Raw genomic sequence first — 111,411 nt, forward strand, 5'->3', positions numbered from 1 at the left:
CATTACAGTAGTGGTACTGTACTTATAATATACAGTAAGAATTATATTTGATTCCCAACGGTCATCATACACTGTTAGCCTTTGCTGTATTTATTACAGTTAAATACCACAAAATGCCCAGTAAAACTACCATAAGATAGGGTGACCATATTTTCAGTTGGGAAAACCAGGACACGTTGTAGCGAGGGGGGTGGGGGGGTCTGAAAGCGGGGAAACTCTTTTGTAAATAGTAGGTAAACATACATTTGCGCTTTCGTATGTTGTTTTCGTACTGACAGCCACGCTATCTATCTTCTGATTAAGAACAGGGCTGCCCGCACTGACGCGGCTCAGGGATTACGTCACACGCAGGGCCGTGCGCAGTGCCCTAGTGCCTGTAAATATAATGGTCCAATGAAGGTAATTTAAAAAACAGGACATTTCCTCACTTTCTAAAAAAAACCCCGGGACGCCCGGGACAGGACGTGAAATACGGACATGTCCCGGGAAATACGGACGTTTGGTCACCCTACCATAAGACATCTTTACAAGTAGTTACTGTAGTTTGCATTGCATTATGGGTATAGTACATAGTATTACAGTAATTTACTGTATGTTTTGAATTTGCAGTAATTTACTGTTTACACATTACAGTAGTGGTACTGTACTTATCATATACAGTAAGAATTATATTTGATTTCCAACGGTCATCATAGCTGCTTCATCGTGGTTCCCTGTTTCTGTATTTTTACTCCTTTAGTGGTTAACATATTTTTAAGGCAGAAAGAGAGCATGTACTTTTGTTTTTTTCACATCCTAGCTAACATTAATATGCAGTTATCTAGCTACGTCATCAAGCGTGGCTTCGCTTCCAACTGTTTTCTGATGACGTTTGTTTTAAACTCCGAAGCTTTTTCTCTCCAAGTGCAAGTGCAGCTCTGTCTCCGTGCTGTGGGCTCACACTGCTTCAGCTCTTCAAGACAGGTAAAAAACCACTTCTTAGAAAACTGTTTGAAGCCAAAGCCTAGTCTGGAAATGTACATTTTAGATGGAGTTAACGTAACTTATAGCATCATGCTATAATGCTATAACTTAGCATTATAGCATGAGCTCGTTTGTGCTGGTTAGCCTGGTAAAATAACGTTACCTTTACTAACTCTGGTGTTTTATATAACTGGCATATTGCAACCTTATAAGTTATGTGTCTGTAAATGAGGTGAAAGATAGGAAAATATGATGGTGTTACTTTTTGAGCTGGTTCGGAATTAACGTTAGCAAAGGTGCTAATTTTACCGCTGAAGGTTTTAGCTTGACTTTTACCGCTTAATCTTCCTCGGGCGGCTTTGGGTTGAGATTAGCTCAGTGCTGAGTGTCTGTTAGCATTGTTGCTACATCCTTTGTCGAACAATATAACCTTAACTGATAATTGATCCCCCCCCTTCTCTTTTTTTTTTTTTTTACATCTAATGACTGTTCATTTGTTTAAACCATGATCTTGCAGATGTTAAAAGTGCAGATTAGCTATGTAGGTCAGCAAGGATGAATTTCTAACTTTGTTCTTTTTTTTCTTTTCTTCAGATGACCTTTTTTTTTAACTCCTAAGCTTTTTCCCTCCAAGTGGCTGTGCAGTTCTGTCCTGCTGACTGCTAACATAGCTTCAACTCTTCAAAAGACAAGACAACAGGTAAAAAGCTCTTCAAACATATTTGAAGCCACAAAATAGTCTGGAAATGTAGAGGAGCAGCTAACCTAATCTATAACTTTGAGCTTGCTACAGCTGGTTAGCCTGCTAAAGTACCATTACATCTCCAACATAGTGTATAAGAGTCTGTAAATGAGGACAAAGGTGAAAAACATTAAAGTAGTTTCTGTTATTTTTTGAGTTGGTTCAGCCACAGTGGCAGGTGGACAAAAAAGTTAATTTCCAACCCTCGTTACACATAAGGACTGTTCACATGTTTAAACCATGCTCCTGTAAATTTAAAGTTAAGTCAGTACTAACAGGTGCAACTATGTACAGGTGTAAATTCTGCAGCATTTGTACTTCAGAATTTACAGAATTTTGTAGTCATGTGAAGAAACATCAACACACAGCTAATTATCGGTTTGCATGTGGAATAGAGCAATGTCCTGCTTCCTTCAGAACATTTTCTGCATTCAGGTCCCACATGCACAGGAGTCACCGCCATTGCAGAAGTCAGACTGAACACTTGTGGAATGTAATGCTTTAAAAAATACATTTAGCCCCACAAACTGTCATTCACATCCGCTGTTTCAGAGTGGTAGCAGGATGTAGGGGTAAAATCTAGTCTAGTCTCCGGGATGAGGTTCTCAAAAACCTGTTGTAATCTGAGTGAACTGGCCCTTTAAATATAAATTACTACCAGTAATTCATATTTAAGAGAGTTTTCCTTTTATGTTTTAAAGGTATCTTCCACCAAGATGTCTGTTGAAATGGAAATGACCTTACCCACTACACCAAGGGTAATCATGCTTGGTAAGAGGAATATTTTCTATCACTATAATTTTTTCGTAGCAATGTATGTAATTGTTATGGTAGTCTGTACTTTTACTCACTAGCGTTAGCCTGACAAGGGTTTGTCTATTTTAGGAAATAGCTTGATGTCTGCAACCCGGTGGATGGTCAGTATGGAGGAGAAGGTATTTTTCCAGCCTGAGCAACTACATGACTTTGCCAGCGTCCTTGCTGTCTTTTTTGGGTCATATTCTGTCTTCAATCTGGAGTATCAGGAGTCAGCATCCACCACGCTGGAGATGATACAATGGCAAGTACTCTACACCAAGCCATTTATGAATTAAATTTAATGACAGTTTGACTGATGATGAAGAACCATAGCTGATTGCTGTATTGTACGTCTTCATTAAAAATTACAATTAATATATTTTATTTCTGTTAAAAGATTCTTTGTGAGGATCAATCCAGATGTTGGTACCAAATGCACAGCCAAAGTCGGTACAAGCCGCAAGACGGGAAGTCTTGTCAAGAAGAAAGTAGTCAGTGTCAACTCCCAGATCACCACCTTCTTCCAACAACTTGCTGAATTTGAATGGAGGACTTCCAACTAGGTAAGTATTTTACCAAATGTAAATGTTTATTATTTTGTTGTCTTTTCCTCCTATCTTGCATGCTCTGACTTTACTTTAGCCTTTTTAATATGATTTTAATGATTATTTATAAATGCCATGTGATTCCTACACAATAGCCCTTTAGAGTAGCCTACATCTTTTCTGTGTCCGTGGTAAAAAGTGGATGTCGCTGCATCTCTTAATAAATCACAGAAATGTATAAGTGTGTAGTCGTTTAAGTGTGGTGTATTTTTATACTATGCAGTTTTCAGTTTATTAGGCACACCTTTGCAGTAATCCGTCAGCACCAACAAAATGACTAAAAAGATTGTTGTACTTCATCGTCCCCTTGGGGACATTTGTAGTACGCAATCTTTTGAATTACTGAAGACTGACTGACTGACTGCTTTTGCCATAAACAATCCCAAAACCTGAAGTGAAGCCAGTCCTGCTCATTCTTTATGCAGCTTCTATTATCACTTCAGTCCAATTGATTTTTTTTTAAAACAAATTATCAACTTAATGCTGCTTTATGACAAAGATTTTATGCATGTGAACATTGTCACTTCAGCTTAATTTGTCAACTTCCTGTCGATTTGAAAATGTAGATAACTTCCTGACCATCTCATGACCTCCCACATTGTCTGTCTTATTCTTTACAGTTCAGCTTCCACAAGATGGATCCCACTGATTTTGTTTGACGAATGGAATAAAAGTTCTTCTGATGTAGGAAATGTGTTCTATGGTTTTGTTGTTTTACAGCACATTATATTGTATTGTGACATTGTTTTTTATGACATTGCGAATATGTAAATGGATTTTATTTCTACAAATCTGCTGAAAATAAATACCTGTTATTCACAGTACTTGGACTAAAATTTCTTTTATGAAATTTTTCGGTTTATGGTAAAATATTCTTATATTAAAGAAATGTAAACTTTAATTTACAGTAAAACTCTGACATTATGTTGTGAAACAAGTTTACAGTAGACCAGCTTTACTATAAAATACAATTACTGTATTATACTAGAAACTACATTTACAGTAAAGCAGTTATAACTGTAAAGCACACTCACAGTAAAAATTAACTGTGAAATATCATAACAGTAAAGGTACTGTAGAATGGTAATTACAGTAACTTACTGGCAACACTGTTGCCAGTAAGGGTACTGTTGCCTTACTGGCAACAGTGTTGCCAGTAAGAGTACTGTAGAATGGTAATTACAGTAACTTACTGGCAACAGTGTTGCCAGTAAGACTACTGTAGAATGGTAATTACAGTAACTTACTGGCAACAGTGTTGCCAGTAAGAGTACTGTAGAATGGTAATTACAGTAACTTACTGGCAACAGTGTTGCCAGTAAGGGTACTGTTGCCTTACTGGCAACAGTGTTGCCAGTAAGAGTACTGTAGAATGGTAATTACAGTAACTTACTGGCAACAGTGTTGCCAGTAAGAGTACTGTAGAATGGTAATTACAGTAACTTACTGGCAACACTGTTGCCAGTAAAGGTACTGTAGAATGGTAATTACAGTAACTTGCTGGCAACAGTGTTGCCAGTAAGTTACTGTAAAATTACAATAAAAGGTCTAACAGTGAAGAATGGCACAAATGGCCACCCAACACTTTTAGTAGTTTCTTTTTTGGATTTTTTTAAATGGCAAGTTTAAAATTTAAATGTAAAATGATTTTTTTCTTGAGTTATTATTATTATTATTATTATTATTATTATTATTATTATTATTATTATTATTATTATTATTATTATATAAAATTCAGCATGTTTTTACTCAAAAACAGACTTTGACATTCCCATCCATTTTATTTGGATGAATAAAAGACTGTTCTTATTTTTGTTGCTGGGAATGAACTAAAAACATTTTATAGACTTAAAAAAACGATAATTAAAAAAGTTAGATATCTTTATACATTAAGATAAATTTAAAATATTACATGTGTTATTTATTGTTGTGCCGGTCGTTCACAATAATACTTTTTGTGATTCTAAATAGAGAAAATATAATAATCTTTGCCCCTGAATATTTTTCGGGGGCTAAAATCGAACATGCTGCTGTTAACGTGCTCCTTTTCAAGCATGTTAAGATTATTGTAGTACAAAAATATGTGTCTTTTGCTTTTCTTGTTCATGTGTATGATTTTATATTTCTATCATGTTCAAAATAAATAAGACTCACCTTATAACTGGCTAATAGACAGTGTATAAAATAAATATATTAGTAATTAAACTGTGAATACTTTAGAAATTATTAATTGCAGCATGCATTAATTAAGTGACTAAACCTGACTAGTTTCGTGCTAAATAGTGAGCCAAATATGTTTATATTTCAACAGAGTTGCTCAATTAAACACTACCTTGTTGCAGGTTTGCTTCACAAATTTACTTTAAGGCTCTCTTTGATAGTTGTTAATATTTATATTGGAATAATAAAGTACAATGCTATATGCTAAAGAATTATGGTTACAAATGCTGAATGTGCTTAAAAGTTCGTCTGAAATGTTTGATTTAAAAACTCTACATGAAACACACATGTAAACAGATTTGGCAAGAAACAGGTCAGTTTTCTCTTTTTCTTGTCCATAGTTATTAGATGTTAAAGACTTATTAATGATTTGTAAAGTGTTGACAGATAAAATCAGAAATTTGTAAGAAGCCTTATTGTGAATCAGTACCGAATTAGAATATCATTAAAAGGAATTTTATTTCTAAAAGTGATCATCTTAAAAAATGTTGAGATTAATGTATGTATTAAACTGTTAACGTGGATAATTATCGTATATAGCTAATAGAATCTGAATAACATTTCTGAGATCATTTGAATTTTTACATACAACCAATAAAAAATTATTTGTAAAACAAAAATGTCATGCAATGGCCATGAAGCAGACCTTATGAACATGTGGAAGGTTGATGAGTTTACATCTGTATTTTCAGCAGAGAGTCACAGACACTTCCCAAAAGGAGCCAGTCCACAAAACTGCTAAAGAACCTGGCTGTTCATAGAATTGTATGAAAATCAATGGAAAATTGTGTGGAAGGAAGAAATGTAACCCCGGACATGGCTAAAACTGTGGCATTCCCTGTATTAAGCTATGATAGTGATAAAAAGGATTGGACTGGTGCTCAGTAGTCCAAAGTTGTCTGTGATGTAATGTTTGTTGCTGAAATATGCTATCCAAATAAACATGCCTGCGCTTGTCTTGTCACCATTATTATTGTTTGAAAATAAAGCTCCCAAAGTCTGAAGAAAGAGTGGAGGGGCACAGAGTAGCAAACTGAAGATAGGTGCCCCACCATAAGATGCCACCCTGGGTGGTTGCCCATGTCGCCCATATCAGAAACCGCCACTGTGTAAGTGGAAAATAATCCTAAGAAACAAAAATAAAAGCTTTTAAAGAATCAGTCTGTGTGTAGTTAATCTACATAATATGTTTCTCTTTAGGAACTGAGTTGTTGAAATAAATTAACTGTTGAAAAATATCCTAATTTTTTAAGTAATTTTATATATTCTATGGATTTACATATATATGAATATATTAAAAAAGTAAAATAATAAAAATGATATATAGCCTATACATAAATATATTATTTTTATTATTTTATTTTTCTATGTAGAGCTTCTTCCAGTGTCCTAAAAAGCACCATACAGATTAGATTTCTTACTATTATGATTTTTATTCAAGAATGCCTTTTACATGTTTTTATTCAAACATGTAAAGAGATGAAGACAAGATTACATCTTTGTTATAATAATTATAATATTAGCATAAGAATATTATTACTATTAGTAATAATAATAGTTATGCTATTGACCTACGGTAAAAACTGAACGTACAAGTAGAACAACGTAAACACGCCTGTAACTGCAGTGCATTATGGGACATGTGGCGAGTTCAGGCAGTAAGAGTTATTTAAATTTAGAGAATGCACTCCAGCTCCCAGAATGCACCGTTCTCATTCGTTTCCTCTACAAACAAAAATGGCGTCGCACGGAGAAGATACGGTTGCTAGCAAAGCTGCTATTTCAGATGAGCAGGCAGAGAGAAAAACAGCGGCAGTGTCGTTTGGTTTCACTAAAACTGTTAATAAATTTAAACCAACTGCTCGAGTTGAAAAAGATTTTTTGACCGGAATTGACAGGAATGAATTGCAGAGGTGCGCTCGTTGTGCTAATGCTACTATTAAGCCGACACCGTAACGGTTACGCTTGAAATGTGACGTTACTTGGTAATCTGAGGACATCATTTAACTAAATGATCTTTTCTAATTCGTGTATTCTTGCAGTTCAAAACCAACCGAGAAGCCCAAAGAGCTCATCATCCCCCTGATCCAGAAGAACCGCTGGAGCCGAGCGGGGCAGCGCGGGGAAGGAAACGGGAAGCCGGAGGCAGCGGAGCGGGATGGGGATTCTGTGGAGTCTCAGGCTGTGAAAGAGCTGATCGAAGGTGTGGATGGGAGGAAGACATCTTGGTGGACAATGAATAAGAGCATCAGTCTCCTCATGAGTCTCTTCTGCTTTTAGATTCACGAAGGCAGCTTGAACTGTGGGAGAATGGGCCTCAGACAGAGGGGAGCCTCAACCTCTCCATCCCGCTGCTAATGCAAAACAAAGTGCCAGACGGCTTTGAGGATGGAGACCTTGTCAAGGTGGACCTGCGGCCTGAATCTGTGAGTAGGGGAAAGTGGTAAAGGTGACCTACTATACTTCCTTGAACAGGTTAGGATCGGTCTATGTCCTATACAAAACAAAATCAATATTAGATCTTGAGGTTTTAATCTGATTTGAGCTCCTTTCAGAATGAGCTGTTTTAGGACCTCTTGTCACTTTAAATCTAAATAAACTGCTGTTTACACTCGCATGTGAAAATAGCTGTAAACAATTGTAAGTCTTTGGAAAGCAGAAGTAGAGGCTCCTGCACAACCAACAAGGGTACAGCAAGTGGCTTCTGATCGATAAGTCAACAACAGAACACTTAATTTTTCTAGCAGCCACTAGTAGCAGTTTCTAGTAGTGGTAAAACCAGCTGACCAAAGGTGTTGGGGTTGCTAGGTGACAGACAGTAACTGCTGATTTGTGATCTTAAATTTGGGAGCATTTTGAAAAGGCTCATTTTCTAGAAACCAAAAAACCCCTGAAACGGCTTAGTGGTTTTATTTCTAAGCATTTGTTTTGTTTTTAGTAGCAGATGAGACGCAAATGGAAGCAAAACATGAATTGCTCATAATAGATCCCCTTTAAAATTGGTTCTAAAGTTTTTGAAGTAATGGATTAAGGAGAAGTATGGAATATTGTATTACAATATATTGTGGTTTCAGATGTTATTTTGTGTCCCTTTGTGTAGATCTGGTTTCCATCCATCCTCTGGAAATTTTGAGTCCTGAAAAGTGTGGCATTTAGACATAAACAATTTGTTAGACCCTGACTACATGACCTATGACCCTGATATTCTATTTAAAATTGATCTATTGATGCGATTGTGTGAATCGATACATGTTGTAGTCAGTAATAGAAAAACCTGTTGCTGTTACCAGACGGTTTGAAAGCAGCTTGTTGCTTTTATGCGTTTATTCTCAGACTTATAATTCTTTTGCTTAAAAATCCCAACTTGTAAGATGTTTGTGTAACACTCGCTATGTGTTTACAGTTAATGAACTCGTAATAAAAACCAGAGCTAGGTTCGGCTACTGGAGTAGTGAGAAGTGTATTTTGAATTAATGACCACAGACCCAAAAAATTTAGTTAAAAACAGCCGGCTTATTATTTGTCGAAAGAACAATAAAAGAATAAACAACAACAATGTTACACAATTAACACAAAATGACACAAATTCCAAAAAAATATAATAGTTTCCAGTTTCTTTCAGAATATTTTATAAATCTAAATTAAGGATACTATTTATTTTACCTAGGTTATAGTTCTATTTAAGCTCTAGTTAATACTATTTATCTGTTTTAATTTACAGTTTGTTCTAATCTGTTTAATCTATTTTAGTTCTTTGGTGTTTCCCTTAAGGAGTAAAAAAAACAATAACAGCAAAACAACAACACAGCAGAACAATTCAGCAAGGACAGGTCAAACTGTGCTTCAGATTGATGTCTTGTTTCCTCCGATGATCCAACAGTTAATTCTGTTTCAGTGACCCACTGCTAATGCGCACAACAACATAGGCAGGTCATACCAAGTTGCGGGGTTGGCAATGTCCAGCAGAAGGCGTAGCTCCTACTAGATGGTCATTAAGCTCCCGGGTTGGCTCGCCATCTCGTTCTCCTTAGGAAGATCCAATTCGGTGATGATCCGAGACTCCTTAGTCCAAATCCCAGCCGAACGTAAGAAAATAAAAAAACAGCAACAACAAAAAAAAAAAAAGCCTGTTGCCAACAAAGAGCGACAGTTAGCAACAGTTAGCTCCTCTGCTGATAAGCCGTTAAATTTCTGTTGACAAGAGCGGCTGTTGGCTTCAGCGAATCAGCTGTTACTCCTGCTGACTTTCAGTTGGCTTGCTGTTAGCACCAAGAGCAACAGCCAACGCCTCCGCTGATCAACCTCCGCTTCAGCTTTCCATTTAAATTAAATAATGTTTACATTATCTAAAAAAAACAAAAGAACAAAATACACTTCCAACTCACCAAGTCCAGTTCCACAACACACAAAAGATGATCCCGAACACAGTCAGGGTGAGGAAAAAAAATAATGCGAAAAGCTCCTTTTCAAGAAATAAGACAAAACAAAACAAAAACTCGTCTTAGACAGCAAGTCAGCTACGAGTAGTCAATTTCTCTTATCTGTCTCTCTTTTTTCTTCTTTTTTTTTTCCCAGCACAATCCCGTTTGCTTCTGCGCTCTCTGCTTGCTTTACGCTCTCTGCTTCTTCTCTCTCTCTCACGTCAGAGAGCGCAGCAACCCGATTGGCTGAATTTAGTCACATGGATTACACATAAATGTAACCCTTCAGAATAAGAGAGTTCGCTTGACAAAGCAAAACTGGTTTATACAGTTTCTCTAATCAATTAAAATATCAAAAAAAATCAAAATACAGCAATTTTATTGTCTCTAATTGTTGCTCTTTTTATGTATATATATATATTTTTAACAATTTTAAGATCGATTAATTCCCTATTTATTCTCCTATTTATTTATTTCCTATTTATCTAATTTACTATTATTTTTATGAAGAGGCTATTTCAACCTGGGTTACACCCTCCCCACTTAAATCTATGCAAGTCCCTTTTGCATACTATCCAAATTAAACTAACTGGACCTCAGGGATTTCAATAGAACTTGTGACAGCTTCACTTAAACTTTGGAACAGGGATTGAACTACACTGACAAGAGGGTTCCCTAATTTGGGGTAGGTTAAGAATTTTGGTTTTGTTTTCTGTCGGGAAGGTCTTTTAGCAGCTTGCTCTGTCTCAGTGTCATGTCCTTTGTCCTCACTGGTCATAGGTTCGGTCTCATTCACTTCAGTCTGAGTCACTTCCATAGTATTATCTTGACTAAGGTCTGAAGCATTTCCCATCTCATCAAGGTGAGTTTCTGGTAACCTGACTATTTTAGGTTCAGATACACTCAGTGTTTCCACCGAGTTGTCCATTTCAGGTAAGTTGTCCATTTTTTTTATATTGTTGTCTGCTGACACATTATCAGATAATGTGTTTTGTTCTGGGACATGAGTATGGTCTGATTTAAGCTGCTCAACAACAGGTTTCAGATAAGTTTTAGAAGGAACGACAACCTTGTATTCTTCAACCACCCTAGAAATTTCTTGCAGAGGGCCGGGAGTGTTATACAAAGGATAGTTGTCTTCCTCCTCTGAGTTGTACTCAATTTCAGGTTCATCATAATCAGTAGTGTGGTATTGGCGTGTTTTTGGGCGGCTGGAATTCTCCCGGACCACAGCAGGATTCTCAGGGACAGCTGGCAAGAACCCACAAGGTAACAAAAGGTCTCTGTGGAGAGTTCTGGTCGGACCATCCTGGTTCTCAGGTTTAACTGTATATACAGGTAAGTTGTCTTTTTGATTTACAACTACGTGGACAACGGATTCCCACCTGTCTGATAACTTGTGTTTACCCCTAATCCTAACATTCCTTACCAACACACGATCACCAACATCCAAGACAGATTCGGTTACATGTTGGTCATATCTGATTTTGTTCCGTTCAGCCACTTTAGCAGCATTTTTACTAGCCAGTTGGTAACTCTCTCGAAGGTGAGATTTTAGAGCTTGGACATACTGCGAGTGGGATTGTTGCTGGCGATGACTCAAAGTAACATTAAAAGCAAGGTCTATGGGTAATCTAGGCTGCCTACCAAACATTAACTCGTATGGTGTAAACCCAGTACTTTCATGTTTGGTACAGTTGTACGCATGTACGAGGGGCTTCACGAAGTCACGCCAATGTTTTTTGTTCTCATCGGTGAGTGTACCCAGCATGTTTAATAAGGTTCTATTGAATCTCTCTACTGGGTTTCCCCTGGGGTGGTAGGGTGATGTTCTGACTTTCTGTATTCCGGCTAGGTTACATAGCTCTTTAATAGTTTTTGATTCAAAGTCTGCTCCTTGATCGCTGTGCAATTTTTCTGGAAAGCCATAGTGGATGATAAAGTTTTCCCACAGGGCTTTTGCTACAGTACGAGCCTTTTGGTTCGGTGTAGGAATTGCTACAGCATACTTTGTAAAGAAATCAGTGATAACAAGGACATCTTTAGTATTGCTGCGATCTGGTTCGATTGTCAAAAAGTCAATGCACAGTAACTCGAGAGGTCTGGTTACTTGAATGTTTACTAGAGGCGCTGCCTTCTCTGGCAGAGTCTTTCTGCAAACACACCGGCTACAGGTTTTGATTTTTTTATCAATATCTGAGGCCATTTTTGGCCAGAAAAATCTGGTTCGGATCAAATCAAGGGTTCGGTCAAAGCCAAAATGACCCATGTCATCATGGAGGCTTTTCAATACCATAGATCTGAGGCTTTCAGGGAGAATAAGTTGATACTGGATTTCTTCACCTACTTGCCTTTTTCTGTACAAAATCCCATTCTGCAGCTCAAGTTTGCTCAGCTCACGCAGAAAGATGGAAAGTTGTGGAATTTCTTCTCGCACCACAGGAGATGGTGTTTCACCTGTTTCCAGCTGATGTATGATTTCATTGATAGCAGGATCGCTTCTTTGACTTTGACTCAATTCTTCTTCTGACATGCTTGGGATGACAGGAAAAACGCTGCACTGATCAAAACTGTCAGGGACCGCGCTAGCGGTCATAGACAGAGATGTTACAAGGGGACAGGTAAGATCATAAAGATCTGAATCAAAAGACTGAAATACTAGATGTTTTTCACAGATTGCATTTACAGCACAAGTAGGAACATGAGTGAAAGGATCTGTGCCAGGTAAGTGATGTTGTACAAATTGGCGAATTCGCTCCTGTTCTTTCAGGGAGACGAGATCATTTACTGGTTCAGGATGTGGGCGGCGAGACAAACCGTCTGCATCCGTATTCTGTTTTCCAGCTCTATACCGAAGCTGAAACTCAAATGACGATAAAGCAGATAACCAGCGATAACTTGTTGCATCTAACTTAGCGGTGGTTAAAATATAAGTTAGAGGATTGCTGTCAGTTATCACTGTGAAAGGACTACCATACAAGTAGTCACAAAACTTTTCCGTTACCGCCCACTTGAGGGCAAGAAACTCAAGTTTGTGAGCAGGGTACCGGCTTTCGCTTCTCGATAAGCCTCTGCTCGCGTATGCGATAACGCGCATCTCTCCCTCTTGTTCCTGATACAGAGCTGCTCCTAGTCCAGTTGTACTGGCATCTGTATGTAATACATACTGTAACTTGGGATCGGCAAAGCCCAACACTGGAGCAGTAGTTAGTTTGTGTATTATTGTTTCAAATGCTCGTTGACAGCTCTCTGTCCATCTCTCCCCAAAAGGAGATTTTGGCTGAAAGTACTGGTCACGGTTTAGCCGAAAGCTACTTTTCTTGCGCAGAGAGGGATATCCTGCAGTTAAGTTAGTAAGGGGTTTAACGATTTTGGAGAAATCTTTAACAAACCGTCTATAATACCCCGCAAAACCTAAGAAGGAACGGAGTTCTTTTAGGTTTGTAGGGCTTGGCCAAGTTGTTAAAGCAGCAACCTTTTCAGGGTCTGTTTCAACACCGCGCTGAGAGACTATGTGCCCCAAATACCTCACAGATGTCTGGAAGAACTTACACTTCTCAAGTGATAGTTTTAGACCATATTCTTGGAGACGATTGAGCACATTGAGAAGACGTGTTTCATGTTGTTCAAGGGTTTCTGAAAAAACTATAAGGTCGTCCAAAAAGACCAAGACTTCCTTAAGGTTTATGTCGCCCATACACCTCTCCATCAGCCGTTGAAACGTGCTAGGAGCATTAGTTACACCCTGCGGCATACGGTTAAATTCGAAAAATCCCAGTGGGCACACAAAAGCTGTCTTGTGCTTATCTGCCTCCTCAACTTCCACCTGGTAATAACCACTTTTGAGGTCCAGGACCGAAAACCATTTCGACCCACTAAGGGCTGAAAAAGTTTCTTCCAGATTAGGAAGTGCATAAGCATCTTTGATTGTGTTCTGGTTTAGCTTTCGATAATCGACGCAAAGTCGTACATCTCCATTTTTCTTCCTTACTACCACGATGGGTGAGGAAAAAGCTGACTCGGATTCACGGATTACCCCTGCCTCTAACAGTTCCTGCAAATGACGACGTACAGCATCGACGTCTTGTGGTCGTATTGGGCGAGGCCTGTGTTTAAAAGAGGTCTGATCGCTCAGTTTGATCTGGTGCTTTACTTTATTAGTACATCCAAAATCAGTATCATGCTGCGCGAAAACCTCTGGCATAGCATTCAACTTCTGCATAATTCGCTCTTTCCATTCAGCAGGGGCTGGGGAATCTGCAAAGTTTAAATTAAGCTCAGCAGGCTGTGGACTAGAAGTTTGGTTTGACTCATCAGAGATATGAGAATGGGACAAAATCTCCTGCATAGCATGAATTTCAGCAATGACGCTGTTTCTAGGAATAGCTATGTCATGTTTACTTTCATTTCGCAGGACCACAGGAAGCTTATGCGATCGGTTCTCAGGAAGGGTGAGTAAACAGTTAGTGACCAAAACACCACCTGGTAAGGAAGATGTATTGGGGGGCTCAACTACAATCCACTTATCTGGAGTGTCAACTTTCACATGAACTGACCCCTCCAAGACTTTACTTTGGCCTGCAGGAATGATTTCAGGCTCATTTCCTGACAGTCTGACAAGACCAAGATTGCTGGTCTCTTTCTGCCTGTGTCTCTTTTGTAACACGCTCAGCACCACTCTGTAATTATAAGGAAGGGTACTGGAATCTGTGTTAGTGAGAGAAAAACTTTCAAAGAGAAGGTCAAGGGTATTAGTGCCAATCAAGAGAGAAGATTGGACACTGGAGCGCGTGTTGGGAACAACCAACGCAAGAGAAGACACGATAATTTCATGTCCAAAACTGTTTTTTGGAAATGTGATATCAATACAAATATAGCCTGAATATGGAATATTCTGACCATTTGCGGCTTCAACTTCAAGAAGGTCGTGTATGGAATGGATCTCCAAATGTGAGAGATAACTATCATAAAACGACTGTGATACGGTTGTCACTTGTGACCCGGTGTCAAGAAGGCAATTACAAGCCTGCCCATTAATTAGCACCTCAGCAGTGTACTTGGCTCCAACTAGGCCTTTGGGTAACTTCACTTTGGCTGATTTGTTGTGATGGAAACGTTTCCTGTTTTTTCTTGAATGTTTAGTGGGACTGGTTTCACTAACAGCACCCATTTGTCCCGCAATGAGGGCCTCCTCTAGTTTAAAGACTGTGTTTGTTTGTTCTGTTCGTCCCAAAGTAACTGCTTTGCTTTTAACTGCTTCCTCTTATCAGCTACAAGGGACGGGTTTGATTCATTGGAGCAAGCTGAAACAATATGGCCATCTTCACCACATCGAAAGCAATACCAAGGCTTCGGCCTACTCTTTACAGTTTGGACTGCCGCGGTTTGTTCAGGTGCTCTAGGCTTAGTTTGTGTCTTAGCTTTAGGTGCACTAGCATTTTTCTTAATAGAATTTGGTGGTTTTAGTTTAGCCAAATGACTCTGCAGCTCAGTAATTTGTGCTTTTAGTTCTGCGATCAGATCACTTTGGGGAACCACAGGTTGAACTACTTTTTGGGGTTTCAATCTTGTCAGCTGACTCTGCATCTGGGTTATCTGGGTTTGCATCTCAGTGAGATTGTCTTGCACTGTGGGTTCAAAAAGGTCAGAAGTTGCAGTAATAGTGTGGGAGGCTACTTTTGGTCTAGTAGCAGCAAAGTGTTTTTTCATTCTACTCTCTTTTGCACTATGCTTGTCTTCTTCAATTCTCAACTGCAACAGCAGCTCAGTGAATGAAGGGGGTTCATTTCTTTTTCTTTCAAGCTGGAGCTCTGCTAGTAAGGCATTGTCCCAACATCCACGGCAGAACTGACGCAGAAGGTGTCGGTCTGCTTCAGTGGGGACTGCTCCGCCTCTGCTCAAAGCTTTAGAGAGGACTGTCTGCAAGCGATGAAGGTAATGTGATGCTTTTTCACCAGGGTCTTGGAGGGTGTTGAGAAATTTGGCAAAAAGCTCATCACCATCTTCTACTGTGCCAAAAGCTGAATTTAACAGTTCAAGATAAGCTGATGGTAATGCTGTAGGGCCCAAGGGTTTTACTACATCGGATGCAGGTGGCATCAGACTGTCTAAAATCTTTCTTGAGCATTGCAAGACAGATACATCTGGATCCTTAAGTATGAGCTCAACACTGTTGCGCCATGTATCAAAATCAGCCTCGTGACTAGGACAAGGTAATTTGCCTGAAAACTGCCTCAGACGAAAAGAGGCACTCACCTGTGAGACTGGGGCTTCACTTCGCACTATATGCTCTACAATTACTTTTTGCACCTCAGGGTGAGTGACAAGGTTCTGTGATAAGTTGGAGGCTAGATTGAGTCGAGGTTGATTAACTGAGTCAGAGCTGCTTAGAGTAGTTTTAGACTGCTCTGCATTTTTATTTTGAAAAAGTTGGAAATTTTCTTGGGTTGGTCTGGCAACTGGGTTCATTAACTCACTTTGTGTTTCGAGAGTGAAACTCTCAGTTTCAGGTGTCTCAGAGCTGCCTGTGACTGATTGAGAGCATTTGGACAGATGCTCATGCAGGACAGCTTCAAAGGATTTTCCACCTAATTTAGCAATTTCTTGTAGCTCACAAAAAAAAACGGTGGGTGGCTCTGTCTGTGACGTCAGACACGTACTCACTGGACAGGGCTCTGATTTGATAAGAGACTTTGGTTGAGCTCTCAAACATGTAAGGGAGTAAGGGTTCAAGTGCTGTCAAGGCAGATCCACTCTCATACTCCACAATGGCATTTTGGTGGTAAGAGGACTGCGAGTCATCTACTTTTAGGATTCTCCTTATCTTCCCATACTTGTTAAGGAAATCTAAGACATCCTCATCAGCCTCCGTATCGGCAATACCACTGACAATGACCGAGTTCGGGACTTTGACGTTTTCTCTGTTGACTATTTCCATATTTTCTGTTCTTGCTGAACTTGGCTTTTTTTTTTTTTTTTTTTTTTTTTTTTTTTTTGATCAGGGTCAGAAATAAATTTTATGCTTCTATTTCCTACTCCTGGCTGGCTCGCCACTTTCTGTAACACTCGCTATGTGTTTACAGTTAATGAACTCGTAATAAAAACCAGAGCTAGGTTCGGCTACTGGAGTAGTGAGAAGTGTATTTTGAATTAATGACCACAGACCCAAAAAATTTAGTTAAAAACAGCCGGCTTATTATTTGTCGAAAGAACAATAAAAGAATAAACAACAACAATGTTACACAATTAACACAAAATGACACAAATTCCAAAAAAATATAATAGTTTCCAGTTTCTTTCAGAATATTTTATAAATCTAAATTAAGGATACTATTTATTTTACCTAGGTTATAGTTCTATTTAAGCTCTAGTTAATACTATTTATCTGTTTTAATTTACAGTTTGTTCTAATCTGTTTAATCTATTTTAGTTCTTTGGTGTTTCCCTTAAGGAGTAAAAAAAACAATAACAGCAAAACAACAACACAGCAGAACAATTCAGCAAGGACAGGTCAAACTGTGCTTCAGATTGATGTCTTGTTTCCTCCGATGATCCAACAGTTAATTCTGTTTCAGTGACCCACTGCTAATGCGCACAACAACATAGGCAGGTCATACCAAGTTGCGGGGTTGGCAATGTCCAGCAGAAGGCGTAGCTCCTACTAGATGGTCATTAAGCTCCCGGGTTGGCTCGCCATCTCGTTCTCCTTAGGAAGATCCAATTCGGTGATGATCCGAGACTCCTTAGTCCAAATCCCAGCCGAACGTAAGAAAATAAAAAAACAGCAACAACAAAAAAAAAAAAGCCTGTTGCCAACAAAGAGCGACAGTTAGCAACAGTTAGCTCCTCTGCTGATAAGCCGTTAAATTTCTGTTGACAAGAGCGGCTGTTGGCTTCAGCGAATCAGCTGTTACTCCTGCTGACTTTCAGTTGGCTTGCTGTTAGCACCAAGAGCAACAGCCAACGCCTCCGCTGATCAACCTCCGCTTCAGCTTTCCATTTAAATTAAATAATGTTTACATTATCTAAAAAAAACAAAAGAACAAAATACACTTCCAACTCACCAAGTCCAGTTCCACAACACACAAAAGATGATCCCGAACACAGTCAGGGTGAGGAAAAAAAATAATGCGAAAAGCTCCTTTTCAAGAAATAAGACAAAACAAAACAAAAACTCGTCTTAGACAGCAAGTCAGCTACGAGTAGTCAATTTCTCTTATCTGTCTCTCTTTTTTCTTCTTTTTTTTTTCCCAGCACAATCCCGTTTGCTTCTGCGCTCTCTGCTTGCTTTACGCTCTCTGCTTCTTCTCTCTCTCTCACGTCAGAGAGCGCAGCAACCCGATTGGCTGAATTTAGTCACATGGATTACACATAAATGTAACCCTTCAGAATAAGAGAGTTCGCTTGACAAAGCAAAACTGGTTTATACAGTTTCTCTAATCAATTAAAATATCAAAAAAAATCAAAATACAGCAATTTTATTGTCTCTAATTGTTGCTCTTTTTATGTATATATATATATTTTTAACAATTTTAAGATCGATTAATTCCCTATTTATTCTCCTATTTATTTATTTCCTATTTATCTAATTTACTATTATTTTTATGAAGAGGCTATTTCAACCTGGGTTACATTTGGCAATAAGACAAAATAGAAGCTCATCACTTCAGGGTCTCATGAACAAGAAGGAGCAGCAGCTCCTCCACTCTATCTGCAAGGCTCAGTCCAGACACATTAAGCAAGAAGATCATTTCAGCCACTTGTAATCAGGATCTTGTTCTTTCATTCATGATCCATATTTTATGACCACATGGTGAGTTGAAGCGCTAAATTGAGAGCTTCGCCTTTCCATCTCTGTTGTTTTCTCCCTGCGACGGAGCCGAGCAGTGAGTGCTTTCTGCATACCCAGAGTTTCAATCGGTTTGTCAGTCGGTGCTTGAAATGATTGAAAATGCTTGAATTTCTATTAGGTGTTTTCCAGGTTTGGAAAGTGCTTGATTTCGGTATAAAGTCTTTGAAAGTTCTTGATACTCAAACTGCATAGTTTTGTATAAAGTGCAATCAAAGGTTTGATTAAAAACCTAAATTTAGAGAACATTATTTACAGTTCAAACAAGATATTTTCACACACCTAATAAAAAGACTTTTTTTCTCTCACTGCCTGAAGTTAAATGAAACCAAACATTTGTTTCAGTTAAAATTACCAAAATTATTTCTATTTGCTAAATGCCAGAAAACGTAGCGAGAGCATTTTTTAGTAACTTTCTTTGTATATTGAGATAAAGCATTGAATCTGAGCAAGAAGTTCATTTACCTGAACACAATTTGTTTCGTTTCAGTGTAACAAATATGTATTATTCCAAGTTTATCAATGACTCATTGATCTGTGTTAATTGAATTTAAAGGTTGTCTGATATTTTATACTTTTTTTGGTTAAATTAGTGTGTAAGCAAGACATTTCAAATCATAAAATATTGTTATATTTTGATTCATTTTGTCCATGCTATAGAATATCAATATTACTATCTCAATACATTATTGTTAACAGTAATAAATATTATTAAGGCTGCACTGATTGCAGTTTTCTGGTTGATTGCTGATTACCAATTTTGGACGATACCAGGTTGTTTTTTTTTGTCTGAAATTTTGCTAAATAAAGCAAGAAAGTTGTTGAGTTGGCAGCAGTGGAGTGACTATTCTTAACTGAATGCGTGAAGACATGACCCGGTGGGCCGGTTCTGTCAGTCAAACGTCTCTCACTGCAGAGCAGAAGAGGACAGTGGCTGATTTTTAGATCTTTGCTGAGGTAGATAAGATCTGTGGATAAGATCAGCTTCACATGTAAGAGATCATCAAACTCCCAAAATTAAGGAAATTGTCACCAATAAATTGTTGCACCCCTAAATATTATCATGTAATTGTGAATGTAAACTGCCTTTTAGTTCATTTTTATAGCTTTTACCCTCAAAGTGCTGGAAAAGTTTGAAATCTTACCTTAAAAGTGCATGAAAAATTCTTAATTTCGTTGATTAAAGTTTCCTCAAACCATATAAAAATATGATATGAACATCACAATACAATCTCTGATTCAGGGGTTTATTTTAGCATGAATTTCCTGACAGTACAGAATGTCGACTGGCAGCTGAAATTTGAGTGTGTGAAAGTGCTGAGTGGCCTGACATGGCTGCATGTGTATACAGTTGCACAGATGACTGTCAGTACAGCACGGCTTCAGTAGCAGACGGGCGTCAGCGTTCTCCCCAGAGACATGAGGGCAGCCAATCACATCTCTCTGTTTGTTTTCATAAGAGGCCTGGCGTGTCTCCTCAGTATGTGCTCAGTCACATCCCGTCTGAGCGGCAGGACGCCCGAGTCACGGCGGCCCCGGGCGCGTTTTGATGTCAGGGTGGGCTGCCTGCAGGAAAACCTCCGGAGTCTGAGTGTGACGGCCCGGGGCCAAACGGCTGAGTAAGAGCCACGTTACAAGCTGCTTCTCTCTCTCAGCAGCTGCTGTTTCAGAACTCCAAAGTTTCCATCCATCCATCCATTTTCTAACACATGGGGTCAGGAAGGTGCTGGTGCCTATCTCCAGCGAACGTTTCGGGCGAGAGGAGGGGTCACCCTGAACAGGTCGTCAGTTTGTCGCAGGGCAACACAGAGACACACAACACATACACTCACACCTAGGGAGAATTTAGAGACAGACAGTCATGTTTTTGGACTGTGGGACAACATGCAAGACCCCGGGCCGGGAATCGAACCCAGGACCTTGCAAGACAACAGTGCTACCAACTGCGCCGCTGTGCAGCCCCCCCAATAATTTCCCAATTAGGGATGAACCGATCAGCTTTTTTCAGCTCCGATACCAATATCTGAGGTTTAGGGCCGACCACAGTACCTGACAACTGAAACAAAAGTAGCAAAACTTCAACAACTACAAGTAAACAGTAGTCGTCCAAGAAATTACTCAAGAGTAAAAAAGTCTGTTGAAGTACTGAGTAACTGATCAAATTATCAAACATTTAATATTTAAAAATTACATTATCAGATGGATCAAAATATAAAGTTAAGTGGAAATCTTATTTTAAAATGACAATAATTTATGTAATTAACAAAAAATAACAAAATCAGGCAAAATAATTTTTCCAAATCAGTTTCTTTCAATAAAAAAAACCTTTGAAACTTTAACAGAAACTGCAGGTGTGTGTCTGAGCCTGGTGAAATTTTGGTTAAAACATGTTTGTTTTTCATTCAGTTGGTAGAAAATCCAGACAATTTACTCAAGAGCAGAATTACTTCTTAATAAAATTACTCAAGTAAAAGTAAAAAGCACAGTGTGGTAAAAATACTCCTAAAAGTAAACTTTTTCTAAGAAGTTACTCACGTAGATGTAACGAGTTGCTACCCATTTCTAATTGGTATTAAAGCCTTCATGAGCACGGTGTTGATTTGTCTGTTTAATTCTTAGTTTTTATTTGTTTTTTATTTTAGTCGACGGAGGCAGACTATGAGAGCGTTCCTGTTGAGGCTTATGGACTCGCTATGCTGAAAGGAATGGGCTGGAAGAAAGAAGAGGGAATCGGACGGACATTTAAACAGTAAGTGACAGATTTACTGTTTCTGCCTTCTGTAATAACAAAAGTCTAACACTTTTTAAAAATCTCACAATCTTGTTTGGATATATAGTTTATAACCATAACTGCTGCCATTCTTGCACAACCATCTGCTCTGTTTTTCTCATTTCTAAATAACATCTATGTTTTCTGCACCAATATACTGTATTGCAGGGTTTCCCCAGCGTATCATAAGCCTGGCGGGCCACCAGGCTTTCTTTTGCCCCCACCAGGCCAAGCATTGCTTATTTATTTAAGTCTTTTTAAAATGTTTGCATTTTTTAAAATCAAATCAAATTTTATTTGTATAGCACATTTCAGCAGCAAGGCATTTCAAAGTGCTTTACATCATATCAAACACAGAAACACAATGCAACATAGAATCAACAATCAAAACACGACATTAAGTCAGGTTCCATCAATAAATTTGGAATTGATTACGTTTCAAATTACAATCCTAAACAGGTGGGTTTTTAGTCGAGTTTGCATCCATAGAAGGTTTACCTGTTACACTCCTACTGTGTATTATGGATTAGATGCTATAGTTGGTGTTAAGGTATTAATCTTCCAATCTTTCAATAACATATAATTATCAAGGGATGTTTTCAAATTTCCTGTCAACATTAAACATTTTTTAACTCGGAAACACGACGAGCCGCTGGATGAATGACTTCCCAACCACTGGACTTAGCAAGTTTTCTGGGGAAACCTTGTATTGTAAATAGTCAGTATTTAGTTTTTAAATGCAAATTATGTACATTTTTGAAAAATTGATGCCACTCATTTTAAATCTTGTGTCCAATCTGTCTTATTTATGTTATTGTTTTTAATCTTGTTTTTTTTCTATCACTTTAACACTTTTATGTCTGTTGCTGCCGTTTGAAAGGCTGTTTCTATTCTTCTACTCATTTAAAACTATTTGGGTGTTTAAAATGACTCCACATCCATCCGCCAGTTCATACCAATGTTTTGTTTTTGTATACCACCATATAATTCTGTTTTCTATCTAAAAACAAACCATTTTAACCTTTTAATCTCTGCATATCAGTTTATTCTTCATTGTAAAGTAATTTCATGACTTGCAGAGAAGTTCTTTATTTTTATCTTTTTTCTCTTTCTTTTATTTTGTTTCTAGTCATATTTTGGGTCATGAATAGATTCATAAAATATGACGCCTAATTAAATCAAAAGTTATCTTTTATATATTTAAAACACAGTTGGCATCATTGTGCAGGCTAATCTTCCTCCTGCATTGTACCACGTGCAGCACATGTGTCAAACCCGAGGCCTGGGGGCCAAATCTGGCCCGCCGTAGCTTTTTATTTGGCCCTCTAGACTCCAGACTACATCAATAAATCACTCCAGTTTTTCAACAAATCTGCAAAACTCACAAAAATCAACAGACTCACATTTTTTTCTGATTTTTACTGCAGTTCTTTCTCAAAAATGGCCAAAACGTTGAGTTTAAGTGAGTGCTGTCGCAGCCTCACTTGATGTCAACTTACATAGCCTGATAGTGGTCGATACGGCGATTAATAAAAGTCACATTTTGCATCATACGTGAGTGTAAATAGCATAAAAATGCCTTACAAATATTTATAAATTAGCCCCACAAAATTTTGGATTTTAATTGCAAAAAATCAATCACAAAATCCTGGATGGACTGGTCAGCGTGAAAAGGTTTTAAGGAACACTGAATGCGGAAACAAACATGTATTTATTAATATTTTAAAAGTTTATTGGTTTCATCAATACATTCTGGTGTAACCGGCCCTTTAAGAACATTCAGATTTTTGATATGACCCAAAATGAGTCTGACCCCCTGACCTGCAGCATACAGGTGCAGTCTTTTGATCTGATAGATTTTTTTCTTTCTTTTTGCTGCAGAGTTTTGCTGTTCAGACTGTATTTTATTTTATTTATTTATTTTGTTAGCGGTCTTCCGGATGGCAGCACTGATTTCACAAAAACCTGCAGAAATTATGGTTTTAATGACCAAATTACTCGCGCTCTGATCACTAATAAACCTCCGTACCAACGTTAATGCTGATTTATGATCAGTTTGTGTATTTTAGTTTTCTGGTGCTGGTTTGTGTTTGTATTTATAGATGTAGCAACAAACGGCGTTCTCTCTGGATGCCTGACGCGGTTCTGGAGCGCTGGCAGAGATTTGCTCCACACCCGTCTCTATTTTTATTGCCGCTGCCTCGGGGCTCGACGATCACAGCCATCCAGTCGTTTATTTTCTTCTGTTTTGTTTTTTTTCTCTCCTTCCAGATTTGTTTCTGGTTTCTCTAAATCTACTAAGGATTTTTTTCAGGGCATTTAATCAAATTCTTTTGTTTTCCTACCTTAATTTAGCTTACTTATAATTAATTGGTTCTTTACATACAAAGGCCTGTCACAATAACTAATTTTACTAGACACTAAATTGTCCCAGAAGTTACGTTGATAAACGATAATATTGTTGTTTTGAGACAATTTTCAGTTAATATAATAGTAATGGCATAATAATGCAAGAACACAATAAACTTTAAACTCAAATTAACATTTAACGCTGGAAATGGAAGACATTTTAAATATCCAAAATAAATAAACAAAACAACTAATAAAATTATAAAGTCTCTGTAAATAAAATTTTCCTTAAAAAAGGAGCCAGTTGAGACCAAATCACCAGATTGAAAACTTTTGTTATCCAGTTTTTGGTAGAAAGAGAGAAAAGAAAAAAACAATTGAGCTCATTTTAATTCATGATGCGATTAATGGATATTTTGATTATTGTGACAGGCATATTTTCAAGCAATATGGCGTAATAATACAAGAACCCAGTACCAAAGATCACTAAACTTTAAAATTTAATGAACATTTGTCCAAAATAAATAAACAAAACAACAGAAACAACAAATAAAATTAATTATGAAGTCTCTATAAACAAAATGATCCTTCAAAAAAAAGGGCTGGTTGAGACCAAATTACCAGACTGGAGATTTTTGTTTTCTAATTTTTGGTATTAGTTGTTTAATTTTTTATGCGTTTATTTGATTTATTGCTTATTGCGACAGGCCTGGCCTTACATGTTACACAATCTTCCTTAAATCTCAAAAATCTACATTTTATTTTATTTTATTTTCTCGCAACAATTTTATCACTCCACAGATCACTGTGTTTCTTAATTTAAAAAAATAAAACCACAAATTGAGATCTGACAAACTCAAACTGTGAAAACGAAGCGGCGTCTCCCTGTAGCCTGATTTAAATCCTGCGCATGTCCAGGTCTTTGTTCATTGATCTAATGCTTTCGCCCACAGAGACGTGAAGCCAATCGAACACCAGCTCCGTCCTAAAGGCCTGGGCCTCGGCGCCGATCGATCGGCCATAAAGGATCTGGAGCCCAGCAAGCGCCAGCGTCCGCCGAAGCCGGGCGAGGAGCAAACCAAGCAGGAGGAGCTGGCGATGGTTCCTGGAGGCTGCGTTCTGGTGGGATCCGGGGCCCACAAGGACCTTTACGGCAAAGTAAAACTCGTTGCACCGATTGCAGTTTTCTGAGAAATCCTGACCTGCTGGTTCCGATTTTGGACGATAAAATAATTTTTTGCTTGAAATGGTGATAAATTTAGAAAGTCGTGAAGTTGGCAACAGTGGGGTGACGATTGTTAACAGCAAATGTGCAGACATGACCTGGTGAGCCGGTCTGTCAGTAAAACGTCTCTAACAGGAGAGCAGAAGAAGACAGCGGCTGATTTCTAGATCTTTGCTGAGCTAGATAAGATCAGCTTCACATGTAAGTATCGGCTGATCGCTGATCTCCCAAATTTAACCCTTCCAAACCGAACGTAGTGGCGACGATCCAACCAAATTTGCAGTACCGTAATTCCACCACACTTTGCTCTGTCTGAAAAATTCCAACTGCTTCTGAAAGGAGAGACGTTGCGCTTTCCAGCCAATATCGGGTTATTACGGTAATTTCCATCCCGCCGTTGCAGGAAGTGAAATTAATCTGAAGGTCACTTTTAACTACTAAATATTGAAAGTTCCAGTTGTTATGGATAAATGGGCAAATATATTTACTCACAGGACATTTAAAGAACTTTGTACAATTAAAATGAGCAAAAATATTCAGGCAGCGATTTGAAACTTAGGACTCAAAGGGTTAAGGAAATCGGCGCCAATAAATCAGTGCAATCCTGAACGCATCTCTGGCCGTCTAATTCACATAAAACATGTCTGATGAGTTTTTGTTTCTGTGTGGCAGATTGAAGGCGTAGACGCAGACAACGCTCGAGTCGTGGTAAAGCTCGCCATCGGCGGAAAGACGGTGACGCTCAGCCAGTACGGAGTTAAACTGGTCGGGACGAAAGAATACGAGAAAAACAGCAAAGACCTCAGTGAGTATTCGATGTCAAATTTATTCATGTATCACTTTTAAAAACAGGTTAAAAACGGCACCAGAGCTACTAAGACAATAGAATAAGATGATGAAAAGAGAAGAGAAATCATAATAAAAAATAATAAGTAAATACAATACAAATAAAATATCACAACAGAAAAGTTACAGTATGAGGCCTCAATTAAATGCTAATGGGAACAGTGTCACTGTTTACTCGTTTTATTATTATTATTATTTTAAAAGAATCTTTAAAATATCACTGCAGATGCATCACAATAATAAAACAATACTGTTTTCAGGAAATCAAATGTAAAAAAAGTAAAACGTTTACCAGCTTATGGCTACTGAAAAACTAGAACTAATTTTCCTAGACGGTGAACATCAGGGCCAAAATTGTCGTCCTCAATTAAAAACACAAAATTATTATATATTCTTATATATTCAAAATTATTCTTTTCCTGCACAGTAATAAATAATACATGTGATATTTTACGTTTTGCGTAATGTTGACATTTATTTAACTTTTATGACTTATTTTCCATTTTTAAAGTCTGTAAAATGTTTTAATTTATTCCCAGCAACAAAAGTAAGAATTTCTTTTACAACTTTTACTTTGAAGAAACGTAGATAATAAGAGTTAATACATTTAATTTCCCTTTGGGATCAATAAAGTCTTTTTGAATTGAATTGTTAGGCTTGTTCTTTAATCACAGCAGGAATAAATTCATCCTGCAGAGCGATGTTATTCTAATTTATTGAGATCTAATGGTTCTGTCCGACCCAACTCACAGGCCGGCTCAGTAAGGCCCACAAAGACAAGGAGAAGGAGAAGGAGCGACAGAGACTTGAGGAGAAAGAAAAGAGCAGCAGTAGTGACAAAGTCAAACACAAGTCATCTGAAAGGGAGGAAGGCAAAGACGAGAGGAAGAGGAAACACAGAGAATCAAGTCAAGACAGGTACGTTTTCACTTTAAATCATCTCGTTCAGTTTCCGTGAAGGAGACCTATTATGATTCCTTGAACAGGCCAGCATGTTACAAAACATCTTCATTACATTTTTTGCATAAAATCATCCTTAGATAATGAGATTGTAGTCGTTTACACTCCCAAGTGAAAATGGCTGCAGATGCAGCCGTACATCTTTGAGAAGCATTAGTAGAGCCTCCTGCACGACCAGTAGCAATGCAGCAAACGGTTCCTGGATGGTGAGTCAACAACAAAACACTTGCCTTTTCCAGCAGCCATTGTACAGCGCATGGAGCGGTAAAACCAGCTGACCAAACGAGCTCAGCTCAGGCTGCTTGGTAACGGGCGGAGTTCCGCTGGGGGTTGCTAAGTAATGGGCAGAGTTCCGCTGGGGTTGCTAGGTAACAGTGGAACTGCTGAGGTCACCTGCTGATCTGTAGGTTTTTGAAACGTCTCATTTTCCAGAGCCCAAAAAATATCAATTTACTGCCAAAAATGTCTGTCGGTTTTTTTAAGGACTGTTTTTAAAAGCATTTGAGACCCAAATAAAAATACAAAAACACGTCAGATGTGAATTTTGCTCAATAGGTCACCGTTAAATCCTTGATTAGCTGTTTTCTTTGGTGTTTTTTTTGTTCCTGTGCAGAGATAAGCCACCAGTGAAAGAAGCGCGGCAGGCTTCAGCTCCTCCCTCCTGGCTCCAGAGGGACCTGAAAGTCCGCTTCATAGACAAGGCGTTTAAAGGCGGCCGGTACTACAACTCAAAGGTAGCGAAGCCTCGGCTGCTTTTCTCTGTTTCACTCAAACTCAGCTCAATGCTGTGAAGTTGAAGCTGAGAACATGATTATTGACTCTGTCACTGGCTTCCCACTTAAGGTTCTTTGCTGCTCACCGTAGCAGCTTTGCTAACAAATCCAGACGTAATCAACCTTATTTACACAGACTTTAAAGAGAATCAATGTTTTATACCACTAAATATGGTCTTACTTCTTCTGTTAAACTAGAAGACTAGAAGTTTAACTGTATTTACACAAAAAACAGCAGAAATCAACAATTATTTCTACTTCTGCTGCAAAAACAAAATAACATCTTGATTATCACAGCTTCAACATGGAAATCTGACAGTTTTGCCTTGATTGACTGTTTATTTGCAGTTCAGATACAAACATCATTAGAGGCATCAAAATGAAGAAATACCACCTATAAATACATCAACAATTAACATGTACTTTGATGTTATTTCTGTTGAACTCGATATAAAAACCCCATTAAGATTAGCAGGAGAGCTGCTAATCTTAATGGGAGTTATTGAGTTATTGATTTAGAATAAAAACACTTTTGACGGTAAATATGTTTAATCCAAGAACGTTTAAAGTATTTCTAATATTGCATAAAAACAAGTGGCTAAATAAAAAAATTGTAAAATGTGCCAATTTTCTTTCTTATTGCCAAAGTGTTTTCATCCTAAATGTTTAATCCATATACCCTTAAGTCCATTTTGGCTTAATTAATTCTCTGAATGTGTTTTTCTTTTCAATAACTGTCCTTTTTTTAAATTAATTAAGTGCAATTACTGAATTAGTTGACGATTATTTAATAATCAATTGTGATTAATCGTCTCATGATTAGCAGCATATTATTTGATGAATAAATATTAATGAGTGTGTAATTATTTCCCTTTCTGATTTAATCTAAGCCACATCTAAAGCATTTTTCTTCCGTTTTTTGTTTCAGAAAGCTTAGAATAGAAAATCTGAATCCAACAAATTCAGAGAAAATATGAAAATATAAAATGTCTGGTCAGTGCATCTTGAATAATGTTTTCTGCAGCATTTACGTTTTATAATTTGGATTTTGTGTGAAGATTTAAGCAAAAATGTAGCATAAACAGCCATTTAAATTAGCTTTAAGTCAACAGGATATTATACATTCTGCAATTTGTCATTATGTTCTTTATAGTGTTAGTAAGGCTATCTGCTGAGGTAACCAGCATGCAGTCTGCTGCCGACACAATCCTTATGGCTTAATATATAAATAAATAAAAAACAACTGTCACACTGATGGCGTTGAGTTTTTGCACCATGACTATCTGGGTTTTAGGCAATTGGAAATATTTCCCAACTGTTGATCCTTTAAACTAAAACCTTTATTTGTTGTTTAATCCCAGTAAATTCAGGATTGTTTTTGAACTCGGTCTCACTTCCCTTCAGATGCGAGTGGAGGATGTCCTGACGCCGTTTACCTGCGTGTGTCGAACTGAAGAGGGAAGACTGCTAGACGGTGAGTCAGCCGTGAAATCTCTCGCTCGTTTTGTGTAAGTTTGCACTCGGGCGTTCCCTGTGGGCAAAATGTGTTTATCTGTTTATGCAGCATCAAAATAAAGCTGCTATTACTCAGCCGATTTAGTTTAATTCATTACGGATGTCTTGTGGTTAAAACAGCCTCAGTCTCCAGTTAGACCTCAGTATGAACCATGTTTACCTTTTAGGAAGAGTTTTAAAATTGTTAGTAGTGTTAGAAAATGTAAAAGCTACAAATTTGGTTTCCAAATGTAGCATGACAAATTTGACATGTGTAAACACTCACAGTTAAAACATCGTTTCCATTTTCTTAGGTTGCGTTAGCGGGAAAAATGACTCTTGGTGTTTTACCAAAAACAAAACAAAAAGCGCTAAAATCTGACGCTACTCCATTTTTGTTTACATTTCCTGAAGAAGGAAGTTACGCTCATTTCTTCTTCAGAGATTTTTGTCATTTCCTTCTGTTGTTCTTGTTGCAGCGCCACCACAGGCGAGGAGGGGAACAGGTTTTTTAAATAGTTTGGATCATTTGACTCGCTGCAATCAAACCACAACCGCTGAAAATGTAACAAATGTTAGAAGTTTTTCACTCCTCTGATTTAAGCACACTGTGCTTGTATCATTTTTCTTTTGAACTACCATTAGCAAAAGTATTCATACCCTCTCCACAAGCAAATTAGATCCACACTTTTCAGATTTCTCCTTACACTACGCAATTATTTGTTACTTTTTGTTGGTCTGTCACATAAAATCCTACACTTACTGAGCTTCTAATGTCATTTTCTAGCTGTCACCTCTAAATATTTTGTCGGTATGAAGTAAAAATAATCAGCAGCCTCCAGCCTTCATGAAAAAGCAGCAGAATAATGATCGGCGACTGGATGATCAGTCCGCTCCTGACTGCTGCTATGGAAACGGCCGCTCTAAATTACGTTAGCGATTAACCCGTCTCTCTGTGGCAGATGTGAAGCAGAACATGCTGGAAACCATCGTCCCAAAAGGAGAGTACGACGCTGTGATGGTGGTTCTGGGCGAGCACAGAGGACAGGTGAGCAGTGGGTTTCGTTTTTATCTGGTCTGGATGTGACTGATTGATTGATTGCTGCTAATCGCCGGCTCTTCGTTTGTCGGATCAGGTCGGCCGTATTCTTCAGCGGGATAAGAACAAATGCAGAGCGATGGTGCAGCTCGACAGATACGAGGAAAAATTATTCACTCTGGATTATGACTCCATTTGTCACTATGTGGGAGCCACAGACGACTGATCTCTGTCTTCCTGTAATGTTCAGATGTAACCTTTAAATCATGTAATGTTTTTTAATAAAAATATATTTAAAAAATTCACATCTGGACTTGTTTGTTCGGGTGATGTTATTCCTCTTCAGGAAAAGACGAAAGTTTCACAGCAATGTTGAAATTTATTATTATGGCCAGAGATGGTTGTAGTAGCAACAAAAAAGTCAATATTTAATATAAAACATATTTACAACATGTTTGCATGGATGCACACATCTAAAAATAAAATGTTTAAGACATAAAACTTTTTTTTTTTGCGTTCCCTCGCAGTAAACTAGCAAACTAGTATATTGACATGGACCTTAACGGAGCCTCTGAATATTTAAATATTCTTCACTTTTTAGTGGAGAAACTGGTTGAAAATCGATTATTATCTGTTTTTTTTCTTGTTTGTGTAATTCAGAGATTGGACTGCCCATGAAAACGGCCCTTTTTTAACCATTTAGACGACCAAACTAAATTACTTTATTACACCGTGAAAATAAAAATTAGTCCAAATAGTTTGGATGTATTTTCTTCTCTCTGTTATGGAAAGTTTCTGTTTCTGTTTGACCTGTACCCTCGTGAAAAAGATTTAAAATTTAAAATAACTCAAAATAGATGTTAATATATGTGGAAAAACTTCATATTGTAGCAGAAAGACTCTGTATTCAAGATGCTGTGTGAATTAACTGATATGTTCTTGCGAGGGAACGAAAAAACTTTGGTACAACGGCGTGTTGGGGCCATACTAAAAAATCTGAAAAATAAAAGAGAATGAAGTCATAATATTAAGAGAATGAAGTCATTAGATGTCATATGAGAATGAAGTTGAAATAAGTCATATTTTAAGAATTAAGTTAAAGATTTATGTGAATAAAGTCACATTACGACAATATGAACAGGTAAGTTTAATATTTGGTTTGGATGTGATTAATTGCTGCTAATTGCAGGGAATAATTGAGCCAAAAATAATCAGTCATGAAGAAATATTAATAAAGTAATATTACTTTGTTTACTTTAAGTAATATTACTTTATTACGAGAATAACAAATATTACAAGAATAAACTTGTACAAAAAAAGTCTAAATATTATGACTTTATTCTCATTATTTAGACTTTACTCCTACATTTTTTACTATAGTTTTGCATTATTTCAAGTTCTTCTGGTAATATTACTTTATTCTCATAAAATTATGACTTTATTCTCGTAATATCCTTATTAACATAATACTACAACTTCTTGAAATATGAATATTTTCGTATTATTTTGATTTTATTCTTGTAAATTAATTTTTTTGTATGGCGCCAATATTCCGTCGTACATTTGCGAGCCAACACAAAAAAATAAAAAATCTCCCCATGTCCCTTAGGTGTTTCCGTACTAAAGCGCTAGCAACAACGTTTGTGTGTGTGTGTGCGGCCCTCCATACGGGACCTTTTGTCTGTCTTTGCGGGATCCCGGTTCACTCCTTGGGCGGATGGTTAGCGGCGTTCGCTCGCAGCACCGCGCCGGGACTCGGGTACGGCCGCTGCTGGAACAGCGGCCCGGCTGCGGTCGTGTCTGCGCCCGTCTTTGCTTCGTTGCGTTTGGGGAGGCCGCTTGACCAAGAGCCCCTGTGAAGATTAAAACATTAATTTTAATTAGCAGCTTGATTTCATGCGCTAATCCCACAGCTAAGAGAGGGATTATTGACTTTCCACATCAAAGCCTCGCTAATAGCGCTGGTTATAATAAATCAGCTCAAAGAAAGATGACGGAAGTTTCTGGAAACTGAATAATCTGCAGGTTTCAGCAAGTCAAATTTAATAACTTTTACTGACACCTTGAATGAAACTTAAAACTAAATATGGAAGATGGTAGCTGGAAAGCTACAGCGGCGTATTATGTCAATTTAAACTAAAAACCTAACTTTACAATAATCAAAAATTTTCTGAAAAAAAAAAACAACTAAATGAGATTTCTGAACTCTGAAGGTTGAAAATTTGCAAGAAAAAACATGGACCATGTTTGATTAATCTTGCATATTTTCTGGAATGTTTTTTAAATTAACCTCAGAAATTTTCTAGAAAAAAACCTTGGAAATTTCTAAGCTCCAAAAGTTAAAAAAAATTTCACAGGATCTGAGATTATTTTTACATATTTCCTGGAAAAAACTTGGAAAAAGTCTAAAGTTTCTGCCAAAAAACTCTGAGAAATGTTCTAGAAAAACAGTAGAAATTTTCTGAGCTCCAAAAGTCGACAATTTGCAAGAAAAAAACCTCATATTTTCTAAAAAGAATTAAACCTTAACTAACCTCAGAAATATTCTAGGAAATACGAAAACATGAACATTTCTGAGCTTGAAAAGTTGAAAATGTGTAAGAAAAAAAAAACTCAGAAATGTTTAGATTAATTTCACATATTTTCTAGGAAAAATATTTTTAAAAATTAAATTTAAAAAAAGTGGATATTTTCTGAGGTCCAAAAGTCAAAGATTTCTGCCACATTTTTCACATTTTCTAGAAAAATCTTTAAAATTTAGAGAATCAAAATCTAAAGTATTAAATTTAAGGTTAATATGTTTAATAAACATCTTAAGGTGTCTTTTGTTAATTTTATTTAATTTCCGTTTAGGATCAGTAAAGTAATTTTGAATTTGAATTCAAAGAGCCAGACTACATTATAATATTTATAATAATAAAAGTGATCAGTCCAGTTTTGCTGGGATTTTTATTTTTTTCAGATTATCTTAAATGAGAATCTGCATAACATGGTCCTATTTTTAAGCCAACAAAACAGTAATATTCTACATTTTCTTTTAAATTAATAACCTGGAGAGAGAAAACTATTTCAGGTAGGTTTTATCTTCCGAGCCAATAAAGCTAGCTCTTCAGGTCGTAGTTAATCAAGCAAAACGTATGAATCTGCAACAAAAACATTCTAGAAATTGTGTGAAACTCCATATTTATGCCATCAACAAAGCTACAACTGTCCAACCAAAGACCACAACACGGAAAACTCTTTCCCTGAGGCGTTTTGGTTAAGAGCAGATCAGCTGTGTCAACCTGTGGGCCGATGGGATCGATGTTGTGACGCCCAGCATGTGAAACCAGAGCGTCTGCAGCCGCCTGGCTCCCACGGGGCGACCCGTCACGTGACTCGCCGTCTGCTCTGCAGTGCCAGCAGGAGTCGAGCAAAGTTTCAACCCAGCATGCATCATGTTACACTGCAGCTGCGACCCTCCACAGTTACAGTCAGTGTTGCACTAAAGACTTCCTGTTTGATTAACAGCAGTAATCTTAAAAATTATGAAAAATGCAGGCTAGTAAAAGTCAAAACTAGTTGAATTCAATCAAAAGTAAAAGGTAAATTCATCATTTACAAATGGGGCTGGACGATGTAAGCGTTTCATATCAGTCGATATCAATAATTATTGATAGGTTTTTATGTTTTAAGTATCTGGAATATTTCCAGACTGATGACTTGACCTTTACTCTTTTATCCACCGTTTTCACTCCAAGCCATTTATTATTTTTAAGCAGTTACGAGGTAAAATGGCGGAACCTTAAACTGCTGCTGTGCCAGTTACTCAGCAGCGCGTTGCTAGGTAACTAAAGAATGAATGAGTTGCTAGGTAACCAAAGAGTGAGCGAGTCAGTTGATTTCACCAGCCTTTCTTAGCTAGCTTTCTTCCTCTGCTTCCATTTCCCAGAATGCTGTGCGGTTCTGAATCAGAGTTCAGTGAATATTCTATACATTGAATATTCTATCAGCTGCATTATCTATTAATATTGATCACGTGTCTATCACAACATATATTGTTTTTGATTTATTGTCCATTCCTATTCATGCCTACACATTTCTGTAATTAGTTTCGGGCTGCAACAAAAAATTATTTTAGTAATCCATTCTATTGATTCTTCTGACAATTAATAAAGTAATCTGTTAAAAATATATATATTTTTTTATAAGTATAAAAAAATAATTTTTTATAATATAAGTAATAAAATATTATTATTACTTATTTTTATTTTGCCACGCTGGGAGAAACAAAATTTCCTCCCCTCTGGGGAACAATAAGTATTATTATTGTAAATAACGCCAAATTAAGCTCCTTATTTGTTATATCACCTTTTTAACTCTTATTGCCTTTACTTTGTTTTATCTGTATAATATACGGTTAACTTCTGGTTTTCATTTAATGCTTTTATGTTGTTAGGACAACTTCTGCTGTATAAATTATAGAAGGGCAGCTTAAGACAAGTTGCAACTTTGTGAAAATGTATTTTATTACCAGTCCCCTTGATAGAGGCACAAGGTATATTTATCTTGTGAATAAGATTATTTCTAATATGTATTTGTTGAAATTGTGAATTTGTTTTATTGTAGTCAAACACTAAGGTATAGTTTTTGAATTAGAGTTGATGTTTTCAGTGGTGATATTTTTATTTTACACTGTAGATTTTTCATACAACCACTTAAGCTTTTATGTACAATATTAGAAATACAATAAAAATGCTAATACTTACATTGTTTTAAAATAAGAAAATACATATTTTACTGTCTAAAATGCAATAATAAAAGATGCATCTGCAGTTAAAAGTTTTAACATCAACATATGAGAAGCTCAGGCATTTCTGCTCGATTTAACATCAACACATCAAATGGCTGATTTGGTGATTATTTTTTAATTGCCTGATTAATAATTGGATAATAAAAGATGCTTAATAGGAGATTTTTTAATAGTCTGAACCATATCAAGCTAAAAGTATTGTGAGAGACACCAAATTTATTAGTTTATTTATTTATTTTACTGTTTATGTGTACTATAGTTCACAGGTACCCCAACCAATTTGTTTGTTTATTATAATGAAGTTCATTCTTCATTGTAGTTTGTTCATTCCTTCAGAACTTGGTTTTGTGTTGGTCTTCTACCTTAATCTTTGATACTCACATTTCCTATATGTCATTGAATGTGACTTTACTTGTGTTCCTAAAACGTGCCTTTTTGCAAGGCAGTGCACTGTTGTTTCGTTCTGCTGAAGAGCGTGAGGCACCGAGCGTGACAGGCTGAGATTTTGTGTTAAAGTAAATAAAACCTTTTTTTATTCGCAAACACAACTCCGGATGTCATCTGTGCCTGATCCCAGCAACACTGTGCTTACTCGAGGAGTTCTGGGTAGAACATATTTGCAGACAAATAAGCTTCTTTTTTTTATCTTAAATGCTAAATGTTTGTATTTTTGTGCAGATTTTGCCTAATTGCTGCCGAGTGTGTTATTTCACAAAATTGTTTCTTTTTTAGTCTGTTTACTACAGTTAATGGTTGAATTACTTGATGATTATTTACATTTTTAATTAATCAGGATTAATAATTTCAACCTGCATTAAGACATTTGCATAATGTTTCAATAATCATCTAAATTCAAATGCATCCTGAGTATTTTAAACATTTTTTTTCTTAAAGCTGGACTCATTTATTTATTTAGAATATTTGAGCTCCTATATGTTGCTCATATTTCCTCCATCATAACGAACGTTTAAAGCGGAAAGGTTTGTCCTCATGTTTCCTGCTCATACGGTACCTTGGAGCATCAGAATAGGCACTCGGGTCCATTGGGTCCATCTCATCATCTTTTCTTCCTGTAAAACAAATGAAGTTCTCAACATTTACTAATATTTAAAAAACTGAGGTAAAAAAACGAGACATTTCAGGATATTACCTCTTTTGCTTTTGCCGTACGGTGGCATGTCGTCTCTCCTCTGCTTCCTTCTGTCCCGTCCTTCGTCCCGGTCCCTGTCTCTCTCTCGGTCCCGTTCTCGGTCCCTTTCCCTGTCCCGGTCTCGTTCCCGATCTCGTTCCCGATCTCTGTCGCGATCCCGATCTCGTTCCTTCTCTGGCTTTTCAATCGGCCTCTCGGCTCTTTCATCTGTGACATCAGCTTAGAAAAAACAACATAAAACACGAGAATGTTTACAAAAATAATTCCTGAACAGTCAAAACCAAACTGCTCATATGTTATCGTAAGGCAGGGGCGTCCAAACTGTTTGAACTGAGGGCCAAAATCACAAAGCTGAAATTATTCTGGGGCCAAAATGTATTTATTTTTCCGCATTATTGTGAATTTTCTCTCTTGTTTTAGATTCACCTTAATGTTTACAATTATTTAACGCTTTGAACTTTCTATTTTTTAAGTCTATGAAATGCTTTTAGTTTATCCCCAATAATAATAATAATAATAATAATAATAATAAGGTTAACTCAAGAAAAATTATTTGTGTCGTACTTAACATTTTTCCGTTTAAGAAGATACAAAAAGAAAATGTCATCCTAAAAAAACTACTGAAAGTGTTGGATGGACAAATTTGAGCCATTGTTGAATTGCAGTCAGGGGCCACACAAAATTAATCAAAGGACCACAAATGGCCCCTTGGCTGCACTTTGGACACCCCTGGCTTAAAAGACAGTTTCAGTCCAAAGTTTACAAACATAAATCACATTTATTTTGAGCTTTACATTATTTGTTAATTAGTTTTTATTGTTGACTTTCTCTAATCTTCAGGTGTTAAAATTATACATTCAGGTGCTTTTTGTAGCAAGTATGTGAACTTCTGACTATAACTGTAAAGATAACTAAAGAATAATAATTGAGGCTGCTTCATTGTACCCTTCATTTTCTTGGCAGGTTTTGTTATAACTGCAGTGGGGTCGTTTGGTGAAAGCCAGGCCACCATATCTGTCTCTACATTCCAGTAGTAAGGAAGACCGCTGTGGATTAAAAAGGAAAATAATTAATTTAAGTGATAATTAAATACTCCAACACAAATATGTAAGGTAATTTGGTATTTCTATAAACTCCCAAAGAGTTGAATTTAATTTATGAGTACATACCAGGACGGATCGAACACTTTGTACCAGTTTGGAGGAAGGTTCTCTAGTCTGGTGGATTCATAATCCACATTGTTGTCATCGTAATCTTCAGCGATAATCTCCTCATCTCCATCTGATGGAAATAATCAGAATATATTTGTTAGAAGAGACAAATTATAAGGCAACAAGGAAAATAAATAATTATGGCTAAAAGTAAAAACCAGGTAAACCTTGATCTGTTGGTTTAACAATCCCTCTCTTGGCCAAGCGGGCCAGAAGTGCCGGAGGAAGAGGCATTCTGAAAAACAGGAATTAGGATTAGGATTCTGCTTTTAATATTGGTTAAATTTATTTCATCTCTAAGTATTTAATATCTAAGTGTTTTTATGGGAATATGAATCTTTCAGATCAAATTGATTAGCAATTTTGATCATATTTCACATTTTATTGTGTCATGTAGCGCGGGGCGCTGGTCTTGGTCTTGACTCGGTCTCGGGTTAGGTGGTCTTGACTACAACACTGGTTGGTTGTTTCACAAATCAAAAGAGATTAGATATTCAGCAAAGATTATTAGGAATGTTACTGGAAATATGCCCTAATATTTAAAAGCTTCCAATCTAAATCCTAAAGTTTTGATTCTGTATTTATGTTCAACCAAAAACACAATATACGAGTACAGGGTATAAAAACTAATCTGCTTTTACAGAGATTACAAAGTGAACTGAAAAGCTAACGTGTAAGTAATGAGACTTATTTCCTTTTTGATAAAAGACGTTTATTGGAAAGCTAAACGAACAGTATTAGCTCACATTTTCTGTTTCTAGGTTGTGACTGTAAATCAGAATAAATCGTTTTAAACTGCTTTAGTGTTTCAAAGTGAAAGAAACCACTAATGCAACATTTTAGACGTGCTACCTTTTGGATTATTTATTAAAAGACTAATAATTTTTGATTTATTGTAAGCAAATATCTAGCAAGAAGGAGAAAAGTGGATGGGCTGGAGGGAATAACGATGTAGCAACAGCTAAAAACACCAAGCAACAAAAGCACGCTGTCTTCATCCCAGCATACACGGAAAAATAAACACAAAAACCTTATAAGTAAGATAAATAATTAATAGTAATTTAATCCTTACCTGCATGAAAAGAATTTGCTAGTTACTCGTCGAGAGAACAGTTGATACCGCCGACTGTTAGGAAAAATTAAAAAAAGAAAGCCGCCGGCGGCGCACATCGATTACGTCACCGTGTCCGCTTGACGTCAACAAACATGGAGGAGTATGCCCGTGAGCCTTGGTAAGATTAGTTTATATATTTTTGTCCTTCGCTGTTTGCTAAGCATATGAGATGTGTGTTGTAAATTCGGTTTTAGCTTCATAAAGATTCTGTTGGACAAACTTTGTTTTTGTAATACGGATGTTATTCATGTTTGCTTCGATAACAAATAAACAGCTGTTGTCCAGCAGTAGCTTCTCTACACACTCAGTGCTTTTTATTGTAAAATTTAGCACTTTATCGGAATGTCATGTTTCCCTCAAATTACAATTGAAGCGGTTTTATACCAATAAATCAGTAGCGTGTAGATAAAATTCAATGAAGTCACTGAGATTACAATCATTTCTCATTGATTTGGTGCATTTCCCCGAGCAAAATCAAAATGTTTCTTACTGTTGGTTCATCCGCCACTTGTAATTTGTGAACAACATAGTTGCAGTTTGCATCGGTTGCTTCTGTGTTATCTGCTTTTTTTAAATTGCATTTTAATTTGTTTATGCCTGTCTGACATAATGAACCTATGATCACTGAATCCAATGGATGTTTTTTATGTTTATTACAAATAAACATAAGAATAAAAATTAAAAAAATACATACTCAGTGTCATGTAACTGTAGATTTCAAATGGCTGTGCAAATAGTCTGTTGCTGTCATGAGCATATTCAGGTAGTGTCGCCAAGATATGACTTTTTTGCATTTGAAGGTTATCAACTCGGTTTTGCAATTTGTACATTTTGCAATTGTTTTAAGAAATGCGCTATCGCAACTGAGAAAACTTTAATAAAAAAACAACTAAACTAAATACACAGTTGCTATTTAAAAGGGTAAAAATCATACAGATATTGTGAATAAAATCCGATTTTTAACTGATTAGTGTGACTGACTGTGACTGTAAACCAGAAGTTCAACATACAAGAGTAGACAGATATGGTTGTAAAGCTGAGTGTCCGAAAAAGCGCTATAAAAATGTTATGCATTATTTCCGAGGTGGAATGACATCATCAACAAAAAGCAGCTCCTGCTGGCCAACAATCAGGGAAGGAATACAAGGAAATTTCCAAACCATTTCAAATAGTTAATTTAAAAGTAATATTTAAGTAGAAAATATTTAAAGACAGTTGCCATTCTTTTCAGGAGTTGATGTCCAAGTAAATTATCACGAAGCTCAGACTGAAAAGTTCAGAGGAACTATAAAAATGTAAATTAAAGGTCCATCTGCCTCAGTTTTCAAAATAAATATCGAGATTTTAGTCTGGTCAGTTCTGCCTACGTATTTCCGAGCTACTTTCAGAATCAGCTGTTTTACGGCGTCTTTTCACTTTAAATCCAAACAGGCTGCTGCTGGCCACGCCCCCAACTCAACGGTCACACTCGCACATGAAAATGGCTGAAAACACACGCGCACTTTTAAGGACGCACATCTTTAAAAAGCATTAAAATGCCGCAGGTGTTTTCTAAATGGTAAGTCAAAACCACAAAACTTGTCTTTTCCGAACGCTATTGTACGGCGCATGCAGCGGTAAAGCCAGCTGCCCAAAAGTGCTGGCGCTCCGCTTGGGTTGCTAGGTAACGGGGCTGGGCTATGCTAGGGTTGCTAAGTAACGGCCTAGTTCCCGTCAATCGGGAGGTTTTTGAAACGGAATTTAACAGATACCAAAAGACATGAACTTATCGCCATATTGTCAAAGTGTAGGTGGGTCTTTTAAGCGGTTGGGCTGTTTAAAATGCGCAAGACAGATATATTTGTAAGTGTTTTAGACCCATCACTGTCGACCATTACCTTCTCTGTATACCAAATATTCTGAAGTCAAATCTAAGACCGTTTGGACAAGCTTTTCCCAATCTAGATACGTCCCAAGAATCCCAAATACGTCAGCAATTATAACAGTGTGACGGTGTAAATGGCTCAATCACAGAAATTGTGTGGCAGGCGGCTGAGCAGAAATAAATCTCTGGAAACCTAAATAAACTCAGCAAAAGAAGGTGGAAGAAATCCTCCCCAACAACACGAGAGACATAAAGTAAACAGAAAACTAATCCTGAGAGTTATTGCTTCTAAATTGGGTCTCCACAAGCTATTTAATTAATTTTTCCCATGGCTGGATTGACAGTAATGAAAATGTGATTTTATTTTTTTTGGCAAGCTAGGAAACTGTTTGATAGCTGTGATTAAAAACCATTTGATTTGAAATGCTACTAATGTCAACTGACACAGAGGATTTATCTCTCTAAATGTCCTTTATTAATTTCTGTGTGGCAGCGTTGTGAATGGTTACATTGAGCAGGATTGTAAATTTAAAGAGTAAAGTAGCTCAAATGTAAATGAAAGAACGATTCTGGACTGAAACTTGATGGAACCTAACATAAAACTGTAAAGACTCTATAAAAAACTATATTTATATTTTTAAAATAAATATGATTTTATTTTAAATGGTACATAGGAATTCATGAATAGTAGATTTTTACACCTGATAGTCTGGTGGACTCAGTTTGGTTGGGAACAAAAATTGCAACATTTGTTACATTTTCAGTTGGTGCAGTTCAGGTTCACACTACACTGTGTCAAAAAAAAACAAACTTTGAAAAACCACTTTCCCTCCTCGCCTGTGGTGGTGCTGCATCAATAACCACTGAAGGAAACAACACAAAAACCTCAGAAGAAGACACTGAGCGCAACACTGAGCATTCATAAAATGATAACAAAAATGGACTAGTGTCAGATTTTAGAGGTCGTGGGATTTCTTTTTTGTTCTTGGTAATCATCCATGACCCAGCTAGCATAATACTCACACGTTTTGTTTAGTTGTATTTACCCAGAATGCCCTGTGCTACAGTTTGCTTCCTGCTTTTGGAGCGGTCTCCAGTCTGGTTGGTGTTCATAAATGGATTCGAACCGTCCAGAGTTCACTTCTACCGAACCAAGACCTAGATTTTTAGGCGGACCAGATTTTACTTTTTTTGGTCCTCAGTAGTGTTTGATTATTCATTCTCAGCTTCCCAAACAAAATAGATTTTTTAATACCAATGAACTAGTTTGATTAAAGCGGACTAAACCCGGTTGCCTTCCTGCGCTATTTCACTCAAATCAAATCTCGCTCACAGCACAGTCTGCGCTTTCTCCCATTCACTTGGATTCCTCTGGTAGAATTTTAATCCGGCCAATCAGCGAACAGAATAAGAAATTGTGAACGATGATGTCAATTTTCTGCACCGTTTTAGAATTGCAGACTTCCTGTAGTTTTAGCAACGGAAGAAATGAACAAAACCATTCGGTTCATGTTAGCCAATTATTGAATTAACATTAACAGCCATCTTGTTCGGATTGGCACCTCTTTCTTTGCAGTACAGGACGGTTGTTTACAGTGTAGGTAATTTCCAGTAAGCTTCATAGCGTCAAATTGGCAAACGTTAGCGATTGAGTACAAAGCAATCTGGCAGGGCTGGTGTGAATGAACACCTACGCTCTCCCAATTGTTTCTTTGATGGCATTTGGATGTTAATATCCCCTTGTTTGTTTTTGTCTTGTTCCCATTATGACCAGTATAATTCATGTTGATTTTGTTTCTACTCTCCTCCTGCAGCCCCTGGAGGATAGTGGATGACTGTGGAGGGGCTTTCACCATGGGTGCAATCGGTGGAGGCGTTTTCCAAGCAGTGAAGGGCTTTCGAAATGCTCCGGCTGTAAGTTTAAAAAAACAACTAAATATCGTGGTAGTTTTCTCTGTGACTCCTCATTCTAAAGTGATCGTTGTAATATTTCAGGGTGTTGGACATAGACTCAGAGGAAGTGTAAATGCAGTGAGAGTAAGAGCTCCTCAGATTGGAGGTAAGGGACGATTGTTTTGCTAATTTTCTGAACTGTTTAGCAGTTTTCTCTTTTCTTGGATTCATCATTTGCAGAGTTGGTTATTAACTTGCTACATTTGCTCAATCACATTTACTGGAGTAACTGTTTTGGGAAAAAAAAAAAAAACTTTTACACTGTACTTTTTACTTTTACTTGAGCAATTTTATTATGAAGTATTTCTACTCTTACTTGAGTAAAATTTCTGGATTCGCTAACCAATAAGTGAAGAACAAACATGTTTGAACCAGAAATTCGCCAGACACACGCCTGCAGTTTTTAGAATCCTTTGTTGACATTTCAAACAAAGAAAGGCCGTTTTCAAATGATTATTTTATCTAAATTAAGAGAAACGTGTTATTCAAACTAACTTTGCCCTTTGTGAAGATGTCATTGCCCCAATTGGGTGACGGTGGTAAGAGTTTGCTCTGCAGTCGGTGGGTTGTAGGTTCAAATCCCTGGAATCTGAGGGAACAAAGAGGACTTGTGGGGTTCCTCAAGTCTCCGCTGTCTGTCCTCTTTTATTTTATGTCTATATACTCCCCAAAACTCAGATTACAGAGTATTACGACTTTACTTACCACATAACAAAAGTGTCGGGTTGGAGCTAGTTACATTTACTCAGTTACATTTACTTGAGTAACCTTTTGGAAAAAAAATTACTTTTAGGAGTATTTTTACTAAGCTGTACCTTTACTTGAGTAATTTTATTATGAAGCACTGCTACTCTTAAATAATATTTCTACCCACTGAATGAAAAACAAACATGTTTTAACCAAAAATGAGCCAGACACAGACACACACCTCGAGTTTTTGTTAAAGTTTTATAATTTTTTTTATTGAAAGAAAATAATTTGGAAAAATATTCTTTTGCCTGATTTTATTAGTTTTCATTACTAATATGAAGTATTGTCAATTTTGTCCTTAAAATACAAAAATTTGCACTTAACTTTATATTTTGGTCCATCTGGCAATGTAATTTTTAAATATTAAATGATTGATAATTTGATCAGTTAGTACCTAATTAGACTTTTTACCAAATACTTTTTACTTTTACTTGAGTAAAAATATATTGAAGTAGTGCTAATCTTACTTGAGTAAAATTATATTGAAGTAGTGCTAATCTTACTTGAGTAAAATTTCTAGGTTCTCTGTCCGCCTCTTATCATTTCATTTCATCGTTTGAATTATTAGAATGTTTCAGACTTTTGTGGCTTAACTTTGTCTATTTTTACTTTTAGATGTATTTTTTTGCTTTCACGCAGGCCAGCTGATGCTAACTGGTTTGTGTTTCCAGGTAGCTTTGCTGTCTGGGGAGGCCTTTTCTCCACAATCGACTGTGGTTTAGTTCGCCTGAGAGGAAAGGAGGATCCGTGGAACTCCATCACCAGTGGCGCCCTGACCGGCGCCATCCTGGCAGCACGCAGTGAGAGAAAACTACGCAGCCATCGCCTCTCAATGGCCGCTGTAATACATGCCACTGAGTGGCTGCTGTGTTTTTCTTTAGGTGGTCCGCTAACGATGATGGGCTCTGCAATGATGGGGGGAATCCTGCTGGCGCTCATTGAGGGCTTTGGTATTCTCCTGACTAGATACACAGCACAGCAGTTTCAAAACCGTGAGTGGATTTAGGGAATTATCATCTTATGGTACTGAATGTCTAAAGGTTCCCTTTTTTTGTTAAACTTTATAATCACCAGTGTGTGATTTAGGCTGTAGTACTTTTGACCTTCTGTAGAGTCCTAAATCCTTGAGCTAAAAAGGAAAAAACCAAATATTGATTAATCAAATTTTTTGTTTTTGAAGACTCTTTGGGTTTCCATGTCAGCTCACCAAACGGTGCCGTCTCGTTTTGTATGACAAGCGTTTTTTACAACTTCTATTTATTTGGACTTTGAATTCAGGTCAATGAAATATAAGGCTCAGGCTAAGATTAAAAAAAAAGTAAAAATAAACAGAAATAATGTCAGTGTTACAAGACTAAAGTCTTATAATATTGAATTCAAAATAATTTTACAAGAATAAAGTCGTAACATTTGGAGAATGAAGTAGTAGTTTTATGAGACAACACAAAAAATTGCAGAAAATATATTATCCAAATGTTTTTTATGTTAAATTTTTTTATATAGCACAATTCTCCTAATAGTACAACTTTATTCTGGTAAATAATTAACCTTCCAACACAGAATGGATGATTGAAATTAAAGTAATTTCCTTTTTTTTAAAAAGTGAGGAAATAAATTGGAAATCGGACCTGATATGAAAAAATTTTAGATTAATTTTCAAGCCTTATTTATGGCCTGTTTCTGATCTAATTTATTGATTTAGATTCCATAATTTAACAAAACAGCAGCGAGACAATGTTCTACAGACACTCGGGACATTTGAATCTGCCATGTTTCGTTGTTTCTTCTTCTTCTGTTCTCCAGCTTTGCCGTTTACAGAAGACCCCAGTCAGCTCCCTCCGAAGGACGGAGAGCAGCAGCAGAAAACTAAGGGATTGTTTCACTAGATACCTTCTGCAGACACAGTGAGTCCCACCGCAGCGTAACGGAGCGACATCACTGCTAAGAGGACTTTGAAAAGTAGATGCACTTTGTTGAAACACCTCAGGGTCAAATGTTGTGATTTAGTGTTTAAGAATGAATTTTGACATGTAAGAATCCTTCAGATAAACATTTTGTTGTCTTCTGGAGAACGTTTTGTTTGTTTTGTGTCATTCCTGTAGTCTCTTCTCCGTATGGATTTATTTATGTGACATATTTATGCTACAAATATTGCATCTTTCTTGAATTACTGAGCGTTCTCCAGCTGATTTTATTACTATCCGGTTTTTAGTACATTTACAGAGCTGACCTATGAATAAAAAACATTTTACAGATTATCTGGAAAAATAAAGTAGCAGCCTTTTTTTCATTCAAGCAAATACTGTGAAAGATGCACATTTTACATTTACAGCTTTCTGGCATTTCACCAGGAAGCTTGTTCAGTAATATTCAAACAAACTTTACAGGAAATTGGTTTGGAAAATGCCAGAACATTCTGCTGAGCGTTCTATTTCTGCAGCTCATGTTTCCAAAGGTCTGTTTCTAAATCTGGAGCGAGCAGACAGTGAGCTGCTCACACTTTAAACCGGATCCGTTAACAATTACATTAACGAGCTGATGTTAACAGAGAAAAGTATTAATACCTTTTTTCTACATTTTGTTATGTTACAAACTTTAATGTTCTTATTTTTTTTGAAAAGTAGCTCAAGTTCAGAGAGACTAAAACGATCTTGCCTCACATCAAACCAACATGTCTTTACAACGGCATTAGGGCCACGATAAGACAATATAAAAACTAAAATCACGAGAATAAAGTCAGAATATTACAAAAATTAACTCATACGAGAATAAAGTAATATAGATAGAACAATGTCGGTATTACGCAAATAAAGTCTCATAGTATTATTTTATTATTTTTCTTTATTCCCATATTATTTTGACTTTATCCTCATAATATTTTTTAATTATTCTCAGAATGTTTTTAATCTATTCTTGCAATATTGTTACTTTATTCTCGTAATTTTATTTTTTCATTTTAAATTTTTCCTCACTAAGGCCCTGGTACTCTGTCGTACCTCTTAGATTTTTTATTTTAACGTACAAAGAAAATTTAAAGCCATTTATCCTTTTCCTTCTGCTTCACATATATCCACTGTTATGTGTTTGGCTATTGCTTAAAAACCTAATAAAATACATCAACAATTAGGTTTGTAACAAAACAAAAAAGTAAAAAAGTTAAAGGGTATAAATACTTTAACAAGACGCTGCATGTGAAGGATTTAAAACAAATCAAGGAATCATCTTTCTGAACTGATTTAAGCACCAAATTCAGTGTTTTGTGATTTCGCGTCTTATTTGTTCAGCAGGTTTTATTATAAATTACTTATTGTTTTATTATGTTTTATTATTATTGATTTGACTCTTTTGTTTTCTGTACACCAATGTCAGTGATCGATGCTAATGATCGTCTGTGTTAAAATTATGCCAGCATCATTTCACTCTGCGCAGTGAAACATCGTGTTGCAATAAGGAAAAATCAACGTTGATGTTTCTTAAAGCAGGTTAGTTAATCCGCCGTTTTATCCGTCAACCAACCCAGTGATTTTATCTAACAAGGGCCAAAACAATGAAATGTTTCACATGTAAACTCTGTATAGAAAAATTAAAAGTTTATTTTATCAGAATATATTTATTGTGTAAAAATTTAATAAAGACTTGAGATGTTAAAGAATTTATTTGTTGTTTTACTTTTTGGAGTGGATAATAAAAGTGATCAAGTTCTGAAGTTACTTAAAAATAACACTTCTTTCCTGCACCGTTATTATTTACTAAACTGATTTGAAACCAAAATGTGAAAACTTAATGAGTTTAGTACATCTGTGCAACTTGTACACTGCAAAAAGAAAATCTCACCAAATATTTAGATCAAGTTTCTAGTGCAAATATTTTAGTGAACTTGAAATAAGAAAAAACTAACTTACAAGTAGCTTTTCAGCAAAAATATAGGAGCTTGTTAAAGGTAAATAATTCTTAATATTCATTTAAAATGTACTAGTTCCACTGGCAGATTATTTTGTAGCATGGGAAAATTTACTGTTATAAGTGAAATAAAATTCCAGCCAAACTAGTACTTTAAAATAAATATTAAAAATTATTTACGTGTAATAAGCTCCTATATCTTACTGGTAAGTTGCTTGTAAGTTATTTTTCTCTTATTTTAAGAGTACTAAGATACTTCCACCAGAAATAGATAAAAAATACTTGGTAAAATTTTATGTTTTTGCAATGTACAGGTTTCATCCAGATGCTGATAATCATGAATACAGGAGAGTTTTAACATGAAGCCAAAAAGCAAAAGAATCCATCGAGAAACTATTATTGCTGCTAATCAATCTGGAAATTGTTACAAATTGATTTACAATCAGAAATCCTGCAGTGGAAAAGTTACAAATCTAAAATAATGAGGCGTCCACGGCACTGAACCCGACTGAAAACCTCCTGTTTTTTCCACCAAATGTTTATTTCTGAACTCTCCCTGAGTTAAAACATCAGTATTGTTGTTTCTAAATGAATATTAACTTGTTTTCTTTGCTTTATTTGAAGTCTGAAAGCTCTGCATCTTTGTCATTATTTTGAAAATTTCTCATTTCCTGAAATAAAAACTAAATTTTTGCTTTGAATTTCAGAGACATGTTGTCAGTAGTTCATAGAATAAAAGGACAAAGTTTATTTTGCTCAAACGTTGACCTATAAAAAGTAAAATCAGAGAAACTGGCCACTTAAATGTCTCTTCATTTTTTCCAGAGCTGTATTTTCAGTCGTTTATGTTTCAACAAACCCCGCAGGCCTCATTAAGTTTAAATTTCACGATGGAACGATTACGAAAAATAAGAAATGAATACGATTAGCTTGGAGTGGTTGGAAGCTTTTCCTTTCCAAAAAATAATGCAGCATTTCATCCTTTTTTCATCAGCAATTTATCACAAATGTGTTTGTCTTTTAGTGAATTATATATTACAAATTAATTTTTCTGTTTTTTCTTCAGTTAGAATGCAGTTCTCATTCATAACTAAATGTAAAAATACACTTAATGTTATTTGACTTTGATGAGGTTTGGTAACATATAGGCTGAAGATAAACGAGATGTTGAATGTTTGTTTTTTGTTTTCCAGATTTATCTAACAAAACCAGAAAATTTTTGAGAAAATGTTTCATTCATTAACCTTGAAGACTTTCCTTTCCTTTCCTTTCCTTTCCTCTCCTTTTCTTTCCTTTCCTTTCCTTTCCTTTCCTCAAGCTTTAATGTGTTTCTTTGAATCGTTTGTGACAGAAATCCATGGAGCTCAGCTGTGTTGAAATCACAGACATGTTTGATCACTTTGGGCAACCTAACAAAAACAACACATAAAAAAAAGACTTAGTAGGATTTATTCTTTATTCTGGAGATATGAAACTATCTGCAGGGAAACGTTGGCCTCAGGCAATGCCCAACTCACCTGGAGCGACGGCTATCCTCACTGCCGGGAAATTGTTCAAAGGAAAGGGCTGAAGTGGAACAAGTGTGTACAAAGTTAAAAAGAAAACTAAACTGGGTTTATGTAAGGGAAATGTTTTTAATGAATAGATCTTAAACATAACTGCTGGTGGAGACAAACAAACCGGTTCTTTGCTATTTCTGTGACTGACATGGTTGTGAATTTAATCTAAAACTGAGCAGTAAGTACCGGAGCAACGTTTTAGAAAAATGTACTTTTAGGAGTATTTTTGTTATGCTGTACTCTTTACTTTTGAAGTGTTGCTACTTTTACTTGAGTAAAATTTCACTGAATGAAGAACAAACATGTTTTAACCAAAGGTTCACCAGCTGTAGACACACCTGAAGGTTTTGTTACAGTTTCATAAGTTTTATATTGAAAGAAACTGATTTTGGAAAAATTATATTTTGCCTTAATTTGTTATTTGTAATTATTTATACAAATTATTGCCATTTTTATCCCTAAAATACAAAAATTTACATTTAATTTTATATATTTGTCTGATTATGTAATTTTAAAATATTAAATAATTGATGTTTTGATCAGTTACTTGGCACTCGAGTCACCTTATCAAATCCTTTTTTTACTCTTACTTGAGTAATTATTTGAACATTTACTTTTTACTTTAGCTTGAATAAAATATGTTGAAATATAATTTCCTGGGTACTTTGATTTCAGCCTTGCCGTTCAATAAAATACTTAATTTTTAAGCATTCCAAATATTATATCTGCATTTATAATTGATTATTGTAATTCAGAGCTAAACAATGAGCTAAACTTAAATAGAAATGTGATTCATTATGTCAATTTTTGCTATTATCTGTGAAGATGCGCCCCCTGCCGTCTCTTCCGGTGTACTGCGCAGACGTGCTTCTGAAAACAGTTTTCTGCTGGTTCCATCAAACTTCTCCATCTGGACAGTTTTGTTTCCTTTCATAATTGTGATTTTGCTGCTGAATCTCGTTCGTCCTCTTCCTCCTGCGCCCTGACAGATTTCCTCCGTCATCCTTTTAACCGGCTCAGCCTCTCTAATCCCGGCCGGCTCACCACCGCCTCTCCTGCACCGTGACGCGCCGGAGTAAAACTGTTTTATATCTCATTTGGTTTGCGCGACAGGTTGCTAAAGGGTGGAGTTAATTTTATCCTTTTTCGGCCAGAACTTTGCACGTTATAAAATGTGCCAGCCTTGATTTTTTTAAAACCTCTTGAAGGTTTTTTCTTCTTCTAAAGAAGAACAAAAACAACAACAACAACAACAAAAAACCCATTATATATCTGTGATCCTTTACGCATCACAGATATATAAAAGAGTTGATGGTGCGTTATTTTAGGTGACTGCCTGCTGTGAAGCTGCGGAAATGGAAGGAGCAAAAAAAGGTAAAACTTACTCACTTTATCGTCCTGCAATAGTTGTTTATTTTCGTACAGTGTTTCTTTAGTCCTCCGATATTTTCATGATGTATTTCTGGTCATAGATGAGAACTTACTTCAACCCATCATTTCTGAAAAAGCTTTCTACGTTTTACTGTTACTACTGTTATTATTTTTCTTTAAAAAGCACAGACTTCCCAGTGTAAAAAAGAAAACTTACAGTGTTTTTAACACCAGCAGTGTAAAAAAAAATAAATAAAAAATATCGTCTTTAATTTACGGTAAATACCGGCAGCTGTATTTTACCGTAAATTAGAATTTCACAGGTAAAAATCAGTCCAACCGTAAATTACCGTAAATTAGAGACGTTTTTGTTTGTCCCTTCTTTTTTAAAGTGCAGGTGAATTTATCTCAGTGCAACACCTTTGCTAACAGGTGTTCATGGGTCTACCTGGGGACAGTGCTGCGCTAAGGGCCATATAAAGAAGTAGGTCACAGCTGGTCTTATCGTGTGAGACCCGCAGGACTCAGCATCTCTTTCCTGCAAGCACATCTTTTCTTAATTGTGTTAGATAAGAACGGTGTGATGTCCAGGATGCCATCAAACATCCCACTTTTATGCTTTTTTTCTAAATATAATTGAATCTAAGATATCTAATGTTAAAAGTGTGCTAAACTTTACACAAACTTTTTGATGAAAGTATTCAGTGGACAACATTTTATTTCCCCTCGAATTAAAAACGCAAAAATATTGTTGTAAATTCTTTTTCTTTTACCTGCACAATAATAAATAAAAATGTAATATTTTACATTTGCCTTAATGTTTACAATTTTGTAACTTTTTGGACTTAGGACTTTCCAATTTTTAAGTCTATTAAATGGTTTTAGTTTATTCCCAGCAACAAAAACAAGACTTTTCTTTTACAGCTTTTGCTGGTTTGGGCCAAATGTAATGAATGGATGTGCCAAAGTCGGTTTTTAAAAACATGCTGGATGTTTGTGGCACAATGATGATGTAATTTTTAAATATTAAATGATTAATGTTTGATCAGTTACTACTCAGAACCTGAGTAGACTTTCTACAAAATACTTTTTTTACTCAAGTAATTTTTTGGATGGCTACTTCTTACTTTTACTTGAGTAAAAATATGTCGAAGTACTTTTACTTGAATGCAATTTCTGGGTACTCTACCCACCTCTAATAGCTTTGTAAATAAAACTGTAAACTTTGTCTCCTTAGTGAGGAACCTTCATTAGAAATTACACAGTGATACGTTCTGCACAATTAATTTGTTATAAATCAAAAGTCAATATTATTTGTGTAGATAGATAGATAGCATTTATTGTCATTGAACAGAATTCAACGAAATTTCCATTGCAGCTCCCGTGCAAAAGGTCAAATATATACAGTATAAATAAGCAAACACACAATAATAATAATAACAATATATACAACTAAATTAACTAAAGGCACTCAACCACACCAAAGAAGTAGCAGCAGGTCCAATTATGGCAAAGTACAGATAATGTGACAGTGCAAAGTGCAGAACAATATGGCTGTGTGGGGGTGGGGGATATGTATGTGTGACTGCGAGGTTATGATATGTGTGGGAGGGGGGGGGCGGCAGGGAGTGTGTGTCGTATTTTCAGCAACAAGGCAATTCAATGTGATTTGTTTCTGGCTGAAAGGTGCTTTATAAATAAAGTTGCCTTGATTTACATAATTACAAAACAACAGAAAAAAAAAAATTCTGTCGTACCTCTTAACAAAAAAAAAAAAAGATATTGCAGTGGCAAAGTAAGAAAAAACAATGACAAGTTGGAAAACAACCAACATCTTGACTTGGTTATTTTTACTGAATCTGTTTTACAGTTCTCTATTTTAATGTGCTGCGATGTTTTTCACTCCCAGATTGTTTAAATTGTGTCCAGATGTTTTTGGTTGAGTCTCATCAGGCAATAACAAAACTTCCCTCATGAAAACTTTTTTAATATGACTTCATTCTGATCTTTTGCTTGTTTTACTTTTGTATGTACAGATGCCCCGCCTGTGGGCGATGCGGGCAAATCAGACACCCTGGGGTCAACTGGCTCGGCCAGAAAAAGGGGTGGGGGCGCCAAGAAGGCCATGCAGGCCAACAAGTCTGCCCTGAGGGCCCCCAGAGCGCTCTGCTGCCTCACATTGAGCAACCCAATCCGCATGGCAGCCCTGGCCCTGGTGGAGTGGAAATATCCTTTATTTCCTCCTGTGCATGTCTTTATTCGTGTCACGTTTGCATGAATAATTCTTATTAATGTGTTTTTGGTGCAGAAGTATTTCTGCCTTTTGGAAGTTTTCTAATTATAGATTTTTTTTCAGTCTTTAACAAAGACAAGACAGCAGTCAAACCACTTCAAATTCTTAACTACAAGACGCAAACTCCATTATTTGGCTCACATTTTTAAAAAGTCTTACACTTACAGTTTGGTCCAAATGGTCCAAGACAAATTCACATACCTGTGCAGAAGAAAAACAAAACTTGTGAATATTTGTTCATCACTCAACAGTTAAACCGTCACAGATTCAGATATAGAGATTAAATTCTACAAGTCACAAAATATAAAAGTTCTTCTCCAAACATTTTGCTCCACTCAGTCCTGAACCTTTGGGACAAAACTAATTCAAACACGGCGTAATTTCTGCTAAAGGAAAAAGTTCAGTGTCTGAGTTGAAAGTTTGCAAGGAAAACTCAGAAAAGTTCTTTTCTCCAAAATTTCTGAGTTTTTTTCTGGCAAATGTTTAACCTTTGGAACTGAGAAATGTTGTTGACTTTTGTACAAAATTTGTGATTAAACTCAACCTAGCAAATTCTCAACTTTTGAAACAAAAATTTCCTCGCTTTTTTCTAGAAAATGGCTGAGATTAATCTCAAAATTTCAGAGATTTTTTAAAATTATTTTTAGCAAATTTTAAATTTTTATTTTTGAAACTTAGAAATTTCAGTTTTTTGTTTTTTTTTTTAGAAAACTTATTGGGCAGCATTTTTTGATGCAAACTGACTCCTATTTTGTTTTCTATTAACAATGGTCCTAATAAGCCAACGTATGTATTAACATTTTTACACAGACATTTTTTATATATTTTTTTCTTTAATGTCTTTTTATGTGCCATATCTTTGCACCATTTGTTGCACTGACAATTATTCTGTTGTAAACATGTAAAGCAGATAATATGTTTTGGCACTGGGTTGCAGATTTATTCTCGCTAAAACCTTAACTCTGTTCTCCAAGCCTTTTGATATCTTCATTCTTTTAGCTATTTTTGCCAACTGTGTGGCCATGGGGGTCACAAAGCCATATCCAGATGATGATTCCAACCACACCAACCACCAGCTGGTAAGTAAGACTGCAACTGACAATTATTTTAAAAGTCGATTATACTGTCAATTATTCAGACAATCCGATAAAAATTGGCAAATTCTACAGATTTTTCAGTGAACCTCTTAAGTTTTTTTATATATTAGAGATAGATCAAATGACGCAAATATACAGATAATTCAACCATTTTTAAACACAAAATAAATATTTAATTGCTTAAAATTTAATAATAGTGCATTCCTTTAGCTAAACCGTTGCCACTTAAGGAGTTTTGGGTAAAACATATTTACCGGCAAAGGTGTTTTTATATTAAATTCTAATTATGCATACATATTTATACACTTTTTTGAATTACTATACTGAATATGTTGGGTTTTCAGCAAATTACCTTTTTTGAATCTGAATACTCCAGTTAATGATTAATCAATTGTTGTTTTAGTTGATTATTTCAATAATCAATTAATTGCTTCAGTGCTACTGGTGAGTATCTTTTAATAATTTTTTGAGTGAAAACATATTTTTTGGTACAGTCTCTTGCAAAACTATGTTATACTTTTGTCACATTTCAAACACATTTATATTTGTTGGAATTTTATATCGTCAACTTTCTAACATAAATGTAATTTATTTTGACAGAAGAAGATTTCGGCAAAATGTAAAGAAGTTTAAAGAGTATGAAAACCTTTACTAACAACCAGATATGTTGGAGACAAATTGGCTCAAAAACAATGAAAGATCATGTTTTGTTGGCTTTTATAGACAGAAAACACGAGAAATGACATAAATCATTTTAACATTTTCACAAAACACGATCAGCCAATTTTTATCCTTACAGTAATTGACAATCTGTTCAGTCTGTGATTGTAGCTATTAGCAGTTAGCAGCAGTTAGCAGGTGTAAAATTAAACATAGCTAAAATGCAGAACATTAATATTGATAACAAAACACCACAAAATTACTCATAAAAGACTGAATATGATTACATTTGTCTAAAATAGGTCAAATTATAATATTTGTAAAGAGAACATGGAGCTGACCCTAATATGTACCATCGTTACTAACGGCAACAGAAAAGGGGGGAGGAGTTGTCAGTTACTGGTTACTATGGTAACCACCAACTGCCACGAGCAGCGCAACGGAACTTAACACGCTAATAAATGTCTGGAGAAACAACTTCTTTACTAAACAAAATCAATTCAAAGAATAAATAAGCAAAATTTGACAAACCTCACATCTATAATAATGTTAAAATAAAACCCTGTTACAGATTCATTGAATTCAACGCAAATAAAACCCATAAAAATACAGAGAATGGCCTTTTATACACGATGTTTGACAAACTGCTTCGGGAAAAAGGTGATTTTCAACATACAGCAAGATGGACTATGTAATAGAAATGTTAAAAATCACTTTTAAGTTTGTGAAAAGCATAAAATGCAATATTCTTCTGAAGAACAGTGAGTCGGCATGCAGTTTAACCAGGAAGTGAGTATTCACGTGGAGGTAATGGTGTTAGAGATGCACTGTGACCTTCACTGGAGAAGCTTGTCAAAGCTCATGACTTACTTAAACTCCAACCATCTGCTTCGTCTCTACTCCTCCCATCTCAATGTCCATCCTTATTCCTCTGTAATGGTAGTTTTTTTCACTAAAAGACCTGAAATTAACTCTAACTATGTAGAAAGAAACCAATCAGCCTGACTAAATAATTGATTAAAATATTTATGTTATCCATAGAAGAAATATTGCTAATATCATATTGTAGGAGCAGTCATTTTACAGTGTGAAAATTGTAAAATAAATATTCAAAATTAGGGCTACAACTAACGATTATTTTAGTTATCGATTATTCTGACGATTAATCGATTAATCAGGCAACAAAATTGGCAAAGTTTGCTGATTTTTTATTTAACCACTTATGTGTTTTTACACAATATTAGAAATACATAAAAATCCAAATAAACAAATAATTGAATCCATTTTTAAATAAGAAAATTAATATTTTATTACCTAAAATGTAATAACAGAATTTATTTAGTGTATGCTTGAACATTTGAAGCAAAGCATAATAAAAATACAGTGTAGAGCTACTCTGTTATTTTTTTTGTTTTTTTGGCTTAATGCAAGTATTTTTTTTTGTTTATTTGTTTTTGCAGAATTTGAAAGTGGTAAATATAAAACTACGCCACTCCAGGAGTTCTAGGAAAAACATGTTTAAGTTTTTTTTATCTTAAATGCCAAATGCATATATTTTTTTTGTTAAATTTTGTCTTAATTATTATGTTATTCTTTCAGCTAAAAGTCGTTGGTTTGAGTCTGTATCCTCCATTTAACGATTAATCGATTACTAAATCAGTTGACGATTATTTTCAATAATTTATTAATCACGATTAATCCGATTAATTGTTTGAGCCCTGTTCAAAATACAAGCTGGAAGTGCAGTTTGAGTGTTTTTAAAGCATCACACACACACACATGTACAAGTACATACCAACAGCAGAATGAATGTTTGTTGATCCCTTTATTGGATTTCACAGATGAGTTAAGCTGACTGTATAAGATCTGTCACAGGGATTTATTATGTCTTACTCTTCTTTTTTATGTATAAACAGGTTTTAGAGAAGGCTTTTCAAGCATTAAACTTGTTCTGTTATGTTAAACTACACCACTGCTGCAGGGTAACTGTGTCAGTTTGAGGTGAAGTCCAAGCGGCATTAATTAGAAGCATTAACCTGAAAGTTCACAGCAAAGCGAAGTGGGGTCAGCGTGTTTTAGGCTGCAGGTTAGCAGGTTAGAAAACCATTCCAGCTCCAGCATTAAGCGATCTTCTCTTGGCCAAAGGAGGTTGTTTTACCATCAGGTACAAATCTTCTCTTAATGGTGGAGATTTTAAAAATTTAAGTGTTTTCTCAGTGTCCCTGCTGCACTGTTTCTGCTAGTCAGAGCCAAAATAGGAAGAAATGGTCATATTTAATTTGTGCTTTGCAATTCAAATAAATTAAACCATAGAAATGTTTGTCTTGTTTAGATGGGCTTGGCACATCTCATTGAGAGCTGAGTGAATTTTCACCAAAAAACCCGGAAATTCTGAGATTAATTTCAGAAATTTTAGTTTAAAAAATTACATTTTCAGTTTCAAAAGTTGAAAATTGTCAACTTTAAAACTCTGAAATTTCTACGTTTCTTTATAGACAATTTGTGAGATTCAACTGAAAACTTCTGAGTTTTTTCAAGTAAATGTTCAACTTTTCAAACTCAAAAATTTCCCAGTTTTTTCTAGGAATTTTCTGACAGTCAAATATTTAACAGTTTTCTTCTAGCGAACTTTCAACTTTATGAGCTTGGAAATTTCTTAGTTTTTTCATAAAAATTTCTGAGATTAATCTAAAAATTTCAGATTTTTTTCTAGCAAAGTTTCAACTTTAGGAACTCAGAAATTTTCAAGTGTTTGTCTGAAAATTTCTGACATTAATCAAAAAACCTTTTGAGTTTTCTGTAGCAAATATTTGACTTTTCAAGCTCAGAAATGTTCTTGTTTTTTCTAGAAACTTTCTGAGATTATCCAAAAGTTTTCTGAGTATTTTGGCTGAAATGTACTCCTTTTTTTCTATCTGCAACGGCCCTAGTATGTATCCCATTCACCAACAACATGCTGGCTAATGTTAAAACAACAAAATTCATGTGGGTAACCATGGCAACCAGTGACAATTTAAAGGCCGCCCGACTCTTTCCGCTGTCACGTTGCGCACGCATCCGCCATGTTTACAAACAAATAATCCCTCTATACAACAAAGTACCAAAGTGGTGACGCATTTTCACACTGATCCGCCAAACCTGTGCTCTGATTTTAAGGAACAAGTTGAATACGTCTTCCTCGTCATCTTCACCATCGAGACCTTCACCAAGATCCTTGCCTACGGTTTAGTGATGCACCCCAGCGCCTACATACGCAGCGGTTGGAACCTGCTGGATTTTATCATCGTCATCGTCGGGTATCTCAAAATTTACCGTCGGAAGCTATCGCTCGTCAATAAAACCTACGGAGCAACATTGATGCCGTCCTCTGTGCAGGTTGTTCAGTGTGATGGCGGAGGGAATGACGGACCATAAGCCTGGCGAGGCCCACCATGCTGCAGGAAAACCCGGAGGCCTGGATGTTAAAGCTCTCAGAGCTTTCAGGGTGCTGCGACCTCTTCGGCTCGTATCCGGCGTGCCAAGTACGTACATATTTGTTTTATATTTATATATTTTCTCAGTTGGCTTTTGTTTCTGTTTGTCGTTTAGTAACTGGAGCCTCAGAAAGTTAGTGGGAAGATGAGAAAAAAAAGCAAAATTAAAAAATGTATTGCATAAACTTATTAGAATTTTCTTTTTTTTTTAAATAAAATATGATTTGTTTTTTAATCACTACTACAGAGGCCAAGAGCGGACATTTTAGGGAGTTAATCTTGACAACAAAATGTTTTGTTTTCATTGTTTGCCAAGAAATGCCTGCCGTTGTGAATTCAAAGGATGTTTGTTTTCTTGAGATGAACTTAAAGAAAACAGGAAAACGATCAGAGAAAGTATATGTGAAAGTTAAAATAACTTAATGAAATGTTACGTGCCATATTCATCTTTCTGACTGGTTGCCAGAAAAACTTACCAAACTGATTTGTTCTTCAAAATAACACCGTAAGCATGGAATTAACAAGTATGGAGTTAAATTGGGGTCATAAAGTTTGTTGAAATGAAAAAAAAAAATAACAAAAAAAAAAATTCAACTGAAAAATTCTTTTGAAACTGAAAATAGTTTGAAACTGAAAAATAATTTTTAAATTGAGAAAAATGTCCAAAACTACTTTTCAAATCCACATTTTTTTTCAGTTTAAAATCTTTTCTTTTTTTTTTTTTAACAAGCTTAATCGCCCCAATTTAGCTCCGAAGACATGCTTTTTGAAAAGACCTAAAGGAACTGAGTGGCAGCGCTGCTGTAGAGGACAACGCTGCAAAATACCTAAATACTGTAGAGATGATATAAAATTTGATCTGTGATTAAAATAAAATATCACATATTACCTTAACAGAGACAAATTATTTTACCAGGTAATCCATAATGACATGAGGAAGACCTTATTGTCCTGGTAATAAAATACTCCACTACGACCCTCATGGCTAACTAGAATCATAAGAAATTAGGTTAGCATTTACGCTAAACGAAAGTAATAATTATTGAATAGTGAATAAAAACATTCTAAAAGTTGATGTTTACATATTTAGTAGGTTTGCAGGACAGGTTTAGAAACCCTGGATGATCATTTTGTCCTGTCAGGTTTACAGATTGTGTTGAACTCCATCATGAAGGCCATGGTCCCACTGCTGCACATCGGCATGCTCGTCATGTTCGTCATCATAATCTACGCCATCATCGGCTTGGAGCTTTTCCTCGGCAGGATGCACAAGACGTGCTTCGACACCAGCACGGGTCGGTCCGTTGTCTGGGCTTCCCAGAACGGCCTTGATGTTCTGCTTTCATCCTCCTCCTCATGTTCTTCTGTCTCATGCAGGCCTCATGGTGGAGGACGATCCGTCCCCGTGTGCTTTTGCGGGAGTCGGACGTTTTTGTGTCACCAATGGCACCGAATGCAAAGGGAAGTGGGAGGGTCCGAATGGCGGCATCACAAACTTTGACAACATTTTCTTTGCCATGCTCACAGTTTTCCAGTGCATCACTATGGAGGGCTGGACAGATGTTCTCTACTGGGTAAAAAAACACATTCATGCACAACTCCCACGCTTCAGGTCAACGGTTTTTATGTCACTAGGTTGGTATGGAAGAAGATTAGTGTCACTGAAATTTTTCTTTAAAAAGTCAAAGTCCCCCCTCATAATTCTAACTTTAATCTAAGAATTCTAATTTTAGAAGATTAATGTCATAATTATGAGAAAAAAGTAAAAATTCTGAGATTAATGTCATAATTCTGTGGAAAAAGTCTGAATCCTTTTTTTTAATTATTTTTGGTGGCCCTGATCCTCTTCCATAGGTTGGATACTACGTAGTTATTTTTGCGTAATTTTGCACAAATACCAATTTTCCAAGAAAGAGAAATTATCCATTCTATTTTTACTAAAGTTTTCAGTTTTTATTTAAATGAAAATAATTTTTAAAAAAGAAATAAAATGGTTCTCTAAACATTGTAACAAATTTCCTATTGTAGATAATTATCAGCAATTATGCTTTTGTGGCAATAAAGGAGGACATGAATTTAGCGAGCATCAATGATTTTTTAAATAATAATAATAATTGTCCAAAGGTTTTTATATGAACACTGCAAAACCACAAAATCTTGCCAAGTATTTTTGGTCTGGTTTCTAGTGCAAATATTTTTAATGCACTTGGAAAAAAATACAGAACTAATTTAAAAGCAGCTTTTCAAAAAGACATATGAGCTTGAATTTAAGTCAATAATTCCTTAATATTGATGAAAACGTTCTAGTTCTGCCTGCAGATTATTTCACATATAACAAGGGAAAAATATCTTGCTGCAAGTGAAATAATCTGCCAATGGAACTGGTTCTTTTTTAATAATATTAATAAATGATTGGCCTAATACTAGCTCCTATGTCTTGCTAAAAAAGTTACTTGTTTTATTTCTACTGTACTAAGATATTTGCAATATAAACTACATGAAAAATACTTGGTAAAATTTTGTGTTTTTGTAGTGAGATTATGTTGGTGAAATACACAGATGGCTTTATTTGAACTTTTATGCATCTTTATGGGGGTTGCATGTTATATTTGGATGTTTTATAAATATGTGCTTTGTCTTTATTTCTGCACAGATGAATGATGCCATCGGCTTCGACATTCCCTGGGTCTACTTTGTTTCTTTAGTCATTTTCGGATCATTTTTCATCATCAACCTTGTATTGGGTGTGTTGAGCGGGTGGGTAGTTTCTGTCTCGCTGACTTCCACTTTTCTCTCAATCTCACACTTTCTGAACACAGATAAAGCTCTCGTATCATGTTGTGGTAAACTTTCAAGTGTTTATCTTTTACAGCGAGTTCTCCAAAGAAAGAGAGAAGGCTGTTGCGCGTGGAGAGCTGCAGAAAGCTCAGGAGAGCAAGCAGATGGAGGAGGACATGATCGGATACATGGACTGGCTTATAGAAGCCGAGGATGTGGACGAAGAAGGAAACAAACGTTAGCCTAAAGTGTTTCTATGGAAGAGGGCTGGTGCCACTAAAAAGAAAAAAAAAAAAGAATTCTGAAAAAGTGCAGGTTTACAAATCATACGACAAGGAAGAAACAGTTATATGATTATTTTCACGTACTAACAATATAACTGACACAAACCTAAGAATGTTTGGTTATTTATTTTGATTTTGTCATAGATTAACAAAAAATTTAAATTTTGAGATTAATTAAATTAAAAATTCTGAAGGAAAAATAGAAGTCAGTTTAAAGTCTCTATACTCTACGATAAAAGCGAAAAAGTCAGAATTTTGATTAAAAAAAAGGTAATTATTTAGAGGAAAAATAGTCCGAATTCGGAGAAAAAGGTGATTATTTTGAGGAAAAAGGTGAGAATTCTGAGAAAAAAAGTCAAAATTCTGGGATCAAAGTCAGAATTAAATTTTTTTTTTTTGGTGGCCCTAATCCTCTTTGTAGTTTTCCCACCAAACACACACCTTATTGAATTTCAGCGTCCCATAAAAAAAATCTCTTTTACATGTCTGAAGGTGCTGCAATTGCAAAGAAAAAGATGATGAAGAAATTTGGTTGGTACAAACACAGCGAGGACGGAGGAGGTATGAAAGCCATGAGTTTCTTTTCTGTTTATTTTATTTGCTGCTGCTACAGTTTGCAGACTATTTTGTATGTTTAACAGAGTCTGACTCTGACGACGATATCGCTTATCTTGATGATGATAATGGCTTCTGTGCTTCACTCATGTAAGGCAACAGAGGAGAGACAAATTTCAGTAATTAATCATTTAATTATTGTGCTAAAGTGAGCGCCATTTTCTCTTTTTTAAGGGCGAAGATGATGGCTAACAGCTTCTGGTGAGACAATCTTTTTTAGTAAAAACCTGAGAGCAGCACACACATTCATTGAACTTCTTAGTTAGCACTAACCGGAAAACATGGAAAAATAAAATCAGATGTAATAGTTCAGTGGTGTGTTTGACTCACTGTTTTAGGATCAGATACAAAAGAAAACTTTTTAATTAGGTCATTTTTTTAGTAGATTTATTTAAAATCGTTGTGAATGTTCGATTTATATTATCTCTGTATAGATACCAAAATATTTAGCATTTTCTTTATTGTATGATCACAGTGTTTTTATTTTTTGATCATTATAGCAACTCAGCCTCTGACGGCTAGCTAAGAAAAGTTGCTAAGTAACCGTTCTTTGGTTACCTAGCAACAGCTCGTTGAGTAACTGCAGTTTAAGATTCCGCCACTTTGCCTCATAACTGCCACGAGTTTTTCAGATATTTAAAACAAAAAACCGTTCGATATTATCGATGTCGACTGATATGAAATGTTTATATTGTAATTATGTTTTTCAGCCATTTTGTCCAGCCTCAGTGTTAAGTTAACACACAGGCTGTATTTGTCCTTTAGTGACCAGTTGTGCCAGCTGAACCACACAATGAGAAAAAACTGCCGGGTTGCAGTGAAGACCACAAACTTCTACTGGTTGGTGTTGCTGCTGGTGTTCCTCAACACGGTGGCCAGCGCCTCGGAGCATTACGGACAGCCGAAATGGCTCACAGAAATGCAGGGTAATTAAAAAGAAAGAAAAAAACACTTTACTTCTGCCAGATTTTTATGACTCACTGGAGTTTTGCACTACAAAAACACAAAATCTTACCAAGTATTTTCAGTTTAGTTTCAAGACAAACTTGAGACTACTTTGTTTCTAGAAAAACCCATTTTTAGAAGAATATACTCCCTTAATATTGATTATTTCACTTAAAACATTTCCCCATATTTTAAGCGAAATTATCTGCCAGTGGAACTAGAACCATCTAATCAATAATGAGTTATTGACTTAGAATAAGCTCCTCTATCTTGTTATTTGCAGCAGAAACTAGACCAAAATACTTGGTAAGACTGTGTTTTTGTGGTGAATGCTTTTTGTCATATTAGTCAGAAAATTTTATGTATTTTGTTGAGATTTTATGATCAACATGAAGTAGGAAAAATGTGTGAAATCCAACGAAGACAGTTTTTTTTAATACAAATAAATGTTTGATAAGTCAACATCCAACATCCTGTAGCAGCAATTTTTCCTGCACTACAGCTGTAAGTCTTTTGGGTTATATTTCTAGCACGTTACACATGAAAAACTGAAATATTTGCCGATATTTGTTTGCAAACAAGCTGAAGTTCAGTGACATTGAAAAGAAAGTCTGTGAACATTTATTTCCTAGTTTTGTGAGATTCTAATTCTTATTTAGGTCTGGGGTTTGACTAGACCATTCTTACTAAGTATTATTATTTGTTAATCCCAATAAAACACGTTGACGTTTGTGGTTTGATCAATATTAAGGAATAATTTACTTTAAACAAGTTCCTATATCTTGCTGAAAAGTTACTTGTAAGTGAGTTTTGTCTTATTTCATGAAAGATGTTAAGACTAGAACCAGACCAAACATACCTGGTCAGATTTTGTGTTTTTGCAGTGATTGATTGATCTTCTCCGTTCCCTCAGAGCGAGCCAATAAGATCCTGCTGCTGCTCTTCACCTTGGAGATGCTGATGAAGATGTACGCCTTCGGTCTTCAGATCTACTTCATGGCCCTGTTCAACCGCTTCGACTGTTTCGTGGTGTGTGGCGGCATTCTCGAAACGCTGCTTGTAGAGATGGATGTCATCCCACCCATCGGCATCTCCGTACTGCGCTGCATCCGGCTGCTCAGGATTTTCAAGATGACCCGGTAAGCAGTACCAGAAAGAACCAGATATTCAGATCAAACTTTGCTTCCTGCATGCATCCCATCCTCTTTTCTCCGTCTTTAGGCACTGGGCTGCTCTCTCTGATCTGGTCACCTCACTGCTCAACTCCATGAAAGCTATCTGCTCCCTTCTGCTGCTGCTCTTCCTCTTCCTCATCATCTTCGCCCTGCTGGGGATGCAGCTGTTTGGAGGGAAGTTCAACTTTGACGATACTCAGATGAAGAGAAGCACGTTTGACTCCTTCCCTCAGGCTCTGTTAACATGTTTCCAGGTGATTTACATCTATCTGGTGATATTCTCTATGGTAGAAGTTAGGGAAGTTACCAATTAATGAATTAATTGTATCAATCAGCTAACGAGTTAATAAGCGACCATTTTCTTAAAAATCTGAGTTTCCTCTTTAATCAAGAGGGATGACCGTCTTTCCATAACACAAGTTTTTTTTATAGCTGTTTTTCATATCACATTCACACTGAATTTAAAAAAACAGAAAAACCTATTACATTTTACTACTATTTTATATCAACTGTTTTACTGACATGAATAAACTGATTTCTATTTATGCTAGACAATGTCTGCACATCTTCAGAAAGATACATGAATTTTCTTTCAGAGGCTTTTCAAATCCTTCAGCAAGGGGTTTTGAACACTCCCCTAAAATGGTTCTATTTTATTATACATTTTTTATGATGAAATATAAAAAGGCAGGACCCTCTTGGGATGCTGTGTAGAAAAACAGAAGATGAAAATAATAAAACGTGAAACATTTACAAAAAGATGTTATACAATGAAGAAATGTTAAAACTTGACACAATAAAGGTTATTAAGTCACAACAGCCTCAAAAAGCAACCTTGCTTATTAAGATGTTTTTTTCATATTACATGTTAACTGCTCTGCTTTTCTGTCCCTCGTCTTCGTAGCACATCAATAACTTTTGAAAGAAAAGTTGTTGTTGCTCAGTCTTGCAGTTCGGCTGAATGAGAGCGATTAAAGTGAAACTTAATAAGGGTGTCGAGTGTTTATATTTCAAAATAGAACCGCATAAAGTGCATTTTGCATCCCACATCGGACTCTGGACCGTTTCTTTTTCTCATTTTGATTTGGCGTGCCGCCATCTTTGTTTCTATATCAACGGTTCCGTCCTCTTAAGGACGTCCAACGGCGCCTTCTGCTGGATGGGGTCCGAACTACAACACTAAAAAAAGTCTAATCGGGAGTTATTAGTTCATCTTTTCGAACTAATTAAAATAAAAAACAATAGTCAACATCCCTACTCGAAGTTCTCCTTTTTGTCCGGTTGGGTTTCGATGTGTGCCTGTCTGTCGCAGATTCTCACCGGAGAGGACTGGAACGCCGTGATGTATGACGGCATCATGGCGTACGGCGGGCCGATCTTCCCTAACATGGTGGTTTGCATTTACTTCGTCATCCTCTTTGTCTGTGGTAACTGTATCCTTTTTCCTCTAAAACAACTTTGAATCCCAGTTCTGTGTGAATGTCGTCCCATGAAGAAACAAACAAATCCAACTCCTTGACACTGGGATCAGACATCCTGCTAAACGTCTTCTTGGCTATCGCTGTGGATAACTTGGCAAGCGGCGGTGGAAAGAAAGCAGTAGAGTAAGTCGTAGTAATCATCAACCTCAGACAATTATAAAACATTTGTATTTTCCTGTAGTTGTGCTTTGGTCACTAAGCACAACTACACAATCCGAGCCAAACTGTGATGCTTTCTTTTTTATTCAGGGAGAAAAAGGAAGAAGAAGAGGATTGGGATGAGGATGAAGAGAAAGAGGATGAAGATGCAGGGGTAGCGCATGTTTACGTTTTTCTATATGTTAACATCAATACAGGATGTTTGACAAAGCTGAAATGCAACTCAGGTAGGGCAAACCTCCAACAAACAAACAAACAAACAAACAAACAAACGGTATATAAGATGCAATAGTTACCTGAAACATTTGGTAAGCCATTTTTGCCTAGATAAAGGCAAACTACTTACTTAATTTAAAACTAGAGAAAATCAGATCTGTGATGAGCGGCTCTTAAGATAGGAAGAGCAGGTCCTTGAAGTTTTGACAGAGCGGTGGATCCATAAATCTTGTCATTGATGTTTGTATGGGCTTAATTTATTTGTTACATACATTGTAAGTGGTAACTTTTACTGGGATGTTGTTTGTTGTGTATAAAGTGAAAAACTTAATAGGCCTAAACATGTTAAAACACTAAAGGGAAATATTTTGCAAAATTCAGTTTGTATTTCCATTTGGGTCTCAACTGCTTCTAAAAACAAGCCAAGTGTTCAAAATAATCCACCTAGATGTTTTTTTCAGTAAGTTCATGCTTTTTGGTGTCTGGAAAATGAGCTGTTCCAAAAACCTCCAGACTTTCGACAGGCACTGCACCGTTACCTAGCAACCCAAGCAGAGCTCCAGCATGTTTGGTCAGCTTCCTTTATCGCTGTACAATGGCTGCTGGACCTAACCTGATCAAGAAAGCCTAATTTTTTAACTTAAAGTTGACTGATCCGCCATTGTACAGCAGTAAAGCAACTGACCAAACATGCTGGAGCTCCGCTTGGGTTGCTAGGTAACGGTGCAGTGCCTGTCGAAAGTCTGGAGGTTTTTGGAACAGCTCATTTTGGAAGACCCAAATGGAAATACAAATTGAATTTTGCACAATAGGTCCCTTTTAATGTTTAATATATTTATTCAGGTTTTCACATTATACACACAAAAATATACATATTACAACAAGGAAGGAGAATGAAAAAGAAACTACCAACCAACATTGCAGTAAATACTGTCGCCTGGTATGTAACAAATAAATTAAAATCATACAAACACCAATGTCAAGATTTATGAATCCACCAAAACTTAAAGGACCTGCTATTCCTGGATCTTTGTTGAGCGTTGATTGAAAAAAGTCATAAAAGATTTCCAGGTTTTATAAACTTTTCATCACATATCTGATTTAATCTAGTCTTAAATTAAGTAGTACGTCCTTTATCTGGCAGAGTTCAAACTGCAGTGACCTTTCCACCTCCAGTATAAATCTAAACCCTCTGGTGTGACCCCAAAAAGCAGCATAAATGGGCTTGGCAAAATCTTAACTCCAAACACACAGGTTCCCTTTATGCTGTATTTACAGTAAAATAAAGATGGTGACCTTTTGTTTTTTGGCTTCAGAATGAAGAGGATGACTGGCAGGAAAACGAGGAGCTGAGAGCCATCGAGGGCCTGGAGGGTGAGTCTTTCTTCCCAGGAGAAACGCCACACATCAGCTGATCGAGAGACATCTTAAAGCAGCTCATCTTGTTTATTTTCTTTATTCTAGGCGTTGCTCCACTAAAGCCCGAGTTCTCCGGCCCCAAAGAGAAGATTGTGCCGATTCCTGACGGAAGCTCCTTCTTCATCCTTGGAAAGAAAAACTGGTACCTGAAAAGTGTTTGTATCTAACAGAACCCTCAAACCAGTGCAGCGTGTGTGACTTCCCTCTCATTCGCTTCATTCTTCAGTTTGCGAGTTGCCTGCCACAACCTCATTCACCACCCCTACTTCACCAACTTCATCCTCATCTTCATCATCCTCAGCAGCATCTCGCTGGCTGCTGAGGATCCCATCAAATCCCACTCTTTCAGAAACATCGTAAGGCTCCCTCGGACAGGCTGCCACTTTAAAGTCGGCGTCTAATCCCGCTTCCACGGCGATGCGACTGAAATCTGACTTTAGCTTCTGTCGTCCTCAGGTGCTCGGATACGCCGATTACGTCTTCACTTCGGTTTTCACAGTGGAGATCGTCCTGAAGGTAACGGCTGACAGAATGAAAGTGGATAAATCGGAGCTTAAAAACTGCGAGGAAATGTTTTCCTAATCTCGTTTCTTTGCTGCCTCCTTCTCGTCTAGATGACGGTTTACGGAGCTTTTCTTCACACCGGCTCTTTCTGCAGGAACGCCTTCAACCTCCTGGACCTGCTGGTCGTCAGTGTGTCGCTCACGTCTTTCTTCTTACAGTGAGTAGACAGATGAGCGACAGTCTGCAGATTATCCTCCAAGGCAAAGAAACTGGGACAGAAACTCAAAGAAAATTAAATAATGGTTTAATTAGCTTAGCTTTGTATGGAAGTCAATTTCTGCCACAAAATAAAAGTAAAATAAAAGTCCAACAGGAAGTTATGATTTCGAGTTTTAAAGTAAAAATTATGAGATTGAAAGATGTAATTCATTCATAATTATAAAGTCATAATTACGAGATTCAAAGTCATAATCTTGACTTTGAAAGTTATAATTTTCAAACGCAGACATAATTATGGGATATAAAGTTAGAATTTTACATTTGAAAGTCAGAAATATGATATTTTTTCCCAATTTTGAGATATAAACTTAGAATTTTAACTTTCAGTCATAATTTTGAGCTTTAAAGTCATAATAAGTCATAAATTTGACTTACAAAGTTATAATTTCAGATTCAAAGACATAATTATGAGATTTGAAGTCAGAATTTCAACTTTCAAAATTTTAATTTAGGGAAAGTCATAATTTGAAATATGGAGTCATAATTTATCTTTTTTCAAGCCAATTATGAGATTTATGTTATAATTTTAAATTTCAGTCATTATTAGAGTCGTAATTATGAGATATAAAGTCATAATTTTGACTTTATGTTTCATAATTATGACTTCCTGTTGGGTTTTAAATTTTTTTCCTTTCTTGGCAGAAATGGGCTTCCATAGATTTGAACATTTTACTGCATCTTAGCAAGTGTTATCTGCCTTTTTTATATTTCCATTAGCTGGATAATTGTCTAAATTTTTTGTTTTGCTGTTTCCAGTTCGAGTGCGATCTCCGTGGTGAAAATCCTGCGGGTCCTCCGAGTGCTGAGGCCGCTGCGAGCCATCAACAGAGCCAAGGGGCTGAAGGTAAACGCCTGGCGGGGGGCAAGCATGGCGGACCGCAGGCTTATAATACACTGGGGGAAACCCTGATATGGGCCCCGTTTATATATAATTCTATCTTATTTATTTAAGATAGAATAATCTACAGATAATCAGGATTAATTTTCCATCCATCCATCCATCCATTTTCTGTTCACCCTTGTCCCTAATGGGGTCGGGAGGGTTGCTGGTGCCTATCTCCAGCTACGTTCCAGGCGGGAGGCGGGGTACACCCTGGACAGGTCGCCAGTCTGTCGCAGGGCAACACAAAGACATACAGAACAAACAACCATTCACACACACACACACCCCTAGGGAGAATTTAGATAGACCAATTAACCTAACAGTCATGTTTTTGGACTGTGGGAGGAAGCCGGAGTACCCGGAGAGAACCCACGCATGCACAGGGAGAACATGCAAACTCCATGCAGAAAGACCCCGGCCGGGAATCGAACCCAGGACCTTCTTGCTGCAAGGCAACAGTGCTACCAACTGCGCCACTGTGCAGCCCACTAGAAAATAACTGAAGTTATTTACAGTAGAAAATAACTTCTACTGTTAGCTAGCACCTAAAACCAAGTAAATGTAAAACTGTGTTTTTGAAAGCAAGAAAAACCTTCAGTCTGGGCCTCACTGGAAAAAGGATCTGCTGTCCCAAATGGAACAAGCTCATTTTAAAGACGGCCTCTCTGAGCTCCACCCACTGTAAAAGTTTCCCTCCGTTTTTTTTGTGTTTTGTTTTGTTTGTTGTTTTTTCATGAGATAGTAATGGAAATTCCAGATTGGTGTGAAGATTAGGCCCGGGAACAAGGAATCCACGATTAATTTTCTACTTTCTTATTTTACCTTATACAGATTTATAAATTATATATATATATATATATATATATATATATATATATATATATATATATAAATCTTGAATGCAACATCTTGAATGCTGATTTTGGTTTTAAATGCCAAAATCATTTAAAACCAAAATGAGTTTGGTTTTACATTTAAAATTTTTAATTTTAAATTTTAAATTTTTAACTTTTTAATTTTAAATTTTAATTTTTTTTAATTTATTCAATTTTAAAATGGATTAAAGTTGATTTTAATTCATTTTATTATTGATTGAAACTGCTTGTGGTCTCGGCAGAACGTGGTGCAGTGTGTCTTCGTGGCGATTCGCACCATCGGCAACATCTTGATCGTCACCACTCTGCTTCAGTTCATGTTTGCTTGCATTGGAGTGCAGCTTTTCAAGGTTCCCTCACCTTCGCCGGTCTTTTCTTTGTATAAACGGAAAGTTTCCGGAGACGGCTGCTGGTTTGGTAAACTCTCTGGTCTGGATGTTTTCAGGGCCGATTCTACAGCTGCACAGACGAAGCCAAACACACGCCAGACGAGTGCAAGTCAGTTTAATTTGCTCTCACAGCTTAAAACACTGACTTGTTTCCTGAAATTAGATTTATTTTACTGCAAAGTTGTGTGTTTGTGTGATTCCAGAGGAACCTTTGTGGTGTATAAAGACGGGGACATGAACCACCCTATGGTCAGAGAGAGGATCTGGGAAAACAGTGACTTTAACTTCGACAATGTGCTGATGGGGATGCTGGCTTTGTTCACTGTGTCCACGTTTGAAGGCTGGCCTCAGTGAGTTTTCGGTTTGTTCTTCTAGTTCAACGTATAACAGTTATTATTATTGCTATTCAGGGTTTCCAACAGAAAAAGCCCGGTGCGCCAGGGCCGTCTTTCATCCAGCCAGTCACCGTGTTTGAGAGTAAAAAATTGTTTAAAGTTGACAGAAAATTTGAAAATATCACTCGATAGCTTTGCGTTATTGGAAGACTGGAGTATTAATACCTAAACACCAACTATCAAGTCCAAAAAAAGGGCAATAATTTAAAAAAATTAAACAAACAAACAATGCTAAGCCTGGTGGCCCGCCAGGCTTATAATACACGGTGGGAAATGCTGCTATTATAGAAAATCCATCTGTAACCAACTGTACAAAGATATAAAATAAAGGTCTTCAGTATTTAACATTATCAGAAGTAGAGATTATATAAGAGACTAATTAGAGGCACAGTTTTGGTAATGTGTGAAAAACCTTGAAATAATTTCACCTATTTCAGAGAACTATACAAACTTTAATGTGAGCTCATTTATTCAGTGTTATAAAACAGTTTGTAACACTTCATCACGTCTTATAAAAAAATCTTTTTGACACAATCCTTTGGTGTTTGGGTTTTTCAGCACATTTTACTGTGTTCGTTATTGTTATAAAGGTGAATAGGACTTTGTTTCAAGTAAATAAATCCTTAATATTGATTTAAAAGTTATAGTTTCATTGGCAGATTATTTAATTAAAAAAAATGTCTTATTTTTCCTATGTTATAAGTGAAATAATTTGCAAGTGAAACTAGTACTTTTTTAACAATCAATATTAAGGATTTATGTAAAATGAGCATCTATTTTCTAAAAAGTTACTTGTAAGTTAGTTTTTCATACTAAGATATTTTCACTAAAAACTAGACCAAAAATATTTGTGTTTTTAAAGTGTCGAAATTACTGAATGTTTTTTTAAAATTTTAACTAGATACATTTTTCAATGTGCACTTAAACTTCTAATTATTAATTAATTCCTGTTTCCTATGGTTTAGTATATAAAGTCCAAAAAAAATCCCACACACACTTTCTTCATCTCTGCCCTTCAAAATAGGAAAGAGAAGCGAACATTCAAAACAGACTAACCATCCATCTGAACTTGTACACATGATGTGCAGTCAGAGCTTTAATTAAAACATTTAAAACAACTAAAAGTGGAATAAATAGGGCTGGATGAGGAACGATAAAAAACAAAACAAAATAAAATGACGTTCCTAGAGCCGGCCAGAGGAATAAGCAAAGTAGGCCTGCCGTGAGAAGAATAAATTTACAAATGTATAACAACAATTCATAATTTAAAAGTTACATTAATTGAGTTGGTACCACTGTTGAGACCTTTCATTTAGTATCAAATTAATCATTATAAATTTAATCATTTTTAAAAAAATTAAAAATCTTTTTAAAAAGAATTAAATATTCACTTTCCTGTGTTTGCTTTATTTTCTGAACATTTTATTAATTCAAAACAAAATTTTACCAAGTATTTTTAGTCTAGTTTCTAGTGAAAATATCTTATAAATATATATACATATATATATTTAAATAAGACAAAACTAACTTAAAAGTAAATTTTCAGCAATAAATAGGAGCTTATTTTAAGTTGGGGTTTTTTGTTGTTTTTTTTTACCAGTTATTTGTTAATTCTTACATTGTGTGTGAATTGTGAGACAGTTTTGTTTTTTTTTAAGCATATGCACTGACTGATGGCACCTTTTAAATTTCATTGTCCTTGTGACAATGACAATAAAGATTTATCTCTGAATATTTCCTTAATATTGATCTTAAAAACGTCCCAGTTCCACTGGCAGATTATTTCACTTATAAATGAAATAATCTTCCAAAGGAAAAAGTACTTTTTTGTCAATATTCAGGAAAAATAAGCTCCTATTTCCTGCTGAACAGTTTGTTTTGTTTTGGCAGCAGAACCTGGACCAACAATTCTTGGTACGATTTTGTTTTTTTGCAGGGTAGAAACCAGATTGTCACGTTTTGTGTTCTCTTCCTCTGCGAAGGCTCCTGTACCGGGCCGTGGACGCCAACGCCATAAACCGAGGCCCAATTTACAACTACAGAGTGGAGATCTCCATCTTCTTCATCATCTACATCATCATCATCGCTTTCTTCATGATGAACATATTCGTGGGTTTCGTCATCATCACTTTTCGAGAGCAAGGAGAGGCCGAGTTCAAAAACTGCGAACTCAACAAGAATCAAGTCAGCCATTTTTTTTTAAAGATTTTTGAATTCTTTTAAATTCAGATTAAGTAAATTTGTTGTATTTTTGTTTCATTGATCCAAACTGAACAGTTTTTCTCTCTGTTTCGCCCGACGCAGAGGCAGTGTGTGTATTACGCCCTGAAAGCTCAGCCAATAAAGATCTACATCCCTAAAAACCCGTCGCAGCTGAAGTTCTGGAGGATCATCAACTCCAGCCAGTTTGAATACGTCATGTTTGTGCTGATTTTGGGAAACACTCTCACTCTGGCGATTCAGGTACCGTTTTTCTGTTTGACTTATTTATTTCAAACATATTTTCAAAAACAAGGAAACAAGCAATCGTAGGCAAGGCAACTTTATTTATATAGCACATTTTATATGGGGGAATTTTCCTGCCATAATCCAAGACGCAAAATCAACAAGTTGCACTAACAATTGGGAGTTTATTGCAGATTTTTCTCAAAAATTATCAAAACCTTTCTTGCTTGTACTAAACAGCTGCCTCAGCTTTAACTGATGTCAGATTATAGTCCAACATCTATACAGCGAGTAATTAAAAAGTCACATTTACCGTCATAAATAAACGCAAATCTTGCAAACACTTTGATTTCAATATTTTAAAAAATCACAAAATCCTCGAGGGACTGTAAAGCTGTTCAATAATATTTAATTTTAAGAATTCATAGATATTTTAACAGTTTATGAAGAGATTTTATCAATACATTTTGGCACAACCGGCCCTTTAAGAGCATTCATGATCTTGATTTGACCCAAAACGAAAAAGAGTTTGACACCCCTGACACAGACAAAATGGTTACAAACTGACTCATAACATGACGAGAAAATCTATGGAATAACAATAATAGTAACAACCGGACATTTCTCTCCTGATTCTCTCAGAAAATCCTGAAAATAATTTCACGTTGGTGTTTCTGTTCATCTTTTTAGCATTATGAGCAGTCGAAGCTGTTCACCTCCGTCATGGACATCCTCAACATGATCTTCACCGTGGTTTTCACCGTAGAGATGATCATCAAGCTGATGGCTCTTCGAGCTCATGTGAGTTTTCCCGCCGAACGCCGAGTTTCCTGGTGATGACTCTTTGACTTCACGTTTCTGTTTGCTTGTCTTTATCTGTTAGCATTACTTCATCGACCCCTGGAATTCATTTGACGCTCTGATCGTAGTCGGCAGCGTCTTGGACATCGCAGTGTCTGAATTTAGCGTAAGGATTTTTTTCTCACTTTTACCTTTGGAAGAAATACTTGGAAAAGTTTTTAAAATGTGTTAATTATGCACCTCTTTATGGCACTTTTTCCTTCCACTCAACTTTCCATCAATACACAGTTCTCTGCTTTATTAAAGAGTCTGTTTCTCTTGTCACATCAAGTCAAGATAAACACTTATCTTGACTTGATGTTAATCAGATTAATTTATTTCTGTCTGACTTCTTGTTACCGTCCAGGAGACGCAGGATTACAACTTGGAAATAGTTTAGTAGTAAACATCTAATACCTTGATATGTAATTATCATTGTAATTATAATGTAATTAACAGTTAGTAACAGTTTGTATTAAGATATTACCAATAAAATAGTTATTTAATGTTTAGAAATGGGATCATTTTAATTATTTATTAAACAAAAATTGGATATTGTGTATTTATATGATACTTTTATAGTTTTAATGTGCTTTTCTATTTTTATTGTGATTTATTTCTTGTGTTGTTTTACATTTGTGTAACCGTGGCCTTAATGTCTGCTAATAATGAAATCTGAATTGTAACATGATTGTAACAGCTCACAGAAAGTCATTAAAGATAGAGTAATTGTTTGAAAACAATCTGATAATCTGCTGGTTCCATGTAATTAACAACGTTATTACACTGTAATTATCAGGTAGTTCCTTATTATTAAAATATGTCAACAATGGAGGATACAAAAACAATTAGGAATTACTTAAAAATAGAAACAATTCAATGTATTTTTAACTGTTTCTTTCTCTGTTGCTTAACTGGTGATCCAGGGAGGAGGCGGCCATGGAGAGGTGATTATTGGATCGAGATGTTGTCAAACCTTTTTCCCGTTTCTGTCTTTTTAGGTTTATTTTAACCCTAATAGTTTTGTTTTTCCAGGGCGGTGGAAAAGGAGAAAGCGGGAAAGTGTCCATCACGTTCTTCCGCTTGTTCCGAGTGTTGAGGTTGGTGAAGCTACTCAGCAAAGGAGAAGGCATCCGAACTCTTCTCTGGACTTTTGTCAAATCCCTGCAGGTCAGTGAGTCATCTCTGTCACAAATATTGTCTTATTACCTTTTTATACTCCATAAAAAAAAAAAAAACAGCTGTGGTTGCCAGAATTTTACCGTGTAAATACGATAAAATTAGTATTTATTCTGTAAACTTCTGCTGGCATTTCACCGTGAATTAGAGGCGATTTAGTTTTTTCCATCTCTCCAGGCCTTGCCTTACGTTGGCCTCCTCATCGCTATGATCTTCTTCATCTACGCTGTGATCGGCATGCAGGTGAGTCTCTGGAAAAGGTTGAAACGCTGCTTTTCCTGGTTGACGGTTTCTCTGCCGTTTGTCCTCCCAGATGTTTGGGAAAATAGCCATCGATGACGACACAGACATCAACAGAAGCTGCAACTTCCAGACGTTCTTCATGGCGGTTCTGGTTCTTTTTAGGTAAGACGTTTTAACCCGCTTGTTCCAACAGCGGTTCTTAAACCTTATTGGTCTAGACGGTGAAATTTCTGTTAGGACGAAAGTTAAATGTAATTGAAGATTAGTAAAATTGAAAGTTGGCATACGTGTCCCTCAAACTCTTCCACCGTCTTCTGCATATTTCGTCTAAATAAATACAATGTTTATTTATTGTTTATTTAATGTCACTTAACGTTTTTGCTTGACGGATTTGGATAGCTCAAATGAGGGGACGTATTTTCAAATCGTAAAAGTTATAACTTACTCGACATTCCAACTTCCTGGCTGATCGTCTTCCATCAAGAGGATCGTGTCTCTGTAGTCATAACTGGATTATGCAGATTATAGGACGAGAGCAGACAGCGATAATTAGATTATCCTCCACAGTTTTTCTTTCTGAGATCACGTTGGAAGATGTGCCACTACGCCACAAAGCGGAGTCTCTATGATTGGTTGATGCTCTGCGTCCAGCGGCGAAAGTTCAGATTTTCCATCTCCAGCTTTGGACACGTCGGATCCCCTTGACGTGCGTCAAAATCTCAAAGCGCTTCAAAATGCGCCTCCACATAGACTTTACATGTAAACCTCCTGGTGCTTTAAGTGCATTTGGTGTGAACGCACCGTCAATCTTCTAGCCATCTAAACATAGTTATCACTATGCATATCCATACTACACTTTTAATACCACCCATCAGTTTTCTTCCATCTCACACCAAAGCTATATTTTGTATTGATCCATTACATAAAATCCCAATAAAAGACATTGATGTTGTTGTTGTGACATAACAAAATAAGCCTCGAAGAGCATGGAAACCTTTCCCAGGCAGAATTAAAACTGCTTCCTGTCTTGCAGGTGTGCCACCGGAGAGCAGTGGCAGCAGATCATGCTGGGCGCGCTGCCCGGCCGGCGCTGCGACCCGGAGGCCGACGTCGAGCCCGGCGAAGAGTACACCTGCGGGAGTAACCTGGCCTACCTTTACTTCATCAGCTTCTTCATGCTCTGCGCTTACCTGGTGAGCGAAGGCTGATCTGACGTTTTACTTTTCCCCTCGCTTTACTCAGATAGTCTTCAGATTACGGGCTCTAAATTTAGCTGCAATTAATTCAAACCCTGTGCGTCGACTGCCAGGTCAGGCGGAATCGGAAGTTGGATGAAAATAAGGGCGGCAGCATTTCAGCAGCAGCACACTGACAGTTTTATTTATCCACAGATGAGTGGTGATGCACGCCCGCATCACAAAGGTTTAATGGGCTGCACATATTTGGGTGCAGGAGCTAATATGCTCCCTGTGCTATTTTAAGATGCTAGCTCGGTCGAGTGAAGGTGAATCTGAGCCGTCAGAACAAAAACCTCCGGCTCAAACGGCGGCTGCACACCTACAGCGCAGATCAAAAGAAACGGAAAGTAAACGTTTTATGGTTGGGCTTTCATGTCATCAGTTATATAATTTACATACCTTGAACATATTCAGATAGAACTATGGGCTACACAAAACATGCTCATTACATTTTTTTTGCACAAAGTCATTCTTCGAAAAGGAGATTTTAGTCTGATCAGTTCAGAATGAGACGTTTTAATGCTACTGTCACTTTAAATCCAAATAAGCTGCTGCGGGTCACGCCCCCAAATCAACGTTTACATTGTCACATAAAAATGGCTGGAAACAGATGTTCGATTATACAACTGTGCATCTTTGAAAAGCATTAGCAGAGCCTCCTGCACAACCAACAATATTTCCTTGCTTTTTTGTAAACTTTAATTCTTTGTTTTTATGTGAGAAATAGTTTCTTCTTAAGACAATTGTTCCGTCTGGTTTTGGATGCCGTGCAGCTGGGAGGACCTTCACTCCTTCTTTTACTTGGTTGTTTTTCCTGTGTGGCTGTGTGACGGACTGTGGACCCGTCCAGAACCCTGGACCACCTGACTCTCCTATGCATCCAGTCGATCTGCTAGTAGCATGGCTAATTCTGAGCTAGCTAATACTGGAGCTGTTTATATGTCTTTTTGAGCCTTTATTTGTAATGTTGTTCCTGCATGAATCACAGAAAATACTAAAACTTTTAACACACATGTGCTTGAAAACCTCTAATCCTTTGTTCTACACTGCAAAAACACAAAATTGTACCATATTTTAAAAATATTTTTGTGCAGTTTCTACTGCAAATACACTTTAAATAAAACAAAACTAACTTATAAATTTATTTTCAACAAGATCTAGAGGCTTGTTTTAAGTAAATAATTAATTAATATTGATGAAAAAGTGTTAGTTCAACTAATAAATAATTTCATTTATAGCATGGGAAAAATATCTTGTTATAAATTAAATAATCTACCAGTAGAACTAGTCATTTTTTATGAATATTAAGGAATTATTCACTTAAAACAAGCTACTAGATCTTGTTGAAAAGTTACTTTTAAGTTAGTTTTATTTTATTTCAAGTGTACTAAGATATTTGCTCTAAAAACCAAACAAAAATACTCTGTAGTATTTGTTTTTTTGCAGTGTACAGTAACTTTACTTCACATATTTAAACAGCACACTACTGTGTCATGTTTCATTTGTTGTAATATATCTAAAGAATCATTTTGTTACATGTATAAATACCCTTTCCACTTCTCTTTTCTCTCAGATCATCAACTTGTTCATTGCTGTCATCATGGACAACTTTGAGTATCTGACCAGAGACTGGACGGTTCTGGGAACTCACCACCTGGACGAGTTCAAGCGAGTTTGGTCCGACTACGACCCAGAAGCCACGTGCGTCTCATTATCTGAATCCAGCTCAGTCTCCTTCGCTGTTTCCAAAACAAACTTCTCTGTCTCACCCGTTTTCCGTTTGCATGTGGCAGAGGTCGCATCAAGCACATCGATGTAGTCACTATGTTACGCAGGATTCAGCCTCCTCTCGGCTTCGGAAAGCTTTGTCCTCATCGCGTTGCTTGCAGAGTAAGGGTGAACACATGCGGAGCTGCTAAAACGCAAAATGTTACCGAGTATTTTTCTGTAGTTTCCACAGCAAATATATTAGTGCACTAAAAATAAGACGAAGCTAACGTTCAGTTTTATTTAGGAGATTATTTTAAGTCAACAACTCCTCAACATTGATTAAAAAAAAGTACTAGTTCACTTATAACAAGACATTTTCCCACGTTAGAAATAATCTGCCAATATTTACCAATATTGAGGAATTATTGACTTAAAATAAGCTCCTATATAATGCTGAAAAGTTCATTTTTAATTCTGTCTTATTCCACATGTACAAAGTTATTTTCACCAGAAAATAGTACAAAACTTCCAGGTAAGATTCTGTGTTTAATGAACAAAATGTTCAGAAAGTAAAGCAAACAGGTCCCACAGGACACAAATATGTAATCCAGTTCATATTTTTAAAATAGTTTAATGTATAATGATTAATTTTATGCTATATAACCGTACCTGTTAGCGTAATAACACTTGCATATTTAGCAACAGTGGTACCAACTCAGTATTTGCAGTGTATGATGATGCATGGGTGGAAATAAATGAGCAGGTTTCATATTTTCTGCTTCCTTGTTTCTTCTCAGAGACTGGTGGCCATGAACGTTCCCCTCCACCCCGATGGCACCGTCACCTTCAACGCCACTCTGTTCGCTCTGGTCCGAACTTCACTGAAGATCAAAACTGAAGGTTGGGAGGATTCCCGCTCATGGAGCCGCGAGTGGAAACGGCGTCTTTTATTTAATAAATCTGCGTTTGGATTCCACCAGGTCCCGTTGATCAGCAGAACGAGGAGCTGAAGGTTATCATCAAGAAGCTGTGGAAACACACAAAACCTAAACTCATCGATGAAATCATTCCGCCCCCTAGAGGCAAGACACAAAACTGCCAAACGCCAATCCCAGAAATATGGAGGATTTGGACCACTGGCAAAAAACAAAAAAAAGAATTATGGCTTTAGCATTAGGATGCTGCTAATTAATCTCAAAATAAGTACTTTTGTCAGAATTTTGACTTTTTCTCAGAATTATGAATTTATGTCAGAATTCTTACTTTTTTCCACAGAATTCTGACTTTAATCAAAAAAATTTACTTTTTCTCAGACTTTTGGCTAAATCTCAGAATTCTGGTTGCTTTTCTCAGAATTTTGGCTTTTTCTCAGAATACTGACTTAATCTCAGAATTTTTAATTTATGTCAGAATTCTTACTTTTTTCACAGAACTGACATTTTTCTCTGAATTTTTACTTAATCTAAACATTTTGGCTTTTTTCTCAAAATTGTGATTTTAATCTAAGAATTCTGATTATTTTTCTCAGCATTCTAACTTTTTGTAAGAATCATAATTGTTTAAATTGTTCATGCACCATTTGGCATATCTAGTCTTTAAACTGAAATCCACCAGATAAATTTGTTGCAGGCTTTCAGAGTGGATAAAGTTCAGGTTTGCAAATTGTACAACAAGGAAGAAACAGTTATGTGATTATTTTTCACATACTAATAGCAATATAATTGACGCACACATCAGAATGTTTAGTTGTTTATTTGGACTTTGACATAGATTGACAATTAAAATTCTGATTTAAAAAGTCTGAATTTCATTTAAGTTTTTGGTGGCCCTAATCCTCTTCTGTACAGAAAGATAATTAAGAAATTTCTAAATTATTCAATGTAAGGAAGCATTACGTTTCTCTGTTTATCCAGGAGTTTTCATATTTGTCATGTCTGTTTGCGTTCGGCAGGCGATGAGGTGACTTGTGGAAAGTTTTATGCCAGTTTCCTGATCCAAGATTACTTCAAAAAGTACAGAAAGAGGAAAGAGAGGGAAAGGAAATCCAAGAGGAAAGACAAGGCTGCTGCCCTGCAGGTAAGATCTAATTTAAATCTTTTCTAATTTATATGAACATACAAACAAAAACATCTTTGAGTCTCTTTTTTATGTGAAGTTTGTGAAAAGGATTATTTTCTCATTTACATCTGGTTTTTAGCATTTAGCACCACATCTAAATGTTTTTAACTCTTTATGAATTAAAAGAGGGAAGAATAGATTATATTCCACTTACAATCATATTAAAGGAATTTGCAGAAGCAGAGCTGTGCCTCTATTATTTGTTTCTCGATTGTATAAATGTACTCAAATAATTGATTTTATTTTTTTACTTTTTTTATTATTTTCATTTAAAAAAATGTGTATGACAGATGTTAAAATATTTGCCACATCTGTAAAAAAAGAAAAAAAAAGAAAAAGATATGCTTTAAACGTCTTGAGTGCAAAAACACCGCTCACCGGTAGGGGGTGCTACAGGCACGTTAAATGTATGTTTTTCCATTAGATTTGCATTCAGCCCTGCTGTTGTTCACAGTTACAATCTGTGTAGCTTTTAAAAGGTTTAGAAAATCTAAATAAATGCAGTGTGTAATAACTGAAAACTTTTTGAAAAACCTTTGGCAAATCAGCAGCTAATTGAACATACTTATACATACAAATATAAAAACAATAAAAGTTCACCTTAAATATAGTCAGGATCTTGTGTTTTCTAAAAAATGTGAAGGAAAGGACGAGAGTAAGTGGTAGGATGATGATGGTGCGGCATGTTTTTTAATAACTGATTGCGTGGATAAACTTATTCAGGTGTGATTTTAATTGCGAATTAGTTTTTTGACATTAGTGAAATACCAAGAAAGTTTTGCACACATTTGTAATGGAACTGCAGCTGATAACTCCTGAAAATCTGGTACATTGTCTAATTAATGTATGTTTTCATCTTCTTTATTAAAGTTTTTTGATTTAATACTAAAAATCATGAAATTATAGATTTCACAGCATGCATTCTATGAGCATTTGCTGTGAAATTTAAGTTTGTTTTGTGTTTTAGCAAGGGCTGCGGACGCTGCAGGACTTGGCTCCAGAGATGCGTCTGGCGATGGCCTGTGACCTTGAGGAAGAGGAGGCCATCGAGGGCGAGATGACGGGCGACGAGATCTTCGACAGCGAGCCGGGGACGTCGGCGAACCCCACGCCCGCCAGCACGCCGATGCCGCCTCTGGACATGCTGGTGGAGCAGACGGCGGTGATCATCGAGCCCACGCCCCGGGTCGCCAACAGGGACGTGATCACCACGCAGGTGGAGGCCGTGCAGGAACACCTGAGGCCGGGATCGGAGCTGGCCGGACTGAGAGTCGTTACAGAGCAGCCTGCAAGGTCCGAACCGCTTCCCATCAGGTACTGACTCCATCTTGAGTTACTTTTTGGCAAAATTGTACTTTTAGAAGCATTTTACTGCGCTTTTACTTGAGTAATTTTACTATGAAGTATTTCTCCTCTTACTTAAAATTTATGGATTCTCTGCCCACCGAATGAAAACAAACATGTTTTAACCAAAAATTCACCAGACACAGAGACACACCTGCAGTTTCTGTTTGTTATTTTGTTACTTATAGGAATTGTTTTCATTTTAATTGTTTGAAAATTCAACATAACTTTACATTTCGGTCCATCTCAGGGTTTCCTCCACACATCTAGCTAAGCCTGGTGGCAGGGAAGCGACGGTCGTCCACCAGTTGCTGCACCGTGTTTTTGTTAAAAAAAAAAAAAGTTGAAAATAATTCTTGGAAGTAAAACATCAACAACAAAGAAAATACAGCAGTGGATGAAATAAATTAGTCTGTAGGTTGTGTATGTATAATCAAATGCCATTATCTGTTTAAATAGCTAATTGCTGAAGATTACTGATGTTTTGTTAAATGTAAACCCATCTTTGCCCGTTTTTGCTATTACTTTTACTGGCATTTTAAAAAAATTATTGAAAATAAACAACGCGTAGCCTGGTGGCTTATAATACACTGGTGGAAATCCCGCTTCTGTTGTAATTTTGATCAGTTACTCAGGACTTGAACTGTCTTTTTACCAAACAGTGTTTTACTCTTGGGTCATTTTTTGGACGAATACTTTCTACTTTTACTTGAGTACAATTGTTGGGTATTCTGCCCACCTAGCCGTACATGCTGGAATCATAGAAGATCATATTAATCATATTGTTGTGTTTTCTGACTTTGTTCTTTCTTCTCCATCAGCGAATTGCCTCTTCCTCCTTCTCCACCTCCACCAGAGATGTCGGGAGGAGAAGACTTTCTCCTCAAAGATGCACTCGTTCCAACTCAAAGTGAAGCGGCTGAGCAGTTTTACAGCAGTGAGGCGTTTATGGCAAGCATGCCGTCAGTAGATGGGTACGAAATAGAGGCTAATCTGAATATTTAAGGTTTTTAAAGGGGACCTGTTATGTGTCTGGAAAATGACCAGTTTCAAAAACCTCCGGAATGTTAAGTCACTTTGCTGTTACCTAGCAACCCCAGCCGAGTCCAGGCCCAATACCTAGCAACCAAGTGGAGCTCCAGCACATTTGGTCAGCTGGTTTATTGCTGTACAATTGCTGCTGAAAAAGACAAGTGTTTAGTTGCTGACTAAGCATTCAGAAAACAGTTAATACTTTCTTGTTGCTTGTGGAGGAGGCTCCACTTCTGCTTTTCAAAGATGTATGGTATGCAGCCTGTTTCATGTGGAAGTGTAAACATTGATTTGGGGGTGTGGCCAGCAGCAGCTTATTTAGATCTAAAGTGACAGGATGCCCCAAAACAACTCATTTTTGTTTTGAGTTGTTACATTAAAAATGTAAATTCTGTTGCGACACCTCCAGGCGCTGCAACCATCTTCTGATGTCTATTTATTTCTCATTTTGTACTATTTATTTCTTTATCTTTGTATACTATGTATATACACATAACCTGCATCTTAACTCGAGTCGAGCAAATCCAAATCTCGTTGTAATCTGTTGATGACAATGACAAATAAATCTTATCTTATCTTATTCTGAAAGAAGCTCAAAGTCAGGTGAATTAGCAAGACTGAAATCTGATTATCTAAGATTGATTTTGTGCAAAATATGCAACGAACGTGTTTCGTATAGTCTATAAACCTGCCTTAATCTGTTCAAAGAAGCATCATAGGTTAGCTTTAAACAAAAAATAATTTTTTTCAGAACTTTGCAAACTACCACATGCCATATTTCCCCTCTTTCCCTCTTCATTCTTGCAGGTATGAGTATCAAGAGGCGGTTTCTCCTGTACCAACCGAAACAGGAGACAACGGCCAGAGTTTGGATGTAGCCAGCAGCATAGGAGAAATTCCCTATGAAGGTCATGACCCCAACGGCTTCATCAGCAACGCATACAGTGAAAACAATATGAATGGAGGCAGTGCCGCCGTCAGTCCCGCTCCCTACGACGCAAACGGATACAACAGCAATGAATACACCGGCTACAACGAGAACGGAAGTACTGTGAACGGTTGCAATGAAAATGGCAGCACCATCAGCGGCTACAATGGGAGCACTGGTTACAATGGGAACACTAGCTACAACGAGAATGGCTACAATGGGAACACTGGTTATAATGGAAACACTAGCTACAACGAGAATGGCTACAATGAAAACGAGAATAGTGGAGCCCAGTTTGTCAGGAGACGATTACTTCCTGCCATACCAAAAGGTCAAGAACAAATTTTATTTATTAAAACTAGAGTTAACATGTTTAATATAATTAGCTTAGCTTTATTCAGCTTAATTTAGTGTAGCTTAGTTTTGTTTAGTTTATTATAGTTTAGCTTAGCTTGGTTTTTCTTATCTTAGCTTAGTTATGTTTAGTTTAGCTTGGTTTAGTTTGCCTTAGCTTAGCTTAGTTTAATTTAGCTCAGCAGCTTGGCTTAGCTCAGCTTAGTCTAGTTTAGTTTATTACAGTTTAATTTAGCTTAGTTATGTTATGTTTAGTTTAGCTTGGTGTAGCTTAGCTTAGTTTAATTTAAATAATCCTGCTCCCTTTTTTATGTCTTACATTTTACAAATTATTCTTTATTTAAAGAAAAATTGCAACCTTTGCTATTTTGTTTCACTTTAGGTAATAAAATGTTTGTTTTCTTATTTTGAAAAAACTAAAGAAATAAAGAAAAAAATTAAAAATCCAGAACAATTTCTTTCACAATAAACAGACGGTCTCTGAGAGGGGAGTCAGTTTTACTAATAATAACAAACAGTTATTATTAGTAACAAACAGTTATTATTAGTAACTGTTTATTGTTTCTCACTGCTTTAGGTCGGAAGCCTGCGTTTAACTTCCAGTGTCTAAAGCCTCAGACCAGCGTTGACGACCTCCCCATCCCTGGAAGCTACCGTGGGAACACATCTCCATCCAGATCCCGCCTGCAGGTGAGAGTCACGAAAAACAGACCACATGCCGTCTCATCTTCGTCCAGTTAGTCTTCACCGACTGCTGCTTTCTGTCAGAACCAGCAGGGCCTGGACTCCCGGCCCAGCAGCGTGTCCTCCATGTCGTCCGCCACCTGGGCCAACACGGCAGCAGCCGGAGCCACCCCCCTTCCAGGAATAATTGCCCCCACCGGGCGTCGCGGAAAGCTCATCTACACGCCCATGATGCTGGTGGATGAAGAAAGCGGCTCCAGTCAGCCGCTCTGGTGCGACGGGTCTGCCAGTCTCCCAGCAGGGAAACGACCGGGCTGGTACCCGGGTCAGACCAGAACCTTCACCAGCGTCAGGATGCCGCCTTCGGCCAACCAGGGCATCATAGATAAAGGCAGCGCAGACAATCTGGTCGAATCGGTACGTTTTCCTTACAAAATACTGTAGATATTTTTTAATTCTTCACATTTAATTAACTTTCACAAATATTACTTCTGTGGAGCTGATTCTGATTGCATTCACAGAAAGCCATGTTTAGTTGCTTTAATTGAATCGTTTGCCTAGAAAATTCTTCTCATTTTGGGAAAGTATGAATACACAGTCGAGTAATGTTGGTTTTTTTTCAGTTTATTTACTCCTGAAAATGACTTATTCTATTCTCAAATTCAAAAATTAATGAGAACTTTCTTCAAAAACAAATAAATAAAAAAACATTCTTCTATTAATCTAGTTTATTTGAATTATAAATGTTCTCTAGTGTTTTTTTTTATTATAGTAAAATTCGCTAGATGTTTACAGCCACACTTACAACAAAATTAAAATTAAAATACTTTATGTATAAGTCATTAAAGAAGAATTAAATTCTCATGCTAAAAAATGGCAAAAGTGTAAACTGGAGAGCCAGATTTGTACCATTCTTGAACTGCAGTCAATTACCACACAAAATCATACAAAGGGCCACAAATGGCCTCCGAACCACATGTTGGCTACACCTGCTTATGGCTGAACGATATTGCTGAAAAACGTACATCACTATATATAAGTGTTTCTTATCACTCAATATGAATAATTATTGATTTATTTTTTGTTTAAACTATATGAAATACAGCCAAACTGGTGGTGTGACTGTTCCCGTTTTATCCACTTTTCACGTCACTTTGTTTTTTTTAATTTTATTTTATTTTTAAGCAGTTATGAGACAAAATGGTGGAATCTTAAACTGCTGCTGCCAGTTACTCAGCAGGTCGTTGCTAGGTAACCAAAGAATGAGTGAGTTGCTAGGAAACCAAAGAGCGAGCGAGTCAGTTGGTGCCACTCAACTTGCTTAGAATGAATATACTGAATATTCTATCGGATGATTTATATTGATTTATTTTCCAGCCCTACCATTACTTAAGATCATGTTAAGTCTTTATGTCATTTTGCGACGTAGCCGCCATCTGTTAGTGTTACACCCCCTGTGAAAGGGAATAATGAAAACAGACACGGACACGACGTTACTCCTTTCGCTTCCAGTGTTGTAATTATATTTCAAGAACAGTTTTAAACATTACATTGTCACAAACTGAGTGCTGAACACTGCACACAAACATTGTGGTTATACCCACACAGTAATAAGAATAAGAACTGTAGCACAGGACGCAGCTAGCTAGAAAGCTAATGTGAGTATAACTCTTAAGAAAACTCAAGTTATTCACATACCACAAGCGCTCCCTGCTCATTCGGCAAACGTAATAAACCTAAATACAGCTATAAACCTTATAAGTCAGAATTTTACCTGTGAAATGGAATAATGAAGACAGACACGGACACGACGTTTCGCTTCCAGTGTTGTAACGGAGGAGCAGAAGCGACGCGTTCCACTATATCGATTCAGACAAAACCAATCGAGACACGATCGGTAAACAAACTCTCAAAACTTAAAATCTATGATGGTTTAACTCTCTAAATATTATACACAAACATAATCAGAAAAATAACATTAAAGAAAATAAATTTTAAGCTTAATCAAACTTATGCATCCCTTTACTGTATCGGTCTGTAGTTTTTAACTTGCAATACCAAAGTAATCGATCATAGATCAATAGATCTGTAATCACAGACTACTAGTGCGAAACAATATAATTTTGCTTAATGCTATTTTTTTTAAAACTTTTTTATTTATCTGAAATAGTTTTATAACAACTACATGAGCACGTTGACAACATATTAATTTCTCCGACTCTCCCAACAACAGATCTTGATCTCCGAGGGCCTCGGCATGTACGCCAGGGATCCAAAATTCGTGAGTTTTGCCAAGCGGGAAATTGCCGAAGCGTGTCACATGAGCCTGGACGAAATGGAGAGCGCGGCTGCTGACCTGATAGCGCGGGGAGCCAGTCACCTGTCCCGGTTCGAGGACGAACTAGCCGACGAAATGAACTGTGTGATTTCTTACTGAGATCAGCAAAGCCAAAAGCAAAGAGAAAAACAGTAAGAACATGAAGTCTTGAGCCAATATTTTATAAGAGTGTGTTATGTCAGTTTATATGTCAGTTGTTTAAAGCAAATATTGCGTGTGAGAGGTGTGTTTTGTAGTTTTTAAACATCCTGTTGGATATGAAATACTTTTGTTTGTGAATGCCAAAACATGCACACAGATGAGGCTCAGGAAGTTTTTATATTTACATAACATTGCAATATAAAGTCAAACTTTTGCTTTCAAGTCATTATAACAGAGAATTTTTAAAAAATTATATGTAATTTAGATGATATCTCAATGCATTATGTGTTTTAGAGAAACTACATTAAATTAAACTGAATATCCTCTAAGATGCAGCATTGAAACTTCTGTTAAAAAAGTCTGTGGTGTATTTCCTGATTATTGTGAGTGTTCATCCAGGTCGCTTTACATTCTGAGCAAATAAAATATGTTTTCTCAAACAACTCGTCATTCATATATTTATTTCTTTTTCTCTTTGACTAGTGTGAGGACTCCTGGTAGGAGGAATAGTGAAATATAACCAGTGAATTATGCAATCAGTGATTAATAGACTGGCAGATGGACGACAGCTGGGTTTCACTTCCCCCTTCAAAGAGATGAATCATGCCAAACAATGGGCTGCATATGTCTGCAGCAGAATATTGTTGCACTCATATGGCCATATTTTACATGTCTGTCATTTCCTTATAATTTGCGAGGTGGAAATACCCACGAAAAAGGAAGAACTGTAAATAAGCTGAGTTTATATCACAATTTTCCAGTCATGTAAACGACTCAAAGTGTCACATTACACCAGATAGAAATCATTTATAATTTTTTCTTTACTTTTCTTGTGTTGCCACACATGAAAGTAGTGTTTTGTTTGATTTTCTTCAAATAAATCCTCAGCTGTGTGACCCAATCAGAGGCTTGTAAAGTCATGACATCATCACCCAGGATTTACCCGCATTTTTAAAAGGTGTAGTAATTTTTTAATAAAGTTAAAGATTTTTCTATGGCTTTTAGCAAGGAAAAAATATTTTTGGTAACCCTCACAGACATTTAAAATGCAAAGTTGAGTCAGAATTATTGTCAAACAGTAAGAAAAAATGGTTACGTCTTTTTAAATATTACATGTAAATATCTGGTTTATTTATGTTTTGTTTTTTTTGCAAAACATTGAACAGATCCTAGATTATAACAATGTGTTCTTGTTATTGAATGAAAATTAATTTTATTTATTTAGTCTCCTTACTCATTTTATTTATTTGAGCTTTTTTTCTTTTTTTTAAATAAATGATTCACTTTTTTAAAATGGTAATTTCCATTTTCTTGCTCCTCCTTTTGTTGAAAACCTATCTAGATGTAAACAAATGTAATTCTGTGAAAATAGACCTAAAGAAGGTAGAGTCAGTTCAAAGTAATATCTGTCTATTTTCTAGGCTGGTATAAATAACTGAACTATCTTCAATTTGAGGTAAATTTTGCCAACATATTTTGTTTTTACTTGCACAGCTCATGCCAGGTGACCTTGCTGCATCATAATGTCTCACTAGACTTTTTTTTTCTTCTCATTTCCGCTCTACGCTGCTCCTTGTGTCTGTTTAAGCATGAACTTAACCATAAACAGTCTCCATGCGCTCCTTTCTTCGTCCCAATCCCCTCCAGTCAATCTGGTCTCCCTTTGAACAAAGCTGCGCTCTGATTGGACAGACGGCGCCGCTCCTTACTACTCCAAGTGCAGCGGCTCCTTCTGACGTCAATACGCTTGGTGGCAAAGACGCGTGAAGCCTCATGAGCATCTGGACGTTACGCAAACGAGGACGCCATATTGTGAGTGGCAACTGTCACCTGTTTTGACAGTTCTCTTCAAATGGTTTTAGGTCTAAATATATATATAAAAAAATATGAATAAAAATAAAATATGTGAGTTAACGAGTAATGAAAATAATAAGCAAAATTACACCAATATAAAACCTTCAGGGTTTTTTTTGTGCTCTACTTAAACTTGGACCCTGATTTAAATGAGTGATCTTGTTTAATGGGTTTCGTAAGGATTACACATTAACAAGAGTAGCACATTCTCAATATATTTACTCAAGTAATAGTGCAAATAGTGCAACATATCTAAGTAATTACTCCACTAAGAGTAAAAAAGTATTTGGTAAAAAGTCTACTCGAGTAACTGATCAAATTTATCAATCATTTAATATTTAAAAATTACATAATCAGACAAACCAAAAATATATAGTTAAGTGGAAAGTTTGGTAATTTAAGGATGAAAATGACAATAAGGAACAAAAAATAGCAAAATCAGGGCCAAAAAAATTAATATCAGTTTCTTTCAAATATTAAGCTAATGAAACTTTAAGAACCAATCGGTTTGTCTGGTGAATTATTGGTTAAATAAAACATGTTTGTTTTTCATTCAGTGGGTAGAAAATCCAGAAATGTAACTCCAGTAAGAGCAGGGATGAAAGTAAACAGGTGTAGTCAGAACGCCGGCAAGAATTTAAAACTACTTTTCACCCCTGAGTAAGTTAGCGATACTTCATAATAAAATTACAGCATAGTAGTGAACATACTGCTATAAGTGTAGGAGCTATTTCTCCATTTTCAGTTAAATCTTAGAATTTAGATTATTTAGTTTATTTGTATTTTTTGCTTATTTTCTAGCTGATTTATAGTTAGAATTTTTGTTTAATTTGTTATTTAGAATAGGTTTTTGGCTAGTGATTCACTTAATTAGTTAATTAATTTCAGTTTGGGACGTGGGTGTTTCGCGGTATAAGTGGGTAGGTCTTAGGTAGCTCGTTATGCACGTGGGGGGTCATATGTTTTTTTACCAGTCAGTGTCAGTGCCAATGTCCGTCAGTCCCGGTTATGTCAGTTGTCAGTCAGTCATCAGTCAATCAGTGAGAGAACAGGTGCAGGAGTCAGAACAGGAGAACTAGTAGGATCCTGTGAAGCCTGTAACTTTTTTTTATCTGGAAATTGGAATAAACTAACAAAAGAGCTGCATTTTGACCTTTTCGATCCCTTTTTTGAACTGCGTAAACCAGAACCCACGGTGCATCAGGTGACTATTTGAGTTTAATTCACTTTGCTTTGATCACTTTTGAGTCTTGAGTTTTTTTTATTTTTGAATTTGAGTTTTTGGACAAATAGTCACTATAATAAGTGCATTTTTTTCAAAAAAGTTACTCAAGAAAATGTAATTGAGCAGTGACGTGCGGTCAGGGGAGGCAGATGAGGCAGAGCCTCACCTGTAATCATGGAAAAATAATAATGATAAAATCATTTATATTGCTATTTTCACCCTGTGGTTTGTACTATACCTATTTTTCATTTAATTTAAAAAAGTTCAGATTATTTTTTCTTCAAAATCGCTGAATTTCTGCATTTTCCCATTCAAATGCTCGGAAGCGAAGCTGGTGAGGCAGCAGCGAGCTGAGCCTCACCTGGGATTGCGCAACTTCTCGCTAACTGCACTGGCTGCCATTCTGAGAGCATGTTCGCCAATAAAATGGCTAAAAAAACATTTAATGTATGAGCTGATTTTCCATAATTTAGCTTATGTATATAATGTACAGTGTTTTTTGTCACCAATTGTGTGTGTAACGTGTTTCATGTGCTGAAGAGCGATCAAAAACGGCAGAGAACAGATTCGAGGTGAGGCAGGCAGTTCTCTTGCCTCATGGCAGGAGGCGCTCATGATCCCAGACATTGTGATTCCACAACTGCAGAGTAAGATACTGTAAGCGAGCTAGCCATGGATCTAGCCATACAATAAGGTCAAGTGCAGCGATATATTTATAGTTTTCTCCTCTTACCACAGCAATTAATTAATAATCGCAAAATAATACTACAACAATACTACTGCAACAGACTGAATGTTCTGCTTTTTGCGTGGGAAATATTTGAGTGTTTTTTATTGTGTCGTTGTTGTCAGTTGCTGTGGCAACGAGTCTGTGAGTAGCTGCGCTGATACCGAGAGCGACAAAAGACGTGGTTTTGGGTTGTACTTTAACGGGTTTCCCCTTCGCTGTGGAGCACAGCACGAAATGAATAATATCTACATGTCCAAGTTTGATTGAGTGAACGGAAATAGTCTTTTTGCCCTCCAGCGTTGTCCACATGCGCGCAATTTCCTTACATAAACAATAACATGCAGGGGGTCTATATTTGTAAATCTGAATATGATTAAGTCAGTGCCTCACCAGCTATGAACCTCACCGCACGTCCCTGTAATTGAGTAAACGTAACTAGTCACTACCCAACTCTGTATATATCAGAATTGACAGGTCGGAATTGAGAGACGGTAATGCGTCTATTTGTATAGAACTCCAAGCAGAACATGCCACTCACAACATGGCGAACGTGCTGACGTATGGCGTCTACGGCGAGGCCAATGCGGCGTCAACTCTTCCTCTTGCTTCGTAAATCCCAGCTCGTGATGCAGCCCGGCTGTTCCTCCGGAGCGTCTCCCCCCATCCGAGCTGTTCCGGCTGGGCCGCCTCCCTCCCTCCGCCCTTCTGATCCTCTTATCAGCGAGTAAGCGGCCAAGATGGATGTTGCGAACCAGGTAGGAAATGATCTTCCTATTTCTATTAGTGTTCCTGTTTACATTTGCTCTTCAGTTAATGTTAATGCATAGAGCGCGTCGCGCGGTGGGAAATTAATATTTATAATTCAGATTTGCTGCGTTCTTGTTGGAGATTTTGATGCAGTCCTGACAAGCATTTAGATTTTAAATATTTATTCAGCAATATTGATAAATAATGATAATATTAATAATAATCCAGCTTGTGTAGACATTGTTCGTTGGATTTTTTTTTTTTTTTTTCAGCTAGTGATGCTGCAGACTGAGCGGCCCGCTTGTGCAGGATGTCCAGAGAGCCGCAGCAGGGACATTTAGCTCAGGAAGGAGATGATACTGACCGATCTCTCTAGAGAGACTCGGATAATTGATTCAGATTGCTCCTGTTTCAATTAGGCCGCTGTTGCTAAGATAACAAAAGCGGAATGTGATTAATTTTCTGGGCAGTACACAGGCCCAACATATAGGGGAGGAAGAGGAGGAGGAGGAGGAGGCGGAGGAGGAGGAAGAAGGTCTCCCGCAGCTCTCTAAACAGCCGAGTGGTTTAAATAAAGCCCTTCATGTTTGCTCTGGAAAACCAGGCGCTCATCGAGCTGTCAGGCTGATCTGAGAGCAGATTTTGTCACCTGTTTCATTAGGATGCCTAGAAAACAAAACAACCTCAGAGAGAGAGAGAGAGAGAGAGAGCTGCTCGATGTGCGGCCATTTACTGATGCACACCTTCTGACTGCGGCGTCGCAGCCACCTGCGCACAAATACTCTCTTCTTGCGCCAAATTTAAGACGATTTCCCCTCATAAATAAGTAAAAAAGATAAATAAAAATGGCTGCCGCTGGGTAGGAGGAGAGAACCAGTTAATCAGCTTTGTCTAATTGTGATACTGGCAGCAGCTCTTTCTCTACTCCACTCACGCAGCATTTCATAACGTCACAAACATGTGACAACTAATGTGTTTTTCACTACTCTTCATTATAACTTTGCGCTTAAAAATATTATACAGAATCTGCTGCATCTTACTGTTGTTTGCTATGTTGACAGCTGGTGGCCCAAGGGCAGTTCACAGTAGTCAAGCAACCACTGGGATTTATAAAAGTACTACAGTGGGTAAGTTTTCTTCCTCATTCATTTAGATCATAAACAGACTGTTTGTCACAGGGCCGGACAAAGCTTTTCCGGGGCCCTATACTAGCAGAGTTTCACTTGGAGACCCCCCACCCCCATACCAACATGCCAACACCAGATTCTTTATCATTTCTAGCATAATTTGTGATTAGTTTGCATCATACTGGTGCTTTTATGGCTGTTGATTTTAACCTTAAAGGATTAGCAAACAAAAAATGAATAAAACATAATTTTCTTTCCTTAACATTCCTGCTGTGTTTGTGTTTCTACTTTATTTTTTAGATTTATTGAGATTTAATATATTTATTTTTTGACTTGCCTTTCAGAGTTGCTATTTTTTTAGATTTTGTTGTGCTTTCTTTCTTGCACAATAACAATAGAAGGAATTATGATTCTGAATTAGAATTTATTATTTACAGTAAACAAGTTAACAAGTTTGACATCTGCCTGCTATTTGTGTAACAACTGTAAAAAATAATATAGAAATTGTTTTTCCATGTCTGATAGCATTTAGTTTGTTTGTTCGGCATTATTTTAAATATATATATTTTATTCTGCTAGCTTGGTCCTGTTGGGGGCCCTCTGGGGATGTCGCCTCTTAACTTGCATATTCCTTGGGCCGGTTCTGCTTTAGCACCACAATAAACAAAATAGTTTATTGATAGTTTCCCTGTAAATAAACAATGATATTCACACACAAAAAAGCACCAATTTGAGATCTGGTGTTTCTTCAACCCAAACTCCATTTTCTTCTTTCTGAATAAATTATTCTGAAATTTTCTTCACACTGAAATGCTAACAGTAAAATAAACGTAATTATATTTTATAAATATGTTTGCTGCTCTCCAATCTCATCAGCTGCTCTTACATAAAAGCTAATATCCTCCATTCATAATCAAAACCCGAAAATAACAAACACAGAAATATTACGTATCATATTTTATTTCCTGCTTCATATTTAAGAGGAAAAAGCCCAAATTTACGTGGTGAGGCAGAGGCATCGGACTCAGGAATGATGATTATGATGTTTTAATGAAAATAACTTAGTCCAAGCAACGAGCAGCAGGAGTAACACAAACTGAACACGAGGAGACTAAACATTGACGAGGACCCGACGAGGAACAAGGAACACAGGTGGAGTTAAATACACGGGAGGGTAATCACAGAGACGAGACACACCTGGGAACAATCAAGGGGAGGACAGGACAACAAAGAGACTAAGGACACAGAAAACTCTAAATAAACACAGAAAAACACAGATCCTGACAGTACCCCCCCCTCAAGGGCGGCTACCAGACGCCCAAAAAACAAAAAACACAACAAGGGTGGGCGGAGGGGCGCTGGACGGGGGGGCCAGAGTCCAGAAAAACAAAAAACTACCCACCATCGTGGGCGGAAACACAAGAAGGGCCAAGAGTCCATAAACAAACAAAAAACTACCCACAGGGTGGGCGGAGGCAAAGGAGGCGGGAACCACGGAGGCGGTCCGGCGGCCGTCCGCGGCGCTGGAGGCGGGAACCACGGAGGCGGTCCGGCGGCCGTCCGCGGCGCTGGAGGCGGGAACCACGGAGACGGGAACCCCGGAGGCGGGAACCACGGAGGCAGTCCGGCGGCCGTCCGCGGCGCTGGAGGCGGGAACCACGGAGGCGGTCCGGCGGCCGTCCGCGGCGCTGGAGGCGGGAACCACGGAGGCGGTCCGGCGGCCGTCCGCGGCGCTGGAGGCGGGAACCACGGAGGCCGTCCGGCGGCCGTCCGCGGCACTGGAGGTGGCGATGAGTCCTGGGGGCCGCCCACAGACGGCGACGACGAGCCCCCCGAGGCAGGGTCTCTGGTGGAGCACAGGGGGTCTCGGTCGGAACGCTGGGGGTCTCGGTCTCGGGTGGAACGCAGGGGGTCTCGGTCTCGGGTGGAACGCAGGGAGTCTCGGTCTCGGGTGGAACGCAGGGAGTCTCGGTCTCGGGTGGAACGCAGGGAGTCTCGGTCTCGGGTGGAACGCTGGAGGTCAGGGTCTCAGGAGGAACGCAGGAGGTCAGGGTCTCAGGAGGAACGCAGGAGGTCAGTGTCTCAGGAGGAACGCAGGAGGTCAGGGTCTCAGGAGGAACGCAGAAGGTCGGGGTCTCAGGAGGAACGCAGGGGGTCTCGGAAGGAACACAGGGAGTCTCGGTAGGAACACAGGGAGTCTCAGGTGCGCCGGCTGGAACGCCGGCTGATTCGGCCTCGGGTGCGCCGGCCGGAACGCCGGCTGATTCGGCCTCGGGTGCGCCGGCCGGAACGCCGGCTGACTCGGCCTCGGGTGCGCCGGAGCGAAGCCTTGGAATCGGCCGCGTAGGCGAGCCGCAGCGAAGCCTTGGAACCGGCCGCGGAGGCGAGCCGCAGCGAAGCCTTGGAACCGGCCGCGGAGGCGAGCCGCAGCGAAGCCTTGGAACCGGCCGCGGAGGCGAGCCGCAGCGAAGCCTTGGAACCGGCCGCGGAGGCGAGCCGCAGCGAAGCCTTGGAACCGGCCGCGGAGGCGAGCCGCAGCGAAGCCTTGGAACCGGCCGCGGGGGCGAGCCGCAGCGAAGCCTTGGAACCGGCCGCGGGGGCGAGCCGCAGCGAAGCCTTGGAACCGGCCGCGGGGGCGAGCCGCAGCGAAGCCTTGGAACCGGCCGCGGGGGCGAGCCGCAGCGAAGCCTTGGAACCGGCTGCGGGGGTAACAGCTCCGGAAGGCGACGAGGGGCCGGGTCCACCGGCGGCTCACGTCGCTGTCTCCGGGCTGACCGTGGAGGTGGCGGCTCCGGAAAGCGACGAGGGGCCGGATCTGCCGGCGGCTCACGTCGCTGTCTCCGGGCAGACAGCGGAGGTGACGGATCCGGAAGGCGACGAGGGGCCGGTTCTGCCGGCGGCTCACGTCGCCGTCTGTGAGCTGGTCGCGGAGGTGGCGGCTCAGGAAAGTGACGAGGGGCCGGATCTGCCGGCGGCTCACGTCGCTGACCTCCCGGACGGAGGAATCGACGGGGGCCGTATCCGGGGGGTGCCAACACCAGTCTCGTCCCCCGGAAAAGCTCCCGCTGCAAGTCGGCAAGAGCCTCCGCCAGCTCCCTGTCCTCCCTGCCGGACCTCCGCCACGGGCCGCTCTGCCCTTTAGGCGGTAACCTCACTGCAGCTGGGTCCATCATAGCAGCCTCACCTTTCGGTCGGGTCGGGTCCTACTGTCATGAGGCGGTGTGGTGGAGTGGTGAGGCAGAGGCAGCGGACCCAGGAATGATGAATTATGATGTTTTTAATGAAAATAACTTAGTCCAAGCAACGAGCAGCAGGAGTAACACAAACTGAACACGAGGAGACTAAACATTGACGAGGACCCGACGCGGAACAAGGAACACAGGTGGAGTTAAATACACGGGAGGGTAATCACAGAGACGAGACACACCTGGGAACAATCAAGGGGAGGACAGGACAACAAAGAGACTAAGGACACAGAAAACTCTAAATAAACACAGAAAAACACAGATCCTGACAAAGAGGAAAAAGCCCAAATTTACTGTCAGCTTTTGACTTCATAAGGCTTTTTCTCATGAATGATCATCAGTTGTTTATATTATGACCAGAATAATGACACACACTCATAAAAATACCACGTTAGATAAACTCAATTAAAGTTTGAACAAGTTTTTCATTCAAAAAATATTTTTTTTCTGAGACAGTGTAAGTTAAACATTATCCCTAATTGAATATAAATGTTATCTAGTTCAACTGAAGTATTATATTTTAACTTAATTAGATCCATTAATGTTTCCAAAACACAATTCATTCATCAATGTATAATATATATTCACTGACCAAATACAATCCATTGTTTTCTCTCCAAAATGTAACAGTTTTGTAATATATTGTCATAAAACAATAATTTAATCAGAAATTAACTTAATCTTCTACAGAATGTGAATGAAACAAAACATGGTCGAGATGTTTTTATTTAAAAAACTGTAACAAAATCATGTTTGGTCACAAAAAAATAAATATGGGTCAGTCTTTATTTAAAAACACTTAAACAAGTTTTACAGCAAAAAGCAGATTAGAGTAAATCACAACAGAAGGAAACTAGAAAGCGTAAAATAGATTATCACTTTGTGTTGCATCTAACGTTTTTGTAAGTAGATTTTAATTGATTTAATGGTTGTTTTCCTAATTTATTTACTTTTTGTAGTTGGACAGGGCCGCACAAAATCAATCCAGGGGCCGCAAATGGCCCCCGGACCCAAGTTTGAGCAGCCTTGGTTTAGACATTTTTTGCTACATCAAGTAAATATTTTTAAATAGTTTTTTAACTAATTCATTTAGGTACCTGAAAATGATAAGATCTGTTTTGTGACTGCAGCTTGTGAGCGAGAGAGAGCAGTCTGTGTTACACAGCTCCGCAGTTAAAGTGGATTTTATTAACGATTTCAAAAACAAAATGACCACAGAGTTCGCTTTTTAAACTATTCTCAGCAACTAAAAATATAAATTAGCGCAATTACTGTTTCTATGTGCCTGTTCACTGAAGATTTTCCAAACATTTTTTAATCTATACAGAATTAAACTCGTCAAAAGAATAAAACAGAACAACTTTGTTAAAGTTTAATAAATTTCACTAAAGAACAGCCAACATGAGTTAGTCTTAACCGCCTCATTGAGGCTAAAAGAGGTCAACCATGAGTCTTAGCTCATTAACAACGTTTACACTGAAGAGTGTTAATTGGTAATTGGATGTGAGCTGAAAAATATTGTGATTTTTTAGTTTCTGACCGGCCAATCACAGATGAGGAAAGGTCAGCTGTACAGATTCAGGTCACCATCCCATTTCCTGGCGCGTCTTTACTATTTATAGAGCGGTTTGTAACACAGAGGAAGAATCTGCGCGACGCCTTGAGCCAAACGTGAAATGTGTAGAAAGTTAATGGCTCTGCACTGCGTTTGAACCTTTACTTTCTGGGGTTTTCCTCTTTTCTCTTTTTCTCCGATGGGTTTGTGAAGAGTCTGTCGTGTTTTGATGTTTTTCTGCAGAAGACTCCAGCAGGAATGTGTGTCACTGTTACACTAACACAGTCCCGTTCCACTGAGGGATAAAATCACAGTTTAATCTTCCTCCAAAGACACTTCAACACTTTTTATCTGCTGCCTTGAACAAATGTTTAAATACATTTTATCAACTTAATAAAGGAATACAAATCACCAATTAGGCCAAAACTGTACTAAAATATACATTTTGCATTTAAAAAGAACCTAAATTTTTAGCTTTGCCTGGTTCAAATTTGCTATCAAATTATTAATCAGTTAATCCAAAATTAATCAACATATTGACCTTATTTTTCTATTTTCTTATGAAAGCATACTTCTTTCAAACAAATCTACAAAATGTAAAATTGAGTCTTCCTGTTGCATTTTTTGTTCATTTGTAGTTTTTATTTATGTCTAATATTGTATAAAATGAGCTTAAATTTTTAATCAGCAAAATGTGACAGTTAAAAAAAGAAACATAACAATAATAATAATATATTTTATTTATAATGCCTTCTATATGTTGAGATATCAAAGGGGTGCAAAGGTAAAAAATAAATAAAAAATTAATCCCTAATCATAGGCGTAATATAGAATAATTGATTACTAAATAGCTTAACATCAACATTGTAATTAAGAAATTGCAGTTTTGCATTACTGACAGCCAAAACATTCGAATTCAAAAATATTTTATTGATCCCAAAAGGAAACTGAAAGCTGTTGATTGAATTATTCAGAGTTGTGCATCATGTATTTCAACATACATGAAAAATAAATGTAAAATACACATAAAGAGCAGCTTCTTTAGTTTAGGTAAGCAGTTATTGTCTGTTATAAAACATAATGTCGTCCAAAGTGTTTGTCCTCCATCAGCAGCAGAGACGATGCTGCAGGGTTGACATTGGAGCTGCTCCAGTTTAGCTTTAGCTTCTGCTGGGAGAGTTTAGGAAAGAGGAGAGACGTTTATCTGACCCACATTTACCTCCACAGCCGCTTGAACACTTCACCCACTCTAATGTCAATTCGTTTTTAGGAATAAGTTAATAAACTAAGAAGGTCACCTTGGGGTTTTTTCAGTATGAGCTGTGATTTAAAGGTGACCTGTTATGTAAAATTCAGATTTTGTATGTTTTTATTCTTCCATTTGAGTTTCTACTGCCTCTTTAAACAGTCCAAATAGTTAAAAAAAAAACATAACCCAACTGTTTTTTTGGCAATAGATTAATGTTTTTTTTTATACATATGTAGAAAATGAGCTGTTTCAAAAACTTCCTGTTACTTAAAGGGAACCTATTATGTAAAATTCACATTTTCTATGTTTTTGTACGTCCATTTGGGTCTCAGCTGCATCTAAAAACATCCAAAGTACTTAAAAAATCACCCAGATGAGTTTTGGTGCCTGGAAATCCAAAAACCTCCCGATTGTTGAGTCGCATTCGATGTGCACTGCAGTCGCCGTTACCTAGCAACCCAACCTGAGCTCCAACACGTTTGTTCAGCTGGTTTTACTGCTGTATGCGCTGTACAATGGCTGCTGGAATTTTGGCTTAGTTTTTAGTGCATCTTAGTAAACTTCACATAAAACAAACTAACTTACAAGTAACTTTTCAGAAACATATAGGAGCTTATTTTAAGTCAATAATTCCTTAATATTGATTTTAAAAAAGTTCTTGTTATTATTTTGCTTATAAGAATAAATTTTTCCCATGTTATAAGTTAATTTATCTGACAATAGAACAAAAACATTAATGAAACATTTACTTAAAACAAGCCTCTGTATCTTGCTGAAAAGCTACTTTAAGGTTAGTTTGTTTTTTTTAAAGAACTAAGATATTTCCACTAAAACCTAAACCAAAATTACTTTGTAAGATTTGGTGTATTTGCTCCATTCTTGGTTGTGCAGGAGGTTTCACTTTTGCTTTTCAAAAAAAGTATGGTCATGTAATTGTGCATCTGTTTGCAGCCATTTTCCCGTCGTTGAGTTAGGGGGCGTGGCCAGCTGCAGCTTTTTTGGATTTAAAGAGACAGAGCCCCTAAAACAGCTCAATCTGAAAGGAGCTCAAACAGATTAAAATCTCATTATCTGATGATGATTTTCAGCAGAAAACTGTAATGAACATGTTTTGTATCACCTATAGATCTATCCTAACCTGTTCAAGGAAGCACAGCAGGTCACTTTTACAGTATTTTGATGATTTTGGAGGAAGTAGGAGCCCAAGCCTGAGAGGAGCCATAACACAGATGAAAACATTACGGTGTTGACACAGCTCCGCGCTGTTACAGCCTCTGTAGATTTGCAGCACAGCAGTCAGAGGCATGAGTGTGCTGCATGACTCTGTAGTCCTTCCCTGGAGCTATGTGAGTGTGCCAGCACCTCATCACTGTCTCCCTGGGTCACTGCGAGCCAACCAACCAATCAGCTTCCTCGCTCTGGAGGCCAGGGCGATGCATGAATCATCTGTCAGAGAGGGTCTGCGTGCCTCAGCGTCAGGCTGGAGGAAGGGCTGCCAGAGCGCCTGCTCTTTCTGCATTATTATGGGCATGTATCACAAGCAAGACAGGGATTTATTATGTATTTATTTATTTTTAGGAGGGGGAAGAGGAGCCAAACCTCGGTAATATTTATCCAGATTCTTGAACTGAATCCAGTGAAAGCAGAGCAGCAAGGAATAGATCTGTGCAGCTTACCAAGTATTTTTGTTCTGGTTTCTGATACAAATATCTTAGTTCACCATAAATAAGAAAAAACTAACTTACAAGTAACTTTGTAGCAAGATATAGGAGCTTGTTTAAGTCCAATAATTCCTTAATATTGATTTAAAAATGTACTAGTCCCATTAACAGATTATTTAACTCATAACCAGACATTATTCCCATGTTATAAGTTAATTTATCTTCCAATAGAACTAACACTTTTTCAACAATTTTAAGAGTTATTTACTTAAAACAATATAGTCTATATCTTGCGGAAAAGTTACTTTTCAGTTAGTCTTATTTCAAGTGTACTAAGATATTTGTAGGAGAAACTAGAACAAAAGTACTTTTGTGTTTTTTAATTTCTCCATTAGGCCCAAAATTGTCAAGTTCTCTTCAAAACTCAAATTCAAAAATACTTTATTGACCCTAAAGGAAAATTAAATGCGGTTGTAACTCATATTAATTCAAAGGGTTGTTGTAGATGTTGATGACTGTTGGCAGGAAACAGCTGAGAGCATTCAAGGGCCACATTTTGTATTTTAAATTAAAAACGAAAAGATTTATTTCTTAAGATATCTGTTGTTTTTATCTCTTCAATAATATCCTGATTAGACACTGTTTCGATAAAGCAAAGAAGAAAAAGTTGTAGTTCTATTGACAGATTATTTCACAGATAACAAAACATTTTTTCCATGTTATAAGTTAAATAATCTACCAGTGGAACTGGTACTTTTTCTTCAATATTAAGGAAATATTTACTTAAAACAAGCTCCTATATCCTGAAGAAAAGTTACTTGCATGTTAGTTTTGTCTTATTTCAAATGAACAAAGATATTTGAAGTAGAAACTAGACAAAAATGCTCGATAAGATTTTGTGTTTTGGTAGCGTATGATACTGCGTCACCTTTGACCTTCTGTACTTTCCTCTGTTTGTGTTTAATATAATGCAGGGTGAAACCTAAGAAAGGTGTGTTGGTTGTTAGAAGACAGAGTTACCAAACGCGGCTCATATTTAGCCAAATACGCCCTTTTTTCCCTCCTCTGCTGCGTTGGGTTTGGTCTGAATTTAAATTCAGGCTCTGACTCATTCTCAGCAAACATTAAAAGGCCGAGAACACAAAGTAACAGCCTGATTCACTCTGGGTTAATCCGTAATGCGTAATAGAAGGTGTTTATTGTGTTGCAGCTCATTAGGTGTTTTCTGTACAGATGCTTCATGTGGTTATTACTCCAGGGCTTGTTTTCTGTTAATCTCCTCTATGCATATATATATATATATCCTATATAAAAATGTTTTAATGGATATAAAGGATGGAATAAAAAAACAGTGTGAGGTGCTCTATTTGTTTAGTGGTACACCTGCTTCTTTCATAGGAATTAAGTCAACAAGGAGCATCCATGAAATAACAAATAAAATCCCTTATGAAGTCAGAGATTTTGAATTCTGCAGGCAGCAATGAATCTACTTGTTATTAATTGTCATTTAATTGTTTATTACATTAAAATTAACTCCAAAGACATCCACTTAAGCCACATGTGTCAAACTCTATCTATCTATCTATCTATCTATCTATCTATCTATCTATCTATCTATCTATCTATCTATCTATCTATCTATCTATCTATCTATCTATCTATCTATCTATCTATCTATCTATCTATCTATCTATCTATCTATCTATCTATCTATCTATCTATCTATCTATCTATCTATCTATATATATACTGTATATACGTATATATGATGTATTACCGTGGCTCTAGTCCTCCTCTAATTGTCACAAACACAGTCCTGCAGGTGTTAACATGCAGGTACAGAAACACAGAATGCTGACTTTGTTTCTTGCAAACATCAGCACTTGTTTTTAAAACCTACCTGCATCCACATGTGGATATCTGCAAGCACAATGCATTTGTTTTAAACTGTTAAGATTTGGAAGCAAAAATTGAAGAAAGTTTTCACTATTATTTTCTTTTCTTCTTTTTTTTAGCTATTATGTAACATGATGACTTTTGAGTGGGATTTAATTTCAGGAATAAAACAGTTTCTAATAACAAGCCAGGATTCTTATCAAAAGGAAAATAAATGGTGGGCTTACAGCAAAATTGTTGGTTTTCAGTATCTGTGGCCAAAATCTCTAAAAATGTTTACTTTATTGTAATAGTATTGATTTCATATTTAAAACCTTAGAAATCCTGTACTTTGTGTAAATCTACCATGACCACCCAGAAGTATATTAAAGTTTGTTACTATAATGTGAAAATGTAAAAAAAAAAAACCTTCTCAAACTTCTCAAGGTTTGAGAAGTTTGTACATTTTTGTAAAGAAATTAGAAAAAAAAAGTTAGCAAACAAACCCCATAATGCAGCTTCTTGTTTGTGAAATTCTCTGATCTGTTGATAAAATAAGATATCTGTGAAAACTGAAACCTGGATTGTAAATACTCCAGGTTTCATGAAATTGATACATCAAACCGACTGAGAGGTGTAGTTTTTATTTTTAGAATAGCTTACTACAAGCAGACTCCTGCAGGAAATACTGAATTAAACCACAGACATATTTCACCCTATTCTTCATCTGCATGTTGGTAAGAAAAACCAAAACATTAAAAACAGTCTTTACCGCCAATTTACATATAAAATTGATACTAATATTTTACTCAAAGTGTGAAATTCAGTTTTTTAAATGTAGAAAAAGGATAAATGTCCTGTTTCCATCATTCTAACAGGGATAAAACATTAAAATACATTCAATTATGAATTTAAGATCTATGTTCTGCTTAGTGCAAAAACATAAAAATTCAAACTCAAAACATTTTTTAAAAGTCCAAAATGTTAAACTTTTGAACCTCGGATATGTCCAAGTATTTTTCTACTCAATGTCTGAGATTAATCTCGAGATTTCTGAGTTTTTCAAGCCAATTGTTGGCTTTTCAAGATAAGAAGTTTCCTTATTTTTTCTAGAAAAATTCTGTGATTAATCTAAAAATGTCTGAGTTTTTTTCTAACCGATTTTCAAGCTCAGGTTTATAGCTGTTCAAATGATAAATCTCTGTTTGTTCTGATTAATATAAAAAAAATCTGATTTATTTATTTATTAATTCATTTTAACAGAAATTCACAAATTTTTCTGTCTAAAATGGCCGTCATATAATTAAAAGTCCAAATACACGGAAGCTGTAAAAAAAAAAAACGTTCGTCAAACAAGATGGCGGCCTTGGGTGAGCTGACTTCGAGTTATTCAAACCGACGGATCGCATTGATGGAAAAAAAAGTCCCGATGTTACCAAACTGAACATCGTCCAAAAACCTAAAACTTGAGGAAACAAACCTCCTGGTCACATGAACTAAAAGATTACCGATAATATTGTTATTATTATTGTTATTGACGCCTGTGGAAAACAGACGTTACCATGGCGATAAGAAGGAAGTGACGTGTCGCGTGTTAGCTCGGAGACGCAGCGCGGATACTGAGGATGTTTTCCTAGCTTGTAGCGGAGTATCCGGTGACAGATGGTGAAGCACCTCAGCCAGATTAATAGCTGGATTGTCCCTCCAATTGGATCTGGCCTGCAGAACCGGGAGGGTGTGGTAAAAATAGTCCGGCTCCTCTAATCTGCTGTAGGTGAGAGAGTGTGCGTCTGTTCGGACCGTTTATTGGACGGGACTGATCGTGCTGTAGCAACGGACAGCTTTCAGGAGGAACATAACCGGGGGATTAAATAACAAAAGCAACAACAACAAAAAACAGCTATGCAGAAATTAAAATTTTCACCAATAACCATGGCAACAGGGACAGTCTGTGCTGTGTTGGCTGTTAACAACGGCGCATTGATTTACACTTGGTGTGAATGTATTAACAGCTCAGAGGGACTGGAGGATGCTGGCCGGTCAGAGGGATGCTGCAGGCAGGAACCAAAAGCAACAATTATTAATATTATAATAAGAGAAAACAGCGACATATATGAACTTGTTTGAAGCCAATAATTCCTTAATATTGATTTTCCAAAGTTCTAGTTTTGCTTGCAGATTATTTCACTTATAACAAGACATTTTTCCAATGTAAATGTTACATAATCTGCCTGTGGAACTGGAACTTTTTCATCAATATTAAAGAAGTACTGACTTAAAACAAGCTATAGTCTGATAAAAAATGTACTTGTAAGTTAGTTTTGTCTTATTTCAAGTGTACTAAGGTATTTTCACCAAAAGCTAGACCAAGAACAATTGGTAAAAATTTGTTTTTGTAGTGTATGTGCATGTGTTCTGCAAAGGTATTCACACCCCCTTGAACTTACATCAAGTATCTTTGGTCTAGTTTCTTGTGCAAATATCTTCATACAGTTTAAATAAGACAAAACTAACTTGCAAGTAACGTTTCAGAAAGAAATATGAGCTTTTAAAAGTAAATAATTCCTTGATATTGATGAAAAAGTACTAGTTCCTCTGGCAGATTATTTCATTTATAGCAAGACCATTTTTTCATGTTATAAATGAAATAATCTGCCAGTAGAACTGGTACTTTTTCATCAAAGTTAAATAGTTAATTATTAAAAACAAGCTGCCAAATCTTGCTGAAAAGTTACTGTAAATTATTTTTGTGTTATATCAAATTCTCTGATATTTCTGCACTAAAAAGCTGTAGACCAAAAATAGTTGGTATGATTTTGTTTTTGCAGTGCATGACTTTTGTCATGTTAGTCAGAAACTTCAATGTATTTTGAAAATAGGACATAAGTGTTAAATCCAATTAAAATAGTTTTTTAAATACAAATAAATGTTTTAAAAGTCAACATGCTACATATTGTTGAAGCAACATTTTCTGAGCCTATAGCTGCAAGTCTTTTGGGATATATTTCTAGCAGCGTCACACAACCAGAAACTGAAATATTTGCTACATATTTTCAAAGTAGTTGAAGTTCAGTCACATTGAAAAGAAAGTCTCTGTGAACATTTATTTCCTAGTTTTATCACAGATTCTCATTTTTATTTAGATCTGGGCCATTATTGCTATGCATTATTATTTGTTGGTCTTTGTCTTCAAATCCCACTGAAACACTTTGAAGTTTGTGGTTTTAACATGAAAAAATGTGGAAAATTTTAAGAAATTTTAATGCTTTTGCAAGGTGTTATAAATATAAGTAAGAGAAGTAAACAAGTTGGTCGAGTAAGAGGTTTATTGCCTTATAAGAGGAAGAATATGGCTTCACCAAAATCGCCAAACTTGCTCATCACGCTGGAAAATAAAGTCCAATGCGTTTCTTTTTTCCGGTTTGTGGGCGAAGCCTGAAAGATTGTCTGGAAAAACAAGCTAATTCTTCTTGTGCTTTTCTGTTTTTTGTTTTAAATGTTCCCCAGATCTTCGCGATCTTCGCCTTCTCGACATGTGGCAGCTACTCTGGCATGTTCAAGATGAGTGTGGAGTGTAAAAACCGATCATATAGTAACCTGGGAATAGAAGTAGAATTTGAATATCCGTTCAGGTACGGCAAATATTGTTAAAATAATTTATTCATTTGATTTGATTTACATGTTGTTCTCTTGAAGCATTGTTTTATCTCCTTATGTCAGCTCTTCTCTCTCTTCTTCTTGTCTTTTTGTGTTTTTTTTGCGTTGTTGTCTTCAGGCTCCATCAGGTTTACTTCGACGCCCCCACCTGTGAGGGAGGGAAACCGGACCGCCAGTTCCTGGTCGGAGACTACTCCTCTTCAGCCGAGTTCTTCGTAACCATCGCCGTCTTCTCCTTCCTCTACTCCATGGCAGCCCTCGCCGCCTACTGTTTCGTTCTGGAGAAGTACCGCGAAAACAACAAGGGGGCCCGGATTGTGAGTTCTTTTATTTACATTTTTCAGCTTGACCTGCACAAAATATCAAATAGCAATATTATAATTTCATACAACTGCTTGGTAGGTTTACATTTTGTATTTTAGGAGCCATCCATACAAAATTTGAATATTTTCCATGCAAAATAACATATATTTTAATATTAAGTGTTAAAACTTACATAGAATGTAAAATTGACTGTTTATTTCTGTTTCTGCCACCTTGGCAATAGAAAAAATGTCATCCAAAAGAAGCCTTTAGCATCAGAAAAATGTGCTTCTTCTTAAGCACCTTGAAAAGAAAAGAGTAATTAAAACTTGGGTTAATTTTTATCAATATTTACATTCGACATTTAGCAGTTCCTCTAGTTTTCCGGATTTAATTATTGCTGAAATTCAGACAAAATCAACAGATCAACGCATTTTTTCAGACTAAACATAGCTGTGGGTTTATTGCAAATTTTCCACAAAAATGGTCAAAAGCAATGGGTGAGAGTGATGCTAACTCCTACCTGCAGGTGGCAGTATTTCTTTCTTTTTACTTCTGCTATTCTGCTGGGTCAACCTTACTTGATGTTAAGTTACAATTCATGATTGATGCAGCAAGAAACCCAAATCAAGCTACTCAGATTTTGTAAGCCGTGTTTAGTCCGCTTTAATCGAACTCTGGTGCGTTTTTATAGAAAGTCTGGTTCGTTTGGGGAAGTGTGAACGCACAATCGAACTCTGAATCAGACCAAAAAAACTAAATCTGGTTTGGTTGAAGTGAACTCTGGCACATTCTGAATACATAAGTGAACGCCAAGCGAACCAGAAACTGCTTCAAAAAGCAGGAAGCGAACTTTAGCGCAGGGAATTCTGGGTAAATAGAACCAAAACAAACATGAGAGTCTAGCGCTAGCTGGAGAAATGGGTTACAGTCGTTTATCAACATCATAACAGAAATCCTACAACCACAAAAATCTGCTGTTCATTTTTGTTTATATTTTGTGAAGAAGGACGTTTTGCTCATGTCGCCTTCAGACGTTTTTGTGTCGTTTCCTTCAGTTGTTTCTGCTGCAGCACCACCACAGGCGAGGAGGGGAACAAGTTTTTCAATTAGTTTGTTTCATTTGACATAATGCCGTGTGAATGTGAACCACAGCGGCTGAAAATGTAACAAATGTTGCAACTTTAGTCCCCAATCAGACTAACAGATGTTAAAATAACCTAAGGAATAAAAATATTTGCGCGTCCAACTTGTCTGATTGTTGCTTTTTCCTCAATATGTACATTTCAGAAGGCGTTTAATGAAGAAAAAATTTTGCAAATATTCCTAAAGTAGCCAAACAAAATCATTAATTTAGCAAAAAAAATCACAAAATCGTGGCAGGATGATTTAGTGATGGAATTACAGTGACATGTTTTCCTGATATCATGATGTTGTTGGTTTCAAAAATGGATTTGATTGTGTTTCTGGTTCTAGGACTTTGTTGTGACGGCAGTGTTTGCCTTTATGTGGCTGGTCTCATCATGTGCTTGGGCTAAAGGCCTGTCAGATGTGAAGACAGCCACCGATCCAGAGAGGGTGATCACTCTCATCCGGGCCTGCGACGATCGGGAAAACCTCTGCAAAGAGGTCTACGACCCCAAAGTCTCCGGGCTCAACACCTCTGTGGTGGGTTTGTGATTCTGAGCTGCATAAAGAACCATTGTGAGATTATCCACTCTAACAATGAACATTGGTCTCCATCCAGGCTTTTGGTTTCATCAATCTGATCCTATGGCTGGGAAACCTGTGGTTCGTCTTCAAAGAGACCGGCTGGATGGCTGCGTTCTCGGGAACGTACGTCCCATCGCAAGAGAAGCAGCCCGCCCCTGATTCCTTCGCCCAGGGAGGCTACGGACAGCAGGACCCGTATGCCGGCACCCAGGGCGGATACCAGCCCGAGTACGGCCAACAAGGAGGCTACAACGAAGACGGCGGTTACAACCAGGGCTACGATCAGCAGCCCACCTCCTACTCCAACCAGATGTAAACCTCCTCAGTCAAAACAGCTGCAGGATGGTGAGTTCACCAGTCATTACAGGATATCCACACGCATCCCTAGAAAGTCTTAAATTAATGTAACTAAAATACACAGGTGAGTAGAATATCCAAAAATTGTACTTAAGTTGGAGTAGCACTACTTCAATATATGTTTACTCAAGTAAAGAAAAAAAGTATTTGGTAAAAGTCAAGTACTGAGTAACTGACCAAATTATCAATCATTCAATATTTAAAAATTACATAATCAGACAGACCAAATTATAAAGTTAAGTGGAAATTTTGGTGTTTTAAGGACCAAAATGACAATAATTGATATAACTAATAACAAAAAATAACAAAATCAGGCAAAAGTAAATGTGTCCAAATCAGTTTTTTTTTTTCAATATGAAACTTTAACAAAAACTGCAGGTGTGTGTCTGTCTGGTGGATTTCTGGTTAAAACTTGTTTTTCATTCAGTGGGGAGAAAATTCAGAAATTTTACTCAAGTAGAAGTAGAAATAATTTATAATAAAATTACTCAAATAAGAGGAAAAAGTACAGTGCAATAAAATACTCCTAAAAGTAATTTCTTTCAAAAAAGTTACTCAAGTAAATGTAACCTGCTACTACTCAAATCTGCTGAAATGTCTCAAATTCCTCTTTTATAATACATATTTGTTTCATAATTGTTAAAACTGTCAGTTTGTAGTCAAACACTCTGTGAAAAGATTGATCTCCTCCGAGTTAACGTCTGAAAAAATGTAATGGATGCATGTGAATCAGAATCTGTTTTTGAGTAAAAACATGATGGATGTTTGTGGCACAACTAACAACAACAACAACACAATAATAATAATAATAATAATAATAATAATAATAATAATAATAATAATAATAATGAATTCTTTGTGTTGTGCTTAATATTTTCTGTTTAAGAAGATATAAATTGTCACTGAAAATCTCATCCTAAAAAAATTACAAAAACTGTTTCATGGCCAAATTTGTGCCATTCTTGATTTGCAGTAAGGGGCCCCACAAAACGAATTGCAGGGCCACAAATAGCCCACGTGCCGCACTTTGGACACCCGCGATGTAAAGCATCTTTGAAAACCCTTTTTGCTGAAATTTGCCATACAGATAAACTTGATTGATTGATAGATTGATTGATTGATGCATCCTGTTTCTTTTCTTTCCTCCTCAGGGCGATCTGGTCATTGTTGGAGCGTTTCTCGACCACCACCTGCGTCTCCACACGCCTCTGTGTGTCTGTCTGTGTGTCTGTGAGTCGGCAGGCGGCGGGAGGGGAGGCCGCACTCTTACCATATGGGGAGGGGACGGGCGGGTCGGTTCTGGGGTGGGTGGGAATGGATTTCTTCTGTTTGCTGTAACAATGATGATTATTCTCGTGATGTATTTAACTGTAAAAGACAACAGAGGATTGTCTGTTTGGGTATACGAGAAAAACTTGAACACAAATACCAAAACATTCGTAAGGGAAACCTTGGTGTGACGGAGAAAATTTATGAGGGGGGAAAAAAATTGTAGTTATATTTAACTTGAGAGAATGTATTTGTCTGTGCTGTGTAAATATCGACTTGCTGATATATAAATATATATATGATTATATGTACACAGTTGAATAATTGTGCACTCTATATTAGTTGTTATACAACAAATGTTGAGCACAGAGTTATTCAATTGCATTTATTTTGGTTCTGTTTAGGAGCTCTCATAGTTTAAACCTTTACTGACCGGATTCACAGTCACATTTAAATCTGAACATTTGCTTTAAATTAATCATTTAAAAAATAAAAATCTGGGCAAAGGCTGCAAATAATGACTAAAAACAAAGATATCTATCTATAGAGAAGTGAGTGACAGTGGTAATGTTAGTGATGAAAGTAGGTTTTTATATATTTTTCAACCATCTAATATCACAAGTGGATGCGTTCTGGTTGTGCACTGATTATTGTTAATCCCGACATCTGCAAATCACAAGTGCATACGGAGAAGAAAATTACCTTTGGCGTCTCATATTTGCTGTGTTGTCAGTATGGAAATTGTGAAATGAGATGGTGTAGTAAGAGTTTCTGTGTATTTGTTTGGATGGCATTTATTTCCTTTTGTCAAAAATAGAAAAAAAAATCTTGTCCTTTTCTCGATCGCCTTCTTTGTGATTCAGAAAGTCCTAAGAAAGAGTTGCGTGTGTTTGTTTTGTTTTTTTATGGTGTTTTTGTCACACTTTAATCACTTCAACACAGAATAAAACGTAAACGAAGGTTTATTAGATTTCTAAAAATCCTAGTCGTGCCACACAACGCGCCGTCTTCGTCCCGCCCTCGACTCTCCTCTTCTTCCGATTGGAAATCCGGTTTAGTGCATGCATCCTACTCCGACATTCCATCAATAATCCTACGTTAGAGGCAGACAAACAAAGCTAGACGACACAGCGAACCCGATGTTTGGTACACAACACTGATTATTACAGCAGCTCTGCCATAATCTACTGAAAGCACAAAGTGCTGCAATAATTGCTTGTATCCAGATGCAAACACACCTGTACGGCTGCCCATCCTCCGTACGGCTCTCCAAGCAGCATGTTTGCCAAACCATAGCAGATGTGTTTTATTGGTATTTAGCTTCCACAGCTCTCAACAGAAACAGCCGTAGTTCAACTCCAGTGCATCTTTAGTCATTGTAAAATCTTGTTCTCTCTCTCTCCTTTTTTTTATTTTTAAATCAGGGTTCTTAGATCCAGGCAATCTAGAAGCTACTTGCTTTCTCTTCCTTTCTGTCTTTCTTTCTCTTCCACTGTAGCTCTTATAAATATGCTGAAATGAAATATAGTCTGTCGTTAGTGGTGAATGATGTCTTGTGATACTCTCTAAGCCCTCGAATAGTGCTGTGTTTTATTGTGTATGATGTATTCATATTAGTATTTATGATGATGATAAGTCAGAAAAAAATATTCAAGACTCTCCAAAGTTTTGCCGTATTCTTATTATATGGGATTCATGTGAAACTAAATGAAATAAACTTGAAATTATTCTGTTGAAGAATTAATTGTGTTTATTGTCTCTGGATGACTGTTGAGACATTTTTATTTCCACTTATTTGATGTAAAAAAATTATGTTTAATGTGAATACGGGATGGTAGTTGCCCCGTTTCACCTCCCGTGTAGATCCGCCCCTGGTAGCGCAGAAGCTGCGTTTTTAATCACCATATAACTGCGCAATTTAACATTTCAAAAATAAATTTGCTTAATGGAAAACACCAATTTTAAATAAAAACTCTCTTTAGTCGATGATGGGCTTTTTTTGACGGTATCGAAACTGGTTTATTTCACAAAACTGCGATAGAAAAAGTTCTTCCGCATCACGCGAGTCACGTGATTAACAACCGGATGTTGCTATGGCGCAAGCCACGAAGAAGAAGATTGTAGTATCAGGCTATGGTGTTTGGGGGCGGAGCAGAATAAAAGAGTAGCTGCTAAGATGGAGATGTCTCACGCTGCTTCTGTGTAGCCTCAAGATTTTATTAAATATACATATCGGAGAGCAGAACATGGTGTCAGAACTACTTAGCGAAGAGAGAAAGGGAACAAGTGAGAACTGACGGCTAAAATAAAAAATAAGAACGACAACGTCATGAACCAGGTTCAAGTCGACCCGCCAGAAACGTTCACGTTCAGAGCCGAAATGGATAAAGCGCTTCGAGAGGTTTCGTATCGCGTCTGGTTTGGAGACACAAGCGGACGAAAACCAAGTAAATACGCTGATATACATCACGGGGGACGAGGCAGAAGAAATACTGGTTTCCCTGCATCTAACTCCGCAAGAAGCGAGTGACTGTTGAGGGACGGCTGGATGATCACTTCGTAGCCCGCCGGACCGTTTTATTTGAGCGGGCGAAACTCAACCAGCGCCAACAG

At 37.0% G+C, this 111,411-nt stretch overlaps 5 protein-coding genes across 8 annotated transcripts; 4 read left to right on the plus strand and 1 right to left on the minus strand.

The window, feature by feature from the left end:
* Positions 1-7,037: 7,037 nt before the first annotated feature.
* gpkow (G patch domain and KOW motifs) lies at positions 7,038-30,358 on the plus strand. The gene is made up of 11 exons (XM_032546326.1): positions 7,038-7,241; positions 7,371-7,531; positions 7,609-7,754; positions 21,240-21,346; positions 24,670-24,874; positions 25,614-25,746; positions 26,540-26,705; positions 27,361-27,481; positions 28,925-28,994; positions 29,977-30,062; positions 30,151-30,358. Exons 1-11 carry the CDS (start codon positions 7,066-7,068, stop codon positions 30,277-30,279), a joined length of 1,500 nt encoding a protein of 499 aa, XP_032402217.1. The 5' UTR covers positions 7,038-7,065; the 3' UTR covers positions 30,280-30,358.
* Positions 30,359-30,412: 54 nt separating this feature from the next.
* On the minus strand, positions 30,413-38,406 carry pqbp1 (polyglutamine binding protein 1). The gene is made up of 7 exons (XM_032546422.1): positions 38,279-38,406; positions 37,374-37,441; positions 37,165-37,276; positions 36,941-37,041; positions 35,996-36,214; positions 35,858-35,915; positions 30,413-31,906 (listed from the first exon to the last, which is right to left on the minus strand). Exons 1-7 carry the CDS (start codon positions 38,374-38,376, stop codon positions 31,756-31,758), a joined length of 807 nt encoding a protein of 268 aa, XP_032402313.1. The 5' UTR covers positions 38,377-38,406; the 3' UTR covers positions 30,413-31,755.
* On the plus strand, positions 38,366-46,537 carry timm17b (translocase of inner mitochondrial membrane 17 homolog B (yeast)). Of its 4 annotated transcripts, none has more exons than XM_032546764.1 (6): positions 38,366-38,438; positions 41,999-42,098; positions 42,180-42,243; positions 43,559-43,687; positions 43,769-43,879; positions 44,691-46,537. In XM_032546764.1, exons 1-6 carry the CDS (start codon positions 38,413-38,415, stop codon positions 44,771-44,773), a joined length of 513 nt encoding a protein of 170 aa, XP_032402655.1. In that variant the 5' UTR covers positions 38,366-38,412; the 3' UTR covers positions 44,774-46,537. The 4 variants fall into 4 exon arrangements, with proteins under 4 accessions (XP_032402655.1, XP_032402431.1, XP_032402507.1 ...); XM_032546685.1 differs by adding an exon at positions 39,752-39,878 and having other exon boundaries at positions 38,397-38,438; positions 43,559-43,879; XM_032546540.1 differs by having other exon boundaries at positions 43,559-43,879.
* Positions 46,538-52,987: 6,450 nt separating this feature from the next.
* Positions 52,988-86,671, plus strand: cacna1fa (calcium channel, voltage-dependent, L type, alpha 1F subunit a). Its single transcript, XM_032546882.1, has 45 exons — positions 52,988-53,089; positions 56,924-57,063; positions 57,143-57,288; positions 58,383-58,535; positions 58,618-58,814; positions 59,894-59,997; positions 60,113-60,255; positions 60,795-60,863; positions 60,944-61,007; positions 61,092-61,118; positions 61,683-61,843; positions 62,776-63,001; positions 63,084-63,291; positions 64,350-64,470; positions 64,569-64,641; positions 64,768-64,831; positions 66,210-66,267; positions 66,358-66,454; positions 66,539-66,668; positions 66,769-66,828; positions 66,927-67,033; positions 67,852-67,939; positions 69,096-69,203; positions 69,299-69,351; positions 69,446-69,592; positions 71,620-71,821; positions 71,942-72,100; positions 72,773-72,883; positions 72,966-73,049; positions 73,849-73,869; positions 73,958-74,092; positions 74,279-74,344; positions 74,415-74,506; positions 75,378-75,537; positions 77,156-77,283; positions 77,376-77,472; positions 78,090-78,192; positions 78,273-78,374; positions 79,244-79,368; positions 80,378-80,724; positions 81,576-81,728; positions 82,594-83,045; positions 83,646-83,758; positions 83,837-84,169; positions 85,986-86,671. The coding sequence occupies exons 1-45, from the start codon at positions 53,033-53,035 to the stop codon at positions 86,187-86,189; spliced, it is 5,988 nt and encodes a 1,995-aa protein (XP_032402773.1). The 5' UTR covers positions 52,988-53,032; the 3' UTR covers positions 86,190-86,671.
* A 2,508-nt stretch (positions 86,672-89,179) lies between these two features.
* Positions 89,180-110,538, plus strand: sypb (synaptophysin b). Its single transcript, XM_032547014.1, has 8 exons — positions 89,180-89,289; positions 90,661-90,795; positions 91,849-91,914; positions 105,007-105,131; positions 105,275-105,473; positions 106,936-107,127; positions 107,207-107,517; positions 108,681-110,538. The coding sequence occupies exons 2-7, from the start codon at positions 90,778-90,780 to the stop codon at positions 107,486-107,488; spliced, it is 882 nt and encodes a 293-aa protein (XP_032402905.1). The 5' UTR covers positions 89,180-89,289; positions 90,661-90,777; the 3' UTR covers positions 107,489-107,517; positions 108,681-110,538.
* The last annotated feature ends 873 nt before the right edge of the window (positions 110,539-111,411 follow it).

This window comes from Xiphophorus hellerii, chromosome 1 (genome assembly GCF_003331165.1).
Source record: "Xiphophorus hellerii strain 12219 chromosome 1, Xiphophorus_hellerii-4.1, whole genome shotgun sequence".
Taxonomy (NCBI): Eukaryota; Metazoa; Chordata; class Actinopteri; order Cyprinodontiformes; family Poeciliidae; genus Xiphophorus; species Xiphophorus hellerii.

Coding starts and splice junctions, on each gene's coding strand:
- gpkow (XM_032546326.1), top strand. CDS start 7,066: ATGGCGTCGCACGGAGAAGATACGGTTGCTAGCAAAGCTGCTATTTCA. Junction 7,242..7,370: donor GACAGGAATGAATTGCAGAG/GTGCGCTCGTTG, acceptor GTATTCTTGCAG/TTCAAAACCAACCGAGAAGC. Junction 25,747..26,539: donor GAAAAACAGCAAAGACCTCA/GTGAGTATTCGA, acceptor CCCAACTCACAG/GCCGGCTCAGTAAGGCCCAC.
- pqbp1 (XM_032546422.1), bottom strand. CDS start 38,376: ATGTGCGCCGCCGGCGGCTTTCTTTTTTTAATTTTTCCTAACAGTCGG. Junction 37,442..38,278: donor AGCAAATTCTTTTCATGCAG/GTAAGGATTAAA, acceptor CCTGTTTTTCAG/AATGCCTCTTCCTCCGGCAC. Junction 36,215..36,940: donor ACCTGCCAAGAAAATGAAGG/GTACAATGAAGC, acceptor GTTTTTTCTAAG/CTGATGTCACAGATGAAAGA.
- timm17b (XM_032546540.1), top strand. CDS start 38,413: ATGGAGGAGTATGCCCGTGAGCCTTG. Junction 38,439..41,998: donor GAGTATGCCCGTGAGCCTTG/GTAAGATTAGTT, acceptor CTCCTCCTGCAG/CCCCTGGAGGATAGTGGATG. Junction 42,099..42,179: donor GCTTTCGAAATGCTCCGGCT/GTAAGTTTAAAA, acceptor GTAATATTTCAG/GGTGTTGGACATAGACTCAG.
- cacna1fa (XM_032546882.1), top strand. CDS start 53,033: ATGGGGGTCACAAAGCCATATCCAGATGATGATTCCAACCACACCAAC. Junction 64,642..64,767: donor GGTGGAAAGAAAGCAGTAGA/GTAAGTCGTAGT, acceptor TTTTTTATTCAG/GGAGAAAAAGGAAGAAGAAG. Junction 74,507..75,377: donor GCGGTTCTGGTTCTTTTTAG/GTAAGACGTTTT, acceptor CCTGTCTTGCAG/GTGTGCCACCGGAGAGCAGT.
- sypb (XM_032547014.1), top strand. Junction 91,915..105,006: donor TTATAAAAGTACTACAGTGG/GTAAGTTTTCTT, acceptor AATGTTCCCCAG/ATCTTCGCGATCTTCGCCTT. Junction 105,132..105,274: donor GAATTTGAATATCCGTTCAG/GTACGGCAAATA, acceptor TGTTGTCTTCAG/GCTCCATCAGGTTTACTTCG.